Source organism: Moschus berezovskii, chromosome 17 (assembly GCF_049115385.1).
Source record: "Moschus berezovskii isolate FMDL1 chromosome 17, NW_MosBer_1.0, whole genome shotgun sequence".
Classification (NCBI taxonomy): Eukaryota; Metazoa; Chordata; class Mammalia; order Artiodactyla; family Moschidae; genus Moschus; species Moschus berezovskii.
The window spans coordinates 17,105,120-17,249,298 of NC_142476.1; the positions used below are offsets into that span (position 1 = coordinate 17,105,120).

The following is a 144,179-nucleotide window of genomic DNA, read 5'->3' on the forward strand; positions in this document are numbered from 1 at the left end:
GTAATGAAGTCATTTTAAATAAGGGATATTTTCAGCATAAAATGTTTAACAGATCAAATGTGTCTAGGCTTCTGCAGGTTTCAGAGGAAACAGAATGGAAAGCCACACTGATGAAACACTGCTAACGGGCAAATGATCCCTTTTTCCATGAGATAAGCAGCTCACAGGGTTTCGTTTAGGTGAGAACTCTTTGGTGGTTGGCTTAGGTAATGAGCATCTGCTGGGAAGGCCTTGTGAGCATTATTTGTGCCAGTGTCTGTGCGAAAAATATCTCTTCCCTTTATGGTGTGGATTTGAAAGAAAAATGGCATCCCATTGGAGGAAAAGGATTTGATCACCGTCAGGCCCTATCTTTTTGGTCCTTTATAATTCTTTTCTATGTCACTGCTTGACATCTATCATTAGAATGCTGCCAGACAATTTCCTCCCTCTCTTTTTACTACATGGAGGTCTCTTTGTTAAAAACAAGGATGCTAATGTTGCTTCAACTGTTGAGTGCATGAGTGTGTGTGTGTGTGTTGAGTATAAACATACTTGTCTATGGGGCATGGATGGAAGGCTTGAATTTCATTCTAACATATTCACTGATTCTCTGCCCAGCAACCCAAATGCTGTGAAACAGACAGAAGTAGGTCAGGATGGGCATTGTCCTATCTCAGCGTATTACAAGGTGGGTGTGACAAGTGAGTGAGCTGTCAGTTCAGAGACAGAAGTAGGGAAAACCAGAGATGGGTAGGGGTAACCATAGAATTCATCATCCACACCGTGTCACTTATGCGAATGAAAGGGGGTGCTATTAATAATTACGCTGGGATGACATGTGTAAACTGGGACTGTCCCAGGCAAACTGAGATGAATACTAAGCCTGGGGATGGGCTAAGTGTCAAAATGCCAGGAGAGGAACAGCCACATAATGGAGCCTAGTCTTTCCACTGGAATGGAGTCAGGCAAGTGGACAATTTCCCACGTAGTGGAATACATAATGAAAAATGCAAAAACTGAACGGGCAGGTGAGAGCACCACGGCACTTCATGGTTATCAAGAACAGAATTGTGCCTGATGAGTGTAAGTCATGTGGACCCGGCAGAATCCAAGGAAGTAGGTGGTTTGCTCCTCTTGAAGGCTGGCAGCTGCCTGTCTTCCCTTATGGAAATTGTTTTTGTCCATCTGAAAGGTGGAGTTCTTGCACTTGACATCTGTCAGGAATGGGCATTTCACTTAGGCAGAAACCTAAGTCGGGTCATGTGTAAGGTTGAAGGGCAAGAGTGCAAGGAATTTCTGGTAGAGGATTGTCAGTAGTTGATGGGGGCATTCCTTTGCGGGGAAACCCCCTCTATTTGCTTCTGCTTTGTATTCTACACATAAGACTGTCATTGGATGCAAAAAAACTGAAGCATAAATAAGACTGTCTCTACTTGGTACCTTTTTATTAAAAAAATTATACATTAGGTGTGGAGAAGGAAATGGTAACCCACTCCAGTATCCTTGACTGGGAAAGCCCATGGACAGAGAGGCATCTGGCAGGCTACAGTCCATGGGGTTGCAAAGAGTCGGACACAACTTAGTGACTAGACAGCACACGTTAGGTGAGGAATCCTAGGAGCAGTGAGCCTTTAGAGGAAAACACTGGACACTCAGCAGATCTCAGACCCCTTCTTCCCTTCCTTGCTTCCTTCTATCACTTACTTTTTCATTAATTCCCTACTAATAGTTAGGTCCCATACTTGGAACAAGAGCTACAGATAATGAAACATAGTCCCTACCTTGGAGGAGCACTCCTTCTAGGAAGAATGAGTGTAACCCTAAGACATTAAGCCTAAATAGTAAAGTACTGACACAGGAAGGGATAATGTGTTAAGAAGGACTCATGCTACAGAAGTGTGATGGAGTATGATGGTTACATAAGGTACGGAAAGAATTTCCAGGCAGAAGCTGTGGGGTGAAGAAAGAAAGTCAGATATTACAAGGACGGGGAGTGTTTGGGGAAGGGATAAACACTTACCTGCCCTAAAGGGCTCAGAGTAGGGAGGGAAAGAGTGAGTGGCAAAAATTTAAACCTGAATTGGGTTGGCCTTCTGGACCCAGATGTTGAAGAACAGTGGCAGCAATGGAAGAGGAATTCTAGAGCTGAAAGGAAGAAGAAAAGGCATGGGACATTGACAATCCAACAGAAAAAGAGAAAACACATGGAAGAAACACAGAGACACAGTCTCTGATAGACAGGAGCAAAATTCTCCAAAGAACCCTTACAAGATCTAATAGACCACGCAGCTCTGACTTCCCTTAACTGCCTTTCTGGGTCTGGGAGCTGCGGCCGAGACTCAGAGTTATGGGACTACCAGGACTCAGCACAGATGTAGGGTAATGACACACAAAGCCTCCCCGAAAGGGAGGTCTACTTCCTGCCTCCAAAAAGCGTCTATGGGTAGACAAACAGGAGTGGGTTTTTCTGTTTGTTTGTTTGGTTTTGGTTTTGAAGCTCTTCCCTTCAAAGCAAAGAAGGGGATGCAACGCACGGGGAGGGGAAACTGGCTTCCGCGGTCGGAGGCTCTGCCAGGGGCCCAAGACCCACCCCTTGGCAGATCCTGTGGCCAGCTCTTGAGGAGGCAGTGAAGGAAAATGCTAGTGCTTTACTGCAATGCCAAGCTACCTGCTGGCACAGTTTAGCCTGAACTAAGGTTGCTTTTATATCAGAAAAATGTGAGTCTGGAGATCCTGGGCTGTATGTTTAATAAGGGACATTCATATATACTGTGGTTCTGCTCGCTAATTGTCCCACAGGCTGGTTCCCAGGCAGATAAAGAGGGGAACTTGGCTCCGAAGCCTAGTTCACTTCCATCAGCATGGCAAAGAAATGCACAAAGCCTGATCATCAAACACATACACAGATACAGGATGTATTTCTTATTTATTCATTTTGCAATTCTGCTTCTTCTGGGAAAGTGGAGATTTCTTGTCCAGTAGCACATGACTCTGCTGAAAGGCACAAGGAATATCAACCAGCTGCTTCATGCACTATCCTGGCCAGCAGGGGCTGAGAGTACAGCAAGGGGGGTGGTGCGGAACCAGAACATTTACCATAGAAACCTACCAGTTAAGAATGGGGATCCTGTTGGTCACAGTTGTATGAGTCTCCCACCCAGAATTCTTGCACCCATCTTTAATTATGAGGTTGGGACAAATGTCCCAGTCATTTAGTCAATAAATATTTATCAAATAATGGTCATGTGCCACGGACTGCATCAAGTGCTCTGGATACAGTAGCAAGGAAGGTGGTCAAGGTCCATCTAAGGGTTTACAGTCTAGTGTAAGATATAAGCTGTGAATGAAAGAACAAACCATAATTACACATGGAGCTATAATACCTAACACTTCTATAGAGAGCTCACTGTCCCACTTCTAAGTCCACGCATGTATACATACACATACACGTCTTCATTTCTACTTCTCTACAGCTGGCCTCCTGTGTCTCCTCCTCTCTTCATCTTAGACCAAGTCTGCCCAGATTCTAAGACCCTGACCCAAAGCAAGGAATACTTATGCCATCTCACAACATCTTGAAGAATTTAGCATTCAGCCAATTTCCCTGTTATTTTGGCTGAAGATCTGGTGACCGGCACTAAATCAGGCACTTCATTTTCCTTGTCTATGCACCCCGTAATCCATGACACACTCGTTTTGAGAATAGACTCTTGCCTTTATTCTGAGCCCAATTACAATTCTGTGAAGCATTTTTGAAAATAATAATCTGTTTGATCTTTATTCAAGCTTTTCTCCAGCCTTGCTTTTAATCTTACTGAGTTTTTTTTTTTTTTTTTTCATCATAGATGGGAAGCCAGTTCTTGAATGGCTGTCCTGTGACTAAAAGGCTGCTTTCTACTGCAGATGGCCAGATGTGGCTACTAGGTATCACTTACCTAGAGCTCATTTTCCAACATCCATCTACTTGCTGGGATCTGAGGCTACTTAGTCACATCATCTCCTCCCGCACTGTTCATTTGCTTGAATGGACCACAATGAATGAGAATGCTTGAATGTGGCTAGAAATAAATCTCAGTGAAGATGGTTTGGAGCTGGTCATGGGCAAGTCCACAGATATCATGGTATCACAATGTTAGAAAGACAAGTATTTTGATGACTGAGCATAGACTCTGGTGTCACACAGATCTAGGTGTGAATCACACATACCTCACTTAGGAGCTATGCAAACTTGACTGAGTAACTTCTCTGCCCTTCAAATTATCTTTCCATACAATAAGCAAAATTTCACTACAGATTTAGTACTTATCGAGTAGTTGTGAGATCTAAAAGATACCACAATTAAAGACTCTTGTTTCTGGACAAGATGGAGTGATACAGATTGAATTTAGGTTCTGTCTGAAGAAACCGAAGGAAAAACAGACAAGATGAAACAATGGTTTTAAGACCTTGAACATTCATCTGGTCTTGCCTAAAAAATCTTAAAAACAGAACACAAATAATCAAATTATTTCTTAAAATTAATTTAGCTGTGTATGATAACAAAGCCCAGGGGTATATCTGCTGCTGCTGCTGCTGCTGCTGTTAAGTCACCTCAGTCATGTCCGACCAGGCTCCTCTGTCCAGGGGATTCTCCAGGCAAGAACACTGGAGTGGGTTGCCATTTCCTTCTCCAATAGGGATATGTCTAGGAATAAGAAAATACAGCAACCAACAAAGAAAAGTTCACAGTGCTTAGAATCCAGTAAAAAGATTACTAGCGTGCAAAGAAAGAGGGGAGAATGACCTACGGTGAGGGAGATAATTGAACATGAGCAAGAACTGAGTTAAATGAGTGACTTGGTAAGGGTATTGGCTGCCTGTGTGTGTGCTCAGCCACTTAGCTGTGTCTGACCGTATGTGACCCCCATGGACTGTAGCCAGTCAGTCTCCTCTGTTCATGGGATTTCCCAGGCAAGAATACTGGAGTGGGTTGCCATGTCCTTCTCCAGGGGAACTTTCTGACCCAGGGATCAAACTCATGTCTCTTGCTTTACTACTGAGCCACCTGGAAAGCCCCTAAAAAGTTAAGTAGAAACAAAGAAGTTATACAAAGGACCCAAAATAAACTTCTAGATATAAAAAACACAATGTCTGATATGAAAAATATACCAGATGGGGTTAATGACAGATTAATCATTGGGGAAGAAAAGATTTTTAAATATGAAGATATAGAAATAGAAACTAAGGAAGATAAAACGCATAAGAAAAAAAAAGAATTGAAAAAAAAAATGGAAGGAGCCATGGGGCAGCCTCAAGAAGACTGATATATATATGAGCTTGAAGTCCCTGAAGAAAGAGGGGCAGGTCAGAAAACATATTTGTAGACATAATGAACATTTCCCCCCATAAACTTGCTAAAAAATATAAAGTCATAGATCTGAGACATAAAATCAGCAAGGACAAATAGACTTTACCGGGTCTGATTTACATTGACAGAACAACTCCATCAGATAACAGCAGAATATTTATTTTTGAGCATACATAGATCGGTATCAAGTTTTCCTGAGGGATGGAAGCCTGACCCAAATGCTGGTCCTGTGGCTGGAGCCTGCTTTCCATGATGTAGATGGTTAAGACTATGTTCTGGGCCATGAAAGAAGTCTCAACAAATTTAAAAGGATTCAAGTCATACACAAATGGAATTAAATTAGAAATCAGTAACAGAAAGATATCTAGAAAATCTCTAGAGATTTAGAAGCTGTCTCATGTACTTCTTTTTTAAAAATTTTATGTTGTATTGGAGTCTGGTTGATTAACATTGTCGTGTCAGTTTCAGATGTACAGCACAGTGATTCAGTTACACATGTACATGTTTCTATTCTTTTCTGATTTTTTTTCCCATTTAGTTTATTGCAAAGTATTGAGCAGAGTTCCCTGTGTCATTGCTCAGTTGGTAAAGAATCTGCCTGCAATGCAGGAGACCCAGGTTCGATTCCTGGGTTGGGAAGATTCCCTAGAGAAGAAAATGGCAACCCACTCCAGTATTCTGGCCTGGAGAGTTCCACGGACAGAGGAGACTGGCAGGCTAGTCCATGGGGCCACAAGAGTTGGACACGACTTAGCGACTAAACAGCAACCCTGTGTTACACAGTAGGTCCCTGCTGATGATTTATATTTCAATGTAGCAGTGTATACATGGCAACACCAAACTTCCAATATACACGTAATCTACTATATAATGTACTTCTAAATAATTCATTAGTCAAAGGAGAAATCAGAAGTATTTTGAACTGAATGAAATGAAAACCCAGTATATTAGAATTTGTGGGATGCTCTATAGCTGTATTTAGGAGAACATTATTGCACTAAACATCTGTATTAGGAAAAAATAATCTTAAGTCACATGATCTCACCTTCCATATTAAAAAACAGGGAAGGAAGTACAATTAAAACTAAAGTAAAAAGAAATAAAGATCAAAGCAGAAATCCCCAAAATATAAAACAGAATGGCTAGAGGTTTCTCAATTTTCTTCATCTCTTAGAACTAGTCACATGGTCAGGAAACAAAGAAAGGCCACAAATTACCAATGTCAGAAATGAAAGGTGACATCACTGCAGTGTACAGACATTAAAATGATAATGAGGGAATATGGTGAACAATTTTATTCTATAAATTTGACATCAAAGATGAAGTTGACAAATTCCTTGAAAAGAACAAACTACTGATGCTCATACAAGAGAAAACAGATAACCTGAATAGCTATATATCAAATAAAGATATTGAATTTGTAGTTAAACATCTTCCTGCAAAGAAAACTGCAGGCTTAGATGGCTTTACTAGTGAATTCTTCAAAACACTTAAGGAAAAATAATACCACTTCTACATAAACTGCCCCAGAAAATTGAAGAGGAGAAAATACTTCTTAACACATTCTTTGAGACTGCCTTGACACCAAAGCCAGACAAAGACACGACAGGTTAAAAGAACCAAAAACCAAGAAAGCTGCAGACTAATACATTTCTGATTACAGGTGCAATAATTCAAAATAAACTTTTATCAAATCCAGTCCAACAATGTATTTAAAAAAGAAGGATATATTGAGCTAGTGGATTTATCCTAGGAAGTATATCATCATATTATCAAACCAATAAAGAAAAGCTATGTGATCATCTCAATAAATGCAGAAAATAGAGTGACAAAATATAACATTTATTCCTAAATGAGCACTCAACAAACTAGGAATTGAAGGGAACTTTTTCAGCCTAATGAAGTCCGTCTACAAAAAACCTACAGCCAACATCATACATAATAGTGAAAGACTAAATGCCTTACCACCAAACCAAAAACAAGACAGATATGTCTGTTTTCTTCACTTTTATCCAACATTGAAGATTCGACTAGTATAACCAGGTTAAAAAAAGTACAAATCATGCAGATAGTATAAGAGGAAATAAACTATCTTTATTGCAGATGACATGCTTATCTATTTAGGATAGTTTTTTTTTTCAATCTCTGCCAGATATTCTGGGCTCAATAGTTCTTTGTTGTGGGGGGTTCACCTATGGGTTATACGATGTTTAGCAGCAATCCTGGCATCTAACCACTAGTTGTCAGTATCATTGTCTGTATCCCTTTATCCCAAGGTATGAGAACCAAAAATGTCTCTGGACATTAGCACAGACCCCTAGGGACTCAACTACTACCAGCTGAGAATCACCGAGAAACAAAATCTGAGGGAATCTATACAAATCTACTGGAACTAGCGAGTGCGTTTAGCAGGATCGTAGAATACGAGGTCAACACATGAAAATCATACAGCTTTATATACTAACAGTGAAGACATGGAAATTAAAATTAAGTTACGGTGCTATTTATAATCGCATCAAAAATACTAAACTGATAGTGACAGACCTGACAAAAGGGACGAGAAGCTTCTACAATGATACTACAAGATATTGTTGTGAGAAGTTAAAGGCCTAAACAGATAGAGATGCATAATTTATTACGGTTGAAAGACTTAATATTGTTAAGATGTCAATTTGCTTAAATTGTTTTATAGATTTAGTACTGTGCTATGTGTTTAGTCATTCAGTCGTGTCCGACTCTTTGCAACCCCATCAACTGTAGCCTGCCAGGCTCTTCTGTCCATGGGCATTCTCCAGGCAAGAATACTGTAGTGGGTTGCCATATCCTCCTCCAGGGGATCTTCCGAACCCAGGGATCAAACCCAGGGCTCCCGTGTTGCAGGTGGATTCTTTGCTGTCTGACCTACCAGGGAAGCCAATCCCAATTAAACTTTCAGCAGATTTTTATTTTTTATTTTTGTACAGGTTGATAAGCTGATTCTAAAATTCACTGGAAGTGCAGAGTCTCTGGAAGAGCCAAACAACTTTAAAAAAGAACAGAGTTGGAGGAGTAACATCATGTGATTTCAAGGTTAAGAAAGCTGTAGAAAGCAAGATGGTAGAATTGGTATAAACATAGATGTTACAAAAATACAAGTCTGTAAAGACCCACATATATCTATACAACTGATTTGATAATGGTAAGAGGGTAATTCAGTGAAGAAGGGATAGTCTTTTCAACAGATGGTGCTGAACAGTTGAATATATTTAAAAAAGGAAAAGCTTTAATCCATACTTTGCACAATACAAAAAAGTTAACTCAAATGCATCATAGGTCTAAATATAAAACGTAAACTATATAATTTCTAAAAGAAAACATAGTATGAAATATCTGTGATCTTGGATTAGGCAAAGTTCTCAGAGATAATATCTCAGAAAGGAAATCTATAAAAAAACATGTTGACCAATCTGACTTCATGAAAATTAAAACTGCTTTTCAAAAGATATTGTTAAGAAAATGAAAAGACAAATCAAATTAGGAGCAAATGTTTGCAAGATATATAACTGATAAAGGATTTTATATATATATAAAGATGCATATGTCTACAATATGCATAGAACTCTTAAATCTCAGTAATACATCTGCGTTTTAGTCGGAGAAGGTGAGGGTGGGATGATGTGAGAGAATAGCATTGAAACTTGTATATTACCTTATGTAAAATAGATGACCAGTGCAAGTTCAGTGCATGAAGCAGGGCACCCCAAGCCAGTGCTCTGGGACAACGCAGATAGGGTGGGGAGGGAGGTGGGAGGGATGTTCAGGATAGGGGGAACACATGTATACCTGTGGCTGATTTATGCTGATGTAAGCTTATTTAACTTATATGCAGAGTACATCATGAGGAACGCTGGGCTGGAAGAAGCACAAGCTGGAATCAAGATTGCTGGGAGAAATATCAATAACCTCAGATATGCAGATGACACCACCCTTATGGCAGAAAGTGAAGAGGAACTCAAAGGCCTCTTGATGAAAGTGAAAGAGGAGAGTGAAAAAGTTGGCTTGAAGCTCAACATTCAGAAAACAAAGATCATAGCATCTGGTCCCATCACTTCATGGGAAATAGATGGGGAAACAGTGGAAACAGTGTCAGACTTTATTTTTTTGGGCTCCAAAATCACTGTGGATGCTGATTGCAGCCATGAAATTAAAAGACGCTTACTCCTTGGAAGGAAAGTTATGACCAACCTAGATAGCATATTAAAAACCAGAGACATTACTTTGCCAACCATGGTCCGTCTAGTCAAGGCTATGGTTTTCCCAGTGGTCATGTATGGATGTGAGAGTTGGACTGTGAAGAAAGCTGATTGCCGAAGAATTGATGCTTTTGAACTGTGGTATTGGAGAAGTCTCTTGAGAGTCCCTTGTACTGCAAGGAGATCCAACCAGTCCATTCTAAAGGAGATCAATCCTGGGTGTTCATTGGAAGGACTGATGCTAAAGCTGAAACTCCAATACTTTGGCCACCTCATGCGAAGAGTTGACTCACTGGAAAAGAGTCTGATGCTGGGAGGGATTGGGGGAGGGAGGAGATGGGGACGACAGAGAATGAGATGGCTGGATGGCATTACCGACTCTGTGGACATGAGTTTGAGTGAACTCTGGGTGTTAGTGATGGACAAGGAGGCCTGGCGTGCTGTGATTCATGGGGTCGCAAAGAGTCGGACATGACTGAGCGACTGAACTGAACTGAACTGATGGCAAAAAGCATCACAAAATTGTCACGTAATTATCCTCCAATTAAAATAAATAAATTAATAAAATATCTCAATAATAAGACATCGACGAAATTAAAACTCTTGTTCTCCACAATATACCATTATAAAAGTGAAGACAACCTATGAAATGGAAGGAAAATTTTGCTATATATATGTGTATATATATCTGATAAAGACTTGGACTTAAAACATATAAAAACACTAACAACTCTACAGTAAAAAAACAGATGACTCAATTAAAAATAAGTAAATGATTTTATAGACATCATTCCAAAAAAAATACACAAATAGGCAATAAGCGAATGGAAAGATGCTCAACGTCGTTAGCCATCAGAGACATGCAATGCGAAGCCACAGGGAGTTTCACCCAATACCTACTGAGCCGGCTATAATAAAAGACAGATAATCATGTGTCTTTGCAGATGTGGAAACAGCAGAATCTTTACACACTGCTGGTTGACATGTAAAATGGTACACTTCTTTGGAAAATGGTCTGTCAGTTTCTAAAAATGAAACACTAAACATAGGACTGCTATATGGGCTAGCAATGTCTTCCTAGGTGCATACACAAGAAAAGCAAAACACAACTGTATTGGTAAAATTCAGTCTTCCCTTCTATATCTCCTTTTACACAGAACACTTCACTGCTGACACTTTTGGTCACCAAATGTGTGTGCATTTTTTCCCCAAGTCAAGAAATTCTTCATGACACCAGCTGGGTGTTCTACAATCCAACTCAGTCCTGACTTCATTTATCTGGAAATTGATTGAACTCCCCAGGTTAAGAGTGCAGCACCAAACAATTGCCCTCCACTTCAGGAGCTAATTGCAAGAAGCAGATCCCCAAGTTACTTGGTTACAAACTGGAAGTTCCGATGACCTCATCTCTCTCAAGATCTGAGTAGTATGCTAGAGTGGCTCACAGAAATCAGAGAATACTTGTTTACCAGTTTATTAAAGGATATGTTAAAGAATATAGATGAATAGCCAGATGAAGAGATACATAGAGTGAGATCTGGGAGGGTCCCAAATGTAGGAGCTTCAGTCCTCAGAGAGTTGGAGTGTGTCACCTGTCTGGTTGATGGATGTGTCCGCCACCTGGAAGCTCATCAAACCCCCTGGCACCAGGGTTTTATATAGGCATGATCAATTACTAGTTTCATTTTTAGCCCCTCTACACTTTGGAGAAGCTGGGGGCAAGGAGGCTGAAAATCCCAAGCTAACCATGGCTTGGTCTTCTGGAGACCAGCCCCCATCCAGGAGCCCACCCAGAGTTGCCTCATGAGAACAAAAGATGTTCCTAATATTCTTTTCACGTAGGCAGTTACAAAGGTTTTGGGAGCTCTGTGACAGGGACCAGGGGCAGAGACCAATATACATGTACAGATATATTTAATTTGTAATTTTTCTATTATCTCAATAATCCACACAAAAACTTGTACACTGATATTCATGGCAGCATTATATACGTAATAGCTAAAAAAATGAAAGCTCAAATTCTATCAATTGATAAATGGAGAAATAAAATGTTATATAGCCATATGGTAATGTCCAATAGAATATTCTTTAGCAGTAAAAAGAAATAAACTACTGATACGTGCTACAAAGTTAATTGAACCATTATGCTACATGAAAAAAACCAGTCAGAAAAGGCGCTTATTATGATTTAATTGATAGGAAGTGTTCAGAATAGGAAAATCTATAGAGACAGAGAGTAGATTAGTGGTTTGGAAGTGCAGGAAAGGAAATGGGGGTTAGCAGGGTGACTGCTAATAGGTATGAAGTTTCTTTTTGAGGTGATGAAAATGATTATAGTTTGATTTAAAATCTGTGAATATATTAAAAACCACTTGTACACTTTAAGTGGGTGATTTCTTTGGTATGTAAATAATATGTAAACAAATTTGCCATTTAAAAAAGAGTAAAAGTTGAAAGAGTGGGATTGACCATCAAAAAAGGAGTCAGGACTTTGTAGGTTTTACCTTGATTGTGATGGCAGTTACTGGAATGTGTAAGTTTTTCAAACTTCACTGAGATGTGTGTCAATTAATCCTCAATCAAATTGATTTGTACAACCTCAGTAATAAGGACTAGCAAGCCAGTTTTAAAAAATGGGCAAAATATTTGAACCAACAGTCACAAAAGAAGATATATGAATGGCAAATAAGCATATGAAAATATACTCAACATCATCAGTCATTAGGAAACTGCAAGTTAAAATAACAACATTATCCCACTACCTATTAGAATAGTTAAAATTAAAATGATTGACTAAGTGTTGGCAAGGATGTGTCAGAACTCGAACTCTCAAACACTGCTGGTGCTAATGCAACATGGTATGATGATTTTGTAAAATGCTTGACAGTTACTTAAACATTCCACATGCAGCTGCCATACCATCTAGCTGTTCCACCACTAGGTATTTACCCAACAGAAATGAAAATACATGTCCGTACAAAGACTTGTACATAAATATTCATAGCAGTTTTATTTGTAATTGTGCAAAACTGGAAACAGTCCAAATGCCCATCAACAGGTGAACGGATAAACCAATTGTGGCATATCACATTTACCAGTAAAATAGAATGAACTATTGAATACTTATTGAACGATTCCCTTAAAAATATTAGAAAATGCTATTTTATGGCTTACCTGGTGGCTCAGAGGTTAAAGTGTCTGCCTACAATGAGGGAGCCCTGGGTTTGATCCCTGGGTTGGGAAGATTCCCTGGAGAAGGAAATGGCAACCCACTCCAGTATTCTTGCCTGGAGAATCCCATGGACGGAAGAGTATACGTAAGATGCCTGGCAACGGTGTGTGTTTGTAAAAGAGCCTATGTCTAACAAGACCTCATCGGTTAGAAAAGTTTGGGGGTGAATGCGGGAGCACTAGTGGCTTACTGAGACGTGGAGTGGGATTGGTGTACGCGGGACCTGCAGATAAAGTGACACAGGGTTTACTGAGATCTGGTTCTCCCTCTTTGAAATTTTGTGAGCTCATCCTGAGACCCCAGAGTCCCTCTTTCTTCCACTGTCAGGAAGGCTGGCGATCCAGTCAGTGGAAGAAGGCAAAGTGTTTCCTTGCTTATTGCCTTGCTGGTCATCCTTGCCTAGAGCAATGGAAACTTGGGAGCTATCAGATGACTCGGGAAGGTATTTTCTATCTTTACCTTTATGGCTCCCTACCACTTCCAGAGATGTGCTAGCTGAGCTTGTGGATCTTATTTACGGAGGGGTTCTAAAGGCAACTTTCAGCTGTGTGTCCGTATGCAGCTCGGTATGGGCCACTCGACAGGCATTCAGACTGATGGGGGGAAGCATATGCATCTCAGAAGGAAGCAGATGCTCCACAATCAACAGTAATTTAGAAGGACAAGCAAAGGAGAAAACAGACAGACCCCATATCTGACCTCAGAAAGTTTTGTACCACGGCGGTCTCCTGCCTGAGGCTCTTGAGTGCTTCATGTGTCTTGAGCCATTGCACCAAAGGCTACAGGCAACTCTGAAAGAAGTAGCCTCCAAAAGACTGGGTAATGGGAGTATAGACACTACCAACCTCAGCTGTTGCCATGGAAGGGATGTTACTGTTAGGGGATGATGCAGAAGAGACCTTCCGAGAAGTGACCAAACTTCTATCTGAGAATTGAACACAGCGTGGCAAAGGGTGACAGTCAAGGCCTTTGGAGTTTGAGAACGACAAAGGCCACTCAGTGAGAATCAATGCCACCACTTCCTGATCTTGGAAATGTTGCTTGCTCACTCACAGCATCATTCTATCAGTTGGAAAATAAGACTATTAATAATAATAATGCCTGTCTTCTCAGGATCGTTTTAAGGACTAAGTGGAATGATACATGAAGTGATGAACTGAGGAGTTCTCACTTATGCCAAAAGATACATTTTAGGTGGTTTCAAATACAGGAGGCATGGCGTTTGGTTGAAAAGGGACTGTTTAGCTGCCAAAGATGTTTTTCGGATCCGAGACTGATGGTCAAGTCAGCTGCTAAATGATCAAAGCAATGGCCATACCTACAATGAATGGGGCCATCTTTTCAGATTTAAACCACGGCCCAATGGCAGAGCATCAGTGAAGGCTGTTTCTCCTTCCTACTTCATCTTAGTGAAAATGAAATGTTTGCTGGCTTAGAAAAAAGGGCTTGACCACTTGTGTTCACCAGCTTTGTACGAACACGGAGATCTCTGGGTACAATGATTTGTTTAATCGGGAGTTGGTGACGGGCATTAAGTAAATGTCATGGGAACACCATGCTGTTCTTGTCGGGCGGTAGAACACTTCTACTTCAGGGCCAGAGAAAATGTCTCTTTAGAGGATTCTGATGCTCCTATGAGTATGTCATGCCCCTCTGCACACATGCAGACAACGGTTATTTTTAAATTATTCTCTTCCCACTCAAAGAATCATGACGAGATTCAGTCCCCTAAAATATCTACCTGGGTGAAAAAGAAGAAATCTCTCTTCTCCAACTTCCCCTGAAGCTTCTGACAAGCCACCCTTGTCCCTTCGCCCATGGTTGCCGTTCACTGCCTGGTGACCTGCCAGCTTCACCCACCATCTCGTATCCTCTTCCTTGTCTGTTGCGTGCAGTGGGGTCATTTTCGCCACTGCTGATGGTTCTGGGCACTGTGTGGTGAGTTCCCCTTTTTGGACATACTTTTCTCATTGAAGGGCTTCCCTTGTGACTCAGCTGGTAAAGAATTTGCCTGCAGTGCAGGAGACCTGGGTTTGGCCCCTGGGTTGGGAAGAGCCCCTGGAAAAGGGAACGGCTACCCACTCCAGTATTCTTGCCTGGAGAATTCCATGGATGGTATAGTCCATGAGGTCGCAATGAGTTGGACACGACTGAGCGAGTTTCACTTTCACTCACTTCTCATTGAAAATCCAGAGGCATAGAACCCATGGAAATGGTTAGGTAGCAGGGAAGGAGGGTTGCAGGCCTCTGTGTGTGATAGTGCTCATCTTCATATTCATGTTCAGTGTGTGTTACTTATTGCATAAACCGTAAAGTGTCTAGGTTAGTACCTGGCATGGACTAGGCACTGCACACATGATTGTTATCACCATTATTATAACACAAAAACAGAGCCATGGCACATGCGTCACAATTTATGAAAGTCATTTCATGGACCATGTTGTTTCTTATTCTAGTGTTTCCCAAGTACATCAGGTTTTTTTCTTAAGAGACAGAAACACTCTATTGGACTATTGGGGTGGCATAGATGGGGCTGTGAGAAAATGTCAGCTCTTCCCCACTTTCCAGATGCAGTGCTTCTGAAAGCATCTTCAGAAACACTCCTAGCCTAGTGCCCGGCACACAGGAAGTGCCTAATTTATATATCTAACATTTATTAGGTAATTTCTAATTTTTCCTCTGTATAAAAGAACTGTACTTAGAAATCTGGACCCACGCCCTGTTAAGCAGCCCTGCTCTGGAGCCCAGGGGAGCCCCATTCACAGCCACACCACGCTTCTTATCTTTAGGCCCTTCTCCTGGAGGAAGTGAGCTTGCATACATGCTCAGTCACTTGAGTCGTGTCTCTTTGCGACCCTCTAGACTGGAGCCCCCAGGCTCCTCTGTCCATGGGATTTCCCAGGCAAGAACACTGGAGTGGGTTGCCATTTCCTTCTCCAGGGACCAAACCCACATCTCCTGCATTGCAGGCAGATTCTTTACCGCTGAGCTACAAAGGAAGACAAAGTGAGCTTCAGTTCAGTTCAGTTCAGTTGCTCAGTCGTGTCTGACTCTGTGCGACCCCATGAATCACAGCACGCCAGGCCTCCCTGTCCATCACCAACTCCCGGAGTCTACTCTAACTCATGTCCATCGAGTTGGTGATGCCATCCAGCCATCTCATTCTCTGTTGTCCCCATCTCCTGAGTCTTGCTGCTGCTAAGTCACTTCAGTCGTGTCCGACTCTGTGTGACCCCATAGACGGAAGCCCACCAGGCTCTCCTGTCCCTGGGATTCTCCAGGCAAGAACACTGGAGTGGGTTGCCATTTCCTTCTCCAATGTGTGAAAGTGAAAAGTGAAAGTGAAGTCGCTCAGTCGTGTCCGACCCTTAGCGACCCCACGGACTGCAGCCTACCAGGCTCCTCCATCCATGGGATTTTCTAGGCAAGAGTACTGGAGTGGCTTGCCATTGCCTTCTCCGCTCCCGAGTCTTAGTTGCCCCTAAATCAGCAAAGGACTACGCCTTTCTCCTCTAACTCCTTATCCTGTCCTGATCTGGGTGGTGATTGGTTCTCCCCCTCAGCTGGCTTTCTCTCTCTCTGCTTGACAAGCGCTTCTTGTTAATAGTCTTTTGTTTTACAGATAATGATCATGATAACAACAATCTTTCTCTCTTGTACAGCGCTTTCTCCTTTTCAGATCACTTCCTCTGCCTTGCTCTTATTTCCCCCCTCAATCAACCAGATGAGTAAGCAGGAGAGTGCCACCTGTCCTTCCCATTTTACAGACCAGGATATGACATTCACACAGACTCCTGCTGTTCTAAGGTCACATAGCTAGGAACTGGCAGAACCAGAACTAGAATTCAAGGCCTTACCTTCAGACCCTTGGTGTTCTCACTGTTGCAGATGATTTCCTGTGGATGAGTGACAGGCCTGGAAGCCCAGAGCTGGAAATGAGCAAGCCCTAAGATGATGAACACTTTCCAGGTTGCAAAGAATCCACCTGCTAATGTAGGAGACACGGGTTCGATTCCTAGGTCAGGAAGATTCCCTGGAGTAGGAAACGGCAACCCAGTATTCTTTTTCTTTTTTAATCTATGTGTCTAGGGCATGAACCAGGCACGGGCACAGAGCAAAAGCCAAGCTGGGAGAAACAAGGAGTTGTTTTGTCCCTCACTGACATGAGACAGGTACTACCAACCAGGTGCCACTCTACCCAGTTCAGGGACAACAACCCACTATTCTTGCCTGCAAAACTCCATGGACAGGGGGGTCTGGCAGGCTATAGTCCACAGGGTCCCAAAAGCACTGGACTGAGCCCACACAGCATACACGTAAGGTGCTGAACAACATCAGGGGCTACTGTGGCCAAGAGAAACCCAGCACTGTCAGGCTTAAAACAGATCCAACAAATGACAGTTTCAACAGCCAGGAAGTATAGCAAACGTTTCTGGTAGCAACTTAATTTGTTGAATGAATACAGGAATGAATAACATTAAAAAAGCAGTACATTCTCTCAAGATGCGCACGCATCCTTGTGGTCAATTCAGTTACCTCAGCTAGGGGAAATGTAACCTCTTAGATTCTCGGAGCACTTTTGACCCTCAAAGGACATTGGACAGTGCCTGGATACATTTTTAATTATTATGACTGGGGAGGCAGTGCTACTGGCCTCCAGTTAGTAAAGACAGTCAATGCCAGGTATTGTTAAACAGGTAAGTTAAACATCCTACTGGGAACAGGCTAACCCCGCCCCGCACCACCCCGCAAAAAAAAAAAAAAATCATCTAGCCCAAATGTCAATAGTGCTAAGGTTGAGAAACTCTGCCCTAGAGGAATAAACATTTCCATACCTGCCCTACTTTCAGGATAGAGACAATCTTGGCATTAACCTTTTTTATGGGTCTGTAAGTATGACTACTGGGTAATGGGAGTCCTTAAGGGAAGGAGAAGGGCTTCAAGAATTGTATTTGATTTTAAAACCAAACTGGCTCAGCCCAATATTTTTTCCTCTCTACAAATTTAATACACTCTCCTTTGTGGATAATAAAGGAGTGGGGAAATGAGAGTCAAGTGATGTCCTACAGGGATGTGCTTCCACGAGTTGGCAAAGTAAGATCTGAAATATTGATAATTAATCTACACAGACCTTGAGAATGGAGAGCTCTGTTGAGAGCTGGAAAGGTCAAGAAAGAATTGACTGAAACAAAACAAAACAATGTGAAAGGATAAGAGCCCCACGAAGGTCAGGGCTGGAGGAAGGCTTACAGATGACATCCCTGCTCCTTTTCTACGTGGGGAGACTGGAGTCCTGTGCAGTGTGCCCTGACAAAGGCACAGAGACCCAAACTCAAGCTTCAGAGTGGCTGAGGTGAAGCAATGTCCCTAAGGATTCTGCAGCGTCCTCGCAATCAGCACAGGGACAGCTCTGATGGAGTATTTCTCTGTTTACTAGGGCATCGTCAGCTCTGACAGGGGAGAGCTGAGAAATGCTGTCCTGTGAAACTGGGCTCTTTAATACAAGGCTGACAAAATGACACTAATCCTCGTAATGAAAATTTGCGCGTCGCTTTTACCTCTTCTGCTTTATTCACATATGCCCCTTCTCACCTTCTCAATTCTCTGGATGTGCAGTCTTCTTGTCTTGCCGCTTTCCAATCGTCCTTTGGATAGTGACCCATCCCGCCTTCTGATCTTTCCTGACACACCCTTTCTTCACAGGCACACATGCGAGCACGCTCGCGCACACACACACACACACACACACACACACACCCCATATAGAATAAATCCCTCCCTACCGCATATCAATCCTACGCTTTATGCATCTTTCTGCAGTACAATAACCGGTGTCGTGTTGGATTTTGTGAAAACCAATAAGCAACACCCCCTTTATTCCCCAATTGAATTCAGAATCAATTGAGAAATAAGACACAGTTGTCAAACAGACGGATATAAAAATATAAACTTTATTGGTAAATTTTACTAGAGAACATGGCTTAGATCTGCAGCCAAGTGTGCCTCCCTAATAATTTCCTCCAGAGTGAAACGCACGCATCCAGTCCCAGGAGAAGAAGTGTGCCGCGGTGGGTGAGCAAGATGATGGAAAGAAAGAGGCCCCACACTTTCTCTTCCTGTATTTCGGTAACTTTTTCCTTTCTTGGGGACCAAATATTTCAGAGTTGACATCAAAATATACAGTCTGTTTCCTCTCTTAGATTGTGGGCAACTTGGGGGCAGGGATACCATATGGTCTATCTTTGTTTATTCAACTCCAAGTTTAGTGTCTGGTACATAGCAGGTCTGCTAAATGAACGATGTTAGACATACTTCATGTCTTTTTCTTCTGCCTCATTTCATTCCTTTCAAACAGAAATTGATGCTGCCGATCCTCCCCCAGCCAGCCAGGCTCCATCCCGCCGCACACGTTACAGCAGCCAATGTTACAAAGCCCCTGCGGAGTCGTGTCACTTCCTTTTTTACCGAGGAGGGAAATGAAGCTCCGAGCTCTTTAGTAACCTTAGTATGAATCAAGTCAGCCAGCAAGCCAGCGGTAAAGCCAGGTTCAGTGTGTGGCCCTCCTCAGCCCTCACGCGTCAAGGGCCTCCCCTTGTCAGCTCAGACCGCACCTCTTTCTGCCTCCTCTCACAAGTTCTTAGCCAGTCCTGACTAAGGCGGAAATGTGAATTGACTTGATTTTTAATATGGGCTTCCCTAGTGGCTCAGTGCTAAAGAATGCACTTGCCAATGCAGGAGACACGGGTTTGATCCCTGGGTCGGTAAAATCCCCTGGAGGAGGAAATGGCAACTTACCCCAGTAATCTGGCCTAGGAAATCCCATGGACAGAGGAGCCTGATGGGCTACGGTCCATAGGGTTGCAAAGAGTCAGACACGATTTAGCAACTAAAGAGCAACAATTTTTAAGATAGTGAGATTGTAGGTTTCAGACTTGGTGGAGTTAAGTGGCCCAGTTATCACTAGAGTCCCACCAGCTAAAATAAAAAGGGGTACCTCTTGTCAGAGAGATCGCTAAGCTCTGTGCAGTCCCCCAGCCAGAGCCCATCTTTCCATCAGCCAACACCCCTCTTTCAAAATTTCCACCCACCCAAGGCTCACCTTCAGGACATAGAGTCTATCCCGAATTCATTCCTTCTAGACAAACAGCTCAAGGACATACTCCTAAGTATCGACCACGTGTCTGGCTTCACCCATAATCTTGATTCCTGTGTTCTGCCTACCCGGTCAGGATCTCATTGCCCACTCCTGGCAAACCCGCACACTCACCAAGGCCATAGACTATCTCCAGCTTTCCCCGGTGTCACCTCGGAGCTAGCCTCTGCTCTGCAGTGTCCTCAGGCTTATGCCTGCCCGTCCCTGTGGGCGGGGCTCAGGAGAGGTCCTGGCCCACCCTATCCTCTTTCTTCTGACATCTCCTCACACCAAAGGCAAAGTTCTGGTGTTGGAACGAGGACCTATCATTTGTGAAGTAGGTTGGGGATGAGTTGATTTTATTTATTGTCTTCATCTTAAAAATGAAGACACTGAGATCTAAGGAGGTTTAGAAGCCCATCCCAGGTCACACAGGCATGAAGATCTGAAGGGAATCAGGGCTTCAAAAATGTTGATCTTTGCATTCCTGAATGCATAATTCTGTCTCTTCACAATACAGCCAGATTCACTCTCTTGGCCTCTATGAGCCCCTTCCTGCCTCTTCAATCAGGAGGATGTAAAATAAGAGAGAGAATCAAAGGAAGGCAAAAATCGTTCACAATTCAGCATAGCTCTAATCTGACGTGACAAGGCCAAGTCCATCTCTTCCTGGTGCCAATTACTTAAAGGGCATTGATGCCATGGCACCATTAAAGTAACAGCCAAGACAAATTGTAGGACCTCGTGGATCAATGTGCTCAGTGTTGTTCAACTCGTTCAATGAAATAAAGCGGTAGATGATTAACCTTACCCATGTCAATGTGTTGTTGCCATCAAATTCAGCTAAATGAATGTCCACGGCCCTCATTACAGAGTGCACTCTGAGGTGACTAATGTATTAATACCTTATTGGCAGATTATAAAGGGAGAGACTCTCCAGGGCAGGGCAACGAGTCTGAACAGAGGCCTAGATTATTTGATACTCTTAGAGTGGGGAACAGTGACAGATACAAATGCAGATGTGAACGGGTCAGTAATTGAGAGGGAGATAGAGGGGGAAAAAAAAGAAAAAAGGAAAACAATGCCCAGAGCTAGTAAATGGTTGCCTCCTTGATCTGTGGGGTCTGCAGAACACAGACATTGATGGTGGACTTGAGAAGAAAACCACAACTTGCCCATTTTATTTTCTTTATTTTCTTTTCTGGGATAGCTGTCTAGTTTGGGAGGGGTTAACTCACTCTTTTAACCTTAACCCAGATGAGGATTTTAAAGAAATGGGAGCTGGCCTACAAGGGAAGCAGTGAGTGGGCGCAGTGTGCAGTGGAAAGACAGCTTAGGAAGCACTTGATTACTCCTCTTGCCACCCTTCCCCATCGTTCTGGGGTGGTGAGAACCCCTTGAGGAACATTGGCTCCTCGGCTAAGGCTGGCTTTTAGGCGTGGAGGCAAAGGGCAGTGGATTGCAATTCAAGATACTGGAGTTCTGCTTCTAGGCCCGCAGCCCAGGGCAAGAATTCTGCATGCCCATTCTGATCTTTGGGTCTCAGTTTCCTTATTTGTGGAACAAGGGGCTTGGAGGACTGCAAACAGACTTTTTCAGGGTCTTGGACACCTGTAGGGTGATTTAGGGGATCCCGAGTGAAAACACGAGTGGGCGGTTTAGCAGGAATCTGCGTCTTTTCCTCGCTTCTATCTATCCACAGCAGCTTGACATACATACATTGTGTATCAGGCTTCTGCATAATATTTCACGGGAAAAATAGACCCCATTGCCAAACAAGACAAAACAAACAAGCAAACAAGCAAATCTGAAACAAAAACCCTGGACCGTGTAATCCCCAATATTTAATGATTTTTAACACTAAAATGTACTCGCTGAAAAGTGATAAATGAAGTCCATTATCTAGTCTTTGTAGCTACCAAATGCCATTCACACTGATTTTTTTTTCTCCCCCCTAACAAATGCTCTGATTATCCTGGCACCGCGTGGAAATAACTTCGTTGTGTTTGTACCATGAGTACATGCATTAACGCCTCATGGGCTGGTGATAAGCTTCCAGAGGAGGGCGAGAACATTTGAAAGGACGCCAAGCCCAGCGGGTGTAAAGGGGAGGCGTCCTCTAAGGGAAGAGGTAACGTAGATAGGAGGCAGAGACGTGGAGGCAGAGAGCTGACATCGGGTCACCCATGTAGTGGCGATGCTTATTTTATAGCCAAAGAAGACTGTGATTGTCCAGTAATTTCTGAGAACTATCTGCTCAGCTACTCCAAGTTCTGCATTACTGGCTGAAGCTGGGGAAAATTTTTGCCTCCCTAATGTGTACTAAGTGTCTCATCGATCATAAGCTTCTGCTGGGGTGACTGATTTTTGCTCTTACTCATTCTCCACACTATCTGCAAATGTTTCCCAGAACCCAAAGAAACTCTTTTCTGTTTATAAAAGCTTACATTTTCATTTCCTGAGCTTTGATCTGCCAAAGGTCCTCTAGTTGGGCCAACATTTTCTGTAGCTACTCTGGAGTCCTTTCCTTGGTTTGGTTCAGTTCAATTCAGTTCAGTCTCTCAGTCATGTCCGACTCTTTGCGACCCCATGAATCACAGCATGCCAGGCCTCCCTGTCTATCACCAACTCCCGGAGTTCACTCAAACTCATGTCCATCGAGTCAGTGATGCCATCCAGCCATCTTATTCTCTGTCGTCCCCTTCTCCTCCCTCCCCCAGTCCCTCCCAGCATCAGAGTCTTTTCCAGTGAGTCAACTCGTCACATGAGGTGGCCAAAGTATTGCAGTTTCAGCTTTAGCATCAGTCCTTCCAATGAACACCCAGAATTGATCTCCTTTAGAATGGACTGGTTGGATCTTCTTGCAGTCCAAGGGACTCTCAAGATTCTTCTCCAACACCACAGTTCAAAAGCATCAATTCTTCGGCGCTCAGCCCTCTTCATAGTCCAACTCTCAGATCCACACATGACCACTAGAAAAACCATAGCCTTGACTAGACGGACCTTTGTTGGCAAAGTAATGTCTCTGCTTTTTAATATGCTATCTAGGTTGGTCATAACTTTCCTTCCAAGGTTACCTGTCCCCAATTGGGGATTTCCAAGTCAGTCCCTACAAGAGACGCTTGTACCGAAATCACACAAATGAATGTCATGGGCTAGTCAGAACTCTATTTTCTTTTCATGTGTGTTCTTAGAAAGTGATGACTGTCTCTTGAGTTAGGAATGCTTATTTAAATGTTTTTCATATACATTACCGTATGTGAAATAGATATTTTATTAAAATATTATAAAAATATTTTATTTTATTAAAATAGATACCATATGTAAAATGATGCAGGGAGCTCAAATCTGGTGCTCTGTGACAACCTAGAAGGGTGGGATCAGGTGAGAGGTGAGAAGGAGGTTCAAGGTGGAGGGGACATATGTATATCTATGGCTGATTCATGTTGATGTTTGGCAGAAACTAGCACAATATTGTAATCCTAATCCTCCAATTAAAAATAAATGATTTGAGAAAATTTTAAAAAGAATGTTTTTTCTCATCTAACTGTGTACTCATTGGTGGCAGAAATCATTGTCATTTATTTGTTTTATTTTAGTTATTATCACTATTATTGGGTTGGCCAAAAACTTCATTTGGTTTTTTTCTGCAACGGTGGGAGAAAAAAAAAACCGAACGAACTTTTTGGCCAGCCCATTATCCTCTCAATTGGTATCTCCCGATAATGATGGATGGTATGTGTTCCTTGGGTTACTTGGAAAAAATACCTATTCTGAAGCCCCTCCCCTAGAGTTTAAGTCAGTAGATATAGAAGGGTTGTCCAGGAATCTGAAATTAAAAAAAAAAATAGATCATGATCCTCAAGATCACAGAAGACTAGGAAACACTGAGCTATAGAATCAAGTGCCCAGCCCAGTGCCTGGCACCATACGTTGTCAGCAAATGCTTGCAAGGAATAAAGACACTCCAGGATTCAGGCCTAATGACCCAAGCCTTGCCCACTGAGGAAGAGAGGGGTGCACGGGAAAAGCCTATGCAACCCTCTGTGTTTCCTGAGAGTCCAGCCCGGAGGGACTGTGGATATGTCACAGACTCTCAACACCCTAGCCTCCACCTACACTGCCAGACATGGAGCCCATATCTGCAATACTCGTTAGCGAACTCAGCAGGCAGGCATTCAGACCGCGCACTTCTCCCCAAAATTGTCCCCTTCAGAGTAGCAGATCCCAAGGAGACACCCAGACTGCTGTCCATTCTGGGCTGCTTCCCGGGGTCCCTGCTGCCTCCTGCCCTCTATCTGCTTTGCTCTACACGTGGAGTCCCTTTCTGTCACCCCTTGGATCATCATGGGCTTCTCCCTGATGAACATTTCTGCTCCATGAAGGAGCAAGACTGTCCGAGCCTGTGCAGGGCTTGTCTGCCAGGAACACCTCTCGGCAGAGACGTCCCTTCACTTTCTTATGTGTCTACTTGTCCCAGATGGTCAACCAGTCATCTGGCCTGAACTCTTCTGCAGATGTGTCCCCTTGACCTTGTCATGGCTTCCCAAATCTGGAAGATTTTGCATAATTTGGTGATAACTCTTTGAGCACTCTGCACTAGGCTGGTGGCTGAGGGTGCAACAGGGAGTAACATGCAACCTCTTTATCTTAGAATCACAGGAGATGTAAAAGACCAGAAGTCCAACCTTGGCTACCCTCTGAAAAAATACTATCTTAAGATTAAGCACAGATGACTATGCAGGCTCACAGAAAGGGACTTGACCCTGAATACTTCAGCAGGGAAGGTCTCCTGGAGGAGGTACTCCTTGATCCGCGTCTGAAGGAGTCAGTTGTCCAAGGACGGAAGCCAAGCCTGATGGGCATGTTAGGAGGAAGAAGCAGCATGCACAGAAACAAATGTTTTGGTACTTAGATTCCCTGCGTTATTTGAATATCCTGGCCTTAGACTCAGTTCCATTTAGGGAAAAGAGTTCTAGGATCAGGAGTCAGAAAGTTGTATTTTAATTATTTTTCTTTTTTTGTTGTTAGTTGTATGACCCTAAAAGGAGTCACTGCTTTTCTTAAAGTCTCAAGATTGTCTTCTCTGTAAGGGGTTTGGAGAGATTTACAATCCCTTCTAGTGTATTCTACTCTGAATCTTCCTGTAGTACATGTGCTGTTAATAGCATAATAAACCGTTCTGCTCACCAGGTAATATTTGCATGTATGTATTTCTGCGTGCACACAGACATTTATGTATATTTGGGCTCATAAGACCCATATAAGCATAGCTGCCCTTATTGTGGAATTAAACTGTATGTTAGGGAGAAGGCACACTTTTTTTTTCTAGACTATCATACATTATACAACACACACATACAAACACATACACACACATACACAATCTCTTTGGAGTAGACCTCCCAAGAGGGGTGGGGGGGTGGAGAATGGGTGAAGGGGAGCAGAACATGGGGCTGTCACAGCCTGTGGCTTAAAAATGGCTTGAGCTGCAATTAAAAAAGGCAGAGGCCAAAGGTTATTCCCTGGCATTTTGCTTGGGGTGGATAATTTTAGAGGGTGATGTGTCTCAGCTTGTTGAGATATTCTGAGAGACTTGCAACAGCTTAAGTCTGGCCAGCCTAAAATAAAAATCAGAAAGGCCAACACATTCAAAGATACCAGAGAGAAGCAGCACAGTGGTTGACGTTAAATGGAGAAAAAACTCAGCGTGATTGACACTGCTTCTGGATCCTTATTGCTTGATTAATAGTAGAGATTGGATAATTTTAAAATTATTAATTATTTCCAGAGTGCATACACGATATCAGCTAGTCTTAGGCAGTCCTGTCACTGGGAAGGTTAAATACTCTCTGCACTTGATAATTACCTAATCACCATTACTCTTTTGCATTCATTCTGTCCCAGCACCATTATGACTGGGTTGGGTTATTAAAGCTTGCGTGGAAAGAAATAAAGCACCCTGTTGTTTGCACAGGGTTTAGCAGCGAATAAAATACCCTACTCTACCAGGCTACTCCAGAAGAGTCTGGAATAGATTCTCCTGCCAGTTTGTTAAATTCGCTCTCAGATTCACCTTTGTGTGTCCACTAGCAGGAACTGCATAAGGAAATGCAAATGAGCCCCTACCTGGGGAAATCTGAGGCCAGAAGGGAAATAACCTGCAGGAGAGGAAGGTGATGGCAATTAAAGAAGGGATCGCCTCACTCCAGAATGTCTGAGGCACTTCGGAGGAACTGCTGTTTCCCCCAAACCCTCTACGTGGTCGCTTGCTAGCAGGTCTCCCCAGCGATCACCTCTGTTAGCTTTGTCCTTTTGGCAAAACTGTTTGTTGAATCAACGTCAGTGCAGCGAGTGACGCCACAAACCCCTCTCACAACCTTGGCCCAAGCAGGAATTCATGGGAGCTGCAAAGGGTTACGAATAAAATGCAGTCACAAAGGTAAGCTTGGCTTTTACAAAAGCTGCCCTTGGCTGAGATTAGGATGAATGATAACGCCTAGTGCGGGCAAGGCAGTGGGGGATTAGGGGAGCTCATACACAGCTAAGGGCTGCGTAAATTGATATAAGCTTTCTGGAGGGTGGTTTGGCAAACTGTATTAACAACCTTAATAAGGTGCATATCTTTGACTGCATTTTCCTGCCTTTGGGAATGCATAAAGATATATCTCTAAAATATTAAAACATTAGTAAGAAGCTTACATGTTGAACCATAGGGAATTGATTAGGTTAAAGATACTTTTTAAAAATAATATACTTTAAAAAAGTCAAGTTATGAACTATTTATTGATAGTGGAAATACCCCTTATCTATCTCTAATTTTTTTAAAAAATGAGGTTATGAAAAAGTAAGATACAATACTTTTTCATTTAAAAAAGCATGTATAAATACGTGCTACAAAAGTATGGAAAGATACAAGGCATGATTGTTAACAGAAACTACAGGTGGTGCATACTGGGCGTTTTTGTTTCTCTGAGGTTTTTTTTTTTAAACTAATTTTATCGAGGTATAGTTGCTTTACAATGGTGTGTTAATTTCTGCTGTACAACAACGTGAATCAGTTATATATGTACGTGGATGTACCCTTTTCTAGATCCCCTTCCCATTTAGGTCACACAGGGCTTTGACTAGAGTTCTCTATTAGTTATCTCGTTGAGATACACCAGTGTATATACGTCAACCCCAGGCTCCCAGAGCATCCCGCCTGTCTTTCTCCCCTTGGTAACCGTAAGTCTGTTGTCTGCATCTGTGACTCTATCTCTACTGCCCCGTCTTTCTAGGTCCACACGTAAGTGATATTATCGTGTATCCGTCTTTCTCATTCTGACGTACTTCACTCTGCAATGGGCTCTAGGTTCATCCACCTCATTAGAACCGATTCAAATGTGTTTCTTTTCATGGCTGAGTAATATTCCATTGTGTATATATAAAGCAATCATTCTCCAGTTAAAAATCAATTAAAAAAAAACAAGTATTATACTCATCTTGGACCATGGATAGACAAGCTTTAGAGAAAATGTCAATAATTTGGAAAAATAGAAGGATAAATGAACCTGAAAATTTAAGTCTTTGAGCAACTGTATTATCTAATTCTGGAAATACCTGCCTATGGACTTCTTAATATGTGGGATAATAAACACCTATTTTTAGTGGCATTTTTGATTACTTAAAACCGAAAGCAAAACATCTTGGGCTTCCCTGGTGACTCAGATGTTAAAGCATCTCCCTGCAATTTACGAGACCTGGCTTCAATCCCTGGGTCAGGAAGATCCCCTGGAGAAGGCAATGTCAATCCACTCCAGTATTCTTGCCTGGAGAATTCCTTGGACAGAGAACCCTGGCATGTCCATGGGGTCACAGAGTCAGACATGGCTGAGCAACTAACACTTTCACTTGCAAAGCGTATTAGTCATGCTTTGCCTCTCTAATTACTTCTGGCTCACATAAAGAAGGTAGTTAGCTATGACCAACATATTTTAAAATGTTGCATGATAGAGTGTTAAAAAGCTACCAGGGGTCAAAACACACTCTGGAGCTGCAGTATTTAAATGGTGCAGTACTGGTGCATAATAGGAAAAATAAAATCTAGATACAGACTCATATATGTACGGGAATTTGGTGCAAAAGGGATCTGATAGTGTAATGATTAAAAGTACACCCTGCGGAATTATACTGCCTCATTTAAATCCTGGCCCCGGACGATTATTAGCTATGGAAATACAGGAAAGTTACTTAGTTTTAGTCATTTTCTAAGTTTTAGTCACCTCAGCTGTAAAACATAAATAACAATGTCTATGACACAGTGTTGATATGAGAGTTAAATGGCGTAATATATGTGAGGATCTTAGTATATCATAGAAAAATTCTAAATTTTTATGGTGCTTGGTACATGATAAAAGATATACTGGCACCACTTAGGCACCATTTCAGAATCTTCTTCATCCACATTTTATTCCGGGACAATGCCATCCTGTAAGTAACCACTAGCCATATGTGGCTCTGTATATTTAAATTTAAATTGATTAAAGTTAACCAAAACTTAACAGTTCAGTTCCTCAGTTGCACAAGCCACATTTTAACAGTCCAGAGCCAAATAGGGATTAGTGACTACCACACTGGACCGTGCAGATATAGACCATTTCTCTCATTGTGGAAAGCACTATCAAACGGCACTGTTCAAGGGCTTTCTGTACAAACTGGCTCACGGAATGTACGTTGACCAGCTTCATGCAGGAGATCAGACTGCACTTGCCTTTGGTCCTTACCACTTATCTCTTACTTTTTGCTGGGGAGCATCATGCAGAATGTAGATGAGAATGTGTTTTTCACTCATACAGGCCCAACCTGGAATTACAGGGGATATCCATGGGGCCTCTCTTGACCGATGACGAATTGGAGTCAAGGAATACATTCTTCTCCTTTACATTTGAAGTGTACTTAATAAAAATCCCAGAATATTCAGTAAAGTTATTTTTAATTTTTTCCAAATAAAGTGTTGATTATTTTAAATTCATTTTCTTCTTGTTTCATAAATATGTAATTGACCTACAGCACTGTGTAAGTTTGGAGAAGGAAATGGCAACCCACTCCAGTATTCTTGCCTGGAGAAAGAGTCAGACATGACTGAGTGACTTCACTTTCAATTTTTTCAGTGTATAAGTTTAAGGTGTATCAGCCACCCAATCTTTAATGCTTTGTTACAACAATCCTAGGAAACAAATGTATCCATAATCTATCACTGAGCAGAAAATGGAGTGGCAGAGTCATAAGCATAACATACATTTACTTTAACCAGAAAATTTTGTTTTATTTATTCTCAAGTGCTCACATGTACCTACAAAGCCGCTGAAAGAATATTCGCAAGGCTGTTCAACAAGACTACCTCTGAGAAGGGAACTTATTGGGTTAGGCCATTATGGGGATGTCTTGCATTTTTTCCTATTTTCTATACAAGTTGACTATTTCATTTTTTACCCCATTACTTCTGTAAAGATATATCCCCTCCCCAAATTCAACTCCCTTGTGCAACCCAGGGCCTTTTTCTTCTGGAGGTGGAGAAAAGAAATATGGGCTAGAGCAGGAGAAGAAGGAACCTGGCACATGGCATGAAAAATGGGGGCTTCGAGGCCTGCCCACCGGGGCCTTTGAACTAATTTCTTATCAGTGCCCCCATTTTGTTCTTTTTTAATATCCCATTGTACACGCATGGCATGTCTTCTTTACCCGTTCCTCTGCTGATGAACATTTAGGCGGCTTCCGTGTCCTGGCTATTGTGAATAGTACTGGATGGACCTAGAGAGTGTCATACGGAGTGAAAGTTAAGTCAGAAAGAGAAAAGCAAATGTCATATGTAACACATATACGTGTCTAGAAAAGCGGTGTAGGTGATCCTATTTGCAAAGCAGAAGTCGTTTCACAGATGGAGAGAACCAGTGTACAGACACCAGGGGGGAAAGCGGGGGGATGACTCGGGAGAGTGAGATGGACACGTCTGATCCCACGGGTAAGATACATAGATTTGGTTCTATGCATAAAGCACACTGTCGATTCTACGCATAAAGTAGACAACGGGCGAGCCTACTGTGTGGCACAGGGAGCGCTACTTAATGCTCCGCGGTGACCTGAATGGGAAGGCGTCCAAGAGGGGAGGGGGACAGGCATACATGGGCTGATTCACTTTGCTGTAAAAGTGGAAACAAGCACAACACCGTAGAACAACTATACTCCAATAAAACTGGTTAAAGAAAAATAAATTGTGCCATTGACAGAACACTTAATGCCTTGGAGCTGCCAAGAGCGGGAATCGAATCTCCGCCTGAGGGGAGGCGCGTGGGCCCCTTTTCCACTGGACATGGGAGCCCCCTTCCTTACGCGCTTCCCCTGGCAGCTTCCATCCACCCTGCCACCCTGCACCAAGCTGGGAGGATGCAGCCTCCGTGTCAGTCTGAGCACAGGTTTGAAGTGGGTCCCAGGCTTATTTCTGAATATCTGGTCATCACAGCAGGGCCAGTGCCGGAGATGGTGGGCACAGATGACCTGAAATCCCGCCTCACCCCACCTCCTTCTCTCCCTCAGCTCTGAAGGGGCCTCTCGGGGGTCAGGACCACCTGGAGCTGGTGGGGGGTGGAGAGGAGAAGGGCAGGGAGAGACGTGGGGGTTTCTGACGACAGAGGGGAGGGGGCGCAGCTAATGAGAGCGGAGAAGCGAATCTGCGCCGAGGAAAGCCGCTCTCAGGCCTCTGAGCAGCTCCGTCTCGGCCCCTTCCCCTCTTCCTGCCCCCCGCTTCCTCACCTCTTGCTTCCCAGCACTCAGCACCTTCTTATTTCCTTTTCTCCTCCTTTCAAACCAGGACAGGGCTGGGTCTCCCCAAGAGGCTGAGATAATCGCCGGTCATCATTGGACAAGTAGCCTTTTCCCTTGTGCGGCAGCAAAATCTGGAATTAAACTTCAGATGCTGAAGGGACAAAGCCCTCAAGGGGTGAAGGAGGATTTTCAGAGCTTTAAAAGCCTCCCCAGGAGTCTCTGACATAATATATCTAGTCCTCGTTTGATGAGAATGAGGAAAAAAATAGGTGATACATATAGAAATATCCATATACTGCAGTCCTTTCTGCAACCTGCTGGGGTAAACTGTTCCCCATTGTACGGAGGGGCGACTGAGTCAAAAACATTAAGTAACTTACCAACGTGTGACAGAGGTGGGGCTTTATCCCGGGATGTCTGACCGTGGGTTTCGGTGCTTATCAACCTATTATACTCTTTCTTATTAGTGTGTCTGGAGCTCTGATCTCCGGAAAGCATCAGTGAACCTTGTGGACAATGACTTCAGGAGAGCCAAGGGATAGGATGTGAATCAGGGAGACACTCGCGATGGACGGAATGTAAGCAGTTCCCTGGCAGGAGCACCCCGTGGCAAAGGTCTCACTAGACTGTAGAATATGCCATCATAACACGGTAGACACACAACGTGCTTGAGGGGAAGTGGAATCCCAACAGCAGGTGGAATTGAATTAGGTCTCCAGGGACTAGGAGCAACCATTCTCTCTTTTGACCCAGTTCCATGCTGAACATGACATTTAGGAAACCATCGCCTGACCCTACAGAATCTGTACACAAGCCTGCCTTCTGTGTTCCCTCTCCACTCTCCCAGCTCATTCTCAAGCTCACACTTCATAGGCGGACAGGACAGTGCCGTGACCTTCATCCGTGTTTCTAGGACCTTATTGCCCTTAAGGATTCAGCCCACGGTCTCTGGTTATCATAGCAATTCCAGGATTTTAAATGCCTCTTTAAAAAGTTGGTGGATGGAAAAACCACATCCACCATGGAGTTTTGCAAGTTAAATATTTTTACAGTTTCCAAGCCAAAGGCAAGGAGATCAAACAGCACAGTTGCGAAAGAAAGCTGAACAAGGCCATTCGATTCTAGAAGCTGCTGGCCGGTATTAAAATATTCCATTGTCCTCTGTCCTTTCCCCACCTTGGTCTCTTCTGGAATCACAGCCTTTGGCTCTCCAGGCAGCTTGAAAGAGGTTTATGGATGAGACTGATATTTAAGACTCTGGCAAAGTATGACCTTCGGCTTCCCAGTAAGCGTCAAGGACAAATGGCAATGCCTGGGAGTTGAGACTTTAATTCCCACCAATTGCTTCCCTCTAGTCTATTATGCATGAGAAATGCAACCGGCTCAGCCCTGGGAATCCAGGGGTGCCTTTGAATCACAGACCCATAGAGTGTCAGAGCTGGCTTTGGAGATCACTGAGTGAGTCCAACCTCCTCATTTTCTAGATGAAGAACCTTGCTCCAGCTGTGTGAGCCTCTCAGGTTGGACTCTCTGCTCTGGCTCGCCTTTCCCAGAGACACAAAGCAGTCGGCGAGGTTATGAGGTTCTCAAGCGGTTAACATTGCTAACGAGTAGGCAGTGTGAGAGCAGGACAGAGTCAGTGGGCAAGAGCGAAACCACAGACCTGGGTTTCAGTGAGGCTGAACATGGACCGATTCCTTGCTACTGTGAAACTGAAGGAAAGGATGACGGATGAGCCAGAACCTGGAGCAGGTTCCTGATAGAGGCAGGAAGGAGGATCTTTTTGTTTGTCCCATTTACCTCTTTACCTCTTTTTTGGCAGAGGAATTCTGAAGTTTTCCACATTCCTTCCAACCCAATGAGGAGGCTACTGTCCCTCTAGCTCTCTAAAGTCCCCCGAGCATGATCCTGACAGCAAATCATTTTGTGCTTTGTGTGTGCAGAGCCTTCTGAGGGCTTTGCATTTGTTCATTCACTGAATGCTCACAAAACTCCCCGGAGGCGGGTGTGAATATAAGCCTCATTTTATAGACGAGGAAACCGAAGCAAAGAGAGATGAAGTAACACATCCTGGGTCACACAGTGATACCATTAAAGTCTTGAGGAAGGAGAAATGCTTTGGCAAGAGGGGCTTCCAATCTGGGGTAAATTTCTTGAGGCAGTGTTGAGTTAAGCTTGACCAGAGGTCTCACTGAAGCAGAACACCCTTTTTGTAAACATGCATACTCCAGCTGAGAGATGTATTCTAGAAGAAATACAGACTTTAGAGCCTGGATAGGTTGCTTGGGATTCTAACTCTCGCTAGCTATATGACCTTGGGCAAGATACTTGATGCCTTCAAGCTTCCATGTTCATATCTTTCAAACAAGTGTAACAACGGTTTTGATGCTTATAAGAGTGACAAGAATATGTACCTTGCAGAGTTGTTATTAAGGTAAAAGTTATCACGTAGGGTTTGATGTTGGCGGGCATTAAAACTGGTAACCCCTGTTAAGCAGCCAGCTCCTTTCCTCTTGCTTCCAGGTGGATGTGCTTCCATTTCTATAATCCTCCTGAGCTCTCTCTTCATTGAGTCAGCAACTGAAGCACAAAAAAGTAAGTGACTTTCCCAAGGTCACCCAGTGAGCGGGGGCTATGATTTAAACCCAGACAGTCTGGCTTCGGAGCCCACACGCTTTGATGCTCCACCACACCAACTCCTCAGAAGACCGAGTATACATGGTATCAAATGTCTTCTCTCTCCCTGGCAGGAAGAAGGCTGAAACCACCAGCATTTTGGAAAAGGCAGCAGGGGGAAGCAGACTCAGAGCTGATGACTCAAACCACTCATTCTCCATCTCATTTTATATCCCCACTTCCGTTAACCCCAGGAGTGCGGATCTTGGGAGGCGGTGTCCACTCACCCCAGTCCACCCAGGAATCTTTGGTAACATCCGTTTTTCTTAGGTGACTGTCGAGGTCCTTCTTTCACCCTCAAAAGTATCTGAGTTTGGAGATACATTCGATGGTGGTTCTATGCAAAAGGCATACGAAATGCTTAGGCAAGTGAGAGGAGCAGCTCATAGACAAGGCTATTGGCATCTTCTCTAAGGCAGAGGGAAAAAAATTTGCCATATTCTTTTTTTGAGGGCTGAGTTAGTTGGTGCTCTGAGAAACTAAGACCACAAGACTTCTTGGAATGTAGGCTTCTTGAGTTTTGCCTCGGCAGGACTATCTTTGTTCTGGCTCTTGAATGAGTCCCACTCACGTCTTCCCAGGGCCATCAGAACCCTAAATGACAGCTTAACAGCAGGCAATCAGATTGCCTTGTGCCTCTTTCAACATGGTTAGGAGCAGCCCTCGGGTAACCTGTTGCCAGGACAAGGACAGGAAACCTACAGCAAAGAATGACCTGCACAACCTAAACCCTGGAGTTAAATCTACTGGCGTAATTGCCAGATGTAATTTCCCTGCACCTCCTTCTGCTAAGTGCTCTCAAAGAGCAAAGCACTTAGTAAATTATAAGGAGGAACCAGCACAAAAGTGCTTACAAATAAGAATTATGGAAAATCAGAAGCCAAATGCTCACAACAGCATTTTTTTTTTATTTAATCAGAAACAGAGTCAGAACTATACAGGAGGGGTGAAGTCTCTCAGGCAAGCGATAACATAAGCTGTTCATATACTTTAAGATCTAATCTATCATTTTAAAAATTATTTTATTACAGGGCAGTTTCATAAAAAAGAAAAAGAAAAACTAGAGTCTGTGTTCCATTATTCTACTGGGTATCCCAAGAGAAGCCCAATAAAGGGTAATGATAGAATGACTGGGAATAAAGTTTATGGCATTAACTCACCAGGCGAGAGAACAAGCAAGAAGCAAAGATGGGTGGACAAGGGAATTCAGCTACCAACCGGTCCACGCTGATTGGGTTTGGGAGCTGTTTCTACAGGTTTTCATTTCAGGAAAGGGAGTTTGTCACACAGAAGATGGCATCTGACCTCAGCTGCAATGATGGCAGAAAGAAACAAAGCCCAGCCTTTCTGGAATCTTAGGCAATCCCACAGGAAGACTCTGAGTTTCTTAAAAACAGAGCCTGGAGGAGCCGGCCATCTATCAAAGTGATTGTGCTTTTGCCGGCTCCACATCAGTCACCTCCCGGGGGCAGATCATGAAGCACAATTGGGCACACGGTTTTTTTCATGTCTCCCCATCACAGCTGGAAATTGTAGCTCTGGGTTCATGGGAGGCTATGTTTGGGAAAAACAGCCGATCGGGCGTCTTTGAAAACCACAGATCACATATATAAACATGTCTAGTACAGCGTGGAGAATACAATAGGCACACACACAAAAATGTGAGCCCCTGTTTTCCTCGCCCTTTCCAGCCATGTTTCTAGAACAGCAAGATAATGGAAGAGGCCTAGAGATAAGACTTTGAGGGGCTCTTGGGGACTCAAATCTCTCTGTCTCTATCCAAGTTCACAATGAATTCACCCCACTTGGGAAGCTCTCCTCTTCTCAGAATGAAATGTCTTCAAACTCCTCCTCTGCTTTCAGTGTCACCCATGAGTGTCTCTTAGGCCTCGCTATTAAGGTCATGGCTACCAGCAAGCTGTAGGCTGATTTAAGATGGAACTGACCTGAGAGCCTTCTCTTTGACTCTTGGATGACAAGAGCTTCATTCTTTAAAAAAAACAAAAAAACAAAGCTTTCTGCCCTAGTTAACTCTTTTGCTGTAAATCCAACAGGCAGCCTTGAGGAAGAAATGAATTACAGAGAATAAACTAAGGCTCTCAGTGCCTAACAGGAATTCCTCCGTCGCCAATGGGAACTTCCTAAATGCAAGGCTTTAAAGCCAAGATACCTCTTTTTCTTGCCAGTCAGAGATTCCTTTCCTGCATTTATTCCCAAAGTCTCAATTGGCACGGAGGGTTTCTGGCGTCCTGAGTCACAAGAAGACTCACGACAAACAGCGGCAGGTCGTGCATCTGTCGAGTGTAGACCCGACAACCCTGAGATGGGCCGTCATGCTGTTTCCAGAGGGCACAGTGCGGCTGACCCCAGCTCTCAGTGAGCTGGCTCTTCCCTGCTCCCATCCCCAGGGAGAAGCGCATTAAAAAGCACTGTGGCAGAGTTCATTCGGAGAGAATGCTATTTGCCTACCATCTCTTTTCTCTACATCATCAAAATCGGTCAGTTTGATAACACTTTATATCCTTTCCACATTGTCAGGTAAGATACATTGCAAATGTATATGGCTTAACAAATATATGGTAAATAAGCATTTTTTCCTGTCTCTTCTATTGATAAAAGATCTGTGGAAAGTTGGAGGAAAGAAAGCCGCTTTGTAAAAATGATAGATATGGTATAAAACTCCATGGTTTAAACATCTAACTTGCTGAGTTTTAATGGGGTTGTCATCACTGGACTGTTAGCTTAACTTATGAAAATCAAGAAAATGCCTTTTTGTTGCTTCATAAATCCTGATGAACAATCGTCCGACAACAGAAAACAAGCTCTGATTTTGGAATGATTGCTCTCTGTGTATCGCCAGTAATGAAGTATGCAGGAAATCGAAGACTTATTGCTCACAGATATTAGCACAGACCCAGATGGCTCAATTTTTTTTTTACCATAATAGATAATTCTTGAATTATGTGCCTAACAAAGACAAATTCTAGAACCATCGGAAGGCATTTATTATATTAACAAGTGTGTTTTCGATTCCTTCAAAACAGAATGTAATTTAATCTCAGCTTCAGAGACAGATTGGAAATGTTAAATGTCTGCTTTTCAGAAGTGATTTCTGTAGGGAGAAAAGTATTCACCATCAGCTTGAGCTGTGGAACTGGGAGAAAGGATGTTTATCTTAACAGCACAGAAAGGGAGAAGTTGTGGATTTTTTTCCCATTTTCTTTTTCATTTTTTAAATGGAGAGCAGATTGTATACATCCTAGTCCTCCCCAGGGCAACTTCTGCCTTGATGCACATAACATATTCCACCGTGAGAAAGAATAATTATCTGATAGTGATAGGGACCCTTCTTAGTGTTCTGTGTGTATAAATAAACACTCAGGACCTATATATTACTCTAGGGACTCAGGTGGATCTGGCTGGGATCAGGTTTGCGATTTTTCAGGGAGGTTCCTGTTAATAATCATTCCGGGAAGGACAGCTAGAGCTGTGGAAGCTTTGGAAATGAAGCCATATGAAAAACAACAGAAGGATGGAGGTTGATGGACTTGGAGAAGAGAGACACTCGCAGGTGGAGTGTTGGCAGGAAAGGAGATGATTGTGAGGAATGGTCCATCCTTTGTGGAGGGGCATGTTGCTCCACACTGGGACCAATGTCTACATTTCCTAAGAGAAAACATTCTCACTTTAACTAACGTCCCAACTCACCTTTCAGAGAGCCTAGCATCCAGAGTGCCCTACCAAAACTTAAAGGACTTCAGTCTGGGTATGGAGTGGGGAGGATGGAGTCAATGGAGGTGTGAAAGGCAGTGCCTAGGGGAGAATCAGGAAGTGAAAGTCAGATAGTCCTCAGGAAGCCTCCATCCAAATGATGGAGATCTGACGCCAGGCAGTGGAGTGGAGACCGGAGGTGGTGGGGCTCAACTGACGACTTCAGAAAGAAACCAAGAAATGCCAAGGGGGACGACTGCCATCAGCATTGGACACACCCTCAGTGCTTGTCATAGAACATCTGTACCCCCGCCGTGGGCAGGAAGGGAATGGTCAGTGTGTGGAGGGCCGGTTTGGAGAAGGAGGAACTTGCTAGCAGAACCGCCAAGGTGGAGAATCAGTGGGCTTGTGAAGAAGTGGCGTCTGGATACCTGCTCGCGGTCTTGCAGAAGCCAGCTGTGTCTGTCAGGAATGCTGCAGAGGGATGCCAGGCTTTGGTGGAGGCCCTTCCTGGGAGGCATCCGAGGTCCTGCCAGTTCTGAGTCAGTGCCAAAATACATCTTCTTGGCCACCAGGATTCATTCATTCAACATCTCTTTATGTAGTTCCTACTCTGTGCAAGGCAAAGTGCTTGGCCCTGGGGACATGGGGGGCAACACACAGGGGTGAACCCTGCTCCCAGGGACCGTTCCTGGTGGGGCAGACAGGGAGTGAGCAGGAGTTACAGGGCTGCCGGTGATGAGATGAAGGGCAGGTGCTGGGGTGGGTGCCCTAGGCAGATGGTCTGATAAATGAGGGCAGACAGAGTGCAGGGAGTGATTGTAAGACTGACCTGTACTGTCCATGAGAGTTACATAGGGACAGGGGGGAGGAAAGAAAAAGAGAAGACCCCATGCAAAGAGAACCACACATTTTACAATATGGAGGGAAGAAAGGGAAGTCCCACCATGGGATCACTCTTTACCTGGGAAGTTAGAACAAAGCAAACCATCACCCTGCTGGCTCTGTCTGCTCAGCTTAATTAGTTACATTAAATTAAAAGCTAAAGTGGGGAGAACAGAGAAGGAACATACACATTTTGAGGTGAACTGGTGTGACCTGGAAGGGATTAAAAAAATGGGGATTATTCAATGAAGGCTGAGTTTGACTGAATAAAGCAAGAAAGGGAATTTAGGCTGTAGCTGGAGGTGTCCCAGGGCGGTGAGAGTTCTTCAGAAGTGGCAAAGCGCTAGAAGCAGAGCGCAGGGATGAGTCCCCGTTGCTGCCCTCAACCAGAAAGAAGATGTAAGACAAAGTCCTCCCCAGAGCACGACAACCCCTGTTTGGCCACTCTGCCCTCCGGCTCATATGTGGGGAGATCCTACAGTACAAGTAAATGGGGGATTTGAAGAGCGAAAACTCCATGCAGTTTGCTTTCTTCCAATGCTTCGTAGCTTGCAAAGTGTATCAGCCATTTGAAGAGGATTGGTCTTTGCTCTGTAGAGAGGACTTGAGATCCAGACATGGGAAATGACTTACCCAAGGTCACGGCTCGGTTCCGTGGTGGAACACTCTATTTCTGCTCGGTCAACTGGTTTTTACGCCAAGCATCCCCATTGCAGGGGCATGAGAGACAATGGTGTCTTTCCAAAAAAAGAGCCCTTGATGGGGAAATCAGTCAGGTAAGCCTAGGAACAGTTCTGAGGGGGCTCCTCTCCCGTGCAGCCATCGGTCCTTGAAAAGGGTGACAAGGGCTTTTCGGAGTGAAGGGAAATACCCACAACAGTTCCTCAAAACGGTTGATAAGCACTTGCTCTTCTATTCTGGGTCTTTTCCCCCCTTTTCTTCATTGCACCGCTGTGGCATTGAAACTGGCTGAATCAGCACGGAATCGTTTAGCAGGAAATGATGAAAACTGTCATTTTCCTCTGTCCGCACGGTAACACACAGCGGGGAGAGCTGACGAGAACGGAGGGGCCGTCTGACAGAGCCTCCAGCCTCAGACTGGAGTGTTGGTGGGGAGAGCCCACGGTCTAATCAGCGGCCCTCCCCAGGCTGGGCCGGGGACTGGGAACGTGGGGCTGTCCCTGCAGCAGGGACGCCTGGACCCACAGGAGGGCCCTGGTTAGGGGAGGAGGCAGAAAGACAGCCTGGGGGTCTCCCTCCAGGAAACAGACCCCCTGAGGACAGGGTCACCAGTTGCTCATTGCAGCTATGGGAAAGGGTGACGGGCAAGGGGCCTTGTGACGGGGAGGGGTTCCCTTGGTTTCCAGTAAGTAACAGGGAGCCTTGCTGAAATACTACCCCTAACCTCATTTGGGGTGGATGTGAGTGCTTTTACCACGCTCGCAGGATTTTTCATCACGGCTCTGTAATGTTGCCGTGCGACTTTGCCCTGGAGCCTCAGTTTCCTCTTTTGCAAAACAGAGATGTTAGGACCTAGGACTGTAGTGTTACTGGGCTGAATAATGACATAATGACTGCTAGCGCTTTGATCAGTGCCCATCGTTGCATTATTCAGAATCCAGAGTCTCTGCGGCACGTTAGAGCCCTTATTCTAACACTCCTAAGTAGGCAAACAAGCAACGCTCTCTCACCCCTCATCCCTCGCTTAATGGGTTTAATGCAACTGTGGACATAAACACTGACCTATATGTTCCAATTTGAGAGGGGTGTGTGAGGGGGGTTAATGGAAATGAGACAGTCCCCAAAACCCAGAGTTGCTTCTGTGTTCTTTGAGGCTAGGAGACTCTAGAGGAATGACTGCTTCACTCGATATCCAAAAGGAACGTGAGCAATGTTGTTAACCATTTGCGTATTTCTAAAGTCCAGATTGTTGGCAACATTCATATGGCAATTTCGAAAGGATGTTCCAGAAGTGAGGGAGGAGAAAGTAATGGAAAGCACGCTTGCTATTTTTGTTTAAAAATTGAGCAGGCAGATGTACAGCCCAAGTAGCCCTTAAGAAGGGGTGCTGCAATGTTGGCATACAGGGCAGGGCCAGCAGAACACTGCGTGCACAGCGGGCCGTTATGTGATGCGAAGATTTGGCTGCATCGACGTCGCATTCACTTAGGATTGTCATGCCAACGAAGGCCTGCCCAACAATTATTTTTCTGTATCAATCAGCATTTATCAATGATTTATCCCATTTATACTATTTAAAACATCTTTCTGGAAGGTCACTTTGGCCACTCTGTAGGGAATGAACTTCAAGGACATGCTCTCATAATGGCAGCGAGGGCTAAGTGGGCGGCTATTCTAGATGAACTTGGATGGTGACTAGAGTCAGGGTAGCAGCCGTGGAAATGGAATGGATACACCTATTCATCACTAACAAATTAATTAACATCATTAAAAATTAATTAGCATTAATTATGCTATTAATTAGCATAAATATCTATTTTATCAATAGATAAAATATGGTTGATGAGAGAGAAAGAGGAAAAAAAAAGGAACCAAAGATGGACCCCAGGTCTTTGGCTTGGGCAAATGGGTAGATTGAGGTAACTTGATTTAGATGGGGAAAACCAGGGAGTAACTGATCTGGGTAGAAAAAGCAGAATAAAGAGCTCTATTTTTTGGACATGCCTGGAAGCCATTCAATGGGAGATGCCAAGCATGCAATTGAGTATACAAGTTTGGAGCTCAGCTGAGAGATGTCAAGGCTAGGAATACAGATGTGGAAGTAATCTTAGATATCTAAATCTTGGAATGAGTGCTTATAGAAGAAAGGGACCCATCCCAACATTTAGAAGACGGAAAGAGAAACAGAGACCGGAAAAGGAGTTGAGAAGACATGTTCAGTGAAGTGGGAAGGAAACCAAGATAGTCTGTTGTCCTGGAAAGGGAGGCTGCTGTGTATAATTGCTAAGGTCCCTTTCATATATATGCAGAATTCAGTTCAGTTCAGTAGCTCAGTCGTGTCCGACTCTCCGCGACCCCATGAATCACAGCATGCCAGGCCTCCCTGTCCATCACCAACTCCCGGAGTTCACTCAAACTCATGTCCATCGAGTCGGTGATGCCGTCCAGCCATCTCATTCCCTGTCATCCCCTTCTCCTCCCACCCCCAATCCTTCCCAGCATCAGGGTCTTTTCCAGTGAGTCAACTTGTCGCATGAGGTGGCCAAAGTATTGGAGTTTCAACTTTAGCATCAGTCCTTCCAATGAACACCCAGGACTGATCTCCTTTAGAATGGACTGGTTGGATCTCCTTGCAGTCCAAGGGACTTTCAAGAGTCTTCTCCAGCACCACAGTTCAAAAGCATCAATACATCACATGAAAAGCCAGGCTGAATGAAGCACAAGCTGGAATCAAGATTGCTGGGAGAAATATCAATAACCTCAGATATGCAGATGACACCACGCTTATGGCAGAAAGTGAAGAGGAACTAAAGAGCCTCTTGATGAAAATGAAAGAGGAGAGTGAAAAAGTTGACTTAAAACTCAACTTTCAAAAACTAAGATCATGGCATCCAGTCCCATCACCCCATGGTAAACAGATGGGGAAACAATGGAAGCAGTGGGAGGCTTTATTTTCTTGGGCTCCAAAATCACTGCAGATGGTGACTGCAGACATGAAATTAAAAGATTTTCAATTAAAAGACACTTGCTCCTTGAAAGAAAAGCTATGACTAACCTTGACAGCATATTTAAAAGCAGAGACATTGCCTACAAAGGTCTGCCTAGTCAAAGCTATGGTTTTTCCAATAGTCATGTATGGATGTGAGAGTTGGACTATAAAGAAAGCTGAGTGCTGAAGAATTGATGCTTTTGAACTGTGGTGCTGGAGAGGACTCTTGAGAGTCCCTTGGACTGCAAGGAGATCAAACCAGTTAATTCTAAAGGAAATCAGTCCTGAATATCCATTGGAAGGACTGATGCTGAAGCTGAAGCTCCAATACTTTGGCCACCTGATTCAAAGAACTGACTTCATTTGAAAAGACCCTGATGCTGGGAAAGATTGAGGGCAGGAGAAGGGGACGACAGAGGATGAGATGATTGGATGGCATCACTGACTCAATGGACATGAGTTTGAGCAAGCTCCAGGAGTTGGTGATGGACAGGGAAGCCTGGCATGCTGCAGTTCATGCAGTTGCAAAGAGTTGGACACGGCTGAGTGACTGAACTGAACTGAAAGGTCCCTTTCAGTGCAAACACTCCATGGTTCTTGCTGCTCTTTGCATTGAATCTTCTCCTGTTAACTGTACAGGTTGATAAGTCCAGGAACTTGGATTTCTGCTTGCCTCTGGAAAGAGACCTCAGGCTGTACAGGGTAACAAATTATCTGCGTATCACAGCTGACACTACTACCGTTATACTTTATTGTTTCTTGCTGTTATTTTATCTGGCTCTTGGAAAGTTGACTGCAGCCTTGAATCTAGATGCTCAGGCTCCATCGCTAATCCACTGCTTCCTCTGTCTGCCCCCACTTTTCTGCCAGGAAGGCTGCACCGTCATCTCTACCCGATGAGCCTTTATCCATTTCATCTGGTTTATCTGCTGATAGTCCTCAAGGTTCAGCTGTTTCTCCACTGTTATTTGCAATTTATCTGATTCCACACCTGACATTATATCTTGCTGTGATATACAGTTGTCTGGCTATTGTTTATCTAGTCAAAGTGTATTTTTCTGCATCAACTTTTCTCCCTCTCTTGGAAGTTGAGGATTGTGTCTATAACACCACACAATCTGATGTCTGCAAATCATCCACAAAAATGCAGACATAAGACCTAATTCATTACCATTCATGTTACCCTCACTTGGGGGGAATTTGGGTCAAATTGTTTTGCCCTTGGATGGCACTTCCTTTTAATTTTAAGCACTCTTTCTCCTACTCTCTCTCTTTCTTATTCCCACCACATCAATTTCTTCTCTGATTGGAAGACCATTTCTATTATGGTAGGCATAGTGTAAATATTTTATTTTGGTGATTTGTTCAGCGAGATCTATGCAGAGTGAAGACAAAAAGCCGACTACAGTCCCTGTGTGTGAAGAACACCGTGTTCAGCTTTTTACTCCCAAGGCAAATTATTTGCTTAAGTAAGGGTTTCTTCCTTGATTACAGCTCTTATTATTGAGATCATGTCTGAATTTCCCAGGTGTGTTTTGAATTTCACAATCTTGCACTGTACTCTCCAGAACTAGTCTCAGAAAATATATTTGCATTTGCTTTCAGAGAAGGAGTCCTTACCTAGAGGAGTAGCCCTGGGAATAAAGAGCTATCAAGAAACATAGTATCTGGGCACGTTAATTATTTTTCCTGACTGAGGCTATTTGCTGGCTGTTACCTGTGATAGCGACATCTATTAGGTGTCATACTGTTTGTTTTAGGAGATTGCCACTCCTGATTTGCAAGATCTTAGAAGATAATGAAGTGAATAGGTGAACGTGGAATAAGCTATATTTGATTCATTCATCTAAGAAATATACATTGCATACCTGTGATATGCCAAGCAAAATGCTAGGCATAGGGACCCAGAAATGAACAAGAGAAGTAGTCAGTCTATAAGGTACTCCTTGTAGAGTCCAGAAGACAGACATTTAGGCAAGCAATTGTAACATGTTGATAAGCCCTCTGACAAAATGCTATGGGAGCCTTGAAGATGGAGTTACAAATTGCCAAGGGGTGATGGGGACAATGTGACAAAGAATGAGTTTTGTGAGTGGCTGAGAGCATATCAGAGAAAGCGGGCCACTGCACTCTAGAGACAGGCAGCTCTCAAGTGTGGAGTGTTGACAAGCAGTGCAACGGAACCAGGCAGAATGTGGGTGAGGGTCAGAGGGAGTAAAGGGGGCATCTTGGAAAAGTACAAGGGCCTGACAGCTGGTGGTGTCGGACCTCCTCCTGTGTGAGGGTCAGGTATCTGGTTCAGGGTGCCTCCGAGTGAGACAAGGGAAGGGGGAAATCATGGACCTTGTAAAGGGGCAGCAGTAAAATTTAATGCATCCAAATAATTCAGCCACTCCTTACATAGGCTTCTGATTTTCTCTTGCAAAATTCTACAGCTGGTTCTTGAGCTCAGATTTCTCTTCTGGCTTTGCCTTTCCCATTTGGCTGCCACAGACATGGGGACTTACCATTGGGTTTGGCTAACTGTGCTTCATGGCACTCGTTTTTCTGCTTCGGTGACCCTGGCTTGTATTTATCTCTATCTATTATCTGTCTAACCTCAGATATGCAGATGACACCACCCTTATGGCAGAAAGTGAAGAGGAACTCAAAAGCCTCTTGATGAAAGTGAAAGAGGAGAGTGAAAAGGTTGGCTTGAAGCTCAATATTCAGAAAATGAAGATCATGGCATCTGGTCCCATCACTTCATGGGAAATAGATGGGGAAACAGTGGAAACAGTGTCAGACTTTATTTTTTTGGGCTCCAAAGTCACTGCAGATGCTGATTGCAGCCATGAAATTAAAAGACGCTTACTCCTTGGAAGGAAAGTTATGACCAACCTTGATAATATATTAAAAAGCAGAGACATTACTTTGCCAACAAAGGTCCGTCTAGTCAAGGCTATGGTTTTTCCCGTGGTCATGCATGGATATGAGAGTTGGACTGTGAAGAAAGCTGATCGCCGAAGAATTGATGCTTTTGAACTGTGGTGTTGGAGAAGACTCTTGAGAGTCCCTTATACTGCAAGGAGATCCAACCAGTCCATTCTGAGGGAGATCGATCCTGGGTGTTCATTGGAAGGACTGATGCTAAAGCTGAAACTGCAATCCTTTGGCCACCTCATGCGACGAGTTGACTCACTGGAAAAGACTCTGATGCTGGGAAAGGTTGGGGGCGGGGGGAGAAGGGGACGACCGAGAATGAGATGGCTGGATGGCATCACCGACTCTGTGGACATGAGTTTGAGTGAACTCCGGGAGTTGGTGATGGATAGGGAGGCCTGGCGTGCTGTGATTCATGGGGTCGCGGAGAGTCGGACACGACTGAGCGACTGAACTGAACTGATTATCTGTCTATCTATCTATCCATCCATTATCCATCTATCATTCATCTATCTATCTCTGGTGATCTATTCATATCCTCTTATATAACCCTTTTGATTCAAGGCTATGTTTTCATTTTCCCATCTTAGCAGTAACTATGTATGGTAGAACCCAGTACTATCTTGGGAACAGAGAATCAGAATGGGCAAAGTGCTCTCTTAATAGGGCTTATTGATATATACTCATAAAAGGAAATGGGTGGGGTTTATTTAACTTTGTCAAGAGTCATACTATTCTGGCATGAGAATAGATGGGAAAATGTAGAGTGATAAAAGTAATGAAATCTGAAAAGAAAGTTTTCCTTTCAATACCAAAAAAGGGCAAAGCCAAGGAATGTTCAAACTACTGCACAACTGCACTCACTTCACATACTAGCAAGGCAATGATCAAAATCCTTCAAGTTAGGCTTCAACAGTATGTGAACTGAGAACTTCCAGATGTACAATCTGGATTTAGAAAAGGCAGAGGAACCGCAGATGAAATTGCCAACATCTGATGGATCATAGAAAAAGCAAGAGAATTCCAGAAAAGTATCTACTTCTGCTTCATTGACTACAAAGCCTTAGACTGTGTAGATCACAATAAACTGTGGAAAATTCTTAATGAGATGGGAATACTAGACCGCCTGACCTGCCTCCTGGGAAATCTGCATGCAGGTCAAGAAACAACAGTTAGAACCAAACATGGAACAAGTCACTGGTTCCAAATTGGGAAAGGAGTACATCAAGGCTGTATATCGTCACCCTGTTTATTTAACTTATATGCAGAGTACATCATGTGAAACCCTGGGCTGGATGAAACACAAGCTGGAATCAAGACTGCCAGAAGAAATATCAATAACCTCAGATATGCAGATGACACCACCTTAATGGCAGAAAGCAAAAAGGACCTAAAGGGAAAAAAAGGAACTTGATGAAGATGAAAGAGGAGAGTGAAAAAGCCGGCTTAAAACTCCACATTCAAAAACTCAAGATTATGGCATCCAGTCCCATCACTTCATGACAAATAGATGGGGAAACAATGGAAACAGTGACACACGTTATATTCTTGGACTCAAAAATCACTGCAGATGGTGACTGCAGCCATGAAATTAAAAGACATTTGTTCCTTGGAAGAAAAGCTATGACAAACCTAGACAGTGTATTAAACAGTAGAGACATCACTTTGCCAACAATGGTTCATATCATCAAAATTACAATTTTTCCAGTAGTCATGTATGGATGAGAGAGTTGGACCATAAAGAAGGCTGAGCACCAAAAAATTGATGCCTTTGAACTGTGGTGCTGGAGAAGACTGTTGAGAGTCCCTTGGACAGCAAGGAGCTCAAACCAGTCAATCCTAAAGGAAATCAGTCCTGAATATCCATTGGAAGGACTGATGCTGAAGCTGAAGCTCCGATACTTTGGCCAACTGATGCAAAGAGCTGACTCATTGATAAAGACCCTGATGTTGGGAAAGAGTGAAGGCAGGAGGAGGAGGGGGCGACAGAGGATGAGATGGTTGGATGGCATCATTGACTCAATGGAAATCAGTTTCAGCAAACTCAGGGAGATGGTGAAGGACAGGGAAGCCTGGTGTGCTGCAGCCCACGGAGTCGCAGAGTCGGACGTGACTGAGTGGCTGAACACCACCACTATGACTGGTGAATAGCAGAGAGATCAGTTTTTGGGGGGGGAGCTTTTCAATTGCTAGACATGAAAGGCACTGGGAGATGAAGTGGAATCATCGCAAGTCGCATGAAAGAAGCAGAAGACAGGAAAATAATAGGTTTGGTAAGTTATGACGCTTAGATTGTTTTGCTTTTTTAATCATCAGTTCCTTTCCTTCTACCTTCTCAGTCGTATCAAGAATACCATCAGAGCTAGGGTTCAGAATACGAAAAGGGAGCTGGCGGGGATGTCAATCTTACATTCACTATCTCTGGAACCCAAAGCATGTTAAATATTTTAAGCCAGTGGTTAGCTCACAGAGACAGAAGCCAACTGTGGGGTGAAACTGCATCAGTAGGGGGATGGAGGCTAGACTTGAGGAAATGGGGTTGCAAGGCACTAAAATAACACAGTGAGGGCATTAGATTTCTTTCCATGGAAATCTGTTAGAAGAGGGAAGAAAACCATCTGTCTGGAAAAGTGTAAATATAGTCATGTATATGCCCAGGGGATGGACTTGTTTTTTACCTCTTGAACAATATTAACTAAAAGTTTTATGTAAAAGCCCTATCAATACTTACTTCCACATTGCTGCAAACAGAAAGTACTTTGTATTCTGCTTTATCTTCCTATTATTTCATTTACTTAACATTACAGCATTAGCATCTTTCATAAGTCTACCTAGTCTTCAGATATTTTTTTTAATGACTACGTACTGGAGTTGGTGATGGACAGGGAGGCCTGGTGTGCTGTGATTCATGGGGTCTCAAAGAGTCGGACACGACTGAGCGACTGAACTGAACCGAACTGAACTGAACTGAATACCCCTATATATTGTTGGATTGTTAATTTAATAATGTATTTCAGGTTAGCTTTGTAAATCCCTTTCATATTGTGTATTTTATGGTCTTAATTCCTCTATTCTATCCAAATTAGTCCACTTTTCCTTTCTCAAATATTCTTATACTTCCTTCTACAACCACCCCACGACCGCCAGCAGAATGTACACCAAACTTCATGTCTGCTGATTTGTAAGCAGGAAACATGATACGATGGTTAAGCTTTTGGTGTCACACCAGAAATCACAATTTCAGGTTTTGTCACTTACTAGTTGTGTGATCTTGGAAAGGTTACCTAATTTTGCGAGGGTTTTTTTTTTTCTTTTATCTTGAAAATGCTTCAGGTATAACATAATTACATGTACCTTGAAACTAAAAGTGCAAGTGTTAGTCGCTGGGTTCTGTCTCACTCTCTGGGACACCATGGACTGCAGCCCGCCAGAATCCTCTGTCCATGGGATTCTCCAGGCAAAAATACTGGAGTGGGTTGCCATTTCCTTCTGCAGGGGCTCTTCCTGACCCAGGGATGGAGCCCAAGTCTTTTGCATTGCAGGCAGATTCTTTATGGTCCGAGCCACCAGAGAAGCCTTATATATACATTCAGTTCACTTCAGTTCAGTCGCTCAGTCATGTCCGACTCTCCGTGACCCCATGAATCACAGCACGCCAGGCCTCCCTGTCCATCACCAACTCCCGGAGTTCACTCAAACTCATGTCCATTGAGTCGGTGATGCCATCCAGCCATCTCATTCTCTGTCGTCCCCTTCTCCTCCCACCCCCAAACCCTCCCAGCATCAGACTCTTTTCCAGTGAGTCAGCTCTTTGCATGAGGTGGCCAAAGTATTGGTTTCAGCTTTAGCATCAGCCCTTCCAATAAAGGATTATAATCATATATACTATATGTATCTTAAAGGGTTGTATAAGGGTTGAAGACAATTTGTAAAGCACTTGCTACAGAGTAGATGGCTAGAGACTCTCCTTGCTCAGGTCCCCGTGGCAAAATCTTTCTTTGAATTTACTGTCTATTCCACAGAGCACTTTCCACATCCAGACTTATATTCTAAGTTATCCTTTTATGTGAGTAAGTTGAGCCTCCTTCAGTTCAGTTCAGTTCAGTCACTCAGTCGTGTCCGACTCTCCGCAACCCCATGAATCACAGCACACCAGGCCTCCCTGTCCATCACCAACTCCCAGAGTTCACTCAAACTCATGTCCATCGAGTCAGTGATGCCATCCAGCCATCTCATTCTCTGTCGTCCCCTTCTCCTCCCGCCCCCAACCTTTCCCCACATCAGAGTCTTTTCCAGTGAGTCAACTCTTCTCATGAGGTGGCCAAAGTATTGGAGCAGCATCAGTCCTTCCAATGAACAGCCAGGATTGATCTCCTTTAGAATGGACTGGTTGGATCTCCTTGCAGTCCAAGGGACTCTCAAGAGTCTTCTCCAATACCACAGTTCAAAAGCATCAATTCTTCGGCGATCAGCTTTCTTCACAGTCCAACTCTCACATCCATACATGACCACGGGAAAAACCATAGCCTTGACTAGACGGACCTTTGTTGGCAAAGTAATATCTCTGCTTTTTAATATACTATCAAGTTTGGTCATAACTTTCCTTCCAAGGAGTAAGCGTCTTTTACTTTCCTGGCTGCAATCAGCATCTGCAGTGATTTTGGAGCCCCCCAAAATAAAGTTTACATTCAGTTAAAAACACGCTGAGAGCAGGGAACTTTATTCACCCTCGCATCCTCCAGTGGTAGGCAGGGCTTTATAGAACTCATGCTCGTTGGTCGATGACGTAGATCGCTGCTGCATATATGACGGTATGACCATCGCTGTAGCCTTACTCCGTGATGACTGCGGAGTGGAAGACGTGAGGGACAGGGGCAGTGGAGGGGGCCAGGCTCTCAGGTGGCGCCTTTCCTAAGGCTTGAACTCTTCACCCGTCGTGGCTACCAGGCTTCACCATTGCGGCCGAGCACCGCGCAGCGCGGAGCCGCAGCCCCACCTGCAGGAATGGCGCTTGGAGGAGGCCGCCGCCTGCAGCGCCGCCGCGCACCAGCCTGGTCTCAGCATCTCCGCAGCAGCGTGGGCGCCCGGCATGAATATTCCGCGCGCATTTCACACCGTGGCAGTTTTAGAGACCAGGTGCACCCAAGATGCAGGGGCAGATTGGAGCAACAAGGGAGCGGGGAGGAGGGAACCCAGCCACCAGCAGATCCGAGTTCTCCGCGCCTCACAAAACATGTGCCTTTTGCAAGCACTCAGGTACATCCCAGCAGAACAGGGAGTGCCAAGAGAGGGAAGCTAGCATTTGAAAGGCTAGCAGTATCAGCTAATTGGTCTCAAACCTAAATCATAAAAAGACCTGTAATTATGCTGCTCAGAATGAACACAGGAGGCTGTTGGGTGCGTGGTGCTGGAGAGGACGAGCGGTGATGGGGAAAAGAGTCCGTTTTTTAAGTGAATTTATACTATTATAAGACCTGTCGCGGGTGAGTAATAAAAATGGCGATGCTAAGTTAAGCCTTGTGTTATCCTGTTTGCTCAGATGCTGCTTATGCCAGCTGTAGCCAGCAGAAAGCACTTTTCAATTTATTTTTATGACTCTTCTCTAAAAGCATTCCATTAAAGGAATATTACCCTGTATGAAGTTTGGAGGCACCAATGGCAGTTTATTTGCTTGTTGTACCGGAAAGGAATAAACAGTTATCTGTGGTACCCATTATTTTAGTTTTGTCTTTTTCTCTCTCTCCGGTAAAGGGTCAAACGTGGATTCTGCCTTCTCTTCTGAGGACCACCCCTCCTTCACAGAGTTTGCCTGAACCTCAGCCACATTTCAGTCCGGTCTGATTATCAGAACCGCTGAGTCTCAAGTTTGCAGCTTGCTCCGTTCATTTCTGTCATCCCATCGGTGAGAAGGAGCGTCTGCAGCCATCCGTCGTATTAGGAGGGATGAGCTGAAGGAGGTAGGGAGATGGCTCCTAAGGAAGAGTCTTTCCCAGCTGTCATAGCTTCCAAACCTGCTTATCTGGTTCCTTTGGCAGCACGTTCCACAGAAGCTGTGATGTCTAAGTATGGGGACTTCCCCTTTCTCTCTCACAAATGAAACGGTTTCTGGAAGGGAAACAGCGACTAGTGGTTGAGAGTAATGGGTTTTGCAGTCAGATTGCCTAGGTTTGAAATCTCACCCTGCCACCTAGGACCTGTTACCGTAGGTGAGTTACCTAACCTCTCTGCTCTTAGTTTCTTAACCTATAAAAAGAGGACGTAATAGTTCTCATCTGATGGGATTTTGTGAAGGTTGAGTGACATCACAGATGTAAAGTGTTTAAAGAAGTAACTGTCCCATAGTAAGAGCTACAAATAGTAGTCAGTTTTTTTAAACTAATGTTGTTACTGAGATCTCAATAAATCTAAGGGAAGACTAGTTTTCTGGCTCTGATTTCACTGCTAACTTGCCACATCACCTTAAACTTGTCACTTCAATCTCTGGGATAGTCATTCAAGCCCCTTTCTCATTCATGGAGGGCTATGAAGACTAGCAAATGGCAAAAATCAGGATATGTGAATGGCCTTATGACTATTTATGATGTTTTTATGACCCAGATGAAGATGGTGCTAACTCATGGTGTCAGAATGTTCTTTAAGCATATTTTGAAGATCTAGCATTGGGATGTCAATTTCCTAGTGAAGCAGTTTTTTATTTAAGTAATAGAGTCTTTCAGTTGCAAGAGATCTGAGATGCCATGAAGTTTTTATTTTTAGGCAGGAATCCCTTCAACGACTACAATTTATGGCTATTCGCAGCCTATGCTCTAATCTGTGCTAGAATGGTGGATTCGCTCTTTCGCAGCTTGTCTTTCCTGCTTCTAAATGATAGAATGCCCTCCTTTACAGCACCTGAAATCTTCGTCTTGCTGTCACTTTCATGCAGTTGTGCTGGTTCTGCCCCGTGAACCTTCACAGATGAGTCTAATTCTTTTCCGCATCACAGATCCTCAGATATTTCCAGACAATAGTTCTTGTGTCTTTTCTGTTCTTGGCAAAACTCCTCCAAACATTTCTTATATGCCACGATATCCCGAGGTTTCATCATCCTAACTACCTCCACTGGATGGAAGGATCCTTTATTGTAAATATCCTTTGTAAAATGTGCCTGAAACTGACCACAGAATTCTGATTGCTGTTGAGATTCCTTGATTGTGAAGTCATTCTGTGTGATCAAATCTATGTGATCAAAGGTGAAAGAAAGTTAAAGTTTTGTTGCTCAGTTGTGTTCGACTCTTTACAAACCCATGGACTGTAGCCAGACAGGCTCCTCTCCATGGGATTCTCCAGGCAAGAATACTGGAGTGGGTTGCCATTTCCTTCTTGATGGGATCTTTCAAACCCAGGGATTGAACCCCTTTGCAGGCAGATTCTACTGTCTGAGTCACCAGGAAAGCTAGGTTCTCACTTTTTTTAAGTTGCTACAGAACCTTGGTCAAGTCTTTTATGCTCTGTGACCATGTCCACCTGCTAAAGTGGGACTAGTAAAACTTGCCTGCTGTAGCGCTCATGGAGTTTGTGTGAGCCTCAAAGGTGAGCAGGTACATGAAGGGGTTTGAAAGAGCCCTGGGAGGAATATTTGGATGAAATTTTATGGCTGTTGAGTTTATGTGATCTGCTACAAGTCTTGTGGTCTCTCCCCCATAAGCACTGCTGTGAACCCATTCATAACTGTGTAGAGTCATCTTATTAACTTTCCCTGTCATTTGGGTTTGTAGCTTCATTTCAGAATCTTGATTTTGCTAATCAGTTTACTGGCCATCATGCCCTGCTCTGTTATCCACAAATTCAAGAAGCTTGTCTTTAGTAACTTTACCTGAATGATGGATACAGACATTGAAAGTTTCCCTTCATGAGAACTTCTGTTAGGCTCTCCTTGCCCACAACTTATACAACTAAAGTAACAACTGCCTCTTTCCTGCTTTCTCTCCTAGCACAGATACATTTCACTCACAGGAACAATTTCTCTTTTCTTTTAAAGATATTTGAGTAAGCACCTCCTCTTTGCCTGTAAACAATAATACTCCTTGAGGACCGAGAATGTGCTGTGTTTACGGTCATAGCGCCAAAGGCACTGATCTTACCTCGCGTATAGAAGTTAACTTCAAGAATGTTGGACCACGAGCAGAGATTTTCATATCCCCCAAGGAAGAATCAATCCTCAATGGCCAGTGATTTGACCTGTTATGCCTATGCAATGAAACCACCATAAAAAGCCAAAAAGATGGGCTTTGGAAAGCTTCTGAGTTGGTGAACACATGGAAATTTGGTCAAAATGGCGCACTTTCAGAGAAAGTAATATCCTTTCATAATAAACTAATAATCTAGTAAGTGAAAAATGAAAGTCATTCAGTTGTGTCTGACTCTTTGCAACCCCACAGACGATAGACCATGAAATTCTCCAGGCCAGAATACTGGAATGGGTACCCTTTCCCTTCTCCAGGGGATCTTCCTGACCCAGGAATTGAACCAGGGTCTCCTGTATTGCAGGTGGCTTCTTTACCAGCTGAGTTATGAGGGAAGCCCCATAATCTAATAAGGAAACATAATGTAGTAAGGAAAATGTTATTCTGATTCAGTAAGCCACTCTGACAAATTAACCAAACCTGAGGAGGAGGGAGTGTTGGAACCTGCAATCTGTAGTCGGTTGGTTACAAGCCTAGGTGACAAGTGGAACTTGTGATTGATGTCTAATGTGGAGCGGAGGGGCAGACTTGTAGGACCGAGCCTTTAACCTGTGGAATCTGAATGCTCTGTCCAGATAGATACTATCAGAATTGAGTTGAATTGTAGGATCCTCAAGCAGTCTCACAGAAAATTGGTTGGTGTGGGGATCTGACCTCTGCTCCTTGATGGAATTGATTGCAGTTATCAATGGTCAAAATTTATTGTGTTCCAATTTGAGGATAGCCTGCTCCTTTGTTTTACTTTCATAGAGGGAAAGTATTTTCTTGGACGGAATCATTGGCAGTAATTTTTAAAGTCATCAAAAAATAATTTTGATCCAGTGGGATAATAAAGCAGTATATCAAGTTTAGTAGTATGAAAACATAAATAAAAAATAAACTAATAACAGTGTGTTGAAAATTATAATAGATCATTAGCTAACATTTTCTGGGGTTTACAAAGTGTCTGTGAAAGTTACTAAGCAAGGAAAGAGAGAAAGAGGAGAGGGGGAAAGAGAGAGAGAAAGAGAAAGAAAAAGGAAATCATCAAGCAACTCTTTGGTGAGTTCTTTGAAGCTAGTACTTCTTTGGTTGTACAATTTATCATGACAAAAATTTATTAAAAAATCATAAATGATATTATCACTTTGTAACAGTACCTTGTAACATTTTCAAAGTCTCACCCAACGTTGTGGGGAGTTTTTGTTTTTGTGTTGCTGTTGAAGAAGCTACGGAGAAGGCAATGGCAAGCCACTCCAGTACTCTTGCCTAGAAAATCCCATGGATGGAGGAGCCTGGTAGGCTGCAGTCCGTGGGGTCGCTAAGAGTCGGACAGGACTGAGCGACTTCACTTTCACTTTTCACTTTCACACATTGGAGAAGAAAATGGCAGCCCACTCCAGTGTTCTTGCCTGGAGAATCCCAGGGACGGGGGAGCCTGTTGGGCTGCCGTCTATGGGGTCACACAGAGTCGGACACGACTGAAGTGACTTAGCAGCAGAAGACGCTAAGAAGCAGTTATTTGGTCCTCAGGAATGTTGCAGTGTGATAGGGAAGATGAAAAGAAACAGATGTACGAAATAGAAAGATGCAGCATACTACAGAATCTACGGGCTAAGAGAAGTTCATTGTGAAGAAACTGTCAGGGCTGCCTGTATATTTAATAGGAGAAAGTGCGTAATTGAGGGTTGGAAAGTGTCCATGCACTAGAGAATCTCGTCCCGAGTTAGGCTCCTTTTCCATTTGCCAAGAGAATGGCGGACTTGCCTTTCCCATGGGCATTAATTTTCCCGAAGTTCCAAGCTAGGTTAGCATTCTTAACTTTCTCTGGATCTTCATTTCGACACCCCAGTGCAAGCTATAGCTGAGACAGGGAGATGTGGGAAATTTGGTGTGAGTTAAATGAAAGTTAAAAGAAGTAGGGGTTGGGGTGATGAGAGGTTCACGGTAGTACAGAGGGAGCCACACAAGAAGGCAAACAGAAAGGAAGATGTGTCAGACAACTGAGGGGATGACTTCCTTAGTTTTTTTTTTTTTCTTTGTTCAAATCCAAATGAAAGACTGTTACAGTCATTTTTGTCCAATAAAAGTTGAACGCATAAAGCAAACTGTTTCTTCTCAGACCTTTGAAATCCTTGATGCCCAGATTAGGTGTTTTTTTGTTTTTTGCTTGCATTTCAGTCACTGTGTTTTCAGCTGTATAATTTCATGTGATTTTTGTCTCCCCTAAGCCTGACTACCTTCTTCGATTACCAACTTCAGAAACCAGCACACACACTTGGGAGAGGAGTCTGGAGATTCATCCCCTCTGGACTGTAAAGATGACAAATCTCTCTCAACTCTTTGGTTAGAAAATACAATTAAGTGGACTGGAGTGGGCTCTCTCCAAAGAAAATTGGCTGGATTGAGATGTGAGTATCCTAGAAGCTGAACCAATAAAAATCAATCATTCCCATCCCCTGTGGAAATGGCACTAGGGGAAAAGTTTGCTTTGATATCTCTGTGCTGTGGACGAGACGTGTGTGATTCTTACCCAATCAATAGAAATCTCTAAAATGAAAGATTGAAGCCATCAGGAGCTGTAACATCTCTGAGATGAGAAATGTTTGTGCGAATTGTCTCCACTAAATGCTACCTGCTTTCTTCCACCCTGTCTGAGTGTTCACCCAGTTTGGGAGTTCTGCATGTTGTCTTTTTGCTCAAGCTAGGAAGGCTTGAAGAATCTCCAAGTCCGTGTGAGCCACTTCCCAGAAAACAACACATGGCTAAACGACCTACCTAGAGGATCACAGGGCGGGGAAGGAGGCTGCTGAGGGATGGTGTCCATTCTCTGCCTTTACCTTAACCCAGAAGATCTGGTCCTATCCTTCCAGAAAACGAGCTGGCATGCTGCCTGAGGCACATTGGCAAGATGAAAAACTCTCACTCTGAAGACATTCTTACTTTTAGTCTTCTATTAATTCCTTACTCCCAATTATGATTAATTGAGATTCCCTCTGATGCCCCCCTGGGACCAGCGATGGCTATGGCTGTACTTAAGGTGATGTTTCTTGGGGGGACTAAACAAATGCATTTGCCAACCAGATTCTTGAAATCGATTTGTTAATCCTGTGTCTCTGTTTTAATAAGATGGATCATAGCATAAAAATCAGCAACCACATGCTGAACTTGATTTCCTAATGCCAGCCACTTTAGGATGATTTGTTGAACTGTCCTTTGGGTGAATATATTAAATAGCTGGGTCTCTCCTGCCTCCTCACACACCGAGGGAGGAGAACCTGTTCATCTTCCAACTTTATGCTTGGCCAACTGCTTTTTTGTTAAATATTGGTAAAATACATACATGCTTGCACACACATATATCAGTTCAGTTCAGTTCAGTTCAGTCACTCAGTCGTGTCCGACTCTCTGTGACCCCATGAATCACAGCACGCCAGGCCTCCCTGTCCATCACCAACTCCCGGAGTTCACTCAAACTCATGTCCACAGAGTCGGTGATGCCATCCAGCCATCTAATTCTCGGTCGTCCCCTTCTCCTCCCGCCCCCAACCCTTCCCAGCATCGGAGTCCTTTCCAGTGAGTCAACTCGTCGCATGAGGTGGCCAAAGTATTGCAGTTTCAGCTTTAGCATCAGTCCTTCCAATGAACACCCAGGATCGATCTCCCTTAGAATGGACTGGTTGGATCTCCTTGCGGTACAAGGGGCTCTCAAGAGTCTTCTCCAACACCACAGTTCAAAAGCATAAATTCTTAGGCGATCAGCTTTCTTCACAGTCCAACTCTCACATCCATACATGACCACGGGAAAAACCATAGCCTTGACTAGACGGACCTTGGTTGGCAAAGTAATGTCTCCGCTTTTTAATATATTATCAAGGTTGGTCATAACTTTCCTTCCACACACACATATATACATATATATATATATAAATTTACCACTTTAGCTGTTTATTTTTTTCATTATATTTATTATGTTGAATCTCAGTAGTTGTTTCCTATTACCACTTTTAAGTTTACAGTTCAGTGCATGCTTGCTGCATGCTAAGTTGCTTCAAGTCATGCTCAACTCTTTGTGACCCCATGGGCTGTAGCCCACCAGTCCATGGCATTCTCCAGGCAAGAATACTGGAGTGGGTTGCCATGCCATTACAGTTCAGTAACATCAAATATATTCACATGATTGTACAGCTCTCACCACCACCCAACTCCAGAACGTTTTCATTTTCCTAAACTCAGACTCTGTACCTGTTAAGCAATAACTGTCCCTTCCTTCCTCCCCCAGTCTCTGGAAGACGCTCTTCTGTTTTCTGTGTCTATGAATCTGGCTGTTCTTAGGTGCTTCATGTAAGTACACTCATACATTATTTTATCTTCTTTATTTGCCTTTTTTCACATATAGAGCATAAGGCCTTCGGGGCGCATCCGTGTGTAGACTGTGATAGAATTTCATTCGAAGGCTGGGATAATACTCCATAGCATGTATGCACCGTCGTTAGATTGTCCTTTCATTTCTTGATGAATATGTATGTTGTTTCTCCCTTTGACTATTGTGAATGATGCCACTCTGAAATGAATATACAAATATCTTTGAGTCCTTGAGTTCAACTTTTCTTTTCGGCAGGAGTTCAAATTCTTGTTTTAATTATTAATGTTTATTGGAATATAGTTGTTTTATAATGTTTTATTAGTTTCTGCTGTATGCCAAAGTGAATCAGCTACATGTATACATATATCTGCACTATATCTCCATTTTCACTTGTTTAGATATCCTTCCTATTTAGGTTACCACAGAGCATTGAGTTTCCTGTGTTGTGCAGCAGGTTCTCATTAGTTATCCGTTTTATACATGGTAGTGTATATATGTCAATCCCGATCTCTCAGTTCATCCCACCTGCCCCTTCCCCCCTTTCCCATACATTTGTTTTCTACATCTGTGTCTCTTTTCCTGCTTTGCAAATATGTTATCTGTATCACTTCCTAGATTCCACATATAAGCAATATTATATGATATTTGTTTTTCTATTTGACTTATTTCACCCTCTGTGACAGTCTCCAGGTCCATCCACATATCTGGAAATGGCACAATTTCATTCCTTTTTATGGCTAAATAATACTACATAGTATGTATGTACCACACTCTTTATCCTTTCTTCTGTTGATGGACATCTAGGTTGCTTCCATGTCCTGGCTGTTGTAAATAGTGCTGCAGTAAATATTGGGGTGCATGTATCTTTTGGAGTTGAGTTCTCTCCGGGAATATGCCTGAGTGGGATTGCTGGGTCATATGGTCATTCTATTTTTAGCTTTTAAAGGAATATCCATACTATTCTCCATAGTGTCTGTACCAATTTACATTCCCAGCAACAGTGTAGGAGGGTTTCCTTTTTTCCACACCCTCTCCATCATTTATTATTTGTAGACTTTTTGATAATGGCAACTCTGATTTGTGTGAGGTGATACCTTATTGCAGTTTTAATTTGCATTTCTCTAATAATCAGTGATGCTGAGCAACTTTTCATGTGTTTGTTGGCCATCTGTATGTCTTCTTTAGAGAAATGTCTACGTAGGTCTTCTGCTCATTTTTTTGATTGCGCTGTATTTTTATATTCAGATACTTGAGTTGTTTGTATATTTTAGAGATTAATGCCTTGTCAGCTGCTTCATTTGTAAATATTTTCTCCCATTCTGAGAATTATCTTTTTTTTTTTTGTACAGTTCTTCTGTATTCTTGCCACCTCTTCTTACTCTCTTCTGCTTCTGTTAGGTTTTTGCCATTTTTGTCCTTTATTGAGCCCATCTTTGCATGAAATATTCCCTTGGTATCTCCAGTTTTCTTAAAGAGATCTCTAGTCTTTCCCTTTCTATTGTTTTCCTCTATTTCTTTGCATTGCTCACTTAAGAAGGCTTTCTATCTCTCCCTGCTGCCCTCTGGAGTTCTGCACTCAGGTGGGTTTATCTTCCCCTTTCTTCTTTGCCTTCTGCATCTCCTCTTTTCTCAGCTATCTGTCAGCCCTCCTCAGAAAACCACTTAGACTTCTCGCATTCCTTTTTCTTGGGGATGGTTTGGGTCACCACTTCCTGTACAGTGTTACAAACCTCCTTCTATAGTTCTTCAGGCAGTCTATCTACCAGTCTAGTCCCTTGAATCTATTTGTCATCTCCACCATAAAATCATAAGGGATTTGATTTGCATCTTACCTGAAAGACCTGGTGGTTTTCCTGGCTTTCTTCGATTTGAGCCTGAATTTTGGGATGCTGATGAACTGAGCCACAGTCAGCTTTAGGTCTTGTTTTTGCTCAGGTGGGTACCTCTCCCAGTGACTGTGAAGGCAGAGGCCAGGGGTTGGGGCCGGGGGTTATGATGTCAGTCCCCCCAAACTTGTGTGTCACTCTGCAATGGCACCTTGCTTCTATGGTGGCCCAGCCTGCTTCTGCCAGAAGTGATGGGAACTTCTTACTCCCATCCCTTCAGGCTGTCTCTTAATATCCTACAGCTGTCCCCTCCATTGGTGTGTTCTCCAAATTCCACTTTCTAGCACCCAGCCCTCTCTGCACAAAGAGACACATGACTCAGGCTGGGGTGCGCAAGGCTATGGCATGGCCTGTGAACCCAGCCCACTCTGCACAGAGACACAAGGTAGTCCCTTCCCACTTCACCTCTTCTTTCTTTCATCTCGCCAAGTGGCATGAGGATTTTTCTTGTCCTTTCAGATGTCTGAGGTCTTCCACGGGTGTTCAGAGGTTGCCCTGTGAGAGCTTTTTCATTTGCAGATATATTCTTGATGTACTTGTGAGAAGAGAATTCCACGTTTTCCTATTCTGCCATCTTGACTCCTCCCCCTGCTTTCAGTTTGGTGGGGGAGGGGTATATGCCAGAAATGGAATTCCTAGATCATAATTGCATGCTTTTCTTTTCGAGAAACTGCTCTACTGCTTGCCACGGTGGCTGCATCATTTTACTTTCCTACTAACGATGCACAAAGATTCCAACTTCTTCACATTCTCACCAACACTTGTTACTTTTTTTTTTAATAATGGCCATCTTAATGGCCAAATACTCTTTAATTTATGGGAATACATACAAGTTTCTGGTCTTTTTTCCATCTTTCTTTGTTGGTATTTCCTTAGTAGTCTTCTCTTGGGCAGAGTCATGAAAAATTCTTAATGTGTCGTTCCAGCCTCACACCCTCACTTTGGTATGCTGTTAAGAAGCCAGAAGTACTTGGCGGTACCTTGAGACCATAGAGTCACGGCAATAGCACCCCTAGTTGATTTTCTTTCTATTTCAATTTCCAAACTGTATTTTAGCGTTTCTTTTGTAATGTGCTCTCACTCAACAAGCTTGAAATTGACTTCATTATTTTGACACTGTCACTTACACCTCTGTGACTTCTGGCAAATTATTTAAGGTAAGCGTCTGTTTCCTTGATTGTAAAAGAGAATAATAACACTAAAGCACAGGGTACTTGTGGAGACTAAATTAGATAGGCTCTGTAGAGCATTTACTGCAGTGAGTAGCACATAGTGATATTTCAGTAAACAAAAGCCATTATTTTTTAACTTTTCTTCTAAATGGATATCTGTATCTTTTTTTTTTTTTGTCAATTTAGTCTTCTTTAATATTGAGGCCTTATACCTCAGAATAAACCTTTCAATCCTGCTTTATATCCATACCATTGTTTTTTTTTAAATCAATCATCATCTTCAATGTTTCTTGCATTATAATAAACTTTTAATGGATTGTCACCTCAGCAAACATTTGCTGAATCCCTGAAGCACTGACTCCAGCTTCTTCCTCCTTAGTGCAACCAGTACTTCACTAACAGATTCATTTTCCTAAACAGTGTTTCAAGTGGTCATTCTTATTTTCAAAACATTGATTTCTTCTAACCTTTATTGCCTGGAAGTAATATGCACATTCTGTCTTTCCAGTCATAAGTTCAGTTCAGTCGTTCAGTTGTGTCCGACTCTTTGTGACCCCATGGACTGCAGCATGCCAGGTTTCCCTGTCCATCACCAACTCCTGGAGTTTACTCAAACTCATGTCCATTGAAGTGGTGATACCATCCAACCATCTCATCCTCCATCGTCCCCTTCTCCTCTTGCCCTCAATCTTTCCCAGCATCAGGGTCTTTTCCAGTGAGTCCGTTCTTCCCATCAGGTGGCCAAAGTATTGGAGTTTCAGCTTCAGCATCAGTCCTTACAGTGAATATTCAGGACTGATTTCTTTTAGGATGGTCTGGTTGGATCTCCTTGCAGTCCAGGAGACTCTCAAGAGTCTTCTCTAACACTACAGTTCAAAAGCATCAATTCTTCGGCGCTCACCTTTCTTTACAGTCCAACTCTCACATACGTACATGACTACTGGGAAAACCACAGCTTTGACTAGACGGACCATTTTTTTGGTGTCTGTGTGAGAATTCCCTCATCTTATGGAAGGACCATGATTCTTCAGTTCTCCCCAGTCCCCTCCCCATGTGCATATTTAGTGAGCTCTTTGTTTTCTTCCCTTTGCGGCAGCCAATTGTTCTCTTGGCTGTGATGTATCGTGTTTGCCCTTGTGTCACCTTAGAAAGGATGCCCGGGCTCCACACATAACTGGCGGCTGAAGTAAGCTCTAGTCATCTTTTGAAACCTAGCTTTCCTACAGTTGTCTTGTGGATCACAGGTTCCCAAATTATTGACCAGAGTTCCTTGACCTTGAAGAACAAGAGGAAATTGTTTCCTTTGCATACCTGGGCTGCAGTCTTTTTCCAAGCAGGTCTTAAAGCAGTGGTATCTCATTCTTACAAAAACTATGATTTTAAGATGCAGCAGGAGAGAGAAGTGATGTGCTGTCTTGTTGAGAGCAGTGTCTCTGCAGTCAGATACATCTGGGTTCTAATCCTGATTCTGCTACTTAGTGACCAAAAGATTGGGAAAATCACTTTATCTTTGTGTTCCTTAGAGTTTCAGTGAAATAAGGGCAGGATATGAATACAGTTGTTGCCATAATATAAAAATATTAAATCATTCATTGATTATTTGGAATAGAATGTGCTTAAATAAATGGCAGTGTTGTTGTTGTTATTGACATCATAATTTTGTAGGTTTCTCTCCCTAGCTCTTTGGTGTTGGTATGGTTGGGGAAGGCAAGAATAGCAATACGATGAGAATACCACGGACCTTGTTATGGCTGAAGTTGTTCTATCCTTCTAACTTCCCCTTTATGTTGCCTGCACCCAGTTTATGCCTGGGCTGACTCGAGTGAGGGAGTCCTCCAATACAAGGTTTTGTTTTCATGGGGGTGCTGGGTCTCACTTCTACCACCTTTCTAGTCGTCCCAGTTTTATTCCTAATCCAAAGCTGGAAGACAAATATGCTCTTGTATCATAAACCTCATTGAATTTTTTGGATGGGGAGCATGATAGGCTGCCATCTATGGGGTCGCACAGAGTCAGACAGGACTGAAGCGACTGAGCAGCAGCAGCAGCACAGCCAATTAACAACATTGTGAGAGTTTTGGGTGGACAGGAAAGGGACTCAGCCATACATATACATGTATCCATTCTCCCCCAAACTCCTCTCCCCTCCAGGCCGCCACATAACGCTCAGCAGAGTTCCCTGTCCTACACAATAGGTCCTTGTTCGTTGTCTATTTTAAATACAGGGGTGTGTGCCTGTCCATCTCAGACTCCCTTATTACCCCTTCCCCTATCTTTCCCCTGTCAGCAACCAGAAGTTCATTCTGTAGGTCTGTGAATATGTTTCTATTTTGTAACAAGTTCGTCTGTATCATATTTTTTCAGATTCTACAAAGACAGGATGTCATCCTGTTTCTGTTTCTCTGTCTGACTTACTAAACTCAGTATAACACTCTCGAGGTCCATCCATGTTGCTGCAAATGGCATTGTTTCATTATTTTTGACAGCTGAGTAATATTCCATTGTATAAATGTACCACAACTTCTTTACCTATCCCCCTGTCAATGGGTATTTAGATTTTTCCATGTGTTAGCCATTGTAAATAGCATTGCAATGAACACTGGGGTGAGTGCATGGGTCCTTTTGGACCATGTTTTGTCTCTGGATATATGCCCAGGAGTGGGATTGCATGGTCATTTGGTAGGTCTATTTTTAGTTTTTTCAAGGAACCCCGTATTGTTCATAGTGGCTGTACCACTTTACATTTCCACCGCAGTGTAGGAGGGTTCACTTCTTTCCACACCCTCTCCAGCTTTCATTGTGTGTAGACTTTTGATGATAGCTGTTTTGACAGGAGTGAGATGATGTCTCGTTGTAGTTTTGATTTGCATTTCCCTAATAATAAGCAGTGTTGAGCATCTTTTCATGTGTTTGTTGGACATCTGTGTGTTTTCTCTGCAGAAATGTCTACTTAGGTCTTCTGCCCGTTTATTTATTGGGTTGTTTGTTTTGTTGGTATTGTGCTTCGTAAGCTGTTTGTAGATTTTGAAGACCAGTCCCTTGTAGTCACATCATTTGCAAATATTTTCGTCCTGTCTGTGGGTTGTCTTTTCATTTTGTTTATTGTTTCCTTTGCTGTGAAAAAGCTTTGGAGTTTAAGTAGGTCCCATTTGTTTATTTTTGTTATTATTTCCATTATTCTAAGAGAGGCATCAAAAAAGATATTGCAGCCATTTATGTCAGAAAGTATTCTGCCTGTCTTTCTCTAGGAGTTTTATAGTGTCCAGTCTCATAATTAGGTCTTTAATCCATTTTGACCTTATTTTTGTCTATAGTATTAAAGAATGATCTAATTTCATTTTTCTTTACATGTAACTGACCAGTTTCTGAGCAGCATTTGTTGAAGAGACTGTATGGCCAACGTTGTCTTGCCTTCTTTGTCATAGATTAATTGACCCTAGGTGCATGGATTTATTTTGGGGCCTTCATTCCTGTTCCATTGATCTATACTTTGAAATACTTTTGTGCCAATGCCATACTCTTTTGACAATTATACGTTTGTAGTATAGTTTGAAGTCAGGGAGCCTGATTCCTCTAGCTCCGTTTTTCTCTCTCAAAATTCCTTTCACTATTCAAGGTCTTCTACATCTCCAAACAAACTTTAGAATTTTTTTATTCTAGTTCTGTGAAAAATGACATTTGTAATTTGATAGAGATTGCACTGAATCTGCATATTGCCTTGGGTAGTAGTCCACTTGTTTGCTGATGGGTGAGGCTGCACTCCCTCCCTGGTGGTTGTTTGATCTGAACTGACCCAGCCTTGGAGTCTACAGGCTCTATGGAAGGGCTCACGGTGATGCCTTCCAGGAGGGCTCATGCCAGTGGGTGCTTCCTAGGAGAGCTGCTGCCAGGGTCCTTGTTCCCATGGTGAGCCACTGCTGACCCATGCCTCTGCAAGAGGCCCTCCAACGTTAGTAGGCAGGTCTGGTTCAGTCTCCTAGGGGTTACTGCTCCTTCCCCAGGTCCCCATGCACACCAGGTTTTATGTGTGCCCCCCAAGAGTGGAGTTACGGTTTCCCCCAGTCTTGCGAAGTTCCTGCAGTCAAATCCCGCTAGCCTTCAAAATCAAATTCCCTGGGGATTCCTAGTTCTTTTGCCACATCCCCAGGCTGGGAAGCCTCAGATGGGGCTCAGAACCTGCACAACAGTGGAAGAACCTCTGTGGTATGATTGTTCTCCAGAATGTGGGTCACCCACCTGATAGGTATGGGATTTGATTTTATCATGATTGTGCCCCTCCTGTGTCTCATTGCAGCTTCTCTTTTGCCTTTGGAGATGGGCTATCTTTTTGGTAGGTTCTAGCATTCTCCTTTCAATGGTTGTCCAGTGATTAGTTGTGATTTTGGAGTTCTCGTGGTGGAGGGGGTGGGGGTGGGAGGTGAGAACACATCCTTCTACTCTGTATCTGTCACTGAATGTATTTTAACATTACAAATCATTTATACTTTAGATAGGTTGATTGACATTTGCTTATATTCTCCTTTGGATAAAATGAAGAGATTAATTGACTAGGAATAAAGCTGCTTGATTGAATAGGGAAGGACATCATAGTTGCTCAAGGCTACATGCTAAGCACTGGAGAATTAAGTATATATTCTACTTCATCTGGAATGTCATCCTATGTAATACTAGCCAAAACTTACTTTTTCCTTTGTTAGGTTAAAGCTAGTACTTCACAGTTTATAGTAGCTCTTTGGGGCTTAATTGTGTAATTTGCACCATTGTTTGTTTCTTATTAAATTATTTTTGCATGTAGGGCTCCAAATAATTATAACCTCAGTGTAAGGGAGTCATACTCCATTGTTCCTGAAGGACCCAGTGCAGTGTTAGACATTTAAGTTTCATGCATTTGAAATATACTGAGGGCTTGCTATGCTAGAGGTTGAGGATACAATGGCAAATGGTATAGAGAAATTTATGTTTTACCGGACACAAACTAATTCCTAAATTTATCATTAAGAAGGGGACAGTCAACCACCCTCACAGTAGGTTTGGGTAGCTAGGGAGTTTTCAAGCCCAGCTTTTGCACCCTCAGACTGAATTTGACTTTCTTTTCTTATAAATGGGCTTAGAGATTCTCTAGTCTTATCATATTTGAAAAGCTTTTCTCTCCCAGCTTCATCGTATTTCATAACTCGTAAAATATATGTGAAAATCAATGACATTAGATCACCATGTGTTACGTCTTAAGAGTCTTCTCTGTCTCCCTAATGATGTAGTGAATCAGAAAATAATTAAAAATCATTTAGGTTGCACCCTCCCTTTCTCCCCCTCTGTCTGACTCCCCCTGCTTGTAAGGAACAGTGCAATTTATGTCTCTTCCTCCAACCTGATTGCTCTAGATAACTCAGGGACATTTTCTCAGATGGGAACGCTGCCAGAACCAGCAGTACACGCAGCTTTGCCTGGATTCTTCATGAGACAACGCATGGATGCATACTAGCTAGTGCTATGAATAAACTGCCACCTTTGAAACCACTGCTTATTTTTCCTAACAGCAAGAAACAACCACAAAAAAGCTACCGATGACATTTTTATAGCAATTTACCGTTTGCAGGGTGCTTGCCTATCCATTTTCTTATTTGATGCTCATGAAAGCTTTGTGACACAGATATTACTCTTATCCTGCTAAATATCAGCAAAGCATGGCTTAGATAAAGCTGGGGACTTTTCCAAGGTCATTCTTCTTATGAGAGGTTGGAAACAGGCATTCACTTTACTTTTGTACCCTGCCACAGAGAGAGGAGGGTGATGGAGAAATGGATGTGAGGAAATAATAAGGGAGGTAGAATGATTTTAGTCAAATTTGGTAGACCTGTTCCCATTTTTTGGACAATAGTATGGTTTTACTGCATAATTTATTGCATTATATAGGGAGAAATATCAATAACCTCAGATATGCAGATGACACCAACCTTATGGCAGAAAGTAAAGAAGAACTAAAGAGCCTCTTGATGAAAGTGAAACAGGAGAGTGAAAAAGTTGGCCTAAAGCTCAACATTCAGAAAATTAAGATCATGGCATCCAGTCCCATCACTTCATGGCAAATGGATGGGGAAACAGTGAAAACAGTGGCTGATTTTATTTTTTGGGCTCCAAAATCACTGTAGATGCTGATTGCAGCCATGAAATTAAAAGACTCTTACTCCTTGGAAGGAAAGTTATGACCAACCTAGAGAACATATTAAAAAGCAGAGACATTACTTTGTCAACAAAGGTCCGTCTAGTCAAGGCTATGGTTTTTCCCGTGGTCATGTATGGATGTGAGAGTTGGACTGTGAAGAAAGCTGAGTGCCGAAGAATTGATGCTTTTGAACTGTGGTGTTGGAGAAAACTCTTGAGAGTCCCTTGGACTGCAGGGAGATCCAACCAGTCCATTCTAGAGGAGATCAATCCTGGGTGTTCATTGGAAGGACTGATGCTGAAGCTGAAACTGCAATACTTTGGCTACCTGATACGAAGAGCTGACTCATTTGAAAAGACCCTGATGCTGGGAAAGATTGAGGGTGGGAGAAGAAGGAGGCGACAGAGGATGAGATGGTTGGATGGCATCACTGACTCAATGGATATGATTTTGAGTAAACTCTGGGAGTTGGTGATGGACAGGGAGGCCTGGCGTGCTGCGATTCATGGGGTTACAAAGAGTCGGACATGACTGAGTGACTCAACTGAATTGCATTATTCAGTCCTTTGTTCTACATAAGGCAAGTGACAATGAGTTCAGACACCTTCATCCAAGTAAAGTTAGCTTGCTGCTGCTGCTGCTGCTAACTCGCTTCAGTCGTGTCCGACTCTGTGTGACCCCATAGACGGCAGCCAACCAGGCTCCGCCATCCCTGGGATTCTCCAGGCAAGAGCACTGGAGTGGGTTGCCATTTCCTTTTCCAATGTGTGAAAGTGAAAAGTGAAAGTGAAGTCGCTCAGTCGTGTCCGACTAGTAGCGACCCCATGGACTGCAACCCACCAGGCTCCTCTGTCCATGCAATTTTCTAGGCAAGCGTACTGGAGTGGCTTGCCATTGCCTTCTCCGAAAGTTAGCTTAAGTAATAACAAATTTATTAGTTCACATATAAGACCATATATAGGAACATCTCTTTACATCCCCTTGACTCATGTTGAGTGACATATACCTTCTTCCACTACACTGACAAGGGTGTGAGGCTTAGGACGACTCAGACCCTTCCCTTGATTTAGAAGCATGGTCAGCTTCTCTGGATCCCACTGGATCCCATGCATTTCCGGGGAGGGTGGATTTCTATGCTAAATGTCCATCAAAACTATTCAACATAGAAGACTCAGTAATGACTGAATTTGCCCAAAAGCAGAGCTGTTCATCAGGATAGATCAATGATTCTCCGCCTTGGTGTACAAATAAATCATCTGGGGAAATTTAAAAGATAATGATGCATAGGCCCACTCTTAGTAATTACAACATGACCGATCTGGGGTGAGCATGGCATTGGAATTTTTAAAAGCATCCCAGATGTTTCTAATGTGAGGTCAAGGTTAAGAGCCATTTTTATCTGGCCTCGCTACCCACAGTGGGATTCATGGGCCAGCTGCACTGAGATCACTTGGGAGTTTATGAGACGAGAAGCTCAGGCTTCACTCCGGACCTACTGAATCAGAATCTGCCTGTTAGCAAGCTTTTCGTGGGACTCACGGGTGCACTGAAGTTTGAGAAGCCCTGGTGTAGCTGATAATGTCCAAAGTCTTGTTCCAAAGTTATGCCTGTACTCTGGTTCTCAAGTCCAGCTGTGATTCTGTTTAGTGATTTTATTGGTGGGTAGTCCCCAGATATCTGCTCCACTTCCTAATTTTCCTCAGAGGGGACCTTGGATATCAGTGTTTATCACTGATGTGATTGAGAATCACTTGAGGATTTTATCCTAAATTTAGATACCTGGTTTCCACTATAGAGCAAATTAAATAGGATCTCTGGCAATGAGTTTGACGTATGTATGTCCTGGGGGAAAAAAAACATCTTTGGGTTTAGGTGGCTGTTGTAGTCTGGAGTATGAGAAAGTGTTGTGTTTTCCCAAAATGAAAACCAGAGGGAAATAAGCTGATTGGAGGTTTAATGATATTACAAAGAATATTTTAACTGAGCTCATCTCTGGATGCTTGCTCTTTTGTTTGCCTGTAGACCTGACCACCCAAGGAGCCCAGGAGAGAGGAGAGATCAGAGGCCCCGGCCCCCTGAGGCTGACCAGAACTGGGGCTGTGGGATGATGGATGGGCCACTGGTGCCATAGATAGTTGCTGCCTCAGCCCATCCTGCAGTTTCCCAGAGTCATAAATCCTGGAGGGGACACCAATACATTCCTGATAGCAGAGAGAAGTCACTCTTTAATGTGGGCCTGATAATGTCACTGAGCTCAGTCTTCCTAAATTTAAATGATTAGCAATGACCAGGCTCGCTCCTGTTTGATGCATCGCTTAACCTGGTAATCGGGAAATCTATTCCACTTGCCTACTTAGATTGATGATGTCACGTTACACCGAGGCTCGCTTTCCCCCCCTTAATGGGGGAAGAGCATGTTAGGATGCATTGGCCTTCAGCATTCTGGCCTCAGCCTCCCCTCATGAATTTGATTAATATCACAGGCTCCGTGGGCACATCTCAGAAACGCTGAATCTGGCATCTCAGGGAGGACTATGTTTAGAGAGCATTGAGATGTTCCTAATGGAGTCTGCCATTGGATGAGTCTATCCATGTCCTGACTTCCGGACTCTGTGAGAGCATTCTTTTCTAAGAAAGAAAAAATGTATGGATTTTGATTGAGTTCTTTTGAATAGGGGAAAAAAACAGGACCCATTCTTAAAAGTAGAGCTGGCCATCTGTATCTACCTACTGTGCTGAGTGAGGAGATCCCTGACCAGTGGCTGTAGGTCTCTTTTTGGATCTGGGGGTATTTTCTGGTGAAGTTCAAAACTGGTTTGTCACCAAAGGGTCCCTCACTCCCTACCCAGCTCTGTAGCCCATCAGTAATATAAATGTTATTATTTTTCTCCTGTCTACTACTCTCCGGAAAGATTTTTACTCCATATCCTCTCCTCTCTCTGGTTATTCCAAGGGATGCCAGACAACTGAAGGATAGCCTCTCGTCAGGAAATTCTGCGAGTTCTTTTTCAGGAAACATCCACAGGAGTTATTGGTAGACTTGAAACCAGGGCTGGAGAAGAGGGAAGGGAGCCAAGTGACAAATGGTAAGAGTGGAAGAAGAAATAGAAAAAGGTGCCCTGAATGGGGAATGGCAGAGGGCCAGAAGCAGTAGTGTCAGAAATAAATACCCACACTACTAGGTGGGCAGGGGAAGGAAACTGGAAATCGAAATGAAATACCATTTAACAAGCAGAATTCGTAAATATTTGTTGATTACATGGACTTCCCAGGAGGCGCAGGTGGTAAAGAACACACCTGCCAAGTCTGGAGACACAAGAGACATGGGTTTGATCCCTGAGTTGGGAAAATCCCTTGGAGGAGGGCATGGCAATCTGCTCCAATATTTTAGCCTGGAGAATCCCATGGACAGAGGAGCCTGGTAGGCTGCAGTCCATAGGGTCGCAGAGAGCTGGACACGACTGAAGCGACTTAACTCACAGACATACACACATATTGATTCCATGCTATATGTCAGGCACATAGTGGCTCTAGGCACGAATGATGCAGAGCTGAACAAGTCTTCATCTTGCCTGCAAGGACTCACATTCTGATAGGAGACAGATCCCTTCAGCCAAAAGTTGCAGAGCCGCGTGCCGTGTGCAACGGAGGTAGTCCAGAACACAGAGCAGAGAGGAAAGCCTTCTTCAAGAATGTGGTGTCTGAGGTGAGTTCTGGAGTATCACCACTTTTCTGAGCAGGTTGGTGGGCAGGGAATGAGAGACCGGTGGACTTTTACCTAAAGGAATGATTCTGCGAGTAAACATGACCTCTTTAAATCTGTTTCTCCCTCGTAATCACCAGAGAAGCAAGTGAATGGCTCCATGTCTCAGTCCCAACTGATATTTCCCTCCAGACTCTGGGCCTTGGGCTAAGAGGCATCTCATTATGTTATTTATATAGTGCTGAAAGCTCATTCCCACCTTGCTGCTTGTTTTTATATTGAGGCTTACATTGAATTTTCTGACATATAAGTTAACCCATGTCTGGGGGTTCATAGCTGGGAGTCTCTCATATATCTCCATTCCCCAAATCTACATGTGTTTATGGATAATAATTCTAAAGTCTGAAGCCACACAAAGCCCTGTAGGGTATGGGCTCAGGTCCTTGTCTCTGTATAGAAACAGGCTATCTCTTGGGACACTCGATCATCCACCCATCTCCCCGCATTCTTTCAAAAGTTACTGTGTACGAACTGTGGACATGGCCAACTGCAGGTGACACTGCTTCCCAGTGCTCAACTCAGCCTCTTCATGGGGTAGGGAAGGCCTTCCTCTAAAGAAGACATTGCTAAGCTCTTTAGGTGAGACAAAGCATAGGCTAGGAGCTTGGAGCAGCAAGAGTCTCTGAGGATGGACAACCCTGCAGAGATGTCAGCCTATAGACTGTGTCATGTAATAATGGAAACCAATGAAAAACACACAGAGGAAAGAAAAGGAGGGAAACATATTCTCAGGCTGGAGCAAGACTGAAGGGTCCAAACCCAGGAAAAACATCATTTTAGAGGGGAAGAATTTTCTTGGCTCCATGAATAAATCATTGACCACACGGGGTCCCCTCACTTTTTCTTTCTTTAAGCCAGGAATTTGCCCCTGATTCAGAAAGGAAGCAAGAAGACTCTCATAGTGATGCCTGACTCGTGCTGAAGACAAATGAGGCAGACGTTTTAACATTTCATAAAGGTGTTTATTAAGCTCTCGCACTGTTCTGGTCTAATGTTTGTGGCAGTTCATTTTTTAATTTGTTACCATGTAAAGCATGGAACAAGTCAGATAGAGTCATTCATACTTTGACCACTCAGTTTTTATTTGCAGACTGACCCAGTCTTAATAAAGGAGACTGGTGTCTTACTGATTTTATTTTTCTTGTGTTCTGGAAACTGTGTTTTAGGACAGCCCCTATGCAGATGAGTGAGTATTAAGGTCCTCATTAGTGGCCCAGCAGACCGGAGACGGGTCATGCCCCATCACTTCCACCAATGCCAGCGACGGCAGGGTCAGCTGAGAGCTCCAAGCTTCTTTCTCATGCCTTCCTTTAAGCAATGTCACTGTTTATCATCAGGAATGAAACTCTGTCTTTGGAGATTATGTAAACTGAAATATCATTTTAGTCAACAAATGTTTATGATACATTTTTAATACTGTGTAACAAATGTGTTTGTATCCTCCTTTGTCTTTATATATCTGGCTTATTATTAAATATTTATGGGAATTACTGGTTACAAATTTTCTAAGCTACTGAAATACAGCTCATCACGTTCACTAACACATTCCCGTATTTCTCTTCTTGAAGATACTTACTGCAGCCATGTATTTATGTTCCTGTTGATCTGCCAAGGAGAATAATCGTTTCTTGATTCAAGATGCGAGGAAAACTTCCTTCTGACAATTTTTGGAACCCCCTTTGTATCCTTTCCCATGAAATCAGGTGCAGGCGACTTCCTGCTCCAAAGCCCGCCAATGTTGTCACTGTCTTTGAAGCCTCTGGGTTACTGGAGATATAACTCTATACCCAGTGAAGGTTTACTGTATTAATCCAGGACAAAACATATAGCCCAACAATCAGTCTTAAATGGCAGCTCTTACAAACCTACCACAAACAAAGCCGATAGAACTTACATATTTTTTTCTATGTAAAAAAAAATTCCATACTTGAGTATACTTAGGGTAAATCACTACTAAAGTACAGTTCATTGGGTCCATGCTGATGCAGCTTGAGATCATCTTGCTTTGTGGCCAGCAAAGTGGGGGAAACAATTCATTCCTTCTGGGTGGTGCTTACAATGCCAAAGAGCTATGCTTATAATCGATTTAGACAGAAGCCGGTCGGAAGGTCAAGAACAAGTGTGCTGGTCCCTCTGAGTCAACGGGCTGGAGTTAGCATGGGCGTGCTCTCCGGCCCTCGGGAACTTCCTGAAAGGCAGGATCAGGGTGCGTTACAGCCAATGCTGCTGCGCACGGTTGAGCAGGTTGTGGGCTCTGCAAGGAGTGCCATTTGTATCCTGTTTGTCACAGACGATGCCTCCTGGTGGTGTGTAGTACACCACACACACAGCCATTCGTGACAGCTCTCACTCGGTGGTATTTTCTTCCACAAATAAATGTAAATGGTATAACTCATTTGCTTTCCTGGTGGCTCAGTAAAGAATCTGCCTGCAATGCGGGAGACCTGGGTTTGATCCCTGGGTCTGGAAGATCCACTAAGGAGGGCATGGCAACCCACTCCAGTATTCTTGCCTGCAGAATCCCATGGACAGAGGAGTTTGGCGGTCTACAGTCCATGGCGTCACAAAGAGTCGGACATGACTGAGCAGCTAAGCACATGACTCATTCAGCCTCCTAGCAGGTACTTCGTCCTCTGACTTTCACTACTAGGCTGGCTATCCACTGTCATCTGATGCTTATCAGAAGTCCCAGTTGACAGACTTTTGGTTATATCCATTCCACAGAATTGTCTTACCTGGCCCACGATAAGTTTTTAAAAAATCAAATAGCTATCAAGACTTTAAAATCAGGAGATTTTACATAAAAACTCTAGTTTCCAGCTGATTAAATAATCAAATCTGGTAACATGTCACCCTTCCAGGAGGGGCAGCTATCCATTAGAGCTGAGGAATTGCTATTCCCTTAAAAAGAGCTCCTGCTCTTGCCTCAGCATGCCCTGTTATCTCACTGCAGGCCTGGCTCACCAGCTTACACCACACGCCTGTCTCCTGTAGCCATGTTTAGGAGAGCATGGCTAAGATCATGATGTCTGTCCAGTCCCATCACTTCATGGCAAACAGATGGGGAAACAATGGACACCAGAACTTCATTTTTGGGGACTCCAAAATCACTGCAGACGGTGACTGCAGCCATGAAATTAAAAGATACTTGTTCCTTGGAAGAAAAGCTATGACCAACCTAGACAGCATATTAAAAAGCAGAGACATTACTTTGCCAACAAAGGTCCATCTAGTTAAGGCTATGGTTTTTCCAGTAGTCAAGTATGGATGTGAGAGTTGGGCTATAAAGAAAGCTGAGCACCAATGAATTGATGCTTTTGAACTGTGGTGTTGGAGAAGACTCTTGAGAGTCCCTTGGACTGCAAGGAGATCCAACCAGTCCCCCCTAAAGAAAATCAGTCCTGAATATTCATTGGCAGGATTGATGCTGAAGCTGAAACTCCAATACTTTGGCCACCTGATGTGAAGAACTGACTCATTGGAAAAGACCCTGATGCTGGGAAAGGTTGAAGGCAGGGGGAGAAGGGGACGACAGAGGATGAGATGATTGGATAGCATCATCAATTTGATGGACATGAGCTTGAGCAAGCTCCAGGAGTTGGTGATGTACAGGGAAGCTTGGCATACTGCAGTCCATGGGGTCGCAAAGAGTTAGACATGACTGAGCAACTGAAATGAACTGAATTTTGTAGCCATGTGGTCTGTGACTCCTGTGTGATTTACACCAAAAGATGTCCTCAGCATTCTAGCCCTCAGAACAATTCGTTTCCATGCTTGGAGAGGGTTTGTGCTCTGTTCTTTCAGCAGCTTTCTCTGTCCTCAGGGTTACCAGAATTCTTATTTGCATTTGCACAGCCATGATGGAAGCAATGGCCCAGATCCGCTGGTAACCAGATTTCAGAAGGCAGAGCTTCTGCCCCCGAGGAGCCCGTTGGCCCCCTGCACGCAGTGGCTGACACATCTCAGCTCTGCTGCTGGTCTATAGAACAGCCTTCCCTGTGGCTCTCCTCTACCCTCAAAGCCTTTATTATCATCTGCTTCTATTTTGGGTGGGGTGAGATTTTAGTCCCCAAAATGAGAGTGAGCGACACCCCTGCAGAGAGTGGTGCTCGGAGGATAAAAACCAACAATGCAGTACCTTCTGCTTTAATGAGTTTGTCTTTATTTCTCCTTTTCAGAAAATGAAATGCCCTTGCTCCCAATCCCTCCCAGTGCTGGCTTGGCAGGGCTTCTCTCCCCATGTTCCAGGCTCATTAAATTAAGTTTTTGTTGATAACCTTTGGCCAGACCATCTTCAGGAAGACTCTAATGCATGTTAATAAGCCAGACTTTAAAGGCAGCAAAGATCTCCAGGCCCGTGGTCGCTTTCATGCCTTAGCAGCTTCCATGGCAAAAGGATGACACGACTTTTATCAGGGCTTGGGCTACATTCATATCTCATGACATAGATTTTTTTTTTTTTAAAGCAGAATTTCAAAGAGCCTTCTTTATCACAATATCTTTAGTCTTCCTTAACAGTTCATAGGGATATGTTCTCAGAAGTTGTATAATCAAAGTCATAAAGTCATTTGTACATTTATATAATTTTTTTTTATCTTCAGGGACTCACAGAGTTGGGAGAATGACGTCTTTAAAAGCAATTGCTGGTATAAAGACTGACTTCAAATCAGCCCTGACCTTTTGTTCAACAGCTCCTCCTGTTACAGAACACATTCAAATAGCTATTTGGGTATCGGTAGGGAGAAGAATCCATTGATTCCCCTAGTTAGGGGGGTTGGGGTTTCCTGCCGAAAGGATTGGTGCTGAGTGGGGGTGGCACCTGGCTTTTCTCCAATGCAGTCTAAATGAGGTGCCAAACGTCATGCCTAGGGGATGGCATGGCTGCTGCAGAGCCCTTTTGCTTTTTTCAGCTCCAGCTGAGGGGTTTGCCTGGAACACAGTGCCCATGGGCGTACAAATGTGTCTGGGAGCCAGAAGAGGATGCTTTCAAGGGCTCGTTAGGTCTGGTGTTGGCTGGGAAATAAGGAAGAGCATGCTAGTCCCCGGGGCCTCGTGGGTCCAGGAGTTGGGCTCCCAGGCTGCCTTCCACATTCCTCCCCCTCCTGGGGAGCCCTCTGCTATGCAGAATGCGTAATTCAGCGACCTGGTGATTGAGGTCTTGCTGTGGACCTGGCACCACTTTTACCTGTATTATCTGATTTTGTGCCTTCTGCTTCAGGACCTCTTTCTCTGTTCCTTCTGATAATGAACAACCTGAGAGTCCAGGTGGTGAAGAAATGTACCCACAATTGTTCAGCATGGGAGTGGCAGACTAAGAGTTGTAACCAGGTCTCTTTCCACCAGATCACATTGCATCCTCCTGGGAAATGAACAGGTATTCTCTCCACCTCCACGGCCTACTGCCGCGGATAGCATGCACTCTGGATTAGTGGAATTCCTTAGGAACAGCTTCTCTCTGGCTTGCTCCTTGTCTGAAAATTGTGACTGACACATTTACCAATCAACAGTCTAAGAAGTCTTTATGAATTGCCTACAGTAGCGTCTGGTTCCCAGTTGACAAACCACAAAATATACTTATTACCACAGTGTCCTGGGTTTCTTGCAGGCACTTCTACAGTTTCTTTAGCAATTTCAGACAAACAGTAGATACTATTGGCCTATGATCCTCTTTTTTTTTTTTTTCTGCTAGTTAAGTCTCAATGAGTTAAGTCTCATTGGTTAATCAAACCATTGTTCCACTTATGTTTTTCAGGCTATGTATTCTTTATATGTTATTTTATTTAATACCAACAACTTCTCACGGAAGCGTTGCATCCTCCATTTTACAGAGCAGAAAACTCAGAGAGGGTAACTACCCAAAGCAAGAAGTGGCACTGAGGTTCTAACCCAAGATTTATTCATTCTGAAGACTTTGTTTTTTCTAAAGAACCATATTCCTCAATGGTCAGCAGCCTTGCTAGGGACATTCTTCTCCCAGTTTCCAGGATTTAGTACAAATCAGTGCCTTTCATCTGCCTTAGACTTTGAGCTTGGGTCTTAGACCAACGATTCCAGGTTTTGCTACATGTCGGAAACACTGGGGCAGGTGGAACTTTAAAAAGTCTCCAGACTCAGATGATATAGCCTATGCTGGTACAGTCAGACTGCTACAACAAAATTACCATTAGACTGACTGGTTTTAGCAACAGGAACTTTCTCTTCTCAAGACTCACAGTCCTAGAAGCTGGGAAGTCCAAGATCAAGGGCTTGTCAGGCTTGGGGTCTGATTTGCAAGTGTCTTCTCCTTTACATTGCATTACATGGAGCAAGAAGGCAAGCGCTCTCATGATTCTTCTTAAAAGGACACTAATCCCACCATGAGGACACCATTCTCATGGTCCAAAGACCGAAGAGATAGACCCTTCTCTCCATCTATCTTTCCAAAGTCTCATCTCCAAATACCATCCCTTTGATAAGTAGGGTTCCACTCTCTGCATTTTGGTGAGGATGCAAACATTTGGTCCATAGCATACCCAACTTGGATTACATATCTGGGGGTGGGAGCCAGACACTGCATGTTTAAAAGACCTCCAGTTGATCCCCATGTGCAGCAATCTTTGGAACCCCTTTCCCAGACTGTCAGGGAAAGACTGTCAGGCCCTGCTCTCTAAAATCCCAAGTTGGCTTGAACAGTTAATGGATCAGTGCACACATCTTCAAAGGAGCTGGCCACCTGGTGCAGAAAGGACTGTGCTGAACCTGGGAGTTCACTGGCCACTTCCAACTGGAGTGCCAGCCAATGAATTCATCATAAATTCGGAAGCACTTACTGTCCGTCAAAGCTTTGGCACTTGGCGGGAGGTGACTCTGACTGTCAGGCAGAGCCCAGAGGTGTAGGCAACAGCTGTCTTCCAAACAAAACCACCTTGCAGTCTGCATGGCAGAGCGGGTCTTTGCTGCCACAGGGGGCACATATATGACGAGGCATGTTCCTTCACACATTCTTCCCAGCCATCTGCCTTGCTCCCATCCATAAATTCCAAATTCTCCTTTCTTTTCCTGACTGTCACCATATGGCCCCTGCTAATGATTTAAACATCATACTCTTCATTAACTGATGGGAAAGACACTCATGGTAATTTCTTTTCATCAACTCTCATTCCTTGTAGGCTCCCAAATAATTTTGCAAAATGTGGCCTTTTGGTTAAGTTGTTAATGAAGCAAGCTCTAATTAACATTAGGGTGTCCTCCGTACACACTCCTAAAGAATGACAAGATCTTAAAAGCTCCATCGTCATTAAATTAGTAAATTATTATGGCAGCAGCCTATGTGTGCTCTAACTTTTGATTTAAAAATTATGGTAGTGGGTTGATATGTTGTGTTTATCTTCTGCTAATTGAACGCTACCTTGCATTTAATCACAGTAAATTGGCCTTCCCTCTAAATAGATCTAAGGGCTTTTAACACTCGTTAACTCTCAGTAGCTCTGAGAGTAATGGGGAAGAGTGTGGAGGGGAGAAGGAAGCTCTGAAGAGGGGGGTGGGACCCAGTCTGACACCATCAGTGCCCCTGCTCCGGGCTCATTTCAGAGCGCTGAGTTACAATTCTTTTCAGATTTCAGAAATGTAGTCAAATGGTGAAGCTTTTGATTCTGGGTTGGATGCACCCAGGGAATCCAGAAAAATGTAGTTAGTGAATGAATGAAACGAGTATGAATCCTTTGAAATAAAGAAATAAACAAGATGGTTCAGGGAGCTGCTAGGCATCAGAGTTGTTCTTATCAGTGTCTCCTCTGGGGCTCCGAGCCTGGAGGCCCACGGTTGCTTAGGCAATGACAGGGAGCTGCCAGGTAAGAGCTGGCTAGTGGCCACTACATTGTGTCCAGGGGGAGATGGTCGATTACCTCTGGAAGTGGAAATGGGATCATGGCGTTTTCCCAGGGGACAGGAGTTGAGATGACTGTTCGTCTTTGCCATGCCAAAAGAGATCTGACTTTTTTTCAACTGTAATGCAGTCTCCGGTTGCCTTGGCTGACTCCCATCTTTCCCCATCAGCTGCCTTTGCTGTCACTGTGGCCGTCCCTAACAGACCCAGTCCATTCCCTGGCCATTGCTCCTCCATGTCTCCCCGGATGCAAGCTTTGTTCCAGTCAGCTGCTATGGACTCTGATCTTGCGTAACTCACACGATTTCATCTTCTTACAGAAACGGTCACTTTTCCTTTGGGTTCTGGACACTCACCAATGATGGTGACATAACAGTCCTATTTATTCAGTGCTTCTATGAGGCCAGGCTTGTGCTATAAGCCTTGCATCTGTCTTCTAGTCTAGTTCTTGCTACACACCTATGAGTTGGGTGTTATTATCACCGTAATTTGGCCAAGGTCATTCAGAGAATGAGTTGAACAGCTGAACCCAGGCTGGCTGATGTGTGATAACCTGCATGGAAGACTATTTTATACTGACACTTTCTACTGAAGGATGTAACTCCCCCTGCTCTGAACCTATCCTCTCCCCTAGTAGACAGTTCTTTCTTCCTTAACATCATTATCACCATCGTCAAACACTTGCTGAGGGCTTTCTAAAGGAAGGGCAGGAGACTGTGCAACAGGAAGGGGCAAAAACCACTCAGCACCATCGCAGAGGTCAGGAGGCTGGTGGTCCTCAGGTGGGGGGGGAGTATGATTATTTATTAAAAAGTGTAAAAGCCACACCCTTTGACCTCACAATTCTACTTCTAGGAATCTATCCTAAAGAAATATTGAGAACTGCAGCCTAGATTTTATGCTCAACGATCACTGCATGCTCAGTCGCTTCAGTTGTGTCTGACTCTGTGGAACCCCATTGACTGCAGTGCTCCAGGCTCTTCTGTCCATGGAACTCTCCAGGCAAGAATACTGGGGTGGGTTGCCATGCCCTTCTCCAGGGGATCTTCCTGAGCCAGGGATCAAACCTGAGTCTCTTATATCTCCTACACTAGCACCACCTGGGAATCCCACAAAGATCATTAGCTAAGCATTATTTATGATATTGGAAAACTGGAAACCATCTAAATGTCTTATAAAGATTAAACCAGTATTTTCTAAACTTTCATGGAACATGAATCCCATGAAATGCTTATTTAAAAAAAATTCATTATTAATACATTTGGGAATTACTATTTGTTAAAACCCCTTCTTGAAGAATCAAAATCTCCATTGCGATTCTTCAAAGACTTATAGAATCCCAAAGGAAAAAAAAATTATGTTAACTTGATTTAATCTGTTACAAAGTCATTTATTGACATTCCATAAAATTATGCCTTCTCAGGTGGTGCAGTGGTAAAGAATCTGCCTGCCAATGCAGGAGGGGCAGGAGATGCAGGTTTGATCCCTGGGTCAGGAAGGTCCCTGAAGAAGGAAATGACAACCTGTTCCAGTATTCTTGCTTGAAAAGTTCCATGGACAACAGAGCCTAGTGGGCTAGAGTCCATGGAGTCACACAGAGTTGGACACGGCTGAGCACACACATGCACACGTAGAATTACACTGAGGAAATACTAGGTATAATGAAGTGGACTTGAATGTCCTTATGTTAGAATATTAGGCAGTTGTTCCCAACAATGTTTTCAAGAAATATTTAATGATGTGGGTTTGTACTCAAACCTGCAAAGTTAAAAATTAAGGTAGAAAGTTGTATGCAGTCTTATTTCAGCTTTTAGGAGAGAAAAAACATATATATATATATATATACGTATAGAAGAAAAATGTCTTGAGGATCAGCCAAAATGATAATTGTGGTATTTCCACATGGTAGATTTAGGTGTAACTTAATTTTTACCAATTTTCTATATTGTCCAAATTTTCTCCAATGAAAATGTTTAATAATGAGAAAAATCTTTGCCTTCAGAAACATACTGATAGCAATTCAAAGAAATGAACAGGCCTCTGTGCTAAGTGTTCTACTTGAGTTGACTCAGATCATAAAAAATATAAGGAGTTCAAAGGAGGGGAGAGCTGAGGACACACTAATCAAGGTTTCCGCTGAGTCTCTCACGTTTCTTCACAAACAAGCCAGACTGTGCTACCTCTCATCCTGTTTATTGTCTTCACTATCGCACCTCTGTGCTCACACTCTTTTTTCCCTGCCTTCACTCTCCCACATCTCTCATCTCGTCTCTAGTTCCATCCACGCTGAAAGACTTTGGAGAAAACACCAGTTTCTGGATAACCGATGCCCCCTCCCTTCTGTAGCACTCTTGCTGCTTTTTCATTTTACCTCTTACTATGGTTGCTGACATCCGCTGCCTTATCTTTCTGCCCAACCTTACAGCAGGAAGTTCCCAGAGGAACTTAGAGCTCCTGGGGGGCAGGAACCACATGCTACACGTCGTTGTAAACTTGAGGGCACAGAGCCTTCTTCAGAGGGTACTCAATGAAATTAATCGCACAAATTAATACACACTCAGATTTTCACAGAAGTGAGGTTTGAAGGAAGAGGAGGAGGACCTTGAAATAGGAATCGGCAAGTTGGATGTGGGGAACTGTGAGCACACATCTTGGGGGTGGCCAGTCGTGTTCCCTACGGAGTAGATAGAGGGAGATAACGTTGGAGATGGAATAGAGGACAGGATAGTTTTCACGAAGGGTCTTGAGTGAGCCACGGATGTGGACCCTTCTGTAACGAGACATCTCGCACCTTGAATCACCTGCAGTGTTTTCTGGAAATGGCGAGGTTCAGGCCCCTCCCCTGCAAATCGTGACTCAGTGGTTGGGGAGAAGGGCTGAGCAGCTGCGTCAGTGATTATGATAACAGGAGACCCTTCCATCGGGCTCTGGGGCCACACACGGAGAAGTGTGGCTCTATTTATTGGCAATGGGAGGAACAGGGGAGTCTACAGAGGACGGTGTCCTCAGAGGAAGGGCAGAGGGGATTCCAACAGGGAGAGAGGGGCCGGGCAGTTAGCAGAGGGCTAGTGCTGTAACAGAGGACAGCAGGAGTGAGTCCGATAGTGCAAAGACTCCCTGGATTTTTCTGGCTCTTGTTGTTGTTCAGTTGCCCAGTCATGTCCGACTCTTTGCGACCCCATGGACTGCAGCGCCCCAGGCCTCCCTGTCCATCACCAAGTCCTGGAGCTTGCTCAAACTCATGTCCATTGAGCTGGTGATGCCATCCAACCATCTCATTCTTTGTCAGCCCTTTCTCCTCCTGCTTTCAATCTTTCCCAGCATCAGGGTCTTTTCTAACGAATTGGTTCTGCTCATTCTGGCTCTGCTTCTCCTTAATCCTCTCTGGTGCTGGAGGACTAGTCTCTAAATCAGGCACTGTGTTTAGACACAAGGTGGGGGGACCCCCAGATGTTTCAGCTTCATTCCTTGAATCGACAGGTCTATCCTCCTAGGAGAGAAATTGGGTCATGTTGAGTTTGGTTTTCTCCTTTAGTCTTTGTTTTGAGATATTTGGTCAACTCAGTGATGCTGGGGGAGATTTTGTCTAACCGAAAGAAAAAAAAAAATCAGATGACTCTCTGGGATAAATGTCCCCATTTTAGTTCCTGCAGAATTCTTACCATTGGTTTTCCCAAGACAGCTGTATGTGACTCCCTGGAGTAATCTGTGCACTTGGGAGCTACACAGACAGGACAAGGCAGGGCTTCTCAAGCTTTTTCCAGAAAGTGAGTGAGGTGCAAAGAGGAAAGGGAAGCCAGTAGAGAAACATATCAGGCAGCAGGATAATTTGTTCTTGATGAAGGTATTTGAGACCATGATTAGAAGAACATCATTGGTCCTGAAAAGAGCAACTCAGGGAATCTATTTGTAGGGGTTGGAAAGAGAGGCATTCAAATCATTGAAATTCAAAAGGTATCTAAGTCATCCCTGCCCTACAGAAGGGGTTTCTGGTTGTTATTATTATTAAATATTTATATTTATCTGTGTTAAGGATTTGGGTAACCTTTGCCATCTTCACAGTAACCCCTTGATTTAGGGAATATTATTATTCTCCCCACTGTGTAGACCAGGAAGTGGCAGCCAAGTCAATTAGACCTGCCCTGGTGCCTACAGCTAGGATTCCTTGCGTGGAGATCAGAGGTGGGGGGTGGGGGGTCGAAAAGGGGAAGACATTAAGGAACCCTTTAACCAGGATTCAATGATCTGCAAACACTGATTTCCATTTGGATCTATAGTGAGGGCCTTATCAGAAAGGACTGGTCAGAGGACAGATTTGCACACCTGTATGGGGGTACTCACAAAGGAGAGGCCATGAGATACAGCCAAATGAGGGAAAGGTCCTCATAAATGGTTGAGAGGCCTCAAGAATTTTATCCAATACAAGTTACTTGCCTCAAACTTACCTACTTGTGTAAAGGAAGTGTCCTGACTTTTCACCACGTTGGGTCCTGCCAGATTGAGCTTGCCAAGAACCCAGAAAACAGGACAAGCTCAAAACTGCAACAGTGTGGCCCCAGATGTCAGAGTCCTCAGCCCTTTAGGACTGAGGTTTATTTTCAGCCCTGTCTCTCATTTTTGAAGGCCCTTACCTTCTGCTTCCCCCGAGATACACCTCATGGAGGAATGGGTATAGGGGAATGCATTGGGGGTTCAGAGGAGAGGAAAAGCTCTCCTTCCTGGATCCTGGCCAAGTGTCCTCATTTGCCCTCTCAGGCTGATGTTTGGTTACTTGAACTCCTGATTTCCTATCAACAGTACCCCTCTTTCCCTTGTTTATCTGAAACCTGATTAAGTAAACCCCAGGCGCAGTGGAAGACACAACATAGGGATGGATGAAAGATACAGTTCTTGCCTCCCGAAGAGCTCCAAGCCAAGGTGGAAATCAAGCAAGAACGTAGTGGCAGGCAGCACCAAACACTGCGATGCTGGGATTCTACAGGGACTCAGGAGGGAGCAGCTGGCCATGCGCAGGGGAGCTCAGATTCACAGGACGAGGCCTTGGCTGGATATGGAATGACAGAGGGTAAAATTGACACAAAGCGTGCTTTCTGCAGAAGGAACGGCACCTGCAGAGGTGAGGAGGTTCAGGGGAGCAGACATGTTTGAGAATAGCAAGAAGTGAGATGCATCTGACTTTTAAAAATATTTTTCATATGCAGAACCCTGGTTTGTCATCTTGGACATAACAGTTATCTAACACATAGTGGCTACTCCTAATGATTTTGCTATGGGGCAGACATACAGCCAGCTGACCACAGGCCCTGAAGGTCATTTGGAGATCTGCCCTTTTGCCCCATTCCGTTTTTTGTTTTTTTATTTGTAGAGAAAAGTAAGGGCCATTGAATGTTTTTCCATCGGTTTCATGATTGCACTGGGGAGTCTCGTGACTACATGTGCCTACTGGAAGCTCGGGCTTCAAAGCCAAGAATGGCCTTTCGAGAGCAAGACCGGCACAGGAAGGCAGGTTGAGAGGCTCTACCGACCCTTCCGAAAGGGGCCCCGAGAGCTGAGAGGCAGAGGGCAGGGAGGGGGCGGCGGAGTTCACCTGACCTTGTGGCTGACCCGACAGGAGTGAAGGAGCTAAGTCGAGGACGACTCTCGGGTCCTTCGGAAGCCGGGGCTCCCGTGACCTGAGCTGTGGGGGACAAAGTGTCCTGTCCTCGAGAGAGCCTTGCCTTGGCGAGGCAGCGGAGACACTGCCCTGTGTGCACAGCCTCTCCCGGCCGCAACGCTGTGTTTACACTAAGAGCTCTGACACTCTCCACACCCCGGGTTTCAGCGAGACCAGCCAGGGGAGCGCTGGGCAAGCAGGCAGGCGGTGCGCAGGATGCAGAGGCCCCCGCGGCCGCATGTTTATGGTCTGGCCTGCCCGGGCTGCATCTGAGGTGCCGCCTCCGATGCGCCGTGGGAAGCGGGGCGGCTGTTTTATTCCTGGAGCCCTCTGGGGAGAGGCGAGTGGGAAGCCCCAGGAGAGGGGCTGCCTGTGTCTGGATTATAACAGCGCTTGGAGTTGTAGAGTTTGCAGAAATGATTCCTTTATTCCACAGGGCTCACAAGTGACGAATCAAGGAAGCTAGGACACAAACCCAGGCTTTCTGACTCCTGTCCCCTTAGACTCCAAGGACTCTGTCTCCTACCCAGACGCAGGAAGTGGAAAGATGAGCAAAAATCTGGGTGATTTTTTCAGAGTCAGTGTCCAACTCCAATAACAGCCTTGTGATGCCTCGAAGAAAATTATTTTCCTTTAACATCTGACTCGTAGTCCCTGCCTTCTGGACCTAGTTTCTCTGCTGGGACTCATTTAGAGGATATTCATAATCAGAGGACAAAGCAAAAGAGTGCCAAAGGTGAGGCTTTTCTCTCAGTCATTCATATTAATATATACGAATATATATTATATATTACATATGTGTATCAATTCAGTTCAGGTGCTCAGTCGTGTTCGACTCTTTGCAACCCCATGAACCGCAGCACGCCAGGCCTCCCTGTCCATCACCACCTCCTGGAGTTTACTCAAATTCATGTCCATTGAGTCAGTGATGCCATCCAGCCATCTCATCCTCTGTCGTCCCCTTCTCCTCCTGCCTTCAATCTTTCCCAGTATCAGGGTCTTTTCTAATGAGTCAGTTCTTCGCATCAGGTGGCCAAACTATTGGAGTTTCAGCTTCAACATCAGTCCTTCCAATGAACACCCAAATATATGTGTATATTATATATTATATAATATATGTGTATAAATGAAGTGAAGTCGCTCAGTCGTTTCTGACTCTGCAACCCAATGGACTGTAGCCTACCAGGATCCTCCATCCATGGGATTTTCCAGACAAGAGTACTGGAGTGGGTTGCCATTTCCTTCTCCAAGGGATCTTTCCGACCCAGGGATTGAACCCGGGTCTCCTGCATTGTAGGCAGACACTTTACCAATTGAGCCACCAGGGAAGTTCTAATATATGTGCATAGTATATATTATATAATATATGTGCATATTATATGTTATATACATTTTATTATTTATCTTATATAACACATATAATAGTATATATAATATGTATAGTATATAATATTTATAACACATAATATATATTCAGTTCAGTTCAGTCGCTCAGTCATGTCCGACTCTCTGCGACCCCATGAATCACAGCACGCCAGGCCTCCCTGTCCATCACCAACTCCCGGAGTTCACTCAAACTCATGTCCACAGAGTCGGTGATGCCATCCAGCCATCTCACTCTCAATCATCCCCTTTTCCTCCCGCCCCCAACCTTTCCCAGCATCAGAGTCTTTTCCAGTGAGTCAACTCGCCGCATGAGGTGGCCAAAGTATTGCAGTTTCAGCTTTAGCATCAGTCTTTCCAATGAACACCCAGGATTGATCTCCTTTAGAATGGACTGGTTGGATCTCCTTGCAGTCCAAGGGACTCTCAAGAGTCTTCTCCAACACCACAGTTCAAAAGCACCGATTCTTCGGCGATCAGCTTTCTTCACAGTCCAACTCTCACATCCATACATGACCATGGGAAAAACCATAGCCTTGACTAGACGGACCTTTGTTGGCAAAGTAATGTCTCTGCTTTTTAATATACTATCAAGGTTGGTCATAACTTTCCTTCCAAGGAGTAAGCGTCTTTTAATTTCATGGCTGCAATCAACATCTGCAGTGATTTTGGAGCCCAAAAAAATAAAGTCTGACACTGTTTCCACTGTTTTTCCATCTATTTCCCATGAAGTGATGGGACCAGATGCCATGATCTTTGTTTTCTGAATGTTGAGCTTCAAGCCAACCTTTTCACTCTCCTCTTTCACTTTCGTCAAGAGGCTTTTTAGTTCCTCTTCACTTTCTGCCATAAGGGTGGTGTCATAGTAATTATATAGATATATTACATACTTGATATATAATTTATGAATATACTTAGTTTCTCCTCACCAGGAGGAATTTCCCTGTCAAATGTCAGGGTCCCAAACAGGTCAGGAACTCTCCACATTGTTCCACCTCTGTGAACCGCATTCGTATCAGCATTTACCTTTCAGGGGTTCCTTTCCTCGCAGGCAATTGCCACTGTGGAAAGAAAGTGATTACTGATATCTTCCAAGATGTTCATAACTAAAAATGATACCTTAATACAATAACTTGCAAAAATTTTTAAACTAAAAGTTTTTTTTCAAAGATCAAAATGTGAAAAGCAACAGAAGAGTAATAGTGAAATATTAAATGTATACCCCAAACTCCAAGTCCAAATTTTTAAGTTGAAAGTTATGAGCTTTCCCTAAACTACCTTGTGCATATTTAAGTGTGTAATACAGTTTGAACACATTTAGAACTCGTCCAAAACTTGCTACTGAAAGAACAAAGAAGTACTCTCTTTTGCTACTTGACTTTCTGGACTGTAAAAAAAGCTGAGTGCCAAAGAATTGATACTTTTAAACTGTGGTGTTGGAGAAGACTCTTGAGAGTCCCTTGGACATCAAGGAGATCCAAACAGTCCATCCTAAAGGAAATCAGTCCTGAATATTCATTGGAAGGACTGATGCTGAAGCTGAAACTCCAATACTTTGGCCACCTGTTGCAAAGAATTGACTGATTTGAAAAGACCCTGATGCTGGGAAAGATTGAAGGCAGGAGGAGAAGGGCACGACAGAGGATTAGATGGTTGGATGGCATCACCAACTCAATGGACATGAGTTTTAGTAACCTCTGGAAGTTGGTGACGGACAGGGAGGCCTGGCGTGCTGTGGTCCACGGGGTCGAAAGGAGTCGGACATGAGAGAGTGACTGAACTGAACTAATATAAAATGATTATATTCATTTAAAGACCCTTCAATAGTCTAACTGGATTAAGAACATATATATATATATTTATACACACACACACAATGGACTGCAAGTCAGCCATAAAAACTGGGAAATCTTGTCATTAGTGACAACGTGGATTGGCCTATAGAATATTATGCTAAGTGACACAAGTCAGACAGAAAAATAGAATATTGGATGATATCGTTTATATTTGCAATTTAAATACAAAGCAAATGTGGAAACAAAAAGAACAGAAACAGACTCCAGTTCAGTTCAGTTCCATTCAGTTGCTCAGTCGTGTCCAACTCTTTGCAACTCCCTGGACTGCAGCACACCAGCCCTCCCCCCATGAACAATATGAAAAGATCCAGTTACAAAAAACAAAAAAGTGTTGGCCCTGGGAAAGGGGTGGAGGGAGAAATTAATTAAATGAGTGATATTAAGAGGTACAAATTTCTAGTTACAAAAGAATGTTACAAGGATATAATGGGGAAAATAGTCAATAAAGTGTAATAACCTTGTATGGTGATAAATTGTATCTAGACTTATCATGCTATTCACTTTGAAATATATAGAAATATCAAATCCCTATCTGATGTATCTGGACTAATTTAATTTGTAGGTAAAGTTCATTTCAGTTCAGTCGCTCAGTCGTGTCCGACTCTCCGCGACCCCATGAATCACAGCACGCCAGGCCTCCCTGTCCATCACCAACTCCTGGAGTTCACTCAAACTCATGTCCACAGAGTCGGTGATGCCATCCAGCCATCTCATTCTCTGTTGTCCCCTTCTCCTCCCGCCCCCAACCTTTCCCAGCATCAGAGTCTTTTCCAGTGAGTCAACTCGCCGCATGAGGTGGCCAAAGTATTGCAGTTTCAGCTTTAGCATCAGTCTTTCCAATGAACACCCAGGATTGATCTCCTTTAGAATGGACTGGTTGGATCTCCTTGCAGTCCAAGGGACTCTCAAGAGTCTTCTCCAACACCACAGTTCAAAAGCATCAATTCTTCGGCGATCAGCTTTCTTCACAGTCCAACTCTCACATCCATACATGACCATGGGAAAAACCATAGCCTTGACTAGACGGACCTTTGTTGGCAAAGTAATGTCTCTGCTTTTTAATATACTATCAAGGTTGGTCATAACTTTCCTTCCAAGGAGTAAGCGTCTTTTAATTTCATGGCTGCAATCAACATCTGCAGTGATTTTGGAGCCCAAAAAAATAAAGTCTGACACTGTTTCCACTGTTTTTCCATCTATTTCCCATGAAGTGATGGGACCAGATGCCATGATCTTTGTTTTCTGAATGTTGAGCTTCAAGCCAACCTTTTCACTCTCCTCTTTCACTTTCGTCAAGAGGCTTTTTAGTTCCTCTTCACTTTCTGCCATAAGGGTGGTGTCATAGTAATTATATAGATATATTACATACTTGATATATAATTTATGAATATACTTAGTTTCTCCTCACCAGGAGGAATTTCCCTGTCAAATGTCAGGGTCCCAAACAGGTCAGGAACTCTCCACATTGTTCCACCTCTGTGAACCGCATTCGTATCAGCATTTACCTTTCAGGGGTTCCTTTCCTCGCAGGCAATTGCCACTGTGGAAAGAAAGTGATTACTGATATCTTCCAAGATGTTCATAACTAAAAATGATACCTTAATACAATAACTTGCAAAAATTTTTAAACTAAAAGTTTTTTTTCAAAGATCAAAATGTGAAAAGCAACAGAAGAGTAATAGTGAAATATTAAATGTATACCCCAAACTCCAAGTCCAAATTTTTAAGTTGAAAGTTATGAGCTTTCCCTAAACTACCTTGTGCATATTTAAGTGTGTAATACAGTTTGAACACATTTAGAACTCGTCCAAAACTTGCTACTGAAAGAACAAAGAAGTACTCTCTTTTGCTACTTGACTTTCTGTCTTAATGAAGTGTCCAAATGTTTCAAGTTCAGATCATATAAGCCTATATCATCTTTTTAGTGGTCTCCAACATTTTATTGTATGGAAGCAGGATAATTTAGGAGGATGGACGTTTAGGCTGTTTCCAGTTTTTTCCACTCTTACAAATTAATTTTGACATTTCAAAGGTAAAACATGTTTTCTATAAATGCTCTTGCATGAAGCTTCTAAACTTCTCAGAGGGGAAAAAAAAAAAGTTCCTCTGGTTAAAGCTAAATGGACTGGTGGCCTAGAGGGGTTGGTGAGCCTTGTCCCCTCTGATGGGTCCTGGGAAATGTTCAAGGGAACCTCGAGGGGTCCTGGGAATTCAGTTTGAAAAGTTTGCTGTAATTATTTACTTTGGCAATGGTACTTATTTACATTTAAAAATAAGTTTTCTAAAGAATGAATTGCTAACGGTAGAATAGGAGGCAATACATCAAGCTATTGCTGCAGATGACTTTGAGTGATGGAGCCTTTCCTTATGTTTTTCTTCAATCAAATTATCCACTAGACAGATTGGCCCAGATAATTCTCCAGTTCCCAATTCCAAACTACATTCAGCTCAGTTCGGTTCAGTCGCTCAGTCGTGTCCAACTCTTTGCGACCCCATGAATCAGGGGCACTCAATTCACCAGTGGGGGACCAAATGGAAAGAACCTCAAGCTGGAAATTGGGACCACAGGGTTCATACATTTGCCTCTTCATGCTTTTATTTCAAGCCTCTGTTTGAAGGTGTGTGAAATGGCCAGAAGATCCTTGCTCCTCTACTGCTTATTGTAGCAAATATAGATGAACTTCTTGGTATTCTAGCCCCTCATATATAGATATAAAAAGGGGATTCTAATTTTCTTTTTTTATCCTTTGAATAACATGAATTTAAGGGAGAAAGTTAATTTGGAGAAAAAAAAGATGCTGAATTATACTTTATATATATATATAAAATATATAAAGCATACATAATATGTATAATATAAAAATATAAAAGTATATATAATATATATATAAAGTATATGTATATATATCAGGTTCTTAGGAGGGTGTTTAGGCATAATTCTTAGGTTCATGAGCAAGCTTGTAGTTGGAGCAACAGAATTTGGAGTCATAATGCAGTCAATACATAAATGAGTAAATGAATGCTGAGAGCAAGAGACAAACAGCATCAAATCAAAATCATCACCATTTCCCTTGAGCTTAGAAAAGCTTCTGCTGTTTGATTCATTTTTTCCCCTGAAACCTGCTCTACCCTCTCCTGGTGGCTTGATTCCCCTAATAGTCAAAAACATGGAGGGGAAGGGGAGTTGCCTTGTTTCCTGAGGCTCAGACTCCTAGCCCTACTGTTGTGTTGACTGAATCCTTGGACCTGAATCTTCCTTTGATTAACTTTCTGGGTGACTTGATTCCTCTAGTCCTAGGGGCTGCTTTGCTGTTGTCTGTCTCCCTATATTCGAGTTTCTTCAAGAGTGGTCTTCAAACCATCACAGGTGAATCATCTAAAGAACTTGTGCAAGTGAACCAGTTTGCTGTTCACCTTCAACTAACATAACATAATAAATCAACCATAGTCCAATGTAAAATAAAAATTTTAAAAAAAGAACATGTTATAAAGTTCCTGTTCCAGACTGCATGATTCAAAAACTATAGATGATGACAGGGAATCTCCATTTATAGTTAGCACATCATGTAATTCTTGCACACATTAGAATTTAAGAACGGCTATCCTCTACAATTAGGGATGGAAACCCTTGTCTATTTCTCAAACCCAAGACTTTTAATCATCCCTTTGTTGTCTTTCCATCTACTTGTGTCTAATATTTCGATCTCCATGTACAGTCCAGTGCTTGCTGGCTGTTGCCATAGTTTCTGTGTACACATTGCTGTCCACTGCACTTGACTTCCTGCTGAGACTTGTAGCTGAATGTACCTTCAGGTGAGAGGGCACATTCAGCTACGAGTCTGAGGCCAGTTGCACCTCAGGTACCTGGTTCTTTTAGCTGTTAACCTGTTCAGTTCACCTATCTCCAACCCTGCTGCTTTGGGACTTAAACAAAAGCATAATACATGTGTTAAGTGACTATTGGGTGTCATTATCTCATGTAATCATCCCACCACACTAAATAAATATTATTATTTTGCTGCATTTGAACGTACAGAAGAATTAGCATGACTGCAAATTTGCTCCAAGATGTGACATGCTCATTTCTTTCTTGCCATATTCCCCTAACTGGTCACATCTGAATCCCATCCATTTCTTCATATCCAGAAATTCAGTTTAAAATTGATTTGTGACTAGCTCAATAAAAATGCTTTTGAAGGATTTTTTTTCTTTTTCTTTTTTCTTTTTTTTTCTTTTGTAAATAGACAACCGGTGCTGGTCTGGGGAAGAGGCTGGTGTCTGTGAAATCTGAAATGAGTTATGGACAATGATGTATCCATGTCAGGATGTGGAGCAAACCCAAGCAAACAAGTCAGGAGACAGGCAGTAGGCAATGGGAAAGTGTTCTGGGTTGTAGGGCTTTGAGCCCTGCCCCAGAACTCAGGAAGCCAGTCCTATGGATGGAAATAGAGGTCCCAGACAGTGCAGATTCTCACTTTTAGAGGAATTGAGTTAGCCAAATGTTACTCTGGATAAGAGCTCGCACCCTGGAGTATAGTGACCAGAACAGTAGTTCTTGGTTATGGAGCTTCAGAAATAAGCTTAAGTGATCAGACTTTAGGTTCAAGGATAGAGCCAAACTGGCACCAAGGATTACTGAATGGGGAACCGTGGCCTGAGGTCTGGAGTTCCTGAAATCTCTAAAAAAATCAGCATCTGAAGGGTTGGGGTGTGGGCTTGGGGGGTGGTTGATAGCAGCCTCAGCTATGGGGGCGAGCATGAATACGGCTTCAAAGACCAGGAAGCCTAACTCAGAAACTTTGCGGTTGCAGCCAAGCAGGATCCTTTGTGTTTTGGAAAAACCCACAGCAATTTCTCGACTTGCTCAGATTTAAAACCAAAATCAATTTGTATTAGATTAGCTGTATGTCAATGTAGGCCAGGCTTTCAGGCTCCACCAGTTTTAGGTAAATTGAATTGGCAATTCAGTATCCTTTTCAGGTCTGAGGGTCACGCAGCTGACTAAGGAAAAACAAAAACACAAACAGAAAAACACACAGATTAGACAAGCAGGCAGTGGAGCCAGGGGGCCATGGCTTCAGAGATACAGACTGGTGGCTCCTTCGGGGGGAGTCCCCAGAGGCCATTCTGTCCAGCCATGTGCTTCCAGGAAAAACAGGCTCAAAGAAGTCCAGGCAGCTGTGAGTTTAAACTGTGTTTACAGTTTTCACAGGACGAGTGCTGCGCCTGGATGCTGATTCAGAACCTTCTCGATATAATAACTATTGTCAACTCTTCCCAAGCACTTTCACTTGTGCAGTAGAGTTCTGTGCTTCGTTACAGATGCTGCTTCACATAAACACTGCGCGTGAAGTGACCAGTGTCACAGAAGAAAGCAAGGTCCGAGAGGATGACCTTAGAACTCAAGGTTACCCCACTGGTAAGAGGTGAGGCAGAATTTGAGAGCAGTGTTTTTAAGGTCAACCATTTATCCACCTTACAGTGAAATTTGGAGATGGAAGCCTCATCTCCTATTGTATCCTTTTTAGAGATTCTTTTATTTCTTGCCCTAAATCTATCTTTTCTTTTCTCACCCCATTATTGCAGAAATCTGGGTGGTTTTCTATTTGGTTGGTTTTCTTTCTTTTTTTTTTTTTTGGTCCAGGAAATAGTGTATTTTACTCCGTGTAAGATAATTTCAACTATGACAGGTAAGTATTTCCTAAACAGAATCTCCCTCTTAAACCATTGCTGCATCGCAACCCCGAACACAGAGAAAACCAACTGAGCTAATTGGAGGCCTTTGAGCAGAAATTTCCATATAGTAATAAGAACATGGGTACATGATCCAGTGTCTCTCTGGTTTCTTTTAGACCATCTCAAATGCGTGGGGAGGCAGGAATGCAGCCTCCAGTGCAGAGCCCTCTCCTCCCCACACACAATTGACTGTGGGCCCATCACCCATCTACAGGGTGTCTGCCTCTACCATCAATTATTATTTCTCAGGCACCCACTGGGTGCTCAGCACATCAGAGAAAAAGACGAATTGACTCTGCTGTCAACCATCACCCTGCAAAGAGCCAAATAATTTTGATGTTCTTCAAACATATTATAATTAAAAAATTACATGCTGGGAGAAAAATTATAAGCATTTAATCAGAAGAGAGGGTCAAGCTGATGCAATTAGGGAGGGGAGATGTGCTGGCTTTTATCAACAGAGCCAATTTCATCACTTTCCTGGTGAAAGCAATTGGATTTGAGGCTAAGATGTTTCCATCAAGTTATTTTTGAATTGAGGAAATATAATTTCATCGTGTTTGTTCAGGAGTGTCTTTGACCTCAGTGCTACTCTCTGAGGTCAGTCTCCTTTAACTATCCACTGACATGCATAGCTTGCTTCTCATGGTGGATCTCAGGCCTATTGTGGCCTAATACATAAATGCATTTAAAAACAGTTAGCCCCAGAGAAAAACATCAACTGAAGGATAGGAGAAAGCTCCCAGATGGCAACCACTGAAGTATTTGCCAGAAAGGGAATCTGTTGGTAAGCTAAAGTGCTTTTAAGAGAGTTGAATCATTCACCGAATCAGAAAATTGCCCAGGTCTTAAAGAGAGAGACCGTGGCAAACCAAAAACAAGCAAGCAAACAAACCCCCCCACCACACACACACACAAAATTGAAAAAAAGAAGCAAATGTGAATTTCCTTGCCGCCCTCTCTAACATATCTCAGGCTGGCTGTATAGCTGCTGCTTTCTTTTCTCTGGCTCCAGCCAAATTCCCTTTGCACAAGTCACTGAGATGGAAGAAACCTAGTTTTCTGTTCTCCCTGGTGGAGGGAGGCCAGCTCCTCTCCTCGAGGAAGGCTGAGTTGGAGTGGGAGGTGACGTTCTGGCTACCCTGGCAGGAAGAGGCGCCTTCGGGCCCTCTATCAGGACTAGGTAGCTGCTGGGGAGGAAGATACCCTGGAACGGGAGCTTGAGAGGCTTGAGTTCTGCTTATCAACTATTGTCCTCATTCCGAAAATTTGGAAATACATGTAACAGTAATTCTTCAGTAATGACAATACTGATCCCTCTTGGTTTTGTAATGCTTCATGATGTCAGGAACTCTTTCATCTATACTATCTTATTTGAACCTTATCAAAATCGTGTGAAGTGGTTAGGCACACACTATTGTGTGTGTACGTATGTGTGTGTGTGTGTGTGTGTGTGTGTATATGTTCTAACTTTTAGAAAATAGGAAAGTAGCATTAATTAATTAATAGGAAATAAGTATTACTTGTTACTATGTAAGAGGTGGGGAAAAAGGAGGCTTGGGGTAGTAAGTGATTTGCTGATAGTCACACCAGCAGATGGGAAGAGCTAAAGCACAAATCAGACCCAACTGCTCTTTTCAAAACCCTGAAGTATTTTTAGAGGATAATGCCTGCCCTAAATTACCCTTGTGAGACTCAAATAAAATAATGCTTTTGAAAATGCTTTCAAGAATGAAAACTCACCATATAGTTTTAAGTTCCTACAGTTTCTGATGGGTATGTGAACGTTCTATTTCCCAAGTACGTGGATTCAGCAGGAACCAGTGGCATAAATTCATAGCTCCAGGAGGCATCCTGTTCTCTTTTCTGAAAGCAAATACTAAGGACAAGGCCTCATCCAAGATGGATGCAGAGAGAGAAAAATGCAATAAAAATGACAAATAGATATTGGGCAAACACATAAAGTAAACACGGCAAGAAAGCAGATTGCTACTGCCCTCCTCTTAAAGGAGATGAGATGCTGAACAGCCACCAAAAAGGAGAGGCTGGAAGGACGGAGATAGTCACCAGAGAGGAGGATGGAGTCTGACAGCAGCCCAGATCTGCACGCTGGTATTAAACGTGACACTCAGAGATGGTGAGATGAAAGTGTTGACAGCTGAAGGCAACCTCTCCAAGGAATATGCTTGAAAGCACAGAGAGGCCTGGCCCAAGAACAAACATCAGAGGAACACAGGTATTCTGGGCATCTGGCTGTTGGTGTATAGGTGTTTTTAATGTGTGTATATATAAGTTACTGCTCGACCCATTAATTTATCCATCCAGCTATTCCCATCTCTTCACTCATTCATTATTGCCTTCTATCCTGGGCATTGGTCCTGGGGATACAAAGGTGAAAGACAGGTCCCTGTCCTCTAGAAGCTCATAGGGTAGTGATGGTGAAAGAGAGGTAAACAGGTGACCATTCCACGTTCAGGAGCTATTGGACAGAGAAGGGCCAGAAACAATCGAGGCTCAGATGAAGGTCACCAAAGCCAGGATGCGGAGAGTAGGACAAGGAGAGGAAAGGGATGGAGGAAGAAAAAGCCCCCATGACGAGCACAGATTATATATTTGTTACTTGTAGCATCTAGGAGTTGCTTTCTGAATCACGCCGACTAGGACCCAGGAATACAAATGGGGAAGTTTTTCCAACTCAGATTATACTGATGGCTTTTCATCAGTATAATCATACTCAGTCATATCCGACTCTTTGCGACCCCACGGACTGCAGCACGCCAGGACTCCCTGTCCATCACCAACTCCCGGAGTTCACTCAAACTCACGTCCATCGAGTCGGTGATGCCATCCAACCATCTCGTCCTCTGCCATCCCCTTCTCCTCCCACCTTCAATCTTTCCCAGCATCAAGGTCTTTTCAAATAAATCAGTTCTTTGCATCACGTGGCCAAAGTATTGGAATTTCAGCTTCAGCATCAGTCCTTCCAATGAATATTCAGGACTGATTTCCTTTAGGATGGAATGGTTGGATGTCCTTGCAGTCCAAGGGACTCTCAAGAGTCTTCTCCAACACCACAGTTCAAAAGCATCAACTCTTTGGTGCTAAGCTTTCTTATTAGTCCAACTCTCACATCCATACATGACTACTGAAAAAACCACAGCTTGGACTAGATGGACTTTTGTTGGCAAAGTAATGTCTCTGCTTTTTAATATGCTATCTAGGTTGGTAATAACTTTTCTTCCAAGGAGCAAGTATCTTTTAATTTCATGGCTGCAGTCACCATCTGTAGTGATTTTGGAGCCCAAAAAATAAAAGTCTGCCACTGTTTCCATTGTTTCCCCATCTATTCGCCATGCAGTGATGGGACCAGATGCCACGAACTTAGTTTTCTGAATGTTGAGTTTTAAGCCAACTCTTTCACTCTCCTCTTTCACTTTCATCAAGAGGCCTTTTAGTTCCTCTTCACTTTCTGCCATAAGGGTGGTGTCATCTGCATATCTGAGGTTATTGATATTTCTCCCAGCAATCTTGATTCCAGCTTGTGCTTCATCCAGCCTGGCATTTCGCATGATGTACTCTGCATATAAGTTAAATGTGCAGGGTGACAATACACAGCCTTGACGTACTCCTTTCCCGATTTGGAACCAGCCTGTTGTTCCATGTCCAGTTCTAACTGTTGCTTCCTGACCTGCATACAGGTTTCTCAGGAGGCAGGTCAGGGGGTCTGGTACCCCCATCTCTTTAAGAATTTTCCAGCTTTCTGTGATTCACACAAAGGCTTTGGCATAGTCAATGAAGCAGAAATAGATGTTTTTCTGGAACTCTCTTGCTTTTTGATGATCCAACTGATGTTGGCAATTTGATCCCTGGTTCTTCTGCCTCTTCTAAATCCAGCTTGAACATCTGGAAGTTCACAGTTCATGTATTGTTGAAACCTGGCTTGGAGAATTTTGAGCATCATTTTTCTAGTATGTGAGATGAATGCAGTTGTGTGGTGGTTTGAGCATTCTTTGGCATTGCCTTTCTTTGGGATTGGAATGAAAGCTGACTTTTTCCAGTCCTGTGGCCACTGCTGAGTTTTCCAAATTTGCTGGCCTATTGAGTGTAGCACCTTAACAGCATCATCTTTCAGGATTTGAAATAGCTCAACTGGAATTCCATCACCTCCACTAGCTTTGTCCATAGTGATGCTTTCTAAGGCCCACTTGATTTCACATTCCAGGATGTCTGACTCTAGGTGAGTGATCACACCATCGTCATTATCTGGGTCAGGAAGACCTTTTTTGTACAGTTCTTCTGTGTATTCTTGCCACCTCTTTTTAATATCTTCTGCTTCTGTTAGGTCTATACCATTTCTGTCCTTTATTGTTCCCATCTTTGCATGAAATGTTCCCTTGGTGTCTCTAATTTTCTTGAAGAGATCTTTAGTCTTTCCCATTCTATTGTTTTCCTCTATTTCTTTGTATTGATCACTGAGGTAGACATTCTTATCTCTCCTTGCCATGCTTTGGAACTCTGCTTTAAGTGGGTATACCTTTCCGTTTTTCCTTTGCCTTATACTTCTCTTCTTTTCTCAGCTATTTATAAGGCCTCCTCAGACAACCATTTTGCTTTTCGCATTTCTTTTTCCTTGGGGATGGTATTGATCACTGCCTCCCATACAATGTCACCAACCTCCATCCATAGTTCTTCAGGCACTCTGTCTATCAGATCTAATCCCTTGAATCTATTTGTCACTTCCACTATATAATCATAAGGGATTTGATTTAGGTCATACCTGAATGGTCTAGTGGTTTTCCCTACTTTCTTCAATTTAAGTCTGAATTTTGCAATGAGATCATGATCTGAGCCACAGTCAGCTCCTGGTCTTGTTTTTGCTGACTGTATAGAGCTTCTCCATCTTTGGCTGCAAAAAATATAATCAATCTGATTTCAGTGTTGACCATCTGATGATGTCCATGTGTAGAGTCTACTCTTGTGTTGTTGGAAGAGGGTTTTTTCTATGACCAGTGTGTTCTCTTGGCAAAACTCTATTAGCCTTTGCCCTGCTTCATTCTGTATTCCAAGGCTAAATTTTGCCTGTTACTCCAGGTATTTCTTGACTTCCTACTTTTGCATTTCAGTCCCCCATAAGGAAAATGATATCTTTTTTGGGTGTTAGTTCTAGAAGGTCTTGTAGGTCTTCATAGAACCGTTCAACTTCGGCTTCTTCAGCATTACTGGTCGGGGCATAGACTTGGATTACTGTGATATTGAATGGTTTGCCTTGGAAACAGAGATCCTTCTGTCATTTCTGAGATTGCATCCAAATACTTCATTTTGGACTCTTTTCTCGACTATGAGGGCTACTCCATTTCTTCTAAGGAATTCTTGCCCACAGTAGTAGATATAATGGTCATCTGAGTAAATTCACCCATTCCATTCCTTTTAGTTCACTGATTCCTAAAATGCCGACATTCACCCTTGCCATCTCCTGTTTGACCACCTCCAGTTTGCCTTGATTCATAGACCTAACATTCCAGGTTCCTATGCAATATTGCTCTTCACAGCATCGGACTTTACTTCCATCACCAGTCACATCCACAACTGGGTGTTGTTTTTGCTTTGGCTCCATGTCTTCATTCTTTCTGGAGTTATTTCTCCACTGATCTCCAGTAGCATATTGGGCACCTCGTGACCAGGGGAGTTCATTTTTCAGTGTCCTATCTTTTTGTCTTACCATACTGTTCTTGGGGTTCTCAAGGCAAGAATACTGAAGTGGTTTGCCTTTATAGAGTAGAAATTTCTCCCTCCTCCTTGCTCTACAACACAGAAGTCTGCTTTACTGAAAAGTCAAAACAAAAGGAATTATTTTATTATTAAGGATTATCTCAATAATCAAACGATTATCACAGTTTTCCCCAGGTGCTCTCGTTCACCCCCTCCATTAGCTTAGAAGTCTTCTTTTAAGGCATTTGGGGCATCAGGTCCACCATCTCAGAGGCAGGCATTCATTACATTATCAACATCAAATCTTTGCACTTTTAGATGTCTCTTCTGGTCTGAGTGAGAGGAAAGAACCTTTTCTCTTTGGGCTATTGGCCCCATTTTTTATTTTTAGTAAAGCCATTCTGGGTTTCCCTGGTGGCTCAGAGGGTAAAGAATCTGCCTGCAATGCAGGAGACCTGGGTTCAATCCCTGCAATGGGAAGATCCTCTGGAGAAGGGAATGGCTACCCATTTTCTTGCCTGGAAAATTCCATGGGCAGAGGAGCCTGGCAGGCTACAGTCCATGGGGTCGCAAAGAGTCTGACAGGGCTGAGCGACTAATATAGCAAGACAAAGCCATTCTAAATTTGCAAGCACATTTCCTACCAAAATAGCTTAAAGGTTTTAGCTCTAGGACCTCTGGGCTTTCTCGGCCTCTGCTCTCTTGTATCTGTTCTTTGCATCTCTTATCAACAATATTCCCCTTCCTACCTCTGTCTCCTATCTCTGGCCAGGGCATTCTGATAGGCTCTACCTCTACACTTGGGATTTTCAGACTTAGATCCTCGTAGCTTTCCTGTTATCCAATTATATATTCATCCTGAATTCTTCCATACTTAACTTGACCATGACATTTTCCCTCTCTATCCTCACTTCAAATCAATGAAAAGTTTTAAATCTTTCCAAGTCTGCCTTTATCCAGCTCATTTGAAGGACCCGTCTTCTCTCTGGCTTAGTGGTTTAATACCCTAGCATTCTGCATATACTACTACTCATATGCATGTACTACTCATGTACACATACTACTCATAAACACATACTACTCATATATATATACTACTACTCATATACATATACTACTACCCATATACATATACTACTACTCATATACACATACTACTCATATATATATACTACTGCTACTGCTGCTGTTGCTAAGTCACTTCAGTCGTGTCCGATTCTGTGTGACCCCATAGACGGAAGCCCACCAGGCTCCCCCGTCCCTGGGGTTCTCCAGGCAAGAACACTGGAGTGGGTTGCCATTTCCTTCTCCAATGTGTGAAAGTGAAAAGTGAAAGTGAAGTCGCTCAGTCGTGTCCGACCCTTAGCGACCCCACGGACTGCAGCCCACCAGGCTCCTCCATCCATGGGATTTTCTAGGCAATAGTACTGGAGTGGCTTGCCATTGCCTTCTCATATATACTACTACTCATATACATATACAACTACTCATATACATATACTACTACCCATATACATATACTACTACTCATATACACATACTACTCATAAACATATACTGCTGCTGCTGCTAAGTCACTTCAGTCGTGTCCAACTCTGTGTGACCCCATAGACGGAAGCCCACCAGGCTCCCCCGTCCCTGGGATTCTCCAGGCAAGAACACTGGAGTCGGTTGCCATACTACTCATATATATATACTACTACTCATATACATATACTACTACCCATATACATATACTACTACTCATATGCATGTACTACTCATGTACACATACTACTCATAAACATATACTACTCATATATATATACTACTACTCATATACATATACTACTACCCATATACATATACTACTACTCATATACATATACTACTCATATACATGGGAACCAGAGATCAAATTGCCAACATCCGCTGGATCATGGAAAAAGCAAGAGAGTTCCAGAAAAACATCTATTTCTGCTTTATTGACTATGCCAAAGCATTTGACTGTGTGGATCACAATATATGGAAAATTCTAAAAGAGATGGGAATACCAGACTATCTGACCTGCCTCTTGAGAAACCTGTATGCAGGTTAGGAAGCAACAGTTAGAACTGAACATGGAACAACAGACTGGTTCCAAATAAGAAAAGGAGTACGTCAAGGTTGTATATTGTCACCCTGCTTATTTAACTTATATGCAGAGTACATCATGAGGAACGCTGGGCTGGAAGAAGCACAAGCTGGAATCAAGATTGCTGGGAGAAATATCAGTAACATCCGATATGCAGATGACACCACCCTTATGGCAGAAAGTGAAGAGGAACTCAAAGGCCTCTTGATGACAGTGAAAGAGGAGAGTGAAAAGGTTGGCTTGAAGCTCAACATTCAGAAAACAAAGATCATGGCATCTGATCCCATCACTTCGTGGGAAATAGATGGAAAAACAGTGGAGACAGTGTCAGACTTTATTTTTTGGGGCTCCAAAATCAGTGTAGATGCTGACTGCAGACATGAAATTAAAAGACGCTTACTCCTTGGAAAGAAATTTCTGACCAACCTAGATAGCATATTAAAAAGCAGAGACATTACTTTGCCAACAGAGGTCTGTCTAGTTAAGGCTTTGTTGGCAAAGTAATGTCTCTGCTTTTTAATATGCTATCTACATTGGTCAGAACTTTCCTTCCTGGAAAAGACTCTGATGCTAGGAAGGATTGGGGACGGGAGGAGAAGGGGACGACAGAGAATGAGATGGCTGGATGGCATCACCGACTCGATGGACATGAGTTTGAGTGAACTCCGGGGTTGGTGATGGACAGGGAGGCCTGGTGTGCTGTGATTCATGGGGTCGCAAAGAGTTGGACACGACTGAGCAACTGAACTGAACTGAACTCTTATACATATACTACTACTCATATACACATACTACTCATATACATGTACTACTCATATGCATATACTACTCATATACATCATATATTGACCACCATTGCACATTAAAAAACAACAAATAAAAGCAAACTAAACCCCAGTATTTGTAACTTAAGAAGATAATGATACCATCTTGTTGCAATGAATGATGATCAATTTGCCAGAAAACAATTTGGCTGAAATCAGTGCTCTTGTTTATCAGCTTGTCTAGTTTGCCTAAAATTCAACTCATTTAAAAAAAAAAAGAAAAAAACCTCTTTATAGCTCTTTAAGAATTTCATTTTATAAAATTATATCTGCCACATACAGTAGTTTTTGAGGTAATTTTAACCAATTTCTTCCCCAAAAGTATTTCCAATTTAGTTTCATATTTTTGATGAGTATGCATCATATTTGCATAATTTTATGAATGGTAGAATTATCTTGAATTCTTGAGTAGCTTTTGATACTCATTTTATTTTTAGATATCAGGAAGATTTTTAGCCAGATTTTCTAAAGATCTTATTTTTCAAAGTTTCTTCTCACAATAAATATTTACCAAATCTATATAAAACTTAATTTACATAATTGTTTGTTACCAATAAGCAGCTGGGAAAGAACCCACTCCTCTCCATTTTACTATCATTTGGGGAAAGAGTATAATTTTCTCCAGGTGTTCATTCTCAGCCAAGTTCATATTCCCAGGTGTCCAGTCTGCCACGTGTTGCTTGGAAAATAGAAAAAAAAGAAAGAAAAACAGAAGTTCATTCCTGCTGGCCCATTTGTGGGATTTTGGTCGGGGGGACCTAGACGAAAGGCATAAATCATCGAGGGCTTTGCGAAGCCTTGACACCTGTTGAATCAAGTTGAGATAAAAAAGGAAAAAAAAATTTTTTCTACGAAGAATATTTTTGGATGGATTTCTAAAGCAGGTATACACATTCTCAAGGCTAAATTGTCCTCCAAGTACATTTTAATGGGGTTATTTGTGTCCAGCTTGACATTTGCTTTACTCTTTCATCATGTTGCTCCTTCCATTGAGCCTCAGTTTCCCCTACGGCATTTCCCAGATTTAGCAGGTCCCCCGGGGCTGTGCACAGATGAGTCAGCTTTCCACAGTGTCTTGTTTCTGTGTGCAGGAAATCAAACATGGGGACTCATGAGGAACTTTCAGTACAAGTACATGTGCTGGCTATGGAAATTAATCTTCTTTCATTAGAAGGGTGTTGAATTAATATACTTGAAGATACAGTTAAAGAAATGGGCACCATGATTAACAGAGAGATAAAGGGAAGAAAAATATGACCATGAGATAGGAGGAATAACTCAGTTCAAAATCTGTCCAACGAAACGCCCAGAAGAAATGAATTGTGGAGATTCAATAATCAGGAAGAAATTTCCAGACTTGAATATGTCTGGAATATGACTGCAGATTGCAGAAGAATTCAAAAATAAAACTGACTGTGTTAAACATCTTAACTTCCAATACATTGTAGGGAATTTCAGAGTGTTAAGAAGAAAACCTCTTAAGACATGTGTATGTGTGACTGAGTCACTTCGCTGTTCACCTGAAGCCATCATGACATTCTCAATCAGCCATTATTTGTCCTGTGCTCTGCGTGTGTCTGATTCTTTGTGACCCCATGGACTGTAGCCCGCCAGACTCCTCCATCCATGGGACTTCCCAGGCAAGAATATTGGAGTGGATTGTCATTTCCTTCTCCAGAGGATCTTACTGACTCAGGAATCAAACATTTGTCTCCCGCTTTAGCACTGAACCACCTGGGAAGCCTGGGTATTGATCTCATTAACCTACTGACAACAAAGGGGGTTTCCCAGGGGGCACAGTGGTAAAGTCTGCCTGCCAGTGCAGGGGACAGAAGGACAAGTGACACGGGTCCATCCCTGGGTGGGAAGATCCCATGGAGTAGCAATGGCAACCCACTCCAGCATTCTTGCCTGGAGAGTCCCATGGACAGGGGAGCCTGGCGGGCTACAGTCCATGGGGTCACAGAGAGTCAGACACAGCTGCGTGACTGAGTGTACATGGACAACAGAAAGTACCTGAAGACAATATAGGAATGCCTTCAAACTGCTGATCACCTTCGGGTGGGGAGGGCTGGATTGGGAGTTTGGGATTAACAGATGTAAGCTCTTATATTAATATATAGAATGAGTAAACAGGAAGGCCCTACTGTATAGAGAGGAGAACTATATTCAATATCCTGTAATAGACCATAGTGAAAAAGAATATAAAAAGGAATGGCTACCCACTCCAGTATTCCTGCCTGGAGAATTCTGTGGACTGGGGAGCCTGGCAGGCTATAGTCCAAGGGACTGCAAAGGCTCAGACATGACTGAGCAATTACCATATAGCTAATATATGTAAATATATGTATGTATAAAAAACTGAGTCACTCTGCTGAACACCAGAAGCTAAGACAACATTGTAAACCAGCATAAATATAAATTTAAAACATTTAAAAATGCTGATTCTCTCATCCAATATAGAAAATTATCCACAGGTATAATGAAAACTCTGGCAAACCAGGGATGAAAGGGAGCTTGTTAACTTGACCGAACTATGGTGGGCAAACACTATCATTTAGTGGAGAACTTCCAGAGAACACATTTCCTTTGAGATGTGGTATTCTTAGATGACTGCTGTTACTAATGGTCCGGTTGATTCCGCATGAAAAGAAAAATAGGACTTACAGAATTAGAAAGGAAGAAGTAAATTGTCATTACTCACAGACAGGCTGATTGTCTATGTAGAAAATGCTCAAAAGTAACCAACAAAATTTTGTATTTAGGCTGTTTATAATGCAAGATCATTGGATAAAATATCACAGAAAATATTAAAAATAAAATTCCATTCACAAGAGAGACAAAACAATGAAATATCAAAGAATTAAGGAGTTCATAAACTTTTGATGTGGAAAATAAAACTATATTAAAGGACATAGAGAAAAGATCCAAAAAATGATCTTTCATACTCTTGAATGTGGTATGATGAAATATTATAAGTATTCTGATTCAAACTTAATTTATAAATCCATTTAAATGCCAATGAAAACTCCAGCTGCATTTTAAAAGAATTCTATATAATATATTTGGAAATTTATGTGAATGAACTTTCCAAAATAGCTAAGCCAGCTATCAAAAACAGCAAAGAAAAGAAATTTACCTTTACAAGATATCTTGCAAGTATACGTTTTTCTAAGCTGCCTGATGGGAAAAGGAACTATTCTCTGTCCAGTGTGAATTTTGGTCACTGTTCTTCCAAATTCTTTCTGGATGTTTCTTTTCCCAGTCTCAGATAGTTTTCTCCCATGCCTGTGTTTATCAGTGTTCAGTTGAACAGTCAAGAGGAACCCGGTAAGATTGGTGGAATTCTCTTTTTCTATGTTCCTTCTCTTCAGTACTCTATCTTGTGAATTCTAGCTACCTTATCTCTCTGATTTCTGACTGTTTCTTTTACTCACAGAGTCTACCAAACTCTACCCGAGTTTTTTTCTTTTCCCCCCTTGCACTGCACCCTGAAAACTCCGAAGCCAGTAAGCTAGACTGATTTCTCACTTCATTTTGTTCCCCATTTATCAGGGAGCACTATTCTACATTACCTGCTGTCTACTGACTCGAAAATTATTGCTTCTTTTGTTTGTTTGCTTTTCAGAAAGGAAGGTAAATCTAGTAAATGTACTTCATCTGGGTTGGAAATGGAAGTCCTAGTGTAATATTATTAATGAAAGAAAGAATAGACTCTAAGAAAAATAAGTTCATTAAATAAAAATTTAAAAAGCGATTCATGAAGAAATTTAAAAAATTGATATCAAGTAATTGCTGTCACAGACTTTAATTCCACAATGCAATAAATTTGAAAATTATCAACAAAGAGAGAGCCTCACTGAAACACCTAAAATGGTGGTATATGACCCAGACAACTGGGATTAGAGTTAGATGCTTAAGGATGAAAGAATTAATATTAAGAAAATGTAAAGAATTTGTATAAATTGGTATTTAAACTATAGAAAAATAGGCACAGGGTTTAACAGGCATTTCATAAAAGAAGAAACCTGAATAACTAATAGATGTGAAAATATGCTCAGTTTCACATTAATTAGGAAAATGAAAATTTGAGCAACTGTGATTCTATGGTATATCTGGTGTATTTGACACCTGAAGCGTATCACATTTTACAGCCCCTGCTGTATACAACAAGGTTATTTCCAGTGACAGCCATGAGCTGAAGCTTTGTGTGATGTTAAAGGCACTACATGTTTCAAAATAGATGTAGATGCCGATTCACTGTCCCTGATGGATTTTTGGGTTTTTTTTCTTGTTAGTTCTCTGTTGAACTTCTTTTGGAGAAGAAAATGGCAACCCACTCCAGTATTCTTGCCTGGAAAATACCATGAACAGAGGAGCCTGGTGGGCTGCTGTCCATGGGGTCGCAAAGAGTCGGTCACAACTGAGTGACTAACACACTTGAGCTTCTTTAGGTCAAAGTCGATTCTCCACTTCAAATTTTTTTCCAAATTGAGAGAAATTATTAATATAGATGAATACTATCATTACTTTTTTCTGCCTTGTTCCTTCTGGATAAAGTGGGTAGGTACAATTATTTATTCTACACTCGCCTAATATTTTGACCTTTGATCCTTTGAAAATTGTCCGATATAATAATATTTATTATACATGACTATCCAATAAGTTAATTTTAATAAAACCTACTTTTCTTAATTCATATTTTTGTTTTTAAACAATTAAGAATTAAGATGAATAAATTTCAATCTTACAGATATTGCTTAAATTAAGTAAGATATTTCATGTGTGAACTAAGATTTGCACTTACCAGCAAAAATATTAGACCTCACAGTTTATGCTGCTTCATTGTTTTAAATATTAAACACAAACAAATAATCCAAATGGTCACATAGAATAACAACACTGAAATTACTCACGTTCTCTTTCTTTGCTTTCTTAGTCATTGTGCTATCCTTGTTTACTTCAAATCTGATGTTTAAACATGAGACTATATAGTGCCACAGGGGTTGGAGATACGGTTTGTGCAGAAGCCAGAGCAAACATCCAGGCCATTATAAACTTACTCTTGAAATGAAGGTGAGTAGTTGAATGCATATGTACCCAGAACTGACTGTATAACTCAGAGTTCTTCAATTTAACTTCCATGTAAAATGTATTTATTAAAAGACAAGGAATAAAAATGTACAAATTTGAAGTTTACAGAATGTATTATTAAATTTCAACAATACCCATCACAGGATAGGTTTCCTCACCTGGAGAAGTAGGGTAGATTTTGGAAATTCACTGGAAATGATCGAAACCCAGTGTGCCTTGAAAGTCTGTGGGTACCAGGAGTTGTGTGAAAAAGGAAATTCCACAGCCAAAAGAGACACGCATAGCTTGGTCGTAGGGCAGAGGTACCAGCAAGCAGCCACAGCCGTGGCTCAGATGAGAGAATGCATGAGACAGCTGGGGCAGAGATGGCTGTAAAGTAATTAGTGTATCTGAAAAGCCATTTAGACATCTAGTTTATGTGACATCTCCAGATGGGGAGAGCATCATGTTGACTTTAAAGGACACGTATTTAAAGTGGATTTAGAAAGGAAATTCTTTTAAATGTAAGAAGGTATAATTAACCCAAGCACCCTGGCTAAGACAAGATATTGTTGAAGAAAAGGACTTAGAGAAACTCAAAGAACATTAGGCCTGTGGCTGAAAAAGCAGGGCAGCCCCATCTCCATGGGAGTAGTGCTCTGTGAATAGATTTCAGCTCATGGGGCAACAAAACATCGTGGAGGCAACACCCAAGGCAGGTGTGTGCTCTTTCAGAAGATGACTTAATTAAAGGACCTCATACATGGGTACACGTACACGGTAGGAAATAGCTATTTCTTTGCTTTAAGATATTTGCAAATAGTCCTTTCCTTTGCATTTAGATCCTGGAGATAGACTTTAGAGCAAGCTTTGTGCAGGCATTACCACAGACTTCTGCTGCAGTTGTATCACCGGGGTGTGGACGAGATCAGAGGAAAATGAAACCTTTCTCTGGGGACCTTGAGGACCATCAGCTTCGAAAGGTAGGCTTAGGGTAGGAAGTAGAAGACAAAACCAGGACAGATGGGAAGCAGAAAGACTAGCATATAGGAGCAGGTAAGAGAGCTCAAGGGTTAAAACAGAGTGAGCAATAGTAGGGGCCAGAAGGACGACGTGGACCCCAGGAGCAGGGAGGGAAGCTGGGAGCAGGTGGGCACAACCGAGCTCGGCACCCTCCCCCTAGAGATGGGATCTCTGCGTGGAGGTGGAGCCGACCAGGCCAGGGGCGTTCTGGAGAAGATGGCAGCCAGCGAGCAGCCGCGCGAGCAGGCAGGCAGGTGCTGGACTGGGTCCCAGTCGATGAGTAGCTTTTTCATCTGCTGACTACGCTGTGGGTTTGCTTCACCACTTGCATGTCGTCATGGTTACAAGTTATCAACATGGTTAACAGGTCATCATCAACCTGCTACTTTTCTCTCCTTATTCATGTAACCAAGAGGGCAGGGTTTAGGGCAGTATTTTGTCAGTTTTCTTTACTTTTACATCCCCAACACCTAGTTGAAGATTGCTTGGCATTTGTTGAATGAATACACAGACATATATTATACTGACCAGAGATTTCCCACAGCTTAGCTGAGGTGGAGGCTGACCTTCTAGGTATGAAATCCTTGCCAATCTAATTCTATCCATAAATTTGCGGTGTGGATTCAGTCCATTTCCTTACAAATTCAGGTGAGAATTGCATAGAGGGGGTTTGGGGGACTAAGCCAGCTTCTCCATGCTGCTCATTTTTCTTCTTGGAGATCTTTCTCCAGAATGAAAACTTGGTTTAATGTCAAGAAATGTTTCTTTTTCTTTTAGGGCTTTTGATGTGTAGGTGCCCTTGGAAGACAGATTCTGTGAAAAGACAAATCATTAGTTGGTTATAGGGACAACAATTAGAAAGATCCAAACTAAAATCTTATTTCATTTATTGGTCTATAAATTCATTGCATTAATAGTTTTTTATATATATATAGTTAAAGAGATGGAAATACCTCCATCAAATATAGTTCACTCCTACTTTCTCTCCCTACCCTCAAGTAACAACAATGATGTCTAGGGCCTGAAATACTATTTTTGTTCCAGTAGTTACTCCAATCTTATTTTGTGATGAGACCAGGTCACTCTAGATAAAATGTGAAAGGCTCTTCCAAAAGCTGCAGAAGGCATGTTTAACAGAAATGCAAAACCTGGGAGTTGTTTATATTTTGCGTGTCAGTTGTGGGTACTTTGTTTATTGTTGCTATTGTTATTCCCATCTCTGTATCCCTGATAAAATTGTCTCAAATCAGGATGCAAAGAGGCAAAATAAACCATTATGAGTTTAAGAAGTGGTGGATAGATGAGTTTTATTCCCTGGACTGGGCAGGGCATGCAGCATGGGGCATGAAATGGTAACGCAATATCTAGAATCAGCAAGGCACAAACCCAAGTCTCAGCTCAACCCACTCAACAGTGGTGACCTCAGGGAAGTCACAGTGGCCCTCAGCGCTTTAGGTTTTTCATTTGCTAATTTAACATTTTGCTCCAATTGGCCTGTAAGGTCATCTCTGTCCCCAGGGAAGGGAATGTTGTCTTGGATATAAGCCCTATTTTCCTGGAAGGAAATCGGATGCTAATTTAAAGATACTAAGAATCAGAGGAGAATTAGATGTGAAGAGCCAACTCATTGGAAAAGACCCTGATGCTGGGAAAGATTGAAGACAGGAGAAGGGGGCGACAGAGGATGAGATGGTTGGATGGCATCACTGACTCAATGGACATGAGTTTGAGCAAACTCCAGGAAATGGTGAAGGACAGGGAAGCATGACATGCTTCAGTCCATGGCATCCCAAAGAGTCGGACACGACTGAGTGACTGAACAGCAAAGAATCGGAGGAAAGAGGTAAGCTTTGGAGTCCGTAGACCTGGATTAAAATTCTGATTCTACTTCTTTCTGACTGGGTCATCTTTATCCCTAAATTGGGAGTAGCAATATTACCAAAGTCACATAGAGTTGCCAGGACCAACTGAAATCAAGTGCACTGTCAGGATTAAAAGTCCTTAGCACAGGACTCCTGCCTGGAAAATCCAGTGGACGGAGGAGCCTGGTGGGCTAAGACCATGGGGTCGCTAAGAGTGGGAAATGACTGAGCGACTTCACTTTCCCTTTTCACTTTCGTGCATTGGAGAAGGAAATGGCAACCCACTCCAGTGTTCTTGCCTGGAGAATCCCAGGGACGGTGGAGCCTGGTAGGCTGCCGTCTATGGGGTCGCACAGAGTCGGACACGACTGAAGTGACTTAGCAGCAGCAGCACAGGACTTGACATAATGAAAAGGCTTAACAGATAGATGAGGCCCAATAAGAAGATGGGAAGCTATGTCTGCACTGGCCCGCGGAGACGAAAGAACATACTATGACTGTCGCTTCCAAGTCAGTGACTGGCATAGTTGGCCGGGTTCAGGGCATCCACCTGACATGTCCAGGCAGAGAAGGTATCCTTCAGAGAGTCTCCTTTGAGGACCCTGGCCAGGGATTGTCCAGAGCTCACAAGAAGGAATTGTAAAGTGTTGAACTTTCAGTTCAATCTTTAAATAATGTCTCAGCATATAAGGAAGTGTTCTGGGAAGAAAAAGTAAAAGGGGAAGAGAGGTCAAGGTGAAGAGGAGGAAACAGAAAACGCCTCTTGGAAATCACATTGAATAAACAAGAAGGAGATTCAGAGTAGTAAATTTCTATCAAAAACCATTCGAGAAACATGATGTGAATTGGCCGTGTCTTGTTTTGTTTCTTGTTCAGTCGAAAAGTTGATCAGATCACTGCTTCTGTCTAATCAAAAACAAGATGTACACCTGAAAAATGAACAGCCTGCTGGTGAGTGAAATGTTTCAAAACAGGGGTTTGATTTCCATGAGTTTGCCTCGCAGTGCTTCAGAGCGAGCGCATGCCTTCTCCCTACAATGGCCAAGGCTCCCCTTGGCTACCCAGGCATGATTAATATTTGAGGTCACAGTGTGGCCTGCAGAATTCTAACCCAGCTTCACATTAGCATTTTTAACATTTGCAGGCAGTTGAATACTCATGTGCACACAGGACTTAGATATGCACCTGAGTGCTCCAGAAGTGAAGGGAACGCCATGTGGAAGGATTGATGTTTGTAACCTCAAAGTCAAGGGAATTCAAAGCTAAGCCCCAAAGAGTGCCGGTGAGTCATCAGGCCTGCACAGGATTAAGATCCACGAGATAGCCCCTCACCCAGGAATACAAAGTAGCATTTTCAGCCTTGGGCAGGGGAGAAAAAATTATGCTGAGACAAGATGTTCCCAGCTGATTCTCTTCAAACATCCCAACAAACAGGAGATGTGATGTTTTCACCCAAGTAAAGACTTGCTCTGGCAGGAGCATGTAGCCAGACATGAGAAGTTGCCAACAGAGACTATTTCGCAGCCTCCTAATTCAGGATATCGGCAAAAGTGGATGGCAGTGTTTTCCTTCTCTTTCCTAGGCATGCTTTGTTTTTTAAACAAAGCCTCTATTAATCAGAACTTCAGATCACATCTGGCGATCAATTGAGGCTGTTTAGGGCATTTACAGTAATTGATCTGCTACAAGTTCTTCACAAGTGGATTGCGCTATGCACACACATGTACTTTGCAAAGAATTCAAAAGCCATTAGGATGTTCTCAACTCCTATTTGATAGTCTGAGGGCCATTGACTGGATGTGATCCTCAGAAACTAGCTGGGCCAGCAGCAGGGGGTATTTTGATTAGAAAGGAGAGAGGGTTGTGAATTCAGGAAACGGTGGATGAAGAAGGCAGAGCTAACTTCACCATCATAATCATGAAAACTGCCACAGGGTGCCAGGTATTTCACGTACAGTTTTTGTACCATTTAATGCTCATGAAACCAAGTAAAGATTTTAGTATTCCTCACTCTGGGTTTGAGAAACTGAATCTAAAAAGTTAGGTGCTTTACTCAGGTCGGCATAGTAAGGGCCAGAACTGTGATCTGAATCCAAGTCTAAGTCCCAAAGCTGTGTGTTCCCACCCTCACCCCCTAAGCCATTTTGCCTCACATCTAAATAGTGGGATATCCATTTTCCAGGAGGTTTTAGGATAGGCCTGCCTGGAGTCTGGGGACACACCGACAAACACAGATATGTTTGATCATACCGAGCTCTGAGTCTGTAAGTCTCCCTTTTTGGATGATGATATGGCTTTGCTTGTTGGAAGAAAAATGTCCAGACAAAATCCGGAAGGTGCTCTTTGAAGATAAAGCGCAGAGAGATGGAGAGACCGGGAAGATGGGGAGCTGATATGGCAGGCACACCTCTAAATGAGAAGGTGTGTTTGAGCAGTAAGAAGAGTCAAGGTACCCAACGGCCCAGATGAACTCAGATCCAAGGAAAGCAGTGAGAGCCCAGGCAGAAACATGACTACAGGCAATGTGGGGCATACTGGGGTCTTGATCTCATACCATCATTGGTTTTTCTAGTATCGAATGACAAACCACTCTGACCACCTTTCCTGGAAAGTTTAGAATGGGTTCCCCAGCTAAAAGTTCTTATCTTCCTCACTTGGAATTAATCTTTACGATAGAGCTCAAACGTTAGAGTTCTATTCTAATCTTAGCTTTGTTAATTAATAACTCATTTACATGAAGATCAGAAAGTAAAAGTAATCACCCTATGCTATAACTTAGGATATGAAAAACCGATTCAGACTCAAAGCATCTGATGTTAGAGCCTAAGATTTAACCACTGCATTATGATAGGAGCTACCTGGGATCAATTTTTCACAGGGGTTAAGTCAAATCTCTCCTTTTGCCTTTGGCTTCTCTAGCTTAAAAGAAAATTAATTTAAAAAGAAAAAAAAAGTGAAACTTAAAATGGACCTTAGGCTTAAATATATAATTTTAAACTACAAAACTTCTAGAGAAAGCATAGGAGAAAAATCTATGTGACCTTGGGTTAAACAAAGATTCCTTAGATATGGTATCAAAAGCACAATCTATGAAAGAAAACATTGATAAGTTGGACCTTATAAAAATGAAAACTTCTGTTCTTCAATAAGCAGTGTTAAAAGAATGAAAAGATAAGCCACAGGATAGGAAAAAATATTTTCAAATCACAAAGGCTTCAAATCCAGAATACATAAGAACCTTCCAACTCAATAATGAGAAAACAAACTACCCAGTAAAAAATGGGTAAAAGATTAAAAAAAAAAAAGACACATTAAAAAAGCTACACAGATGGCAAACAAGCAAATAAAATAGTTAACATTATTAGTCCCTAAGGAAAAGGCAAATTAAAACCACAACGGAGATAATTGCTACAGAGTTATAGAATAATTGAAACACAAAAATGGGTGAAGATGGGACAATTGCAAGTGCCAGTGAGGATGCAGAACAACTAGATCCCAAGCGCATTGCTGTCAGGAATGCAAACTGCTGCAGCTATTGTGGAATAGTTTTGCAGCTTGTTGTGAAAGTAAATGTACACATATCATATGATCCAGCAATCCCATTCTTAGGTGAGACCTAAGGTAAATGAAAACTTAACACAAAACCTGTATGTGGAAGTTTAGCTTTATTCATAATCACTTCAAACTTGAAACAAGCCAAACTTGAAACTGGGAAATATACAAACTCTGATATGTCTATGCTACAGACTGTCATTCATCATGAAAAGGAGCAAACTATGGAGACATGCAGCAACATGGGTGAATCTCAAATGCACTGTGTTCTGAGGAAGTCACAATGGAAAAGCTACATGCTGTGTAATTCTAATGACTTGACATTCTGGCAAAGATAAGCCTGCTGCTGCTGCTGCTAAGTCACTTCAGTCATGTCCGACTCTGTGTGACCCCATAGACGGCAGCCCACCAGGCTCCCCCATCCCTGGGATTCTCCAGGCAAGAACACTGGAGTGGGTTGCCATTTCCTTCTCCAATGCATGAAAGTGAAAAGTGAAAGTGAAGTTGCTCGGTCATGTCCGACCCTCAGCGACCCCTCGGACTGCAGCCTACCAGGCTCCTCCATCCATGGGATTTTCTAGGCAAGAGTACTGGAGTGGCTTGCCATTGCCTTCTCCGCAGAAGATAAGCCTAGAAGGACAGAAAACAGATCAGTGGTTGGTGTGTCCAGGGCAGGGAACGGGTTAACTGCAGAGTCATGGGGAAAATTTTTGGTTTTATGGAAATATTCACTGTCTTGATCGTGGTCGTGGTTACACGTTGTCAAACTAGAATACTATAGCAAAATGTGAATTATACCTCAACCAGAGAAGGGAAAGATGAGAAAGGTCAGTAGCAGCAGCATAAAACCAAATAGGGCTCTGAAGCAAAATGAGACCATCACTGCAAGGGAGGTTTAGAGATGATCCGGGTGGTTGCTAAGCCAGCATTCACACCACGCATGAGGCAGGCTCCTCATTCTCACCAGGATTTTCTTTTGTCTCACCCCCAGAGTCTTAATATATTTAGGTTGTCGATAAAGGGAATTTGGGAGAAAATGCAGACAGAAGCCAATAACTATTTCAAGGTATTAGTGTATCGCCACTTGCATTAATGTCTGGTCATGGAGGGGAGAGCTACAGCTTCCCTGACATTTGCTTTATAGATAGAACCAGGGCTTCTAGAACCTGCATTGGCAACAGGGAGAAATAAATGTCCACAGGCCTAGCCTAATAGATTCCCAATAACTTAAAGCCTCGGCCTCTAAATGATCCATCTTCCATGCTAAGCAAATGCCATTTCTTGCTCTTCCATAGCTTTGGACTTCTTTCTTTAAAGGGTGTTTGATATTCCTTCCTTCCCACTTACATGTGAAGAGGGGGCCAAGGAAGGGGATAAACTTCAGTTTTGCTGTTGGGTGAGGCGACCAAGATGAAGACACAGCTTGCAGTCACTGAAAAGGGTGCAGACTCACAGGGAACAGACAGTTAAAATGGCTGGTAAAGGAGAAAGGTGTGTGTGGGCTTTGGAGCTAGAGAAGAAAGTGGTCCCACATCTGTGATAACACAGACTGAGGACCATGGGTTTGTTCTAGTGCCCTGGGGTAAAATTCCTGAGTGTTCCTGCCCAGTAGGTCATTGGGTATCCTTAGGGGAAAAATCAGACTTTCACAGAGGCACCTAAAGTTAGCTGGAAGTTGAGTCCCTGCACTCAGAAAGCTACGAGTTCAGGTCCTGGCCTGCCTACTCCTACACGTGTAACTGCTCTGAGCCCCGGCTGCTTCACTGTTTGGTGGGGACACCACACTATTACATTCTGGTGCTGTTGGAGGGTAGAATTTATGAATATTAAAATCCTAGTGCAGTACTAGGCACACAGCCAGGCTCAACAGCCTTTTAAAATATTGTTAAGGCCTAATTTTATCTTGATGGTATCTATCCCACACATGAAATGCGAGGCTGCAAAATTGCCCATGTAAGTACCCAGATCATGTACACAGCGACCTGTCTGTGCTTGTGTGCTAAGTCGCTTCAACCGTGTCTGACTCTTTGTGACCCATGGACTGTAGCCCGCCAGACTCCTCTGTCCATGGGGTTCTCCAGGCAAGAATCCTGGAGTGGGTTGCCATGCCCTCCTCCAGGGGATCTTCTCGACCCAGAGATCGAACCGGCATCTCATGTGTCTCCCTGCATTAGCAGGCAGATTCTTCACCACTAGTGCCACCTGGGAATCCCCAGCAACCAGTTTAACTTACCCCCAAACCTCCTTTTCCTGCCTTTTTCCATGTTACTAGCATGTTTGTTATCTAACCTGTTTGCACATTTGGGAAGCACAGTGTTTGCTCTGCCAAAGTACAGGCTCTCCTCTGGTTTGATGTTTTAGGATCTGGACAATGAAAGGAGATGTATGTAGAAAGCTCTAGTCCCTCAAACCTGATTGTCCTATGAAACTTTTTGAAATGCAAAATTGACTAGTTTCTCGAAGTCCTCTGACAGGTTGGGGTGACGAGGGTACAAAGAGCTGACCACTGAGATTCTCTCAGAGGCTTCAAGGAGCAGGAAGTTTAGATGAAAGTTTAAGAAGACTGAAGTGTCCATTTCCTAAGCTCTGTGCCCAGGTACCCTAGGGTACCTGAGTAAACTCACAGAGATGCCATAGTACTATATTTCTAGGCAAATACAATGATGCTCAACATCTATCAGAGACTGTCACATGATAGCTTGAGGTACTCTGCAGTACCAACACGTTTCATTCATTTAGTCCACAGTTAGCAGCTAAGTACTTAATAAATAGGTTTCTTTTGACCTATGGGTACTGTGAAAAAAGACTTGCTAATACTTTAAGGGTGCCATGAATGGTCAAAGTTTGTGAGCCTCTGCCACAGAGTATCTGAAAGATGCTTCTGTGTACACTGATTGAGGGTTGTGCCTGGCCCCGTGCCTAGGAAGCTAGCATGAGTAATCTAGAGCTCCGTGCCATCTGAGAGGTGGAAGAGACCTCTCAGATCATCTGGTTAACGCCCTCCTTTTACAGTAGTCACTCTGAGACCTTGGGGCGACTTGCTCAGTCCCGCTTTTCTTGTGTGTGGGTCACAGGGGAGGGAGTCAGGAAGGGGAGATATGTGGGGGAAGGGGAGATATGTGGGTAAAGGGGGCGATGGGGGAGAGCTGTGGTCCCCAGGGAAGGAGCAAGAAGAGGCCACAGTGATCCAAGAAACTCAAACACCAGCTTCCCTCCTCCACCACTGATTGGGTGGGCCCCAGATACAGGGGAGCTAGAGGGCACCCTCAGGGTACGTCACACAGACACTCACAGGCGCTGAGAATCGTGGCAGCAGGCTTCTGCCATGATGTGGGGATGATGTGTTGTGTCCCGGCGTCTGGCTCCAAGAGCCTCTCGCCTTGTTCGTTCCTCAAGGGTAGACTGGGACATCCATGTCGCAAGACATCATCTCTATCTAAATTAAATCTCCCCCAGTCTCAAAAAGGCAGGGCCAGGATCTGCCAGGGGAGTGGTTTGGGCTGTGTATTCTTGCGTGCTTAGCATTAAGTCAGCTGGCCTGAGTTGCATCCCTGAGCAGAAGTGTGGGGATCTCTATTTGAAAAAGGGAGTTTGGCGTGGGGAGGGATGCAGTGTCTAGCGAGAAAGGCACAGGCTTCAGAGCCCTGGGGCAGGTTGTGGAGGTCAGGTGTGCAGGCGCTGCAATTTCCCTAAATGTTAGGAGATGGGCTACCTGTCAGATAATGCAAACTCAATTATATCTGAAGGGATTCTAGAGGTCAGCTGAGCTCGGCTGGTTATCTGTTTGCAAGATACAAAGCAACATCCTGATAAATTGCTAATGAAAGCGAGCGATGTAGCACTCTGCCGGCCACCCAGAGTACATGGAAGAGTAGCAGTTAGGGAAGATCAGGGCTTGAAGGAGGCAGCCTGGTGTGGCGGAAATCACGGTGGATTAGGACTCAGGCTTTCTTGGCATTAGTCCTGTCCAGTGGCTAATTAGCTGTGTGACCTCTGGTAACTCATTTTGCTTTTCTAGACGTCAGCTCCCCATCCACCCACTCATAGGGCTGCTCAGAGGCCAGGGTGACATAATAAACGCAACCATTTATCAGATGCTTCCTAAGTGCCAAGAGCTGTTTTAAGCACCACACATGCTCTGTCTTATTTAACCCTCATGGCCCTAAACTGAGGTAGAGATTCATAGGATCTGTAATCAAAGGTGGGGTTTCCCAGGTGGCACTAGTGGTAAAGAACATGCCTGCCAGTGCAGGAGATGGGAGAGACGCAGGTTCGAGCCCTCGTTCGGGAAGATCCCCTAGAGAAGGGCATGGCAACCTACTCTAGTATTCTTGCCCGAGAATCCCATGGACAGAGGAGCCTGGCGGGCTACAGTCCATGGGCCACAAAGAGTTGGACACGACTGAAGCGACTTAGTTGCACAGCACATGATCAAAGGTATAGACAAGAAGACTGCGGTCCAGTTGGTGAAGCCTGTGTGTTCATCTCTGTGGGTGAATTCTATCCTCCACGCAGGGCTGGGAGCCTTAAATGTTCATACGATTCTGATTTAGCAGAGCTGGGACATGTTTAATAAGTGCTGGGTTGATGTGGGTGGTTCATGAACTTGAGTTTGCAGAATAGTTCTCTGAACCCCAGTGGCCCTTTCCAGGCCAGAGATGATTAGGTGGCACACATGTATGAGGGGAGATGCTGATGGGAGGGCACCTCAGAGATCAGAGAGAGGCAGATGTAAGCTGTGAGAGCAACATCCAGGAATATGTCGGCTCCCAGGCCCAGGCCACAGCCCCAAACTGTCACTTCTGGCACCTGCAAAGTGACAGTGACAACCAACGGCAGCTTGTTGGTTGGGTAATTCTGCTCAGGAAGGGAAGGAGGAGGCTGTGTTGGGTGAAGATTGGGTCCTTACCCCCATGATGTGCCAGATGCCCGTGAGATTGGGTACCACTTCATCATTCTGCCATTGCACATGTGCACAGTATTCTAGAGTTTTCTCTTGCACTATCTTATTTGGTTCTTTCACAGAGACTTTATAAAATGCAAATGGTGTTCCTTTTTTGTGTATAAGAAAACTAAAGCTCATAGACATCATATGCCCAATGACAAAGTTCTCAAAACTAGTAAGTGGTGGGTATGGACTGGAAGCCTGATCTCCTTTCATTAAATCAAGAGCTCTTTCTGGGGCCCGAGGCTCTGTACCAGTGACCCAGAAGGCACTCAGTACCTTCCTAGGCACAGTAGGACAACAGCAGGAATGAAGATTTGAACGCATCACAATTTTCTTAGATGACAAAGGTAACACAGCCAGAGGAGTGAACCCTAGAAAGAACAAAGAGCAGGCTCAGCCCAAACCTTGTCCAGCAGCCTGTGTCTGTGACTCAGAAATGGCGCACAAATGGGGCTTAGAGCCAGACACAACGCAGGGACGAAAGAGCAACAACCACCTCCGAAGGCCACGCTTCCTTAGGCCAGCTGTAACTTGACCCTTCTCCGCCTGGGATCCTACCATTGTTTGCCTGCCTGCTCCTGGGATAAAGTCCAGAACTCGCCTCTCTCTGCAGCCTCATCTCTGGCCATACTTCGCTTCCCTCTGCTCTTGAGTCTCTAGAACATTTATCCCCTGCCAAACACCCACCACCGCCATCTTCCTCTCAATGGAAAGCTCTTACCCATTTTCTTAGGTCTCAATTTAACCATCTTTCCTTGGAGAGTCCTTTTTTGCCTCCTTACCCTATTGGACACCCACATAGCATCTTGAACTTTCCTTTGAAGCTCATTGCAAATCTATTTGATATTTGTCTTCCCTACTATAAGCTCCATGGGTCAGATATTATTCCTATTACTCACCACTAAATCTCCAGTACCAGTGATGGCACATAGTAGGGACTTAAATAACCATTGTGCAAATTAATGAACTGATAAGTATATGGACAGGCAGACTGCTTAAAGATCAAGTGAGTGATAGGAACTATGAGATCTGTATTTCATGATTGCAGCCAGTATATTTGGCTCATTTCACCTCGGTGGCTAGCTGAGCAAAAGCAAGGAAGATTCTTGAGAGTCCCTCAGACTACAAAGAGATCCAACCACTCACTCCTATAGGAAATCAGTCCTGAATATTCATTGGAAGGATTGATGCTGAAGCTGAATCTCTAATACTTTGGCCGTGTGAGCCGACTCATTAGAAAAGACCCTGATCTGGGAAAGACTGAAGGCAGAAGGAGAAGGGGACAACAGAGTATGAGGTGGTTGGATGGCATCACCAATGCGATGGACATGAGTTTGAGTAGGCTCTGGGAGTTGGTGATGGACAGGGAGGCCTGGAGTACTGCAGTCCACGGGGTTGCAAAGAGTCGGACACAACTGAAGACTGAAGGAACTGAAGGAACACAAAGATGAATAAGATTTAATGCCTTCCAGTCATGCCCAGAAAAGGGAGGGGTTAAACAAAAGACAACAAGATACATGGCTTCCTTTTGGAAAATTGGCATATTTCATTTTCCCATAGGTTGCAGCCCAGAACCATGTCCCCACAGTTAAAGGTTCTTCCCAACAGCCTGCCCTGTGTCCCTTCAGGATATAAGGGAAAAGGAAGATAAGGTCCTAAGAGAAGGTATTTAGAGGGTGGCAAAGCCTCGAAAGCCCTAGGTAATTCCCATGATATCTGGCACCTAAAAATCTTGGATTAGCAGCCTGTATACCACCTGAAAACTTGTTGGAGGTACAAATTCTCAGACCTGGTAAGTCAAGTAGATGGGGCCCAACTAGTGGTGCTGAAGTTGGCCAATATAAGCTCTGGAGGGCATATGTTCATTTCTTGCCGATTTCAAGGTATCTTGAAATTGACTATCGATGGGATGTTTACACCACAGAAAAGGGCATTTGTAAATCACACCTTTTCCTCCAAAAGGAGCAGGTTGTTAAACATTTACAAGGATGCCATGGACCCAGAAATACGTGTTTTAATAAACCCTTTGAAGGATTCTGAGTCCTTCTCGGTTCTCCTCCCCAGGGCTTAAAGGCATCCAAAATTCAGGTTTGTGGACATTTCATGAACCTGAGCATGGATGGCACCAGGGATTGTTTGTCCCTGGTTGTGATAAGAGTATCAGCAAGGGAACAACTGTTCTTCCTCCAGGGATCTCACACCACCCACCTTCTGTAGAGAGTGGAGACAGAGGGTGACAAGTGACTCTAGAATTGCTATTTTGGTCCCCACACCCAGCATTGTTGAAAAGAAGCCTGATTTGCAAACAAAGGTTTCAGAGCTGTGAATCTCGGCAAGCTAAACACAGCCCTGTTCTGACTATAGAGCAAATTGAAGTGCTTTTTTTTTAATTGACAGAGTTCAGAATCACTCTGGACGGCAGGGAGTCTCTGATAAAGTCAAATCCAGACTTCCGCCTGTATCAGCACAGTATGTAGTATCAATACACACCTGCATACGGCCCCTCGGGTTACAGTCACACAAACTAAGGGGGCAAGGAGAACGGAAGTGAGCAGAGTTGCTCTGGGGAGTAGTGTCTCTGCGGCTACAGGAGGTGGAGGTGGGAGTGGGAAGGGGCGTGTTTTTTAAAAGAAATGATGCCTGACTTGTTGAATCAGGTGTGTTATCCACTGAGCAGGGATCATCAGCTAATGGACTAGGTAGTCCTCGTAATGAGGCCAGCAGATCACCCGCTGAAAACATTTCTAAGACATTCGTTTCTCAGCTCCATGCCATCTTCAGAAGGTAGAGGATTTAACCTGGGCTCTGGCTCCAGCCCCCAGCAAGGCTTGCACGGTTTTGTGGCCAGTTTAGAGCAGAAATGAAAAACTTACACCATGCAGGACAAAGGACAAGGAATTTGGTTGACTGCCTGTAAATAACTTCTTATTCACTTGCTGCCAGGAAGAATAGTTTGTTACAGAAAGTAGAAAAGGAGGTCAGTTTCATTAATTTTGTGATCTCACAATACCTGGAACTTAGTTGATTCTTGATGAAGATATGTTCAATAAATGAATAGGAAAGATGGATGAGTGAGTGAGTGAATTGACAGAAGTTTTAGAAGTGTGAACTTACAGATTTTATTGTGACAAAATATTTGGTTTCCACCATCCTCCCTGATATGCCTAAAATATCCTCAGATTTCATAGGAAGTTGGGGGAATAGGAACTACACTGAGCACGTATCCTATGCCAGATATTATGGGATTCACATAAAACTGGCTCATTTATTTATCTCAATAACCTTGTGAAATAAGGGTTACTGACCCATTTTACAAAAGAAGAAATGGATTAGGTAATGCGTGGGAGACCACACAGTTCAGCAATGGAGACCTGGGATCTGGAGTAGTCTAGCTTCACATACTCTCTGCTTTTCCAAATTGCTCTTTGGCTTTTGACAATTTAATTGTAGCAAAAAAAAAATAAAAACTAAAATATATAGGTGTGGTGTATGCAACAAAACAAAACTTGAATACTTTGTTAGGAATAAAAAAATATATCACTGATACCTAAGTGACAAGAAAGGAAGTGTTGCTATGGCTTTGCTCACAAATGACACCAATTTCCAAATTCATGAATACCTGCTGACAGGCGGAAGGTCCAACCCACAGCTCAGCTTTCCTCTTTGTCTAATACTGACTACAAGCAATTTCTCTAGTTACCTGAAATGTCTGCAGATCTCACCATAAGTGCTGTTACTAGTGGCTAACATTCATTGAGTTCTTACTTGTGTCCACTCTGCTTCAGCTTTCTTTCGGTTGTATTTTCCTTGTGTATCTTTCACCATCCTTCCACTTTCAGCCTATCTTTGTTGTATGCAATGTGTGTTTCTTGTATTGAAGCATGCTTCATTTTCAGTGTTGTGCTAATTTTTGCTGCACACGCACACACACACGTTGTCATGTTTCCTAGTCTTCTCTAATCTGTGAAAGTCCCTGCGTGCCTTCTTGTTTTTCATAGCCTTGACATTGCATCTTAGAGTGTTTGATTGAATATCAGGCATCATGGATAAAATACAGTAGTGTGAGTTACTCAGGTACGTCTGACTCTTTGTGACCCGATGGACTTTATCCCACCAGGCTGTCCATGGAATTCTCCAAGCAAGAATATTGGAGTGGATAGCTTTTTCCTTCTCCAGGGTAACTTCCCCAACCAGGGACTGAACTCAGATCTCCTGCACTGTAGGCAGATTCTTTACCATCTGAGCCACAAAAATACAGTAGAAGCTGGAGTCAATAACATTTACTTCAGGAACAGGATATCCTCTTTTTCTATGTGGCTTCTGGCTTGTGGGGTTGAGTCAATCTAGTTTGCATTTAGGCTAAATTGGAGCTTGGTTGTTAATTTCATTAGATTTACTTTATTAGAGTCTTCAGATGATTGAAGGGCAGGAATAGAAACATCCTTAGAGTATGGCTTGATGTCTGGATTCCTGAAGGGTTTGTCTCAGTTATTCTGCTCACTAGGCTTCAGAAGATTCCACTATCGTGCATTTCAAGAAGACTTTTGCAGCTCTCTTGCCCTTACCCCTGATAAGTGCATGAGCACTTCATTAAAGCCATTGGAAATGAGTTAGTGAGTGGGTTCAGTATCTCTATTTCTAGGGATCCTATGGATTCTAAACCATCATTTCTATCCAATTTTGATCTTTACAAGTTCATTGAAATTTTAGCTGCTTTCTTCTTACATATGTCTGGGGTGGCTTCCTTCTTCCCTACTGATCTATAGTGATGAAAACCATCATGGGTCTCTTCTCTCCTAGGAGGGCTGCATTATTTTGTGAATGTTAGTTTCCTGGATTTTTGTGTTCATCTTTGGCTCTTTAGTTGGCTTGAAATTTATGATCTGTAGGTCATCCAGCTTGTTCTTCTTATCAGAGTGATGACAGCATTTTCTCATGATTTTTTACATTTCATATGGAAGTGGAAGTCAACTTTTGTTTTTCAAAGCTTCAATTTTTTTTTAAGCCATAAAACTACCTAGAATATTTTAACTGGTTCATTGGATGTTTACACTTTTTGGTTGTGTATGCCTCAACTCCTCCATCCATGAATCTAACTCCTACTTTACATCACTTTAACGAAAATCTATGATTTTTCTGGCTTTTGTAAGAAGTCAACCCACACTGAAACTTCAGATGTTCAGTCATTAAGTCCTGTCTGACTCTTTGCAATCCCATGGACTTCAGCACACTGGGTTTCCCTGTCCTTCTCTGCCTCCTGGAGTTTGATCAAACCCATGTCCATTGAGTCGGTGATGCCATCCAACCGCCTCATCCTCTGTTGTCCGCTCCTCTTCCTGCCCTCAACCTTTCCCAGCATCAGGGTCTTTTCCAATGAGTTGGCTGTTTGCAGCAGTGGCACTGCATTCGTATTTTAACTGATCATTGGAAAGAGAGTCACTTTATGGAACTTTGTGCCTCCACTGTCTCTTCTTCTCTATCCTCCCTCTTGCTTCTCTGTTCTTAACTTCGCCCCTCCTCACCTCACTGCTGTCATGTCCTTATTTTCTCTCCCCCTTATGTTGTGCAATCAGTCTTAGCTCACATTCCTAGCTCAAACGCCAGCATCCTAAGACAGTCAATAAAGCAATATATATTCCACATACCATGATATATCCTCTTAAAGGAAGTAGTCGAGTTTATAATTTCATACTATTATTATAAAAGAAACAGATTTCTATAGGGCATAAGAGATTGGATTATAGGACTCGTAAGACTCTTTCAACTCTGAGGGCCGTAGAGAGACATAAAGACGTAGTGAGAAAATGAGAGAGTTGAGAAGAAAACCAATATTTTCTGCACGTCTGTTACATATTCCATGAAAATAATTACAGTAACATTCCTGAATATTTATGAAGTGTTTCTTATTTGCTAGGCACTCTTCTTAGTATTTGCATGAATTACATTTTAATCTTACCTATGAGATAGATTCTGTTAAAATCCCATTTTATAGATGAGGAAACTGAGGATTGGGAAGGTTAGATCCATTGCTCAAAGTCATCAGGCTGGTAGCTAGAAGGTTGTGGAGAAAACACTGAACTCTGGATAGTCCGACTCAAGAACTTAAGTGCTTAATCACTGCACAAAATACCAAGCGTGTTTTCATATACTCTTCCACAATTATTACTATGCTGTCAGGTAAGTATTTTGCCCTTGGTCACACATCTAGTTAGTGGCAGGGAACCGGGATGAGACCAATTTTGTGTTAGTCTTGAGGTTCTGCTCTTCCCATGGTACCCTGGGCACTCTAGCTGGGTGGTGCTTGTGTAACAAGTGGTGACAATGCTTGGCCAAGAAGAAAAGCAGTTCACCCAGAAATTGTGCCACAGAGTGCAAGGAGCAGAGATTCGGGGCTAGAACCCCTACTGGGGACCTCCCTATCCCTGCAATTATAATTCCCCACAAAGCAGCAGCTCCACTTTTCATCTCAGAGCTGTCTGGCAGTTCTCACTCCCCACGACTCTCTGGGGACAGATCATCGACCCACGGCGGCTTTGGACAGCAAGGAGCAGGAAACGCAGGAGCATTTGACTCAGTCAATAGCAGACATGTTCAGGCTAATGTCACCCTGAACGAGACCAGCAACTGTGGAGTCAGTGGCTGAGTCTGCAGAGATGGTAGGTGGAGAAACAGATGTACCTTGACTGGAGTCAGCGCAACATCTGGTAAACCTGGCCCATTGCTTGGTAATTAATCTTGGTGTTGGATCTAACGACACGATGGGATGGAGAAATTGGGCGATTTGATTGGACACATTTTGATAGTTTAATTTTCAATAACACATGGTCCGAGCTTGTTCACATAATTACTAAATAGATTAATATGCCAATATCTCTGACCAGCTGGAAGGGAAAGATTTAGGCCTTCAAAGGTCTTCGACGGGCCTTTAAATTAAAGTTGATGGTCTGGAGAGAATGGGAGTGCAGGCCTCCTGGGGATCTGCAGTCAAATCAGAGCCAGTGATGAAGGCCGTGGAAATAGTGATTTTATCATTACTCTTAAAAATAAACCCCTGGCTGCCTGCAGAATGTCAATTTGTCTGCAGGTACACTGTACTATGAGTTACAGGACAATTGGGAAAGCTGTCTTCCTTTCCTGAGGTGTTTGAATCCACTGCAACTCTGCTCATGATAGAGGTCAAGAAAAACCACACAAATGAGGCAACAAGGGCCATAGAGCCGGATGTGGTGCCAATTGTCCCCTGAGCCTTGCGGCCTCTTCTTTCAGGATGACTGTTTCAGGACACAATCCAGTTGCAGTGTCTACAAGAACAGAAAGGAGAAAGCTAAGTGTCTTCACATCTATAATCTTCAGCGTGTGATCAGCTGCACACAGGAGTCAGGAAGGTGATTATTATGTTCCTCGTGGAAAGAAGAGGTCGCATGTTCGTCTCTGAAGGGGTGAGGACCAGACCAATGCGGGTTCAGTGAGACAGAAAAGCACAAAACAGGACTGTGCAGCAAGGCGGCCTCCGTGTGCAATCAAGGAGGAATACTTAATCATGATAAGCGTCAGTTTTCTTGTCTATAAAATAGGATATTTACAGTGACTGCATCATAGGTAAGAGACATAATGTACTTAGTAACAGCAAGGGACACACCATTCCCTTCTCCAGGGCATCGTCCCAACCCAGGGATTGAACCCAGGTCTCCTGCATTGCAGGCGGATTCTTAGCCAGCTGAACCACCAGGGGAGCCCAAGTAAACTTTAATACTTTTTAAGCAGGGTAAAGAGACATGATCCAGGAGAACTGTGGACTATTTCGGGTTAGGGGCAAGGAGAAGGTAGTCAGGGTGATGCAATTTTGGGGGGAGGTAAAGTGGTGGTTGTAGGTATGTGTTCATGCACAGGAACTCATTTCAGAGGGTTGGGAGAATTTTGCTTATTTTCCCGTGTTTGGGGTTATGTAATTGACCCTCAAGTCCCTTCAACTTGAGTGAAGCATCTGCTCATTGAGTTCTGGTCCATGGATCTGACAAAGGTAGGTGGGATGATTACTCTTTGCGAGCGGCGCAGGGTCTTTTACCTGAAACCAGTGAGGAGGACATAACCTGGGGGCAGCGGCCTTCGCTGCTCGAAGGAAACTTTCTAGGCATCTCTCACTCCCTGGTGGCTCCGACGGTAAAGAATCTGCCTGCGATGTGGGAGACCTGGGTTCAACTCCTGGGTCGGGACGATCCCCTGGGGGAGGGCATGGCAACCCACTCCAGTATTCTTGCCTGGGTATTCCCACGGACAAACGAGTCTGGCGGGCTACAGTCCGTGGGGTTGCACAGAGTCGGACTTGACTGAATGACTCAGCACAGGACAGCACTCATTCCCCAGCTTTATCACCCTTTCCTCTTCACTGAAAGAAGGAACCAGCCCCAGCCATTGCCTGATGAATGACCATCCATTGTTTAGACAAATAGTCTGACATCACTATCAGGCATGAGCTACAGGCTTAGACCTTCCCCACCTCCCTGCAGCCTGAGCATGAATACTCCAGCGCCAGGGAAGAAGGGTCTCACTTTGGGGATGGCACCAAAGCTGCATGGCACCTCCTTGAATCAGAGTTCAGAGTGAGGGTGCCTCAGAGCACTGTGGCCTTCCTGGGGGTCCACGAGAAGGGCAGGAAACAGTCCTCTCCACTGACTTCAAGCTGTCAGTAGAAGGTAGGACTGGTTTCCTTCCTGCCCTTTTCCTCTTGGCCCTCTGGCTAGAACCACTCAGCACTCAGAGAGTTGTGGACACTTGAAAGAGCTTTCAGAGGAAAATGACAAGAAAGTGGAAACAAAATTAGAGGCAGCATGATGCTACTGCAGAGAAAGATACTCTCCACACCATCCACTCCTGCCTGAAGCCTCCCTGCACCCTTCCCACTGGCCTCCCCTCTGCTCCACTTTCTCACATGTGCTTTGGAAATCAGGGACTGTCATCAAGGCCATTAGCGACGTCTATTCTGGGGATGTACAGTACAAAGCTTAGACCTGAAATTTACCGCTGACTGACAGGGGAAACGCTTTAGCTGTTGCTGGGTGCGGACGTGACAGAGAGGCTGGGGAAAATCAGCTCCTGATCTTCCATTTGTTAATTAAAAAAAAAAAATGTTTTAAGTGAATTTGGTGCTTGGGGAAAGGAGTGTGATTGGCAGCTCCTGGTTGTGGGTTGGGGGGTGTCCGCTATAGAGATGGTGCTAAAGCAGGGCTGCCTCTCAAGGACCACTTATTGTCTGCCAAGCCTTTCATTTCTGCATCACCTGTTCAAGCCCTTGGCAGCCGTATAATAATAATAACAGTAATGATTGGGAGGGTGATAGCCCTTGTGTCTGCCTCTGAGGAGGTTGGGCTACACCGGTTAGCTACCCCTGGGGGAAGATTTATTTCGTGAATTTCTGTCTATGAGAACAGGGTAAAGTAATTTTCTTCTCCTGGCAGGAAATTCACTTCAACAAATATTTATTGATTTATTAAGCACCTACTATGTGAGAGGCCATCCCCCATGCTAAGTCAATGGAGGACTCAGGCGAAGCTGCAGAGATGTGATTCAAAGCCTAGGAAATATGTGGGGAGCGGGGGAGGGAGAGAGACAAGGTGACCTGCCGTGTAGGGTAGTGCTAAGACTTTGGAGTCAAGAGAGCCCTGGGTCTGAATCCCAACTTTGCCACTTCCCAGCTGTGTGATGTGGCACACGTTATTGTCGCTAAGCCTCAGGTTCCTTAACTAGGAAGTGGGCACAGTGATAGCTCCTTGGTAGAGCTAATATATGTAAAGCATCTGCAAAGAGTCATTATTCAGTAAATGCAGTGCTGGCATCACGTATGTCATATGCCAGGTACCAACTCACCCTAGAAAAGTTAGCCAGAAATCCAGCCTTCCGCACAAAGACATGTCCCCCTCCAGCAGCTTTTCAGGGCTCTGAGTGCTGCCACCGCACACGTGGGTGGCTGACCCCATCTCTGAGTCCACCTCCACTGCTCCATGAAATATTCAGAGTCTATGTTATCCGCTGACAGAGTCATTAGCTCTGCCGCATGTTCCTCTTGCCACAGAGAGGCGGCGATTCATTAATATTTATTCATCTTGATTTGCTTTGTTTTTCTTTTTTTTAAACCCATTTCAGGATTTATGGGATCATTTTGTACAATGCATAACTCACGCTCCCTCACAGCCTACATTGCCCCAAGCTCAATCTAGCTGGGGGTACAGCGGGTCAGCCTTATTATGTGTCTCTGTTTAATCAAATTCCTGCACAAAGGCATTTAAGAAAGGCTTTGGTCCCTTGGCATCGTGAGCCTCCATGTTCTTTCGCTGTTCCCATCCCCATATTCTCCCAAAGCTTTTCCCCCGGGCACCAGAGGCCCTGACCGAGAGCCTCAGTGGGTCCCTTACTCATAGGAGACACACGTAGCCTCCTTCGGCCGTTCTCGGAGCTGAAGGCAGTTGTGCCAGAAACAGAGAGTCTGGACCTGCAAGGGACCAGTTCCTGTCTCCCGCTGTGTGCAAACAGCATCCATGACCCAGATGGGCAAGTGTGTAAGGAGGTTGGGATCTAAAGCCCTGAGACGACAGAGCTTCCCTCCCTTCTTTAGCTGGAGCAAAAGCTCCAGAGCTTGGCATCAGAGCTGAACCTTCCTGGGAGGCCAGACCAACCTCCAAGGGTGTAAGAGGTTTGCCTTTCCAGGGGCTCATCAGAGAGCCTGTTGGCTCCAGACTTGTCTGGGCTGCTTTCCTCCCCCAGAGCTGCCTCCCGGCTTTCGATGCTGCCATGCAGGCTGCGGCGCGCCTGGCTCTGATGTCCTGTGCTGCATCTTAAGTCAGATGAAAAGAGTTGGATGTGGGGACGCGAGAGCTCGGCCAACATCGACTGGATGCATGATTTTCACCCGGATGCTTGCACGTCCCTGGGCGGAGCCTGTGCTGTAGCCAGCATGGAGTTGGGAACATTACAATGAAGTCTGTTGGCACCTACAAAAGGATCGAAGGGGTTTGATGTTTCTATAGCAATTATTAGGGGGGGTATATTGCTGATGAAAATAAAACCCATAAACATACCCCCTGACATGTGACTGTTTTATCCTCTACTTTCAGATAGGAAAGGGAGACAGTCTGCTGTTTTATGCAGGGTTTTTTGTTTTTTTTTTTTTAAAGAGAGGCAAACTGACAGACATGCAGAGACAGACACAAGGAGACCCAGAAGGAGACTTGAAGTTCAGGAAGAGAAAAGGATGATGAACCGGCAGCGATCCAGAGGCTGAAGGAACTCTTCTTTTTCCTTTTAAAAATTTACTTGTTGCAGGGAGTTTGCAGCCTAGCACTTCACTGCCAGTTCTACTTTACTGGCGGATCGGGTGGGAAGTATGTCTGGCTGTAGATGGATCAGTGCCTCCTGGCCCTGCTGGCCTTCTTTTTTAACCAATAAAGTCAAAGAAGTGGTCAAAAACGATCCCGAAGGCTGGTGCAGCTGAGGGTGGTGCTCAGAACTGTCGCCCAGGATGAAGCCTGAAAAGGGAGTCAGATGGGAACCAGGTGAAGACGGAAGCAGGGCCCCTCCTCCTCAACTCTCTTAGAGTTGACTGGTCCACAGGAGGGGGATCCCAGTTTCCCTTTTAAATAATTCATATTCCATCAACAAGTTCTGGTGAAGATCTCCCATTCTGTGCTAAGGACCCTGGGAGCATCACGGAAGTGCGATGTGTATTTCTTACCTTTAGAGGATTTTCAAGCTCCTAGCTGTAAGGTTGCGGAAACGGGCGTCTCAAGCTGTAAGGAAATAACCCAGACACCAAGGGAAAGTAACAGGCTTTATTTGGCAGTGCGCTCCCTGGCAGAACCCACTGACCGCAAGAATGGCCACGAGGAGTTCTGCCCCGAACAAAGGCAGGGTGCGATTTTTATGCCTTCGGGGCAGGAAGTGGCATCATATAACCTGGACAGGCCTAAGATAAGGTGAAGCTCGGGAACGCGAGATTGTGAGTGGTCAGCTAGACCGGGGTGGTCACCCTGGAGGTCAGGAATGGGGGGGATAGATCTCGGCAGAGGGTTATTACGTCAGAAATTCCTCAGCGGTTTGGCGGGACTTTTTCCCTCTGGCGGGGGATGGAAAGGGGAAGAAGGAGCCAAGATAGCCACCGGGAAGGGGAAGCCAAGAAGGCCACCAGGGTCCGACCTTACACTCGCGATATCAGTTGGAGAAGGAAATGGCAACCCACTCCAGTGTTCTTGCCTGGAGAATCCCAGGGACGGGGGAGCCTGGTTGGCTGTCGTCTATGGGGTCACACAGAGTCAGACACGACTGAAGTGACACAGCAGCAGCGATATCAATATACTAAAGAGTCTCTAAATTGGCTGGTGACTCAGCTGGTAAAGAATCTGCCTGCAATGAAGGAGACCCCAGTTCAATTCCTGAGTTGGGAAGATCCCCTGGAGAAGGGATAGGCTACCCACTCCAGTATTCTCTGGTGGCTCAGATGGTAAAGAATCTGCCTTCAATGTGGGGGACCTGGGTTCAATCCCTGAGTGGGAAGATCTCCTGGAGGAGGGCATGGCAACCCTCTCCAGTGTTCTTGCCTGGAGAATCCCATAGTCAGAGGAGCCTGCGGGGCTACCGTCCATGGGGTCACACAGAGTCGGACACGACTGAGCGACTATGCATACACACACAAATAAGATTACAGGTGGGATAAGAGTTGAGAGGGAGGCCTGGCGTGCTGTGATTCGTGGGGTCGCAAAAGAGTCGGACACGACTGAGCGACTGAACTGAACTGAACTGAAGAGTTGAGAGGAGCAGAAGACGGAGAAGATTGGAATGTTCAAGCAAGTCTTTGAGGGGAGAGGGGGCTTGATTTGGGCTCGATGGGTAGACAGATCTGAGGGAAGAAAACACCAAAAGGAAAAGCGCAGCACGCACTGAAGCACCAAGGCAGAAGCGACAGAGTCCGTGGGACAGGAAGACTGCCTGCCTGGAGGAGGGGGTGGTTGCAGAGTACGTAACTGTGGGGGGAGATGAGGGACAGGTAATAGGTGGCACAGAGAGACATTTCTTGAGCCCTTTCTCAGGTCTCTAGCCAGGCAAGGCGCACAGTGAGGGGCAAGATGGATTCCGTGTTGGAGCAATCTCGAATCCTCTTTCTGAGAGTCCCATTGACGCTACGAAAAGCCCTGCAATAAAGAAATCCTTTCATTGAAGTTAATCTAGAAATTTTTTAATGCCTACATCTTCACAGATTTTTTTAATATCCATTAGTAAACTTTGGAACTAGTTTTCCAAGACTCACACACTGGGGGACACCAACACAGAAAGCCAACATCTTGGGCTTTGGGGTCAGATCAGTTCTGTTCCCGACTTGGTACTTGTTAGCTTGGTGACAAGGGGCAAATCGCATCTTCAGTCTCTCCCGTTCCGCGGAGGGTTGCGAACTTAAAGCGCAAAGGGTGAGAAGGGCAGAAACAGTCTTCCCAAAGTCAGCGCTGAATGAGGGTTGGCTGCGCCCAGGTCACCGTGGACTTCAGGAGCAGGCGGAGTGGCTTCAGCTTGAAGCAGTGGGAAATGGGGGCGACCCCAAACGTAGCCACCTAATGCCAGCAGAGCTGACAGACGCGTCTGGGCAGAGGGGCAGGATGGATTAGCGGGGAAACGCGGGAGAGCTCAGGAAGGCTAGAGCCCAGCCTAGGGATTATCAAAGATCCCCTTTCCTTACACTCCCTCCACGCTTTCTCAGGGTCCCAGCTGAGCAGACTAGTTGGGGACCTACTGCTACAGGCAGAGGCTGTAGGATCCAGTCACACGTATGCTCTGACTTCTCCAAACTGAAGGTAGCAGGGGCTGGGGACCTGGGTTCTCCTCCCCATCCCCAGAAGGCCAGGCGATCGTGTAGCAGCTGCGCCTCCTCTCCCGTGACTCTGACTTGGTGAGAGCCTGGCTCCCCAGGGGCTGGGGCCTTAAGATCCAGCGCAGATGATGGGCGCTGTCTTGCTCTCACATGCTTCGGCATGTCATCAGCACGGGGAACAGCTGACAGGGACTAAAGGGCAGGCAGGTCTGCCTGTCATGCCGTGCCCGGCCATGCCTTGCGGCCCCCGTCCCCTCTTCCTTGCCCCCAGCAACCCCATTCATGAGGCCGTAGCCCAGCCCACCCAACCACGTGCTCACAGGCACTTGGGCCACCGACACAGAGACGTTGTGCATCCCTTTTATTTGGGACTCCTGCATGCTTTTTCTCTCTCTCTCCTTTTATCTTACTGACTTTTAAATGCAAAAACAACAAACGTTTACTGAGCACTTGCTTGAGACCCGTCACCCTGCTCTGTGTTTCATTGTATTTATTTAGCAAACACTCATGTAACATTTACAATATGCCAGAAACTCTTCTAAATAATTTCCAAATATTAACTCAATCGAACATGCGATGAAAGGATGAAAGTGATGACAATGAAAGCTGCTCAGTTGTGTCTGACTCTTTGTGATCCCATGGACTAGACAGTCCGTGGAATTCTCCAGGCCAGAATACCGGACTGGGTAGCCTTTCCCTTCTCCAGGGGATCTTCCCAACCCAGGGATGGAACCCAGGTCTCCCACATTGCAGGCGGATTCTTTACCAGCTGAGCCACCAGGGAAGCCCAAGGAAGCTTAGCAGAGGATACAACGCTTAAGGTATTACTCCTAATACTCTTTTATTTTTTCAGATAAAGAAACCGAGGTGCAGAGAGGTTAACTAACTTGCCCAATTGTCGCTCAGCAGTTAAGTAGAGAGTCTATCCCAGGGACCTAGTTTTGCAGCCAATGCTTTTAACCATTCTGTTTTCTTGTATCCTTTGCATCTTAGCACATGAATTTTGATAATTAGCAAAACTGAGCCTCAGCAAAATGGGGGCCTGCTCGAGGTCACACAGCAGTGAGTCATACATTTGACCTTAGGTCTCTCCACTTCAGGTCCAGACTCATCCCCTCCACGAGGCTGACTGTCTTCTCCACAGCCCTCTTCTCTTGCAGTCCTGCATCTGAGAGGCCCACTGGGTGGCGAGGCTGGTGTGGGGGGAGGAGGTGTGTGGGCCCCAGAAAGGACCGTTTCCTGAGCAGAAGCACACTCTCAAGCTAGAGGTAAGGTGTGAGGTAGGGCTGTCAAGATGGAGGTCCGTGGTGGAGAGGCAGGGCTGGGAGCTCTGGGCAGTGTGAGCGCTCCTGATGAGCACCGACAGCTCCTGGCACGGTTCTCGTTTGGACGGCTCTAGCCACCCTGCTGGGCAGGCAGGGCGGACAAACCTGGAGCCCCAAGGAGGGATGGGGAGGCCTGTTCTGTGCTCAGATTGGAATATGCTTGTGAGTCTCCTGGCTCTGTTACGTGCATGTCTGATTCAGTCGGTCGGGAGTGGGGCCTGAGGTTTCGCATCTCCAACAAGCTTACAGATGCTGTGGGCACTGCTGATGCGAGGACCACACTGCCCATCGACCTGTCCCAGGGGCATACGGTCTGTGGGTTTCAGGCCTGTATCTGCGGAAGGCCAGCGGCTGCAGTTTACAGAGGTCTTGATGGACGCTACCTTTTGCCAGTTCTGGGAGAGGAGGGAGGAAGCAGAAGGATTCGGTCTGAGAAGAAGTAAATGCTTTGCTCTGCCAATTTTCTTGGACACCTTTGCCCTTTTGCTCCATTCAAAGCCTCAATTCCTTGCAAGGCTAGCCTGAGACACCCACCCTCCTCCAAGCCCTTTCTGACCCAGTCAAGCCCCCAAGCATCTCTCCATAGCAACACTTTGCTTTTTAATCTCTTGCCGTCTCCCCTTGCTTCAAATTGCCTTAGATTGTTTCTGTAATGGCCTCATATGCATATTTCCTCTCTCCTCAGCCAGACTTCACGAGCTTCCTGTTCCTCTGTCTTCAGGTCAAGTACCTTGCCGGAACCCAGGATGTGCTCCAAACTGTTAAATAAATGAACTAACCGAATGAAGTGAATCGTCTTTCAAAACTTCACTTTCTAATGAGGCTCCCTCAGAGGAATGCTTAGCAATCCCTTCAAGGGTTAGGTAAATATTTTTAATCTGTTCACATTTCCGAGGTCTTTCTCCATGGTCTGTGTTTGAGGGTGGGGGAGGAAAGCAGAGCAGGCTGGCTGGAGAAACTTCACGGCACAGAGAGCGGCCCAAGAAGCTCGTGAATTGACTCACTTATTCAGGAGGATGCAGGGTCTGAATCCTGCAGCTAGGAAGTGATCCTTGGCCAGGCCCACAGCCGACAGCTCCCCTTCTCCTTGACGTTTCACAGGTCAGATTTCAGCCTCAGTAAATTCCATAATCTCCTGCTCGGATTCCCTTTAGATGTCAAGACTGTGATCACAGATTCCCAAGAGGGTGTATCAGATCCAGGAAAATGTGCCTCTCTCTCCCCTGAGGGGGAGATTTCCTAGGGGAAAACTGGGGGCCCTAATAAGCTTTCTTGCTGTCTAATCAGCCACCCGAGGCAAACCCCAGCAGCCCTGGGCTCCCAGGTAGCATGTGATAGATGCGGGCCTGGAGCCCAGCTCCGCAGAGCCAGTGCTGCAAACGCAAAGCACTGTTTGCTTGCTCTGCCTAGGCGGTGTCTCTCCAGGACTCCCGGGGACTGAGGTGGCTCTGTACCCATCAGGGAGGCTCAGACCTCATAAGTATTCTTTTCTTTTCAAAGACCACCCATCTGGGGGCCTAGGCTGCTTTAGACCTTCCTTCTTTCCCCATTGTCTCTTCTTTCCCTAAGAGCGGAAGTGGGGATGTCAGTAAGAATATTGGACGTTCTGCATGTTTGTCAGAATTTCAGCTTCTATTTTGGCCAAGGGGTCTGTCTGTGCTGCGATGGACACTGAGAAAATCTGGAGACTCATTAGTGAAGGGGTTTGGGGAGCAGTTGCTCCTTCCTGGGCTGATATTTCTTTGCAAGAAATGCTCAAGACCCTGTTCTAAAGCACAGAGCAAGTGAGTGAGTGAAGTCGCTCAGTCGTGGCCAACTCTTTGAGACCTCATGGACGGTGGCTACCAGGCTCCTCCATCCATGGGATCTTCCAGGCAAGAGTACCGGAGTGGATTGCCATTTCCTCCTCCACTAAAGCACAGAAGTTGGGGCTAAAGAATACACTGCCTGCCCTTGACCTTCCTTCTCACTTCAAAGACCCTGACCACACTCCCCTGAGCCCTGCAGTCAACCAGCTTCCCCACTGTCAGCCCCTGGTAAATCCCTCTTTTGCAGGTACTTCTGAGCTCATGGATGGCTTTTGAACAGCTTCCTTGTGTTCATCTCCTTCCAGATTTCCAGCGTGATGAAGGCTCAGATGAAGAGTTCCAAGAACAGATGGGAGGCTGTCATTACACGTTACTGATACACAGAGCTGCTTCAGCCTCACGCATGCCAGCGTGCTCAACCACACTCGTAATTCTTCCTCTGTTCCCCAGCCCGAGCCAGGAGCTCAGCCAGTTTTGGCAAGATGTGAAAGTGAGAGCTTTCTAGGGGCGTTTATATAAAACATGCTAGGATTGATGATGAACTAGGGAACAAAACCTTTCTCTTTCTACAAGGGGAGAAAATACTGTTAATCCAGTTCCCTTGTGGGAACCGAAATCAGAGAAGTCAAAAATTTGCTTGCCCAACTTGGATGCCATTGTGATTGGGTAATGCGGGAGCCTTCTGGAGAGAGGTTTCTTTGTCTGGTCCAAGAGCACCCTGATGGTTACAGGATGTCCTTGGTAAAGAATGTTCTAGCATCCCCGCAAGGTCATGTCTCGGTACGGATGAAAGGGCCACAGGGACCTTCCATTTCAACGTTCTGTGATTGACAGAGGAGCGTGCGCAGTGGACAGAGGTAAGAAATGGCTAATCAGCGGCTCATTAGTGCAGAAACTGAGAGCCGAAGTCAGGTTTCGGTCACTGCTTTTTCAGGAAAGGACAAAGACCCTAGGTCAGAGAGTAAAGATTATTTTTTTTCATTTTTTCCTAACAGAAAGGGAGTGGTTTCTTTGCAAAATTTTATAGAAAAGCCCAGAATTTTGCTTTATGCACAGCACCAGGGCCCAGGGAGAAGGAGCAGTGACCCCACAGAGACTAAACCAGACCTGTCTATGACTGTTTGAGGATCTCCCACAGAGGCGTGGGTCAGCAGGGGCCTGTCACAGGGACAGGGATGCTGGCAACAGCAGTCCTGGGAGGTGCATGCTGGCCTAAATCTCTTGGAGCTTGCCATTAGCCCTATCAAACAGCCTATAGATTCCAGGACTGGATTGTCTCAGGTCAAACAACTAACAGGGAGGGATCACAGCTCCACTTATCAGCAGACAGTTGGACTAAAGATTCACTGAGCATGGCCCTGCCCACCAGAGCAAGACCTGATTTTCCTCATAGCCAGTCCCTCTCAAGGGACTTGTACAGAAAGCTTGTACAAGTCTCTTAGCCTCATCCATCAAGGGCAGGCAGAAGAAGCAAGAACTACAGCCTCCAGAGTGAAAATAACAATCATAGAAAGCTAAACAAAATGATCACATGGATCACAGCCTTGTGTAACTCAGTGAAGCTCTCAACCATGCCATGCAGGGCCATCCGAGATGGATGGGTCATGGTGGAGAGTTCTTACAAAATGTGGTCCACTGGAGAAGGGAATGGCAAAACACTCCTGTACTGCTGCCTTGAGAACCCCATGAACAGCATGAAAGGGCAAAATGATAGGACACCAGAAGACGAGCCCTCCAGGTCTGTAGGCGTCCAGTATGCTACTGGGGAAGAGCAGGGAAACAGCTCCAGAAAGAATGGAGAGGCTCGTCCAAAGCAGAAATGATGGTCAGTGGTGGATGTGCTTGATGGTGAGAGCAAAGTCTGTTGCTGTGAAGAAAAATATTGCATAGAAACCTGGAACCATGAATCAAGGAAAATTGGATGTGGTCAAGCAAGAAAAAACATTGACATCTTAGGAATCAGTGAACTAAAATGGATGGGAATGGGCAAATTTAATTCAGATGACCATTATATCTACTACTGTGGGCAGGAATCCATTAGAAGAAATGGAGTAGCCCTCACAGTCAACAAAAGAGTCTGAAGTGCAGTACTTGGGTGCAGTCTCAAAATGACAGAATGATCTCAGTTCATTTCATTTCCAAGTCTATGCACCAAACACTAATGCTGAAGAAAGTGAAGCTGACCACTTCTTTGAAGACCTACAAGGCCTTCTAGAACTAACACACGAAAAATGGTGTCTTTTTCATCATAGGGGACTGGAATGCAAAAGTGGAAAGTCAAGAGAAACCTGGAGTGACAGGCAAGTTTGGCTTTGAGTACAAAATGAAGTAAGGCCGAGGTTAACATAGTTTCCCCAAGTGAAGGCACTAGTCATCGCAAGCATCGTCTTCCAACAATGCGAGAGATGACTCTACACATGGACATCATGAGATGGTCAATACTGAAACCAGACTGACTATATTCTTTGCAGCTGAAGATGGAGAAGCTCGATACATGATCTGACTGTGGCTCAGATCACGAGCTCCTTACTGCAAAATTCAGGCTTAAATTGAAGAAAGTAGGGAAAGCCACTAGACCATTCAGGTATGACCCATATCTAATCCCTTATGATTACACAGTGGAGGTGATGAATCAAATCAAGGGATTAGATCTGCTAGAGTGCCTGAAGAACCATGGACAGAAGTTATTACACTGTACAAGAGGCGGTGATCAAAATCATCCCCAAGGGAAAAAAAATGCAAGAAGTCAAAGTGGTTGTCTGAGGAGACCTTACAAATAACGGAAAAAAGAAGAGAAGAAAAAAGCAAAGGAGAAAGGGAAAGATATACCCAACTGAACGCAGAGTTCCAGAGGACAGCAAGCGGAGATCAGAAAATCTTCTTAAGTGAACAATGCCAAGAAATAGAGGAAAACAACAGAATGGTGAAGACTAACGATCTCTTCAAGGGAATACTGAGGGAACATTTCATGCAAAGATGGGGACAGTAAAGGACAGAAATGGTATGAACTAAGAGAGGCAAAAGAGATCAAGAAGAGGTGGCAAGAATACACAGAAGAACAGCACAAAAAAGATCTTAATGACCTGGATAACTGTGATGGTATGATCACTCACCTCAAGTCAGACATCCTGGAGTATGAAGTCAAGTAGGTCTTAGGAAGCATTACTACCAGCAAAGCTAGTGGAGGTGATGGAATTCCAGCTGAGCTAGTTCAAATCCTAAAAGGTAATGCTATTAAAGTGCTGCACTCGATATGCTGACAAATTTGGAAAACTCAGCGGTGGGCACTGGACTGGAAAAGATTAGTTTTTGTTCCAATCCCAAAGAAAGACAATGCCAAAGAATGCTCAACTACTACACAATTATACTCATTTCATATGCTAGTAGAGTGAACGTTAGTCATGTCAGATTCTTTGTGACACATGGACTATATAGTCCATGAAATTCTCCAGGCTAGAATACTGGAGTGGGTAAACATTCCTTTCTCCAGGGGATCTTCCCAACCCAGGAATCGAACCCAGGTCTCCCATATGGTGGGAGGATTCTTTACCAGCTGAGCCACCAGGGAAGTCTATGCTAGCAAGGTCATGCTCAAAATCGTTAAAGCCAGGCTTCAGCAGTACATGAACCAAGAACTTCCAAATGTACAAGCTGGATTTAGAAAAGGGAGAGGAACCAGAGATCAAATTGCCAACATCTATTGGATCATAGACAAAGCAAGGCAATTCCAGAAAAATATCTACTTCTGCTTTATTGACAATGTTAAAACCTTTGACTGTAAGCATCACAACTATCTATGGAAAATTCTCAAAGACATAGGAATACCAGACCACCTGACCTGCCTCCTGAGAAACCTGTATGCAGGTCAAGAAGTAACAGTTAGAACTGGACATGGATCAACTGACTGGTTCCAAATTTGGAAAGAAGTTGACAAAGCTGTATATTGTCACCCTGCTTATTTAACTTATATGCAGAGTACATCATGGGTAATGCTGGACTGGATGAATCATAAGCTAGAATCAAGATTGCTGGGAGAAATACCAACAACCTCAGATATGCAGATGATAGCACTGTAATTGTGGAAAGCAAGGAGGAACTAAAGAGCCTCTTGATGAGGGTGAAAGAGGAGCGTGAAAAAGCTGACTTAAAACTCAGTATTCAAAAACTAAGATCATGGCATCCAGTCCCATCACTTCATGGCAAATAGATGGGGGAAAAGTGGAAACAGTGACAGATCTTATTATTTTCTTACATTCCAAAATCACTGCAGACGATGACTGATGCTCTTTGAAAGAAAAGCTATGACAAAACTAGACAGCGTCTTAAAAAACAGAGATATCACTTTGCTGACAAAGGTTCGTATAATCAAAGCTATGTTTTGTCCGTAGTCATGTATAGATGTGAAAGTTGAACCATAAAGAAAACTGAGCACTGAAGAACTGATGTGGTGCTGGAGAAGACTCTTGAGAGTCCCTTGGATAGCAAGGAGATCGAACCAGTCAAACCTAAAGGAAATCCACCCCGTATATTCATCAGAAGGATTGGTGCTTAGGCTGAAGCTCCAATACTTTGGCCACCTTATGCAAAGAGCCAACTCATTGGAAAAGACCCTGGTGCTGGGAAATATTGAAGGCAAAAGGAGAAGTGGGGGGCAGAGGATGAGATCATAGGATGGCATCACTGACTCAATGGACATGAGCTTGAGCAAACTCTGGAAGATAGTGAAGGACAGAGAAGCCTGGTGTGCTGCAGTCCACTGGCTTGCGAACACTCAGACATGACTTAGCTACTGACCAGCAACAATAGTTTAAGAATCTCCATTAAAAGAGGGAATTCTTTATCTCCTGGATAATCTAATACTTTTAGTTAAAAAAAAAATCACTTTGTCCCTCTTCAAATGGTTTGAAGAGAGAGAAAATAAAATAGTTTTCCTTGAGCTTAATTCTTTATGAAACTCGGTCCTAAGCCCTTTGGAAACCTTGAGAGAAATAGTGAAGTTTGAAATAGTAAAGCTTGAACTTGAAAGCTGGCCCAGGGTCTGGATTTTCCCTTTGCCTGTCCTGTGGGAATTGGAGCCCACAAACATTTTTGATGCAATGTTCCTGGAGACCCATCATGGGGTACAGACATTTGAAACCAAGTTCTAATCTGCCAGGGAGGTGACGGAGAAGTGTTTGCTCTGAGGAGCCCCAGTTTGTCCCTGAGTCAGTAAGAGATTTGTCTGTGTGGTTAGCACGGCTGCATCTCCTCAGAGCCTTTCCTCTGAGGGGATGTTTCTCTTTGAGTATGAGTTTAGACTGAACTGTGCCCACAGACCACCGCGCGTTCTCCTGTGGCGTCTCTGTTCTCGTTTGAAGTGGCGCTGCCAGTGGATGATGAGCTCAGGCCCAGGAGACAACGGGGAGGAGCGGCCAACGTAACGTCCACCTCACTCTGGAGATGCGACCACCGCAGGAAGTGATTCAGAGTCAGAAAACTCAGCCTGCACTCCTGTGGCTTGTCCACCACCACTTGACAGGAAACTGGACACCCCCCACACTAAGATGGAGAATAAGGGTAGTGGGCAAAAGAGATAAAGGTCTGCGGCAGATTTTCAGGTCTTCGGTGAGAAAGGCCTGGGACGGGCAGGACTGTGAAAGGTGATTACGGGGAAGAATAGAATGGATATGGAGGCAGACAACATCTAGGGGATTAAGGAAAGGGGACAATCGATACCGTCTCCAAGGGTTCTGCAGTGACCTTAAGTGAATAAAGGAATTTGGGAGAGGGGATCATTGGAGGTCTGCCTCTGCTCTCAGCTGTGACAGAACCACCCCGCAACCCCACAACACAATAGCCGCCCCAGCCGATGGCCACGCCCTCCCCAAGTATACAGAGGCCGCTATGAATGGATTTGCTGCCCCCTGATCTTTATATATTTTTCTGTGGGTTGGCCTTTGATTTCCTAGGGAATTGCACATTTATTGTAAAGTAACCAGGCAGAGATGGGGTAGGTAGATGGTGTGCAGGGAAAACAACGCAGTGGGAAGGTGAGCGCTGACCGCCGCTAGGCCACAGACGAGAAAGAAGCCTCACTCTCTTCATGAAGCCGGTATTTTCTTGACACATTCACATAAATTGATTTTTAAAAGTTTGAAACCCTCCTCCCCATTATTCTTATTTTCTCCTCAAATCAATGAATGCATCTCTGTTTGATTTTCTATAATCAGTGGCTTGCCATGAGCATGTCCATCCTACAGTTTTGAGAGCAGGAGTGTAAACTCTTGAGCTCACCCAGGGGAACAGCTGCTCAAAGGTGTTCTTTGCTGGAACACATAACCCACACTCGCTGCATCCATCTGCAGCTTTCCATTTTCACGTATCCAAGTCTTCCTAAAGAGAGGTATTCCTTGGCACAGCTGGGCTAGGCTTTGTGTCCAGGGTCCCTTGACGGCAATGGGCTCCCTTCTCACTGGGCACTGACCAGCCTCTGGGAACAATGGACACACCCCACCAGCCTGCCTCAGGAGTCACTGAGTTCTCCTTTTGACCTTGCCTTTCAGGAGCTGATCCTTATTAACCATCAGGATGGGGTGGGGAGTAGCTGAGACAACTCACAGCAGCAAGTTGACCCTTGAGTTGTGTCTGCTCCAAGATGATATAACCCCAGAGCTTCAGGGCTGTGAGGGTACCGATTTAACAAATCATGTGTTTAAACAATGTGATGGCACACTGCTGTTTGAGGGGTTTTGAAGCACATTTAAAGATAATGGGGGAAAATAATGGACACCTCTCACAAGTGCATTTAAGTGACACATGCATTAGGAGGTGATGTGGGGCGGGGCGCTGGTCTTCCTGCATAATGAACCTTTGTTTTTTTTCCCCTATTCTTTCATACTGCTTTCACTTCAGGTTTCAGAAATGGTCACTGAGTGAGCAGAACTCTGAGCACTTTGTAAACAGAAGGAAAAAGGCAGCCGCTGGCCCCTCACCAGGCTTGCAGAGAGGCTCACACTGATGTTCTGATGCAGGGAGGGATGTAGTGGGTAGCCCAGCACCCTCCTGCTCCCAGATCTCATCCTTCACCTGCCATGGGAAGCATTTATCTTATATAAAGCAGGGCTATCGCTTAGAGGGAGTGGTGTAGAAAGCTTCTCATGGGCAGGCCTCCGAGAGATCACCGTTTCTATTCCAGGCCACTGCTATAAAGCCAATATCACAGGATTGGTCATGTGACTTTTTGGGTTGCTTAGTGCCTAAAAGGGCTTCCCTGGTGGCTTAAACAGTAAAGAATCCATCTGCGATGGGGGAGACCCAGGTTCGATCCCTGGGTTGGGAAGATCCCCTGTAGGAGGGCATGGCAGCCCACACTAGTATTCTTGCCTGGAGAATCCCATGGACAGAGGAGCCTGGCAGGATGCAGGCCATGGGGTCACAAAGAGCTGGACACAACATCATTGTAACAAACACAGTAGCCATGCAAGCGTGTAAAGTATTGTGAGAATTTCCCAAACGTGACACAGAGACACACGGTGACCCAACGATGTTGGAAAAATGGCACCCACAGACTCACCCGATGTGGGCTTCCCTGGTGGCTCAGACTGGAAAGAGTCTGCCTGCAATGCAGGAGACCCAAGTTCAATCCCTGGGTCAGGAAGATCCCCTGGAGGAGGCATGGAAACACACTCCAGTATTCTTGCCTGGAGAATCCCATGGACAGAGAAGCCTGGTGGGCTCCCCAGTCAGAGACAGGACCGAGTGGCTAACACTTTCACTTTCATAGACTTGCTGGGTGTGGGTTGTGGCAAACTTTCCATTTTTAAAGAATGTAATCTCTGCAAAACACTGTAAAATGAAATATGCTTGTCTTTGTTACCCAGATTATGTTCTAAGAAGACTGTTGGCTGGGGGACAACGAGGAACAGGATTGGTGAGCTTTGATTCAGTGCGCTGGGTTAAGTGAGGGCGTGGAAGGGGGCAGGCTCACAGGACGTTACAGGTTGTTGAGACAGTGGCTGAGGCTCGCGCCCACATCCCCGCCTTCTTCTTTACCTATTCTCTCCCTGCTGCCTGAATCCAACTTGCTCCCTAGCATCAGTCGGTCACGGGTGTTGGGGCTTGCTTGTCATGGTTCCCCTACTAGCAAGTTCCCCGCCTCTTCCCTCGTTTAGATACCTTCTCCTCCGCCCTGCAGTTTCCTCATCTAGGCAGAGTCACAGTTTGACTTCAGGAGGCCCTGTGCTGTGTCGTGCTTCGTCCCTCAATCATGTCCGACCCTTTGTGATCCCATGGACTGTAGCCCACCAGACTCCTCTGTCCATGGGATTCTCCAGGCAAAAATACTGGGGTGGGTTGCCATGTCCTCCTCCAGGGAATCTTACCAACCCAGGGATCGAACCCAGGTCTCCCGCATTGCAGGTGGATTCTTTACTGACTGAGCCACCAGGGAAGCCCATGAATACTGGAGTGGGTAGCCTGTCCCTTCTCCAGGGGATCTTTCTGAGCCAGTAATCAAACCAGGGTCTCCTGCATTTCAGGTAGATTCTTAGGCAATATCATTGCTATGAACCGCTCTTCTAAAAAACATAATTGAGGATCATATTTTACAACTACGTTAGTATACAAGGCTAAATTTATTGTTATATAATCATTGTTCAGTTCAGTTCTGTCGCTCAGTCGTGTCCGACTCCTTGGGATCCCATGAATCACAGCACGCCAGGCCTCCCTGACCATCACCAACTCCCGGAATTCACTCAAACTCATGTCCATCGAGTCGGTGATGCCATCCAGCCATCTCATTCTCTGTCATCCCCTTCTCCTCCCGCCCCCAATCCCTCCCAGCATCAGAGTCTTTTCCAGTGAGTCAACTCGTTGCATGAAGTGGCCAAAGTATTGGAGTTTCAGCTTTAGTATCAGTCCTTCCAATGTACTTCTATTCATTTTTTCTTCTGGTTTTAAAACCACTTAAAATTAATTATCACAAGCTCTTAAAAGCACTGTGGGTCCTGGGCATGTGCCTTGTGGGCCTAATGGATAAGTTGTCCCTACATCTAATGGGTCTTCCCTGCCTCTCCGGCTGGCTGGGCAGCCCTTCTGGGCTGTTTCCATAAACGTCCCTCTGGTATTGCACTTGCCACGCCACTCAACCGGGTGCTTCTTGAGAAGAAAGGACTGTGCTTTATTCTCACCGTGGCACCCAGAACAAAATCCAGGGATGGCCCACAAGCAGCCTCCTCCGTGTATCCATGAAGAGCTGGATAGTTGAGGAGGACAGAGCTGGAGGGTGCTGGCCTCAGGGATCACTCAGAACCAAGTGGGCACGGGCCAGCCGGGGTTGCTGATGGGGTGAGGGGATGGGAGGGTTTTGTAGACTTGCCTTGCCTGTCTCCTCCTTTCGCTGAGGGTCTGATCTGCCCACAGGCAGAGACAGAGCAGCGGCAGCGGCCAAAGTGGCCTGCGGGTCCAAGAGGGAAGGC

The 144,179-nt window shown here is 43.9% G+C and overlaps 1 long non-coding RNA gene and 1 other non-coding gene across 15 annotated transcripts; one reads left to right on the plus strand and one right to left on the minus strand.

The window, feature by feature from the left end:
• Positions 1-16,870: 16,870 nt before the first annotated feature.
• Positions 16,871-17,005, minus strand: LOC129551816 (small nucleolar RNA SNORA48). Its single transcript, XR_008685134.2, has one exon. It is a non-coding gene; the product is annotated as a small nucleolar RNA SNORA48 (small nucleolar RNA).
• An 8,954-nt stretch (positions 17,006-25,959) lies between these two features.
• Positions 25,960-75,813, plus strand: LOC129551229 (uncharacterized). 14 transcript variants are annotated; one of them, XR_016039569.1, is made up of 9 exons: positions 25,960-26,367; positions 31,196-31,306; positions 33,252-33,323; positions 33,479-33,674; positions 50,344-50,549; positions 52,613-52,958; positions 55,028-55,207; positions 57,079-57,140; positions 66,134-75,813. It is a non-coding gene; the product is annotated as an uncharacterized LOC129551229 (long non-coding RNA). The 14 variants fall into 14 exon arrangements; XR_016039562.1 differs by lacking the exon at positions 57,079-57,140 and having other exon boundaries at positions 65,602-75,813; XR_016039564.1 differs by lacking the exon at positions 57,079-57,140 and having other exon boundaries at positions 65,625-75,813.
• Positions 75,814-144,179: the final 68,366 nt, after the last annotated feature.